The sequence below is a fragment of the Mustela nigripes genome, chromosome 14, assembly GCF_022355385.1.
Source record: "Mustela nigripes isolate SB6536 chromosome 14, MUSNIG.SB6536, whole genome shotgun sequence".
NCBI lineage: Eukaryota > Metazoa > Chordata > Mammalia > Carnivora > Mustelidae > Mustela > Mustela nigripes.
The window spans coordinates 24490110-24614785 of NC_081570.1; the positions used below are offsets into that span (position 1 = coordinate 24490110).

Below are 124676 nucleotides of genomic sequence, written 5' to 3' on the forward strand. Positions count from 1 at the left end.
GTACTCCTACAATTCAGGCCTCTTTTTCTTTTCTGGAAGTCCTCCTCCTTCTGCTACCCTCTGCCAATTGTGGAGGCTTCCTTCTTGAAACAAATGACTCAAGGTAAATTGCTGACTGGACTTCCCCTTTCCAAAAACACAGGAAGTCTGTGTTGTTTGTAATTGTGGGAGAACGATTTCAGGTCTGTTACAAAGTGGGCAGGGCCAGATAGGGGATAGGGTCCTGCAGAGGCAGGGCTGCCTGCAGCCTGGGCTGCTAAGGGATGCCCCCATTTTTGCTGAGGGTCATGTGAGTGTGTCTGCTAGAGTTGGCCCGAAGTCCCACCCCAAAAAGCTGACTTAACTATTATGGAATTTAGAAAAATGAGCCCTGGGAGGAGTTTTAATAATAATAATAATAATAATAATAGTGATGATGATGATGATGAAAGCTCACCTTTATGGTACATTAACCTTTATACCAGGCACTCTGCTAAGTGGCTGACACACTCGAATTCATTTTTGCCTCATAGCAGCCCTAGAAAGAGATTCTATAGCTTTGGAGCCAAAAAGAAAAAAAAAAAAATTGGATTCAAATCACAACCATGCTGCCTCCCAGCTGTGTGACCTTGGGGAAGTTATTTATATTCATTCAACAAATATTTTTGAACACCTACACTCGCTACAGTATATGCCACACACCGCTCAGTGAACAGAACATGGATCCCTGCTCTCTTAGTGCTGAGGTTCTACAAGGGGAAGCAAACTGTAAACACAGTTGGTTTTGTTCGAAGGTATAAGGCTGAGCAGGGGTGAGGATAAGGAGTGCTGAGGGGTGTAGGTGTGGAGAGGGGAGCTAGTGTTAAACAGTTGTGTCAGGGAAAGCCTCACCAAGAAGGTGGTATTTACGTAAAGCCATAGGAGTTGAGGGAGTCCGCCACAGAGATAACTGGGGGAAATCTGTTCCAAGCAGGAGGAACAGCCAGTGCAAAAGCTCGAGGTGTGTCTGGTGGTTTCAGAGACTGGAACAGAAGGAGCCCGGGAGAGAGTCCTCATACCCCCAGCAATGCTCTAGTCATTCTTTCTCATACCACGCTTTGTGTGTCCTTCATCTCTCGTCTCATATTTGCGATTGTTTTGCTTATTTGGGTGTTTGCCTATTCCTTGTTTGTTTGCTTGCAGCGCTAGGCTCCTCATAAGCAGAGGTCATGTCGGTCTTGTTCAGTGCACATCACAGAGAGCCTAGGAAGCCCTTAATACTAGTTGAATTAATGAATTAAATCTATTCATCCATCCATTTAGGTGTATTTATGATAGAAGCTCCCCATCATGTATAACACTATTTCACAGGGCACCTCATTTGGAGTTCTAGTTCAGAAAACGAGGAAGAGGGAGTAGTTAAGAACGTAGGCTCTGGGGCCAGACTGCATGGCCAGTCCAGGTTTCACTACTTACTAGCTGTGCGATCTCAGGTAAGTTAGGGGAAAACAAAACAAAACAAAACAAAAAAAACCCCACTTCTCTGGAAGTGGTTTCCAAACCTGGAAACCAGCAACATGATGGTATCTCTTTCAAAGACTTGAAAGCATCCGAAGCCGTGCCAGGTGGCTAGTGCTTAGACTATGTGCTAGCTGCTGGGGTTTTTCCAATGCAGGCCAGCCATGAGAACCAAACCTCTAACTCCTTTCCTCCCGTGTCAGATCCCCAAAGGAAACTGCGAAGGGCAAGTAGTGCCTGCTGCTGTGCCTGGGCTGTGTGCTAGCAGCTTGGGGCGCTCTTGCGTCTCTACTGGAGTAGCACTGTGTGGAGATGGTTCCTTGCTGTACCACCTCCCAGAGTGATTCTCTGGCCCTTTTCTGCTAGACAACCCACAGTGGCCTCTTGTTCACAGTGGAGAACGTTAACTGATAAAGCTATCAATACTGAGTACCTACTTCTATGCCCAGTACTTTAAACATTAATGATTTCATGTACTCCTTGTACAGACGTGACAGGTAGTTAGTTATTAACAATCCTCTTTTGCAGGGGAGAGAACCAACTCAGGTGAGGTAACTTGGCTAAGGACACCTAGTCAAGTGAGTGGCAGAGCCAGGGTTCAAGCTCACGGGCGGCTCCCCATTGCCTTCTCTCCGCATTGCTCTGGCAGGATTTTCTCCTCCAGGACTTGTCGCTGTCTGGGAAGACAGCCCACAGCTCAGCTCTGCCTAGACAGAAGAAATCATGGGAGTGTGTCCCTAAGCCAGAAAGAGAGACAGGTCTGGGCTGCCTGGGAGGAGCTCCGGCACTGGGAGGGGAACCGACTGTTTCTTGCCTGGCTCAGGACTTCAACAGGAGGAGCCCTCCTCCCTGTTGCCCCGTAAGCCAGACACATTTTTGCTCTGAGGTCTGAGCCCGACTGTCACTGGGTGGCCTGATTCCCATGGAAATGTGGAGATGGAAAACATCTGGGTCTGCTGTGGTTGCCAGGCAACAAGCAGTTCCTCACTCACTTGACAGAGTCAAGGAGGCTGCCTTGGTGCTGTCAGAGACTGGATCTGATGCCCAGAGACTGTGATCCTGGATCTGATTTGCAATGTGATCTTGGGCAAGTCCCTGTCCCTTTCTGGGGCTCAGTATCCCACCCCTTGTTTAAAGAGTGGTTGGACTATGTAAGTCACAAGATGAGTAGACACGAGATAGCTGGGATCAGAGGGATGGTAGGACAGGGCCAAAGCCTCAGGGCCTGGCCATGGATGAGAGCTGACTCGGCTTTCCTTCTGTCTGTCCTGCACTATCCTGTCCTGGCCCTGGTTACCAGCCGAGGGTAACAGACATTGTCTTTCTTACCCCAAGCTAATTCAGGCCACCCAGGCTCCCTCCCAGGCCCACTCTTGCAGTCTGGGAACCATCTTTGGACCCACAATTTCGGCAAAGTTAGTGTAGCTACTTCCTACCCGGCATGGGTTGGGGGATGGGGGTGTTCCTGAGTACCTGCCAAAATGAAGCCACCCAGCTCTGGGTGTTTCCCTGAACACCCATTCGAGGACATTCTGACGCTGTTTGCAGACACTGTGCTGATTATAAACACCGAAGGCAGTATGCTGTGCAGCCATCAGCAGAGTCAACACAACCACAACAAAAAATGACAAGGATTGCCCTTGCTGGGCTTGGCCCCGCAGCACATGCTTTGTGTCCGTGATCTCATTTAATCCTCATAAAATCCAGAGGGATTGGAAGATAGGCGGTGTTTTATAGATGAAGAAATGGAGCTTCAGAGAGTTGAAATGACTTGCCCAAGGTCCCAGTAAATGACAGAGCCAGGACTCACACTCAGAGTTGGTGCCACCGCTTGGGGGTTCAAACCACTTTAGGGCACTATTCTTCCACAATCTCAGATGGATTGTGTCAGAGCTGGAAGGGCTCAACCTGCCCTCAGTCCCCACTTTACAGATGGATAAATCAAGGCCCAGAGAGAAGAGACTGGCCCAAGGTCACAATAGCAAGCCAGCGTCAGAGCCGATTTCTATGACCACTCCTCCATAAGTCTCATCAGAAACAAAGAGTGCTCCAGGCATAAACAAGAAATACCGTCTTAAGAAATCTCCAGCATTTCCCAGGAAGTGGAACAGTGCCTAGTGTTCCTGGATGTCCTAGAGGTCTCAGAGTTAGGGCTGAAGTCCTAACCCTCCTCTAGGCAGCCAGGGGGCTGTGGGTGTCACCCTCTAGAGCCTACAGAGGAGGCGTCATCTCTAACCACTTGCTGAGGTGGTTTGCATGCCCAGAATATTCTCCTTCTCAGCTGCTTTGGCTGCTTAATGCCTATCTGTCCTTCAGGTGTTGGTTCAATGTAACTTCCTCAGGGAAGGCCTTTGCAAGCCCCCACAGTCTCCCATCCATAGAGTTTCATGATTCCAGTTCTTTTCCATAATGGCATGGACCACAGTGTGCCCTGTGGTTTCACAGCAGAGGCACATGTAACGAACACCAACTTCACAACTCACCTTTCCACCACTGACCTATAGGTGTACCTCCGGAATGTGGTATTATCCTTAAAAAGCAAGCTCATCTTTTTAACACTCACTAAGATGATGATTGCTTAATATAAGAACAGATCAGAATCACCCCTGCAGTGGACACCCCTGAATTCTCTGCTCGATCTCAATTCATCCCTAAAGTTGGGTTCTGTTTCTTAAGGTCAGAGCAGATTAATGTTAATGTCCCGATATCTCAAGGCAGCTTTTCCTTTGGTTACATCCTTCAGCCCAGGTCTCAGACCCAAAAAGGCAAAAGATTTATTTGGCATTACAGGTAATTTAAGGACTTTCGGATGTAATTTTGAATGATATGTCCTTTCCACCTGAGGGCTGACTTTAGAGGTGATATCCCTCCAGAGACAACCCTCGCCATATGGGAGAGCACTGAATTTCTATGCTCCCTCCCACCCCTCCACCAGAAGTCCCAGGAGGATCTGTTTGGCTCGGCTCTCTGTACCCATTTCCAGCACCATGCTGGACATAGAGCAGACACCCCCTAAGTGTTTATGGAGGGAATGAATCACATTTGCTTACTTGTGGACGTAAGACCAGTGTGATCTGTGTGGGTCTAGGTGGCTTTGGGTGCTCTCACTTCTCAAAGCTGGAAGCCACTTAAACATCTATTTGCTTTTGCTCTCCTGCATACATAAGGCCGGAAGCAGTGTGAGGGGGAATGGGTGTATACGTATTTGCCCACACATGTATGTGAAAACCAGATGCAGTTTTCTACTGGGGGCAGTTACATTTGTATCAATTTCCTATTGCTTCTGTAGCAAATTATCATGAATCTAGTAGCTTAAATCAATGACAATCTTATTGGCTTATATCTGGAGTTCAGAAATCCAAAAGTGGATCTCACGGGGTGAAAACCAAGGTGCTGGCAGGGCTTGCATTCCTACCGGAGGCTCCAGGGAGGAATCTGTTTCTTTGCCTTTTTAGTTTCCAGAACTGCATTCCTTGGCTTGCAGCCCTTCCTCCATCATCAAAGCCAGTAGCCCGGCATCTTGAGATCCCTCTTTCTCTCTGGGCTTCTGCCTTCACACATTGCCTCCTCTCTTATAAGCACCCCGTGATTACATCAGCCCCACCTTCATAATCCAGGATGGTCTTCCTCCTTTTTAAGATCCTTAATTTAATCACATCTACCAAATCACTTTTCTGTATAAGGTTATGTTCACAGGTTCTGGGGATTAGAACCTGATACCTTTGGAAGGCCATTTTTCAGCCTACCTTGCTCCTTTGGCAAGACACTAGATATATGTTTGGTAAATTGCATCATAAGAAGGAAGGACTACTGCCCCAGCAGAGAGCCCACAGCATGAGAACCTAGGGCTGCAAGAACAGAAAAATTCTGCAACCCAAAGCCCTCCAATGTGGCATCTGCCCCGGGAATGCTGGTGACTCCTGCCCCAGCCTCTTCCAGGCATCAAACTTTTTGTTCTTATTTTAGATCTTGAAGAAACAATTTACAAGTTTGTTTCCAAAACAATAGAATCTTGATTTGTTTATCAATTAATTGAACAGAAGAACTTTTTTTTTTTTTTTTTAAGATTTTTATTTATTTATTTGACAGAGAGACACAGTGAGAGAGGGAACACAAGCAGGGGGAGTGGGAGAGGGAGAAGCAGGCTTCCCGCCAAGCAGGGAGCCCAATGCAGGGCTTGATAGCAGGACCCTGGGATCATGACCTGAGCCGAAGGCAGACGCTTAACGACTGAGCCACCCAGGCGCCCCAGAACTAATTGTTTTGATTAAGCATGAACTTTGGAGTCTCAAAGACCCGGGTTCAAACCCAGGTTCTACCACTTTCCTCTGGGAGGAGCCTCAAATGATATGTATTTTTTTTTTTAATCTGTAAAATGGGGATAATAACAGAACCTCCATCATAAGGTAGTTGTGATAAATGAGATCATGTTGATTGTGGTTTTCATAGTGTGGTTCCCAGACCAGTTCCATTAACATTACCTGTCAGTTAGACCCATCCCTGTCATTGAATCAGAGACTTCTCAGATGGGGTCCAGCAATCTCTGTGACAACAATCCTTCTGGAAGATTCTAGTGTAGCTCAAGCTTGAAAGACATACATATATATAATTCTCTCTATATAGATGCCTTACTTCTATATATGCCTATATATATAATTCTATTATATATTATATAACACACCATATGTTACATATACACTTAATAGTATATTTAATATATAATATAATATAATATATATATATATATTATATTACATATAATGTGCTAGGCATAAGGGAGCCTGGCACACAATATGCACTCAACAAATGGTTCTCATCATTCTTATCACCAACATTCACTCTTGATAGTTCTAGCACTTTCTCTTTGAGATGTTGAGTTGGGTATGTCTGTCTCCCCCTTCATATCCTACCAACACTGTACATGTTAGGGAGGTCTCCTACTGCAACCTATCACTCATACTGCTGCCCTTGAATGAAGTGGTCTTCCTGCCTCTCCTTGCTCACTATTTCTCCGGACAGGTTAAGCTCTCCGGTCAAGCCTTGCCTGCCAACTGTGTATGCATTGTTAAGGAACACACCCCACCCCTCCAACCCATCTCTTCTCCAAGGTACCTCAGCTGTGCTTAGGGCTCTCCAGCATGTCTGAGCCTCAGATGAGGGCTGACTGCCCTAAGGCACAGGGGAAGCTTCCTTCTCTAATTTGGGACCTAAGTTTCTCCTTGTCTGGCTGGCTTTGGCAGCTCCTTCACCCTGCTGACTCACTCTGCTCAGAGGATGACCAAACCCCCCAGCCCTTTTTCTCAGGAACCGCCTGAGCTCTGGGGATTTGGGTGGCTCCAGTCCTTGACATGTGCAATTCTTTTTTTTTCTTTTCCTTTTTTTTTTGGTGCAATTCTTTTCTTAAAAATAACATTTACTTTCGAATTACAAGAGTAGTACATCCTTGGTGCAGTAATTTAGGAAACAGAAAGGGGAAAAAAACACTGGTAATGGTCACTTTTAAATGGCCTGATTTTCATAAGTGATCCTATATTTTTGTAATCAAGAAAACCCCTCCACACTTAAGCAACTTTCATTTCTGGGGGAAGAAAGGGAATTGGAGAAAACAAAACTAATGTACCTGGGGTGCTGGGCCTCTGGGTGGTCAAGGGACCAAGGGGTCAAGTAGGTCAAGTGTCCAACTCTTGATTTCTGCTGGGTTGGTGGTCTCAGGGTGGTGGGATTGAGCCCCGTATGGGGCTCCTCAATCAGTGGAGTCTGTTTGAAATTCTCTCTCTCCCTTTGCCCCGCCCCCCACTTGCACACATGTGCATGCTCTCTCTTTAAAATAACTAAATAAACATAAAATCTTTAAAAAACTTTAATACATGGGCAGAATTGTGAATTCTGGCATATATAGATATCTCTGGTCTCATATACAATTCAAACTTATGTCAGTGTATAAAGTATATACATTGTTATAGTGTATAACAGTGTATAACAATGTAAACTTGTCTCCCAGAGATGACCATTGCTATTATTTGGGGAATAGCCTCCAGGACTTTACAGTTAACATCCTGTATGTTTAAATTTACATTAAGGCCTAGGGGATGCAAACTGGTGCAGCCACCCTGGAAAACAGTATGAGGTTCCTCAAAAAGTTAAAAATAGAACTATCCTATGACCCAGCAATTGCACTACTGGGTATTTATCCAAAGGACACAAATAGTGATTCCAAGGGGCACGTGTACCCCAATGTTTAGGACAGCAATGTCCACAATAGCCAAACTATGGAAAGAGCCCAGATGCCCACTGGCAGATGAGTGGATAAAGAAGATGTGGTATATATACACAATGAAATATTTCTGAGCCATCAAAAAGAATGAAATCTTAAAAAAAAATAAAATCTTGTCATTTCCAATGACATGGACAGAACTAGAGGGTATTACGCTAAGTGAAATGTGTCAGTCAGAGAAAAGACAAATACCATATGATTTCACTCATATGTGGAGTTTAAGAAACAGATGAACATAGGGAAAGGGAAGGAAAAACAAGAAGAAAACAGAGAGTAAGGCAAACCATAAGAGAATCTAATTATCTTAATCATAGGAAACAAACTGAGGGTTGCTGGAAGCTGGGGTAACTGGGTGATGGGCATTAAGATGGGCACTTGATGGAATGAGCACTGGGTATTATATGCAACTGATGAATCACTGAATTCTTCCCCTGAAACTAATAATAGAGTATATGTTAACTAAATTGAATTTAAATTTAAAAAATTAAAACAAAACATTTAAATTTAGGTCTAAACTTAGCACTGGATTTGGAGATAGACCTGATTCCAATTCTGTCTCCCGTATTTATTGGTTGTATTACTTTGGACAATTTATTAAATCTCTTGGAACCTCAGTTTCCTCATCTGTAAAATGGTGGTGATAATATCTATTCGCCAGGATTGCGGTCAACATGAAAATTAATGGAAATAAAACACACAGTAAGAGTCTGGGAAGAGCATATATTGAGGTTGTTACTATTATTAACCCTCCACCTGGCCACCTGCTGTTCCCGTCCAGCCCGTCCAGATCCAGGTCGGATGTCACTCCTCTTTCCAGTCTTTCCTGCGGCTTCCAGACCTCCGGCTCCCTTTATCTTGCTGCTGTCGTATGTCCATCTTTCTGTTAAGGCGTCAGACACACACTGCTGTGCCCCTACAATCTGAAGCTCCTCCATGTCGTTCATTTCTGTGTCCCTGGGGCAGGGTCCAGCAGAAGGTGTGACCCAGAGTGGCTGTCAGAATGCATCAAGTGAGAGAATCAGAAGGGGCTGGATAAGAATTTGCTGAGGAATGGATGAATAAACATGGGGGAGACTGAATGCGTGAATGGACGCATTGTCCAACGTATGAATGAGTCAGGAGCGGCCGGCGTCGCTCCCAAGTCTAACCGTCTTTTCTCCTAGAGGGGAGCGAATCCTCTTCTCCCCTCGTCAGGTGGGGGGCGGGGCTCCTGCCCGCCTGGCCCGGAAGCCCCGCCCTCCACAGCTGGATGTCGCCGGGGGCGGGGCCTTTTGGGGACGGGGGCGGGGAATGGGTGTCAGAGGCGGGGAAGAGGCGTGGCAGAGGCGGGGCAGGGGCGGGTTAGGGGTGGAGCAGGGGCGGGGCCGAACGGCCTGCAAGGATCAGGGAGGCCAGGCAGGCGGGGCCGGAATCTGTGCACCCACACAGCCAAACCCCCACAGTCTGCGGCCGCACCCCAGGCGTGCGCTCTGGAGCAGTCCCTGCCTAGATGGCAGAGAAACAGACCTCAGGCGTGGGAGGCTGCAGCCGGACCAAGTCCTACCCCAGCCACTTATTGTGTGACCTTCTTTGACATGGGTCTCTATCCCCGCTCCCCACCCCACCCGCCCCCCCATCTCGATCTCCGGGGACCCTTCCTGCTTTGGCATGATTAAGTCTTAACTCTTTCCCAGACAACCTCCAGAAAAATCTCCGAAAGCAAAAGCAAAAGCAAAACCTGATACCTGACACCCCTGATTAGACCTTTAGGAGGAGCAGCTAGCTGAGTCAGACGGAAAAGTCGCCATACCCCAGCTCCTTTCCTTCCTGCCTTCGGTTTCCTTATCTATAAAACCGCTGGTTGACAGTAACTGCTCCCGCGCCCACCGGATGGCCGCTAGGTTTGAGGGGGCTGTTGTACGCGAACTGCTTTGCAAGCCTTGGGAGCGAGTTACTCTCACTCTCAGAGGCCCGGCCTTTTCGGAGGCCAGCCCCGCACACTGGCGCTCATCTTCGCTCGTCGCGCTCATCGTGTGGCAAGGGCAAGGTCAGAGAGCCTCCTGGTACATTCCTGAGCCGGTTGGATGGCAGCTGGGTCCTCTGTGCTGAGGGCCTGCTGGACTCAGGCCTGCGAGGAAGGGAGTTTTTTGAGAAGGAAATGGTTGTGGTAAGAGAGAATGATGGAGCAACTTCCCGGGAATGCGGGTGAAAAGCTCGCTGCTCCGGTTGTGTTCTGGTCCTGAACCTGGTGCCACCACCGCCTCAGAAAGTACCTGGTGTTCACTGAGGGCTTCCTACAGAGCAGCAAGCCTTAGCTTGAGGAAACTCAGGCCAGCCAGTTGGGCCTCAGAACCTTCCCCTGCTCAGAGCAGTTTCCCAGGGTCACCCGGAGGCTGGTCCACCACCCTAGGCTCTCTTCTGTTCCTCCAAAGGACCGCCCTAGGAAATACCTTGGGAGTTAGCTCCCGACTTGACCGGTGACATGGGAGGTCGTTTCCTGTCTCTGGATCTCAGTACTGGGTGACAGTGAGGTGTAGTGAGTTGTAGTTGTAGTGAGTTGTAGCTTGCTCTGCAGTGGCGTGATCTTGAACCCAAGATCCTGTGACCAAGTATTTTGTAAACTCTGGGGATGGGGCAGTAGAAAGGCCTAGTCCTGGACACCCAGGATAATTGGAGGGCTTGATCACTATTCACTGAATGGCTTGGAGAAGACCCAATCTTCCTGTGTTTCTCCTTCTTCACTGGCAAAATGGGGACATTCCCTTTTAGGACTCTCCTTCCTTTTCTTTAAAACAGGAAGGGGATGAGCTCCAGGGTCTCAGGTCCTGTGATTCTCCTTCCTAGCTGTGACCCTGGGCAAGCCACTTCCCCTCCCCGTCTTAGAAACGTTTCAGTCTGTCCATCTGCCCAATGGGCATTTTACCCCTCCCCACTTCTCAGGGTTACTGAGTTCAAATGGGGTGAACAGGAAGAAAGTGGACACTGATACAGGTGCAGCCCAGCTTCATCTCCCCCCAACTTCCTGAAGAATCTGGCATGCGCTGTTCCTACGGTCCTGGGGGGAAGTGACCTTTAGAATCCATCCTCCTGAAGTTCTTCTGAAAGAGCTTCGATGGGGGCACCTGGGTGGCTCAGTGGCTTAAGCCTCTGCCTACGCCTCAGGTCATGATCTCAGGGTCCTGGGATCTTGCCCCGCATTGTGCTCTCTGCTCGGCAGGAGGCCTGCTTCCCCCCACCTCTCTCTGCCTTCTTCTAGCTTACTTGTGATCTCTGTCAAATAAATAAATAAAATCTTAAAAAATAAAAGAGCTTTGATGGGTCTCTATTGCTCCAACAGGGTCAAGGACCAACCTCAGCGTCCATTCAAAACCCTCTCCCACTTTTCGCAAGTTCTCCTCACTCTCCAGGGTATACCAATAACATCCTCAGACAGGCCTTCTTCGCTCAGCCCTTTATTTGTAATTTCAGGGTCTCAGCTGTACATGTCATCAAGATCTGCTCTTCCTCCAATTGAGCCCCGCATTGGGCTCTCTGCTCAGCAGGGAGTCTGCTTCTCCCCCTCTCTCTCTGCCTGCCTCTCTGCCTACTTGTGATCTCTGTCAAATAAATAAATAAAATCTTAAAAAAAAAAAAAAAAGATCTGCTCTTCCTCCAACGGTTCTCGTTCTCGAAATCAGGGAAGGCTATCCTCACATACCCGGGAGCTGAAGCCTGGAACCTGGGACTCCTTTTCCTCCTCACCCACATTCATACTAGCCCACGTGAAGATTCTGTCCTCTGGGGGTCCACCCCCTGTGTCTTTCATAGGTACCCCAGGTCCTTGTGGGACATGTGGGGATTACCGGATAGCCACACACCTTCGCTATGCTGGGCCCTGGGCTGACACTGGGGGGCACAGAGGTGAATCAGTCTTTTTTTTTTTTTTTTTTTAAAGATTTTATTTATTTATTTGACAGGGAAAGAGAGATCACAAGTAGGCAGAGAGGCAGGCAGAGAGAGAGGGAAGCAGGCTCCCTGCTGAGCAGAGAGCCCAATGTGGGGCTCTATCCCAGGACCCTGGGACCATGACCTGAGCTGAAGGCAGAGGCTTTAACCCACTGAGCCACCCAGGTGCCCCGGTGAATCAGTCTTTATCCTTAGGGACCCCAGGCCAATGGGGATAGGGTCACCTATTGGCTATTCAATTGCTTTACATTTTAAGCCCGTACGCAGGAGAACATAGTAAGACCTACAAACATGGGTTGGAAAGAACTGGTTGAGTGACCATGGGGAAGCCTTCTCCCTTTCTGGGCCTCTGTTTTGCCATCTGCATAACGGTGTGGAATGGATTTGAAGAAAGGATGGGTGGGGGCTTTTCCATTTCCAGCAATCTTGGAAGCAACGATTCTCCAAGCCAGGGAGCAGGAGGGAGGGAGACCTAGACACAGCTGCTCAGATGTTGCCTGACTAAGGAGGAGGAGGTCCTACTCTTGCCAGGTGGTTCCTTGGAAGACCCCCTCCTCCCGCCCTTCCCTCTCCTGCCAGGGCAGTGTAAAGTTTTGTAAAGCCTAGCCTGAAACAGAGAACCTGCTGATTACCCCCTTCCCAAGCCCAGCTGGGCTATTTGACGGGCCCGCAGCCTAACCTGGCTGGTGACTGGCTGTTCTTTCCAGCCAGCACGGGGCTGGAGTCAAGGCTGGGAACGGAGGGCCCCGGATCTCTGCCCCGTGGCTGCTGCAGCGAAGAGTTTGTGAGTCGGACAGACTTGGGTTTGAACCCAGCCCGGCCACCGTTTTTTAGTGTCACATTTTATGTGCCGACCTGACCAGCTCATAGCGGACTCAGACTTGGACTGGTACTAAGCAAATACAGAGGCTTTGGGCAGTTTGCTGGCTCACTCTGAGCCTCTATTTTGAAATTTGTAACAAACGAAAATTGTAATTCTTCACACAAGTACCACTCCCCCCTTTAGAATTCCCATTATTTATGGAACTGAGCTCCGAATGGTCTTTGCAAGCATGTCACTGCTCTTCTCCACCCTGTTCTGGGCTGCCTTGCCAAGACTCATTTCCCCATCGCTGACTGGATGCGTTAGGTAGACCTCCTTCCCTTTCCAGCCCCCGTGCCTTTGCACCAGCTGTTCCCCTCCTATGAAATGCATGCCTTGTCTTGTCTTTCTTCCAGCTGGTAAACTCTCACGCGTCCCTAGGGGCCATCTCGGAGGTGTCCTCTTAGAGCCTTCCCTGACTCCCTTAGGAGTTGTCTCGAAGTGCCTGGCACAGCCCTTGGCTGTCACATTTTTCAGGCCATGCTGGGGTTGTGGGTCTGTGTGTCTGTCTCCCCAGACTGTGAGCTCCTTGTCTCTGTACAGAAGAGGGTGATGGTTTCCCTTTCTTTGTTGTTGCTTCAGTGGTTTTCAGTTTATGAAGTACTTTTTCAGATCCAAGATTTTACTTAAGTTCACAGCAGCAGGGGGAAGGAGGCAGAGCCAGGACTGAAAGCCCCCAGTTTGTCCCCAGACATGGCTTTTTAAGAAAGGACAACTTTGATACAGGGTGGCAGAGCTGGAAGGGACCACGGGTTGGTTCTTTGGTTTCTGAGGCCTACAGCTCAGCAGGGTACGGAAAGGCAAGGCCAGGTTGGGTTGGGGAGGGTGGGCCCCAGGCTAGCAGAGGGCATGGGGGTAGATGGACTCCACAGAAGAGGGGCAGATCTGATTCCAGATGTGTCCCTCTCTGTGGGGTCCTGGGCCCACCTCCTCTTTCTCCTTCTTTAATTGTTTGCTCCATAGGATGTTGCTTGTAAGGCCAATGGGGAGCACAAGATAATCATGGGGTGAGTGTCCTGGGAGTGAAAGGCACTGAAGAACATCACAGACCCCGCAAATATGTGCACCTGGATAGATTCAAGACACCCTAGCTGTTCCTGTCCTTCTCACAACTCATCTGTTATTGTGAGAACCCCCATCCCCAGAGCCAGAGTATCCAAAGACCCTTCATCAGAATTGGAAAATCCTCTCCCTAAGGGCCTAGTGACCCTCCCACTGGACCCAAAGAGACCTACCCTCGTTCAGGGCTTGAGGGCCCAGTGCTAAAGGGCTTAGAGCTTCCCACAGTAGACAGGCAGCTCTTTCTTTCTCTGTCTTTCTCTTTTTTTTTTTTTTTAAAGATTTTATTTATTTATTTGACAAACAGATCACAAGTAGGCAGAGGGGCAGGCAGAGAGAGAGGGAGAAGCAGACTCCCCACTGAGTAGGGAGCCTGATGCGGGGCTTGATCCCAGGATTCCGGGATCATGACCTGAGATGAAGGCAGATGCTTAACGACTGAGCCACTTAGGCGCCCCTAGACAGGCCTTTCTGATGGTGGTGCCCACACCCCCTGGAGAGTACTGTGTGAACTGTGTGTGGGGCTCATGCTTCATTTCATCAAAAGCAGGGCTGTTTGCATGCTCAAGGGCAGAAAGAGCCACAGTCCCCACTGACTGGTGTCTGCTCTGAGCTCTGATCTGCCAGCAAGGCTGGAGATTCTGCTTGGGGTTGCTAGGCTCCCTCCGGCTCGGCATGGGGCTGTCCCCAAGTCAAAAATATCTCTTGGGTCGTTCTCACATCCCTCCAGGAAGTTCTTTTCCAGGAAAGTCCCTTGGGTGCCTGTCATTGCAGGGATGGCCTGACCCAAGGCAAATCCTGAAAAGACAGTGGTGATTTTCCTCCACGATTTTACCGTGTAGCTCAGAGCCCAGAGATGTGGGTTCTTGTCCCGGTTCTGACTTGCCGTGAGGACGTAAGTGAGTCACTCAGACCTCCTAGGTTTCAGTTTGCCTCTAAGTGGGGATTGTGAGTCTCACCTCACAGAGGAACCAATAAGATCAAAGATTCAGACATTCTTTGCAGTTGCCATTTGAAGGATGGGAGAAGATTACTGATGGGAGGTGGCGGGCTGGGAGTCAGGTACCCCTTGTGGCCAGAGGACCATGCCCTATGCTGCTTCACGGAGGAAGCCAGCTGCTCCGCATCTCAAGTTTGAACTGCGACATCCCTAGCTTAGGAATGCCTTTCCGGTCTGCCCAGAGAGGCCAGCTTCCTGTTATAAAGCTCTCCAGCTACCTGCGTTTTTCTAAACAACCCAAAAAATCATAAATAAATTCATTACTGGCGTGCTGACAAGTTTAGCGCCTGTCCTCTCAGGGCAGGAACCCTGCCTGATCTGTCCTCTAGAGGTCAACCCGTGGCCTGGCCCATAGATGCTCGCTGGCTGTTTCTGCAGGTTCTTTGAGTTCAGCTGCTCACTGGGCTGCGGGAAGAACCCACAAGATAGAGGAGGAGGCCCACAAGCCTGAAGTGTGTGGGTGAATGGGCTGCTCTAGGAAGGTCCTTCTCTGAGACTGGAAGGGAGGGAGTGTCCCAGGAGGCAGGCTGGCTTTGGCATTGGGGGAAGGTGGTGAGGGCGAGCTGAGTTTCCAGAGGCTTTGTCTACCCCCCACACCCCCTCTCTTGCCAGATGCCTGTGAGGCCTGTGAGTGGGTCCTGCTCATTCTGGTCTGGGATAGCCTGGGAACCTTGAGATGAGCAGGTGGCGCTCATCTCAGCCCCTCGAAGCCTCTGGCCTACCTCTTCGGCTCATCGCCTCGTGGTGACACCCACTCCCCTCCCAGCACCTGCCACGCGGAGCATAATTCCTCCTGGTCTTTTCTCCCATGAGGCCTTTGCACCCAACTGTCCACTCAATAGCAGCGCACATCCCTTCTCTGCCTGGGAGATGCAAAACACGCTTAGCTCCACACTCTTCTGTCGGGAAGCCTTGCAGGCCACTGCAGGCAGAGTCGGGGCTCCTGCCTTGGGGCCCTGTAGCCCCTTGGGTCTCCTTCTCTCTACATAGTTCAGGACTTACCACACTGGGCTGTGATTTGTTTCCAATTTGTCCCCAACCCCACAACTGACTGGGCACCACCTGAAGGCAGGGATCAGCTCAGATCCCCACCACGGCCCCAGTGCACAGCACAGGGACTGGCACCAAGGAGAGATCCTAAGTAACCTAGTGCCTGGGTTTCTTGGCAGGAGAGACTCCTTTGCCATAGCCGCAGTATCTGAGGCAGAATGTGGCCAGAAGATCAAGGGCAAGGGCAAACTTATTTATTCACTGTTTAGGAAACGGAGGCTCATGAAGGGGTAGGGATTTGCCCAACATCCGATAGCATATCAGCCACCGAGCGAGGCCCCGAGCCCAGCGGTCCTGATGCTTGGTCCCCAGCTCTGGGCTGTAGCAGCTGCACACAGTGTCCTGGCAACAAGCCAGGGTGCCTGGAGGCCCCAGGGGCTCCGGCCCTGCAGCTGCTCATTCCACATCAGCTCAGCCTTTCTGGCCAGGCTCTCAGCCAACTACAGCACGAGGCTATGTCTGGCTGCCCCTGCCAAAGGTCGCTGTCAGCAGTTTGGGGAGGTGACCAGGCCACTTCCCTCTGGGTGGCTCAGACATGCACAGCGAGGCCTGGAACAGCGGCTCTACTGAACTATGGGCTCTTCTAGCTGGACAGTGTCCTTCTTGCTGCCCCGATGAAAACCAAGCTACCAGTTTGAAGAGCACAGAGCAGATCCATGTAATATGCGCGCAGCAAACATCCACCAGCAGAGCATCGTTATCACTAGTGTGAGAACGGGGAGCCCCCAGGTGGCCTTGCCATGTGCCAGTGAGGGTGGGCCTCCGGGCTCCCCCACCTAGAAAGTTAAGCCAGATGCTCAGCTGCATTATGCCTCATTGTTTTAATCTTTAGAATAGGACCGTGGGACAATTAAATCAGTTAATATGTTAAAGGTAACTAGAGGGGCGCCTGGGTGGCTCAGTGGGTTAAAGCCTCTGCCCTTAGCTGAGGTCATGATCCCAGGGTCCTGGGATGGAGCCTCACATCGGGCTCTCTGCTCAGCGGGGAGCTTGTTTCCTCCTCTCTCTGTCTGCCTCTCTGCCTACTTGTGATCTCTTTCTGTCAAATAAACAAATAAAATCTTTTTAAAAAAAAAGGTAACTAGAGCAGTGCCTATAAGGACTGGTCCCTGGAAGAGTGTTAACTGTTGTCACCAAGTGGTCCGAATCCCCGCACTAATAGAGCAGCTTCCTCCCAGGACCCTCTCTCTCCTCCGTCCTCAACATTAAAACACAGACTGACCACGTCAGCCCTTCTCTGTGAAGCTCCAATGATGGGTTCCAACACGTGCGTCCAAACTCTCCCACATGAGGGTCAAGTCTGCTCTTCCTTTGCCCCCCAGCTGCCTCCCTGGCCTCCTCTTCCAGCTCCCTCCCATGCCACCCAGCCTCCAGCCGTTAACAGACCCTTGCTGTCTCTGCAGTGTGCTGCGCCCTTCATGCCTTGTCCAAGCTAGAGTCTTGAGTCTTCCCTTCTCCCGCCCCCCGAGAAAGCCCCTGCTTGACTCTCAAGGTCCAGTTGGGCTGGTGACTCTGTAGGCTTTCCTCACGGCGCCCAGGTGAAGTCGTCGCTCGGTGCTGTGTTCCCACCATATCACCCAACACTACAATTACCTGCCAACATGTGAGTTTCTTCCCAGGCTGCCCTGTGCTTCTCGTATTCTTGTCTGTCTGGCTCAGGACCAGCAGGCCGGGGCAGAAGCTCAACATTTGCGGAAGTGGACGACTTGCGAGCACCCAACCCACGCAGCTCTGCGTCAGTTCCTGTGCTAGGCACGGGGGTCCCAGAGGCAGAGGCCTGCTCTTTGTCCCTGAAGGAGCCCCGGTCATTTGGGGAGGTAGGACAAGTCTGTGTGTTTGTAGAAAGAAAAGTGCCAGGTAGCTGGAGTCGGGTGTGGGCCCAATCACATTTCCAGGAGATGAACTGGAGGTTGCCAGGTGGGTGTGGAGAGGCAGGAGACCCAAGGAGGAGACCTGCTGGAGTTGATTTCGGGGAGCTCTTAGTGGCTCTGTTTTGGTGCAGCATAAAATAGAAAGGGGAGATGGAGCTTGACAGGCCTCTGTGGGGCCAGCTACTGAGTTTAGACTTTGCCCTGCTGGCGACATCCCTCTCCTGCCCCCATTCTAGGAACTCTTGGCCTGGGGAGGGATTTCTAGGGCATTTCTTTGTTTTCCACAGGAGCCTTGTGAACTCAGATAGGAGCCTAGAAGGGAAAGGCAGCCCAATTTATCAAACATGTTTATTTGACACAAAAACTTTCTCCCCAGTGGCTGCCCTGGCAAACTCCCACTCATTCTTCACGCTGTGGCTCAGATGTCCCCTTCTTGGAGGCCTTCCCCAGCCCGCCTGGCCTAGGTTCCTCATTCCCTTCTTACTATCTTTTCTGTGCCTCTAATTTTATACCTGTCTCCCCTGTTAGACTGGGAGGTCCCTAAGGGCAGGCACGGTCTCGTTCATCTTTGTTTCTGGGTCCAAAGGGCTCAGTACAAACAAGAGTCAACTTTTTAGTAAGTTTAAGGTGTACAGCATCATGACTTGATTTACATATATTGCAGACAAGAGTGAATTTCTTGACTCGATAATGTGATTGGTATTACTGTGTCTACTTTGCAGATGAGAAAAAGGAGGCATATCATGGGCGTGACACAGAAAAGGTTGCCTGGTAAGGGGCAGAAGCAGGACTGAGCCCAGGTTTAGCTTAGGATGGCTAAGGCTGGGGCTTGGCGCATTTTCAAAGGTTCCCATCCCTGTTGCTCTGCCAATGGCATGCCTGAGAGAGAAGGGAAGAAACATACATTGGGAGCCTACTGTGTGAAGACCTAGCTTGGGACACTCTCACATATAGAATTCTACTTTATTCTGATAAAGGCATTACCATCCTCAGTGTGCAAGAGAGGAAGCTGAAGGGCACGGGAGGGAAGTGACTTGTCCACCGTGAGCTGGGATCTGAATTCCAGGCTCAGTGTCTCCACACCTGGGGGTCAGGGGCTCATATGAACAGGAGCCCAGTGAGGGCTCTCGAAAGGGGAAGACCGTGTAGTTCTGGGTGGGACTAGGGGCCCACTCCTAGGATTGTGCCCTCTGGCCCTGGTGGCGCTTCCACCTTGCAATCTGGGCCTCTGCCCAGGCTGTCACTCCCGCTGCTCTCCTGGCCTCCCCAGAGCCTGTGAGGGACTGCACTGTTGCCACTGCGGCCTGCAGCTCTGGCCCAGCGCCAGTCTGAGCCCGCTCAGGTCTGCAGCTTCCCCAAGTCTGAGCCAGCCTGAGGCAGAAGTGGGTGACCTGGGACCAGAGGAGCAGCAGGAGGATTGCGGGGTGGGGGGGGTTGGTTCTGACCTACAAGGGAGTCATAACAGCCCTAGTTGGCACCCCAAGGAATGGGGACTCTGGCCCACTCCCATCACAAGGTCACAGTGACTTTTTTTTTTTTTTTTTTTGTCTCCCAGCTGCTCTGAAGAGGTGTGTGGACCTGAGTGTACAAGAGGATAGGACCCCAAAGGTCCCACTGGGTGGGGCTGGCATTTCCACGTCTCACAGGCTACAGCTCTGAGAACAAAACCCCTCAATTCCTGGGCCACCAAGTGCCATGTTCTGTGCTGAGAGCTCTGTCAGGACTCATTTATTTCTTGACGCAGCCCTGGAAGGTGGGCACCCTGCAACCCCACCCCACAGATGAGGAAAATGAAGTTCAGAGAGGTTGAGGGACTTGCCCTGAGCGCACAGCTAGGGCACACAGAGGCTGGGATTGGAGCTCAGTCTGGCTACAGAGTGAATAATATACTTACTTTACTTCTAAAATATTTATTTACTTAAAAGATTTTATTTATTTATTCATGAGGCAGAGAGGCAGAGGGAGAAGCAGGCTCCCCACTGAGCAGGGAACCTGATGCGAGACGAGACTCAATCCCAGGACCCCAGGATCACGACCTGAGCCGAAGGCAGACGCTTAACCATCTGAGCCACCCAGGTGCCCAATAATGTACTTTTTAAAAAAAAGATTTTTATTTGAGAGAGAGATAGTGAGAAAGAGCACAAGTGGGGAGAATAGGGAGAAGCAGACTCCCCGCTGAGCTTGATTCCAGGATCCTAAGATCATGACCTGAGCCGAAGGCAGCTGCTTAACCAACTGAGCCACCTGCGTGCCCCACGAACTATGTTCTAGCCATGTCATTTTTGGAGTCTAGACTCCAGGGCTCTAGGCTCAGTTGCATTCTTGGGCAAGTCTCAACTTCTCTGGGCCTCAGTTTCTCCTCCTGTGAAGTGAGAGGATTGGGGTGCTTTGTGCTCAGTGGGGAGTCTGCCTCTCCCCACTCCTCTGTCCCTCCCCTCACTTGTGCTCTCTCTCTCTCTCTCACAAAAATAAATAAAATCTTAAAAAAAAAAAAAAGTGAGGATTAGACAGGTTAATCTGTGAGGGCTCTAACATCCTGCATTTATGCTGTCCCTCCAGCCCTTAGAAGGGGTCACTATAGCAACTGTAAAGGGAAGTTGATGGTGTCAAGTCCCCAAGATACAAAGATGAAGTGAAGTTTTTGTGAGGAGCTCACAGAAGTCTAGCAGGATGACAGTCGGATGCGTAATTCCATCCTGCTAGGTGTTACGGAGTGTGTGTTATGGGGCTTGGGCCTTGGACTGGGCCACGGAGAGACAGGGTTTGGACAGGCGGGTGAAGAAAGAATTCCAGGTAGAGGACCCAGACTGGGAGATGAGACTCTGGAAGCTGGCTTTCACGACCTCTGTGAGGATGTCTGAGGTTAGGCCACTCCACCAATGCACAGACCCTCTGGGTGACCGGGGTCCCCTTCTTCACCCATGAGCATTGGGGCTTACCATGAGACCTCTGGGTTTGCCCACAAAATGGACATGACGAGGATACTGACCTTGCAGGTCACCATAAGGATTCACTGAGATGATGCATACAGAGGATTTAGGGCTCAATATGTCATCGTGGGATGCCCTTCCCTCCTCTTGGCCTAGGCTTCCCTCCCCCTCCATGAAGTCGCCTTTCTGACTGCTATAGCCCTCACTCGCTGCCTCCTCCTTCTTCTAATGACCGCAACCGTGACCCTGTCTGTGCTGCACTATTCAGCTGAGTTGGATTCCTGTCAGTCACCTCCCCAGGATCTGGAGTGCTCTCACTTCTCTAGAGTCTCAATTCCCATTGCGAATTTACATGGTTTCAGGGAAGCTGATTCAACTCCCTCCTCTTCCCCCATTCTAAGGGTAAGACATATGCTCTGAGCTAAGCCACCGAACAACCTCTGCCCCTAAGGGTTAATCCCCAGATGGGCAGGTGACCTTACTCAATCCACAGTGAATCTCAGGATTTGCTGGGAATTCTGGGACACAGGTTCTATTTTCTCAGTGGTTCCAGACAGTGTGGAGTACAAATGTGAAGTCTAGAACTGCTGCAGCCATTTTGTTATCATGAGACACCAGCCTGAGGATGATGCCGACAGTGTAGAGCCAGGAGACTAGCGGAGAAATGGAGTTCTGATCAAACCATGCCTGACTGCTGGGCTCCACTAGACTTTTCAGTCACATGAACCAACAAATTTCCTTTATGGTTAAGTCAATTTTCTATTTTTTGTAACTAAAACCATCCTGAATCAAACACAATCTATTAAATGATGTTGTTTACCAAGAGATATATTTATTCACTTATATGTTGGTTAGGCCTCTGCTCTACACCAAGCACTGTGCTAGATGAGCAGAGCTGATGAGGTCCCATCTTCCTCAACGGCTTACAGCCTGATGGAAAGGATCAGGGACTAAAACGGGGGCTGGGTCTGATGTGTGTAAACTGCTCAGCATACATCCCCCACCCCCTTTAAATAGCAGAACCCTCACTTTTCCTCGGATACCATCTATAGACCTGATCAACTGACCAGTGACTCATTGAGTGATGGGCATGAGAGTCAGCCCTGAGACTGTAAACTTTATTTATTTATTTATTTATTTATTTATTTTTAAAAGACTTTATTTATTTGACAGAGACACACAGAGAGAGGGAACACAAGCAGGGGGAGCGGGAGAGGGAGAAGCAGGCTTCCCACTGAGCAGGGAGCCCCATGTAGGGCTCGATCCCAGGACCCTGGGATTGTAACCTAAGCCAAAAGCAGATGTGAAACAGCTGAGCCACCCATGGGCCCTGAGACTGTAAGCTCTAAAAACAGGTCCTGTGCTTCTGCTGGGGCTTACTAAACTGGGGAAATAAAAGTCTGGGGTTTCCTCAAGCTGGAAGAGTGCTAAGACTAGTTAATCTCTGAGTGTTAGTAGCAATTAACTTCTCTGACTCTGCTCCTTCATTCAACCACATGTCAGTGCCTCCTCCCATGCCTGAGTCCCTGCTGTAAGGTGGGGAGGGAGGGATGGAGCGGATGTGGCCCCTCCTTTTGAGCTCAGTCTAAAGAGAAGGACAAATGAATAGGTAATCCACAGCACAGCACAGCTATACTAGAAGTAATCAGCTTAGCTTGGAGGCATTCATTGTTGTTGTTAATTCTGTGACATGTTACACACAGGAAAAATTAGAAGACTCAAGAAAGATTTTAAAATAAAAATCTCCTGAGGAGCCGGCTTGCTCAGTCAGTGAGGTGTGCGCAGTTTTTGGTGTTGGGGTCATGAGTTCAAGCCCCACGTTGGGCACAGAGACGACTTAAATAAACAAATTAAAAAAAAAAAAAAGAAAGAAAAAGAAAAATCTCCCTTAGTCCCATCACTCAGCTATGGTCATGGTTAATATATATTTTTTAAGATTTTATTTATTTATTTGACAGAGAGGGAGTGAGAGATCAAAAGCAGACAGGCAGAGAGTGGGGCGGGGGAAGCAGGCTCCCTGCTGAGCAGAGCCTGATGCAGGGCTCTATCCCAGGACCCAGAGACCATGACCTGAGCTGAAGGCAGAGGCTTAACCCACCGAGCCACCCAGGCAGCCCATGGTTAATATTTTTGTCTACAATCTTCCAGATGCTTTTCTATTTACATATGATTTAAAAAAAAAAAAACCCCAACTGAGTGCAATGTGGCATATTGAGTTGGATTCTGGAACAGAAGAAAGGGCACTAGTGGAAGAACTGGTAAAAACCAAATAAAATCAGAGTCTAGTAATGTTCCACTGTTCATCTAAGTTTTGGTAAATACCATGATTATGTTAATGGCAGGGGAAGCTGGGTGACGCATATACAGAAATCTCTGTGTGCTATCTTTGGAACTTTCCTGTAAACTTAAAATTATTCCAAAATAAAAAGTTTACTTTAAAAATAAATGAACTCATTCTCTATTGTTTTATAATCTATGTTTATATACTCAACAGTTTATCTTGAAATTTTTGTCTTAAAAATGATTTATTTCATGATCGCATACTATTCCACGAATGAATCATCATAGCCTATCTCCCCTTTGTTGGAAATTTAGGTTGTTTCCAATCCTTACTGTTGTAAAAAAGTGCTGCATATACTTATACTTAGTCATTTCCTTAGGATATACTAACAAGCGGAATCGCTGAGCCAGAGCCAGCAGCTAGGAAACACACACTGAGCACACAGATCATCAATGTTCTCAAGCCCCTGATGTATGTGAACTTGAGGCCTGACACGCACACCAAGAGAGAGGCTCTGCTCTCATTCCTTTATTCTAGGGCAGTTTCCAGAGTCATCCAAAGGATGAGCCTACAAATTCTCACCAGAGCCTCTCTCGGCCCTCCTTCCTGGTGTCATGTCCAACCCAAGTGCACAGGGATCTGGTCCATCCCATCGTTCTCCTCTGAGCTCCCTCCTGTCCTGTCCTCCAGGAAGGCTATTCCTGCAGGCAGCCACTGGAGCAGTCTGTGGAGTAAGAGCAGGTGCTACCAGCTTGATGTGTGGTTTCAACAATAGCCCTTGTCTCCGTCTTCAACGACAGAATGTCTTCTTCTCAGTGACTTTTCAGCATTGTGGGGGCCATGTCCATCTAAACCCGGGTAGGCTGCCACATCAACAACCCTGTGGAGGAGACTCAAGTTCCCACCCCTACCCAGGGGCACGTCTGGCTATTCAGGATACAGCCCAGTGAAGAGCAACCTGGTCCGGTTTGGTGCAGTACACCAAGGGGGTCGGAGGTAGCACTGGGGAACAGGGATAAAGATATATGTTCTGAAACACCTGGGAGCCACGACAGGGAGTCCTTTATTTTCCTTGGCACAGAGCCACAGGAAAAAAGCTAAATAGCATCCTTTATTGGGCTATTTCTTCAGTTTGTATGGACCGTGCCTCCCACAGATGGGTGCTAAGATCCTCCTTTTACAGACGAGTTCATTGACACTTGGAGGTTAAAGTGGCTCCCAAGGCATGCAGTGAGCTATATCAGTGCCTAGATCTAACCCCCGGTCATCTCTGTCACCGCAGAACCCATGCCCCCATCTCCAGGCACACGACTGAACACGGAGCTGACAATAACACCAAAAGACTCCCTTCTTTTCAGTCCCACCACAGCAAAGGGTCACCCAACTCATGGTCGAATCACTGAAACCTTGTGTTTGGGAGAGTTGGCAAATATGGCAGGAGGGTCAAGCTTAAAGTGGCCATCAACTTGTCTCTGGCTCTTCTGGCTTCTAGAGCAGAAAAACTTCCCTTCTGTTGTCCCTCCGCTTCATTTGAAAAACAGGGTTTCCAAGCAAATGTAGATTTCCCAAGCACCCTAGGGGTTCACTAAGTAATTGTAGCCCTTAGTATCAGCAGCCTCCGCCTGGAAGGTCCCGCCCTCTGCATGGACCACCCCAGTCCCACCCTCTCTGCCTTGAAGCTAGCTAGCTATTGGACCCTCTCTGCAGCCTCAGCTCCCGCACCACTTAAGTAGCCCGCTCTTTCTTCCTTCCTTCCTTCCTTTCTTTCTCTTTCTTTTAAAAAAATATTTTATTTATTTATTTGACAGAGAGGGCAAGAGAGCACAAGCAGGGGGAGCAGCAGAGGGAGAAGGAGGAGCAGGCCAATGCCAGACCCTGGGATCATGACCTGAGTCGAAGGCAGAGGCTTTAACCATTTGAGCCATTCAGGTGCCTGTAAAGTAGCCCTTTCTTTACTCCCTACTTCTTTCCCAGAACAGACTCAAGGCAGTTGGAAAGACTCAAGACATGTCCAAGCACATTAACACTAAACAAAATGACGGAGATTGGGTGAGGTGGGTGAGAATTTTATTAAGAAACCCTGACAGAGGAAAGCACAGCATTGAACACAAGGGGTCTCCTTTTAGCCAGGGCAAAAAGAGGAATAGTTGAAAATGAAGCATTTCTTCCTTAGTAGAAGAATGCAGACCGACTAAATAGGAAACAAAATGATCTCCTACCTCTAAGCTCAGAGAAATTTGTCCCCAAAGTCTTTATCTAAGGGACCCCCTACAACGTAATGATTGCTCTATGGCAATTTTACCCCCAAAGAGCAGAGCCGTTCAGTCTGAGGGCTACCTGCACAGGACCTGTTCTTCCCACCCATGCCTGCTCTCTGCTGGGGGGGTCCTCATCTCCACGGGGCCCCCAGAAGGGGTCTTCTGGGAGGGAAGCTCATCATCACTCTGCATGTCTCTGAACACAGAGCTGCCACTCTCCCGAGAGGTCAGCAGGCCAGGGGTCCCCCGGGATCGTGAATCACATGGTGCCATGAGCTGTGAGGGGCTGCGGTCTACGAGGAATGGCTGTGAAATGGAGCCGGTACAGAAACCCTCCTGCTGCAGCCCTTCCTAGAACGTATTGGTGGGGAACAGAGTCCTCTCTCTGCCCTCGCAACTCGCTCTTCTGGCCTTCTGGAACAGGACGGGTTCCTAGAGTTCTGCGAATCCAGGAGCTTCAGCAACCACTGCAAGGAAGCCAAGGAAGGAGGAAATAGAAAACGGTCTTACCTGAGGCGGTGCTGGCAGGGTCTGTCCTCATGCCAGACAAGCCTCCTGGAGTTTCTTCCCCATTCAGATCCGTGGCTCGTTGACTCCTCTGTGTCACGAGTGCCTTGAGAGTGTTTCCCTGCTCCCAGCCGAGTGTCCAGGCAATGGCGCAGCGGGGAGAGGCTGGGGTGTGAGCCACGGCCGAGCTCATTCTCGGCTTCTGCAGCTCCTAGATGTACGAGCCTCAAAGTGCACACGCGTCCCACGGAGAGAAGGCCGGCACTCACTCCCACAGGCTTACTGAGGAGTGAGACAGCGTGGGCAGAACCTATCATCCAGTAAGCATTAAGTCTCTGTGAGGCGATCAGTCATTAGGAAAACACAAAAATACAGAATTCTGCACACAATTTCAGAGGTCCGTGGACTTCCGGGGGATCCTTAGGTTAAGAGTCCTTGGCTTGGTCCCTGAGAGTCTACAAGACAAGCTCTGTAGCCAAGGCTTACGTTTTTCTCTCTGCACGCCATCAGCACACCTGGGAGTGTGTGGTGTGCCGGGAATCCGGGTCTCCAGTGTTGCTGGCACACCTGAGCTGGAGATGATGACTCACCCGAGGTCTCACGGCCGAAGTCTGTCTTCTGACTGACTAAGCTGCCTTCTTAAGGCTCCTGAGGCTTCCTGAGGGCCAAGGTTGCTCTTCATTCCGTTGTCTGCCATGCTCTGTGCCCACCAGAGAGCCTGAGACACTTCCCCGGGGTCCTCAGACTGGCAGCGAGTGGCCGTGAACAAGAAGGCACCCAGAGGGGCCCATCTTGTTGTAGAGCCACACCAGGTGCTAAATCCCTTCAGCTACAAGGTCAAGGGGACACTCCACCTCTTCTGTGTGACCTCGCCGCTCCAGGTCTCACTTCATTCGTAAGAGAAGGACAGCTCTGACCACCCGGATGCCCTGGGAGGGCTGAGCGAGGTCTTGGCTAAGAAGCCCACATGTGGTACCTGGCCTGGCGTCAGTCTTCCAGGCAGGGGAATGGTTCCAATTAGTTTCCGGATGAGGAAACCAAGCCGAAAGCCCTGAACGACAGGTCTCCCAGTCTTCTCTCAGGCCATTCTTCCAAACCGCACCACGCAGCGGCCTCCTGGACTGGGTGCATGGATCTTTCCCCCAGTTTGTTGCACAATTGAGGAAGGGAAGAAGGTTTTCATGGGGCATTTACATAGCTCAGGGAACAAAAAGATGAGTGAGTCAGTCATGTTGGCACCTGAAAGGACCGCAGGAGAGGTGGGGAGCTGGGGAAGGAGAGGGAGGAGATGGCTCAAGACTCGGCCTTTATAGGCCCCTGACCACTCCGGATCTCTCCAGAACAAGCAAGCCTGGAGAATGGCGGTGCTTCCAGCCCAGCTTCCTCTGGTTTCGGGAATAGCAGTCATTTCTCAGAAGCTGGCCTGACAGAGGCGACTCTTTCAAAGAGCCTGAGAGCTTCAGCTTGGCTCTTTTGCTGAGCAGGAAATGGATTTATAAAGAAGCAACCGGGAGTGTTGAAGAGACAGCTGAAGAGACAGCCAAAAATCTGGCCTAGGGATGAGAAGCACTGGCTTTCTAGGCTGCGGACAGCTGTCCACTCAACAATCCTCCAGCCCGGCACGAAGCAGATATTTTTGTATATATTCTGATCCAACTAACACTTATCAAGTGTCTGCTGTGTGCCAGGCGCCAAGCACAAAGCTTCTTTTTATAAACTTCATTTAATGCCAACAAGTTTGAGAAGGTGGCATCACACCCCTTTTCTCAGACAAGGAAACAGGAGCAGAGTAAACGACTGGCCGGGATTCCTCGCACATCCTCTGAGCTCCGAGCACAGCGCGGTCGCCACGAAGCCGAGCTGCCTTGTCCTTAGGGGCAAGAAAAGCCTGCCTGCATCTGAGCTAAAGTTCAAGAGGTCGCGTGGCTCATCTTAAGAGCACACACGTGGACCTTCCTGCCTTGTGACTTCTAGTGACAAGAAGGAGTTTCCAAGCCAGATTCAGAATTCAATGCCTTTTTTCCCTCCTAGCCCAGATCCCCTCCAAAAAAAAAAAAAAAAAAAGCCACAACAGGGGATACAAATTTTTAACATACTTTATTGATTTAGGGGCCAAACAAGGCAGCATTTGGTCAGTTAAGAAAGGCACCTCATTGAAAATAATACATCACAGTGCTGACGAGTGATCCCAGTCACAGGATTTGAGGATGGAAAGGACAATCTTTGGATGACGTTGCTTAGGGCACTTGCTCATTTATTAATAAGGGTCCCTTCCCACATTATGGATGCAAGATGGCAAGAGTGCAGGGATGCTGGGTGGCTGCTGGGAGCTGACCCATGAGAACAGGGCGGGAACCAGTACACAGCAGTATGTGGTTGAGGAGGGAGACCAGCCCCGTCTACCCCCAACTCCAGTAAACTTGATTGGCTGAGCCACGGCCCCTTGAACATGCCCCCTCCCAATCTTCCCAATGCAGAGATGATCTTTTGATCTCACAGTCTCAAGGGAATCAGGGCCAGGAGTTGAACCACCGCCATTCCAGGCTTTTGGAAAGACGGGGCAACAGTCTGACTTCCTGCATTCTCAGGCTGGCAACCCATGAGGCTCTGAGATAAAAACTGAGGTCTTAGGACATTTGGCTTTAAAAAATATTGTCACCAATCCACAGTAAAGGAAACCTGGCTTCCTTAGAAACAATACTGTACCTCCCTATTTCTATTTACAGCCTCTAATCAGGTTTTTAAAAAAAAATTAATTTCCCCCTTTTTCAGACTCCTCTATGACGTGTGAAAGAGATGGCCTATCCCATTGTTGCTCTCCGTTACTCCTTTTGGGCCCTCGCCATTCCTCCCTCTCCATCCTCACCCTGACCACCCCTCCCCTCTGCCCAGCACCTAAGAGCAGGGATCACGCCGCGGGGTGATGAACAGTGGTGCAGTCTCGCCTGGCCTTCTGCTACTAGGCTGAAATAGAGAGGAAACAAGAGAGAACAAAATGGGTTTTTAAAAACCAAGTAAATATCAGGGAAGGCTGGCATGCATGCCCCAGCAACCAAATGCATCAGACACTGGACATTTCTGTCGGGAGAAAGCTCTCATGCCTGCTGAGGTTAAGGCCATGTAATTAAATGAAGCAAAAATCTAAATCCTGACCACCCCCCAAAGGACATATGCATCCTGCATGTTCTAGGTTCACCAGCAGCCCAAATATGCACATGTGAATGTATAGATAGGTGACAAGTATTTGAGGAGGATCACACACATTCAATTAGCAAACACTCAAGGCCAGCCACCTCAAGGCCAAGTGGCTGCAGCTGTCCCCTGGGAAAGGCGAGTGGACTCCAGGATCTGTGAGGTCTCCCTTCCCCAGAGAAGGGCCCCAAGCCACTGCAGACACAGCTCATAGTTTTGGTTTCACTCCTCTTCCCTGAAGTCATGTGCTTCCCAGAAATGCCCCATGGCAGACTAGGTTTCTGTTCAGAATGGGCGGAGTTAGTTTACAGGCAGGGAGGCAAGGCAGAGCAGAGCTGGCAGACACCACTTGAACCAGACCAAAGGGAAGCAAGATAGCCACGTACCCATGCCCAGCTTCCAGGTGGACAGGGGACAAGCCCTCTCAGAGTTCCACAGACAGCAGGAGACTCAGGTCAGACGGGGACTGGGACTCTAGAGCTCACTGCACCAAGTCAGCAGATTGTGCCAGGGCTGGCGACGTTATTTACTGGGCCTGCCACTGGTTTTCCAATGGTTTTTCCAGAAGCTGCTGTTTTGTGGCCTCTTCCAACAGTCTATTAATTCACCTGTTTGCCACAAGTCAAATAGCACAGCATGGACCTCAGGAAATGCTTAATAGATGGAGAACTGAAGTTAGGAGTAAAAGCTGGTTCCTGTCATAGTTGATCTTATTTTGGGTGATCTTTTCTTGGGGAGTCTGTGGAGAGAGTCTGAGTTTACAAGAGACACATCTGATTGCGGTTTCATATCCTGCAGAGACTGGGTTTGAGTAAACTCTAATGAGGCCAAGAACAGAGCACCTCCAAATCAGTTTTGTTCGTACTTGGACTGAGACCAACATTAAAAAATGCAAACAAACCAACCTACCCTGGTCTCTCTGGGAAGTGGCCTGGCTGCTCTCAGATGCCCTGCCTGAATGTTCGGAAGGCAGCATGAATTCAAGAGGACCATTGACTTGGGTTTAATTCTTTGGCAACAATTGGGTTTCTACACACGGGGCCCAAGGGGTCCCTACTTTACAGCACTGTGAAATCACTGAAATTTTCTATCTTAGCCTAGATCTTTCTATGGTGATACCTCTACCAGTTATTTCTGAAATCTGTAGTGTATATGCCCTTTTCTTTTCACTGAGGGGGAAAAAAAAAGAACAATCCCCATCCACATACTGACTTGTGGCTTTTCACTGTGGGGTAGAAAACAAGTGGGAACCTTGGCCCTGCTTGACTTCATGCGATCCTGGACTCCTACTCAGCTGTTGGGAGAGGGACCATGAGGTTCTAGAACTGCGGTCCCTGGCAGATATCTGAGTTAGGTTATCTTGGTAAAAATAAATAAAAATCAAGACTATGGCTAAAGAAGTAAACAGCTGGGAGAGCAATCTTGCCTGTACCTTAGAAAAAAGGAAGAGTGTACATGTATTTAAATCAACGAACAGACGCACGCACACACACAGATGAGATGAGAGTTGCACACACGCTAAAGAGACATCAAGCAAGCGCTTTTTTAATCAGTATAACAAATGGTATTCTCGCTGGCCTCAGGAAGCTTCCCTCTGCCTGCTCTGTAATTCCCACCCTCCCTCAACAGGGATAGGAAGAAAGAAATTCCTTTTTGGAGCCAACATTAGATAAACATAACCAAGTCTTTACATGTGGCTTTGGAGAAGGCCGCTAGGATGCTGGCAAACACGACATCGGGGGTCTGGGTGGCATCGATGACAGAGTGGATCCCTCGTTTCCTGTAGTACTCCACCAGCGGGATGGTCTGAGAGTGGTAGGCCTCCAGGCGGATCTTCAAGGCCTTCTCATTATCATCTGATCGTCGGATCAAGGGCTCCCCAGTGACCTGAGAACAGGAAGGGGGCAGTGAAAGTCTGGGACAGTTAGCAAGGTTCCTTATCTGATGATGCCAGGTGCAGATATGCGATGCTATCTGCTCCCAAAGTCCATCAGAGGGAAAGAAAGATGATCTAGATCCCCTCCACTGTGGAACTCTATAAATAGCTTTGTGACTCCCAGGAAGTTGGTCCTAGGAGGAGACCAACTAGTCCGGAGCAGCCGGGCAGCCTGAGGCAGCAAAGTGTGAAGAAGGGGCTGAGCTTCTGCACAGGCTGCTTGGCTTCCAAGATGAACACTTCTAGGATCAGAAGCAGGAAAGATACAGGCCCTTGAGACTGAGAATACATAAAAAATCAGAGATGCATTTGCCATTGTAACCTTAGTTGGCAAAGTATTCGGTGTTTTCACTAGGGTGTCGGCCATCAGTGTTGTAGAAGTGGCAAGTAAATGAGAAAGAACTCTGAATGGCAGAGTTCCCAATCGTGGGATACGTGGCTACACTGACACGAGGGTTCTGAAACCTGTAGGACCTGACGAACTTGTCTGCAGGGACAAAGGCAAACCCAGGATTCTCACTCTCACCTACATGTTCTAGAACAGGTCAAACAGACCTAGTACTGCAAATGTTACAGCGAACATGTACAAGACCCTCCTTGTCACATCTGAAAGTCACTGCAGACTGGGCACTTGGCAACGTTAATCCAGCCTAAACAGTCTGAATCTGTTGGACACAGCAGAGTCAACAGAGAGGACATTCTTCTAAAGTTAGGACCGATCAACACATCTCTCTTCAGTCCTGTTCTCCCAGCTTGGCTCTGCCTCTGGGCTTCCAAGCAGCCCTCTCCTGAGGTTAGTCAATCATTTAGATCACCATGATAACAGAGAGGGGCTGCGCTAGACCTAAGACAGGTATAAACTGGGCATTGTGAAGTAGCCAGTGCTGGTAGCTACCTCAAAGTCAAATAATAAACCACCCGGGAAGGCGCTGTGTAGACAGAAGGGCCACGACACATGAGGTTTACTTGGTAGTGGTATTTCTCATGGTTAAGTTAATCATATTGGTAGGAATAAAGAGAAGATGGAAAGAACAGAGAACAGAAAGGAAGAAAGGGGAAGGAAGGAAAAGGAAATTTCCTGTCCTGGGTTTACATACGTCATCTTTCATGTGTTCCTTTGGGGGGTTGAACTCCTCATGGTAGGAACGGCCACTCAGAGGGTGAATCAGCCTGAAAGACAGCAAATGAACATTAGTCAGGTTGCCTCAAAGTACCCCGGCACCCCAGGGGTCTCCAGGTTGATAAGCAATGACAGAGGAGCTGGACATGAGGACTTTATCCAGCCAGAACCCTGCCATAGGCGTCTCTCGCTTGGGAAGATAGCCGGGCTTCCAGGAAGCTTATGCCAGAGGGAGTATGTTTTCTACTTTGACCTAATATGATAATGACCGTCTGGCTGCCGAGGCTGGCGTTAAGCACCTAACTCAGGAACCCGGTGCTGGTCAGCCCTTCATTTTATTCACCCACTCGCCCAACAGGCGTTTATTTTATTAAGTGCTTAGTCCGACTCTGGCGTCATACTGAATCCAGGGGCCGCACTGCAATGAATCAAGATGCCTGATCAAAAGCAGCACTTACTCTAGTGGGAGGGACAAATGAGGAAAAAAACGAAAATAAATGTGACTATCCTTTAATAGAGATTTGTACAACATGCCATGGAGGCCAGAGGACAAAGAAGCTAACCCTATTTTCTATCCCAGTTCGGTTACAAAGACCAGAAAGGTGTGATGGCGAAGTATTATGTCCTTTAGATGCAAACAGCATCAGACAGGGTGGCACTCCTGAAGCATCGGAGGGCCAAGCAATACGAACATTGGCACCAGGGGAAAGGACTTACTCAACAAGTTAGGAAGTGCCCAAGAATTAAGTGTTTAGTGGGTGCTGAAAATGTAGCTGGGCACCCCATCTCTGCCGGGCCCCCTTGGGCCGGAAACTCGAGTTCCTGACTGTGAGGGGCCATGCCACGGGAGCCTAGAAACCTAAGAAGGGAGGAAGGCAGGCCAAACACTGCCCAGCAGCCACGGACCATCTAGTTTGCCACGTTTGTGCAGACCTGGGTCTTCTTACTGAATGGATGCCTGCTCTCCTGATGAAGGTCTGTTACACCAGAGCTTCCCAACATTTTTCACCTCTTGGCGCCGGCGGAAGCACTTGCGTGCTTCCCCTCCGGAATAGCCCAGGCCTACCCAGCTGCTCTGATGGCTGAGGGGATCCACATCTCGGCACATCCGTTGCTAAAGTCCGGGTCAGACTATCAAAGCCTGGGCAGGGGCGCGCAGGTGGCTCAGTCGGTTGAGCGTTGGACTCTTGGCTTCAGCTCAGGTCACAATCTCTTGATCTTGTTAGATCAAGCCCTGCATCAGTTTCCACGCAGAGCAGTCTGCTTGAGATTCTCTCTCCCTCTCCCCCTTCCTCAGTTTCGACAGCACACTTTTGGGGTGCTAAGTGGTCCATTTACAGCACTGGTGGGGGCAAGGTGATGGCTGAGTAGAACAGGCTACACTGATGGCTATGCCTGTTGTCAGGCCCTTTTATTTGAGTCACTGGTGAAGTTCCTCTGGTGCCTCTATTGGGAGACCTGGGGAAAGGTTGCGGGGCTCAGCTACAGCTTTCCCTCTGCAAAGGGTTGCAAGCTCGAGACATGGACCATGATTCTTCCCCTTCTGGAAAGCACAAGGCACCCAGCAGCCAGGCTGCAGCAGACCTGACTCTTTCATTTCCACATCCCTACATCTCTCACTTACTTTGATTCCCTCAGCCCTCCAGATACAGACAACACATGGCTCCTTCCCTGCGCTCAGACTTCATTTTAAGAGGAATGCCAGGCTCACTCCCCAGAAGGGCAACAAAACAAAGTCCAAGATCCAAGTTTTCAAAGTGGAACTGGTCTCAGTACCAACCACAACAGCTCTAAGGACCACTGAGCCTGACCTAGTGGTGGGGGTCGTGATGGGGAGGGACATGAGCTGGGATTCTAGAGCCGTTGCTGTCTCGAGGAGGACACTTCAGATGGCTGTTTTCTCAGCCACAAATGGTGGACGGCTTGAGACATTAGGAGAGGAGCACCTGGGTGGCTCAGTGGGTTAAAGCCTCTGCCTACGGCTCAGGTCATGATCCCAGGGTCCTGGGATCGAGCCCCACATTGGGCTCTCTGCTCAGTGGGGAGCCTGCTTCCCTTCCTCCCCTTCTACTTGTGATCTTTCAAATAAATAAATAAAATCTTTAAAAAAAATGCTTAAGAATCACTGAGAAAGTTTAAAAAAAAAGAGAGAGAAAAAGAAAAAAAAAGAGACATTAGGACAGCCAACTGGCAGGATAATTAGGATATCGGACAGCCAACACTGAGAAAGTTAAAACCCATAACCGCCAACCATACATATTCAAGACATAAAGTAATGACTCATAATATCGTCAGAAGTGAGGTCAGAGCTAATCAAAATTTACAGTGCATTTTTATCATGTCAGATTTAAATAAGATTCAAATTAAACCAACTAGTCCCTGCCGCTTTTTCTTCCAACCCTCACTGTAGTGGACCAGGAGGCAGAAAGCCCACTTTCAGTGCTAGTTCTGCCACTAATCCAGAGTGAATCTGAAAAAACTGCTTTACCAGTCTGGTGTGTCCTTCTCTGTGAGGGAGGTGGTTGCACCGTATCACTCACCCCCAAACCCAGACCCTGGGTCTTCTTCATGCTCTACAGCAACCTTGTAATTTGCTCTTCGGCATATCTTCATTCCCCACCAGCCAACCCCAGTCAAAAGCCTCCACAACTCCACGTGGGGATCAGAATCATCCTCCTAGGTGGGCTCTTGTCTGTTTCTCTTTTGCCCCAGTTTAGCCTGTACGCCAGGGCCAAACTAATGTTCTTAGAATGCTGCTCCTGCCCTGACACCTCATGGCTTAAAACCGTCCCATGACTCCTAATCTGTCTACCCTCTTCACCCTGGCCAACCTTTCCCAGTCAAGCACCCATCTGTTCTTCCCAATAGCACTTTTTCTACCATCCAGCCCTGCAGATCACTCCTCCAACTCCGGAAATAAATAAATAAAATAGATAAATAAAATAAACTCTGCCACCACCCCTAGAGCTAGAGGCCCTCCCCTAACCTGTACTCATTCCCACCTCTACTCCCTTCCTGGAAAGCCTCGCCGAAATCCTCTCCGTCCAGGAAGGCCATGTTTGACATTACATCTCTCCTAGGCAGCCTTCCCTTTGCGCTCCCAGGCTCGCTCCTTAGGACTACGTTAATCAGCCCAGGTTTCTTGTATGGCTTGTAGACTCTCTGAGGTCAGAGACGGGCACATTGTTCTTCTGTACCCTCCAGTATGGCACTACACACAGAACAGGCACCCAGAAACATGGGCTGATCGATGCAAAGGCCTCCAGCGTCAATAAAGTGGATCCCACCATATCTAACGTAGCCCCTCAGGAAAACACCTGTCAACACTCACCCCGCTGTCTGTTTACATGTCTATCTCTGCCCTTGTAGATATGAACTACAGACCCATAGAAAAAATGTACATCTTCATGAGGAAATCAACTTAGTAAAATTTACAACAAGAAAACATTCTCCTTCTAATTAATTCCAAAAGTTTACACGTACTAGGATGGTCACAGCATTAAATTAACAGCAGACAACTATAAAAAACACAACCGTACCACAATAAGGGGACAAGGGAGTAAATGATGGCCCGTCTACTGTGAAATACTGCGCAGCAAGCAAAAATAATGGTCACAGATGTCTGGGTCAAGATGGCAGACTGACTACCTTCCTGAGACTCCATCAAAATGACTAAGGGATATAAAAGCTAAAAGCCACAAACCACAATAAAGATGAGAATGGGAGGAGGTCTATTAGTGGCCAAGATCTTCCCACATATTTCTGGAAGCGGATGGCAGAGTGGACAGGGAAACAGGGTAGAGGAAATTGTAGCCTAAAGCAGTGGCCCTTTCAGGGCAAACTTGTTCAGAAACAGAAACATATCTGTATTCAGCGGTGACTACTACAAAGAAACATGTACTTTAAAGATTGTATTTGGGGCGCCTGGGTGGCTCAGTGGGTTAAGCCGCTGCCTTCGGCTCAGGTCATGATCTCAGGGTCCTGGGATGGAGTCCCGCATCGGGCTCTCTGCTCAGCGGGGAGCCTGCTTCCCTCTCTCTCTCTCTGCCTGCCTCTCCATCTACTTGTGATTCCTCTCTGTCAAATAAATAATAAATAAAATCTTTAAAGATTGTATTTATTTACTGTTTTTTTTTTTAAGATTTTATTCATTTATTTGACAGAGAGACACAGCAAGAGAGGGAACACAAGCAGGAGAGGGAGAAGCATGCCTCCCACCAACCAGGGAGCCTGAAATGGGGCTCGATCCCAGGACCCTGGGATCATGACTTAAGCCAAAGGCAGATGCTTAACGGCTGAGCCACCCAGACACCCCTTTATTTACTGTTTTAAGTAAACTCTACACCCAATGTGGGGATCCGACCTCCAGTCCTGGGACCAAGAGTTGCATGCTTCATTTGGCTGAGTCAGCCTGGTGCTCTAAGCAACATGCACTTTATTTATTTTTAAAGATTTATTATTTGAGAGAGAGAGAGAGAGAAAAAGAGAAAGAGAAGGAAAGAGTGAGGGGGTGGGCAGAGAAAGAGGGAGAGAGAATCTGAAGTAGACTCCGTGCTGAGCATGGCACCGGGCATAGGGTTGGATCTCACGACTCTAAGATCACGACCTGAGCCAAAACCGAAGAGTCGGATGCTTAATGGACTGAGCCCCCCAGGCGCCCTGAAACAAGTACAAAGCAATAGTGGGTTTGGCTGAGGTGGCTGTACACGAGCAAAATTTTCCTCCATTTTCTAAACTTTGTGTAAGTGGTCATATTATTTTCACACTACAAAACCTACAGCAAGGTAGGGCAACTCCCAAATGAACCCAGATTTCAGGGCACTGGATATAACCATGGAAGGAATGGAATCTTTCTGAGGTACCTACCGTAAGCAAGGCTCCAAACTACACAGGTCATGGTATGTAAAATGCACAGTGGTTCCTTGAAGTGGGTCTTATTAACCCCACTCTATGCAGGAGGAATCAGCCTTGGATAGATTAAGAAAGTTGCCTAGGGTCAGAGTTAAAAGGTGACAGGCCTAAGATGCTGTCTGCCTTCAAACCCCTTGCTCTTCTTTCCACGTATCTCCATCGCATGTCACATACAAGACCAGCCCATGTAAAAATGGCACTACGCTGCCTGGCTGGGATGGGGCAAGAGCAATGCTGGTCTGATAAAGCTCTGAGGAGGCAGGACCAGGAGAAGCCTTCAGAGGACAAATACCTTCCTGTGATTCTTCGGATCAGCAGAGAGTCTGGGATGCTGAATTCAATCACAGAGTCAAGCTTCTCTTTCCTCTTCTCCATGAGGTCGTCGAGCTGCAAGAGAGTAGTATATGGCCCATCTAAGCTACCAGAGCTTGATCAGAGCTGTTTCCCTCAAAGGAATTATGAGATAAAGGGCCAAGAGTTCGTTTTCATGCATTAGTGACACAAATGCAAGGCACCTACCATTTCTGCCTGTCTCACGGTCCGAGGGAAGCCATCTAGAAGAAAGCCATTTTTGCATCGAGGGGTCTCCAAATTCTTCTCAATGAGCTCCACTACCATTTCATCGCTCACCTGGAAGTTAAGAACGAGACAGCCTTGGGTTTAAATCTGTTAATTAGGTGACATGAGCCCAACTCCAGGGCCACAAGTTTGTGTCTCTATAACCTGATTAAACAGCATGTTTTCTTGACCCCAAAGAAGCAAATATTAGAGCAAATGTGGAATGGCTCCACATGCCAAAGAAAATTCAGTTTCATGATTTTTGTGGTTGCCACATATGTATTCTCTTGTGTCCCAACTATCTGGGTGAGGGAAGAGGATCCCACTGCCCGTCACCTGGACAGGAGGTTCTCATGTCTGAGGTCCTGAGGACCTCACCAGCCATTAGCCAGGATCCTTTCCATCAGATAATAGCTCATCAGCTGTCCTCAAGGCACAAGAAAGATGAGGGCTTCTGGCTGAGAGATCACTGAGGAGGGCTCCATGGGAGAATGGGGCTCGACCAAAATGCAGGAAGGTACTAACCTTCCCTGTTTCCCAATTCTGATCAGGCGAACAGTAAAGTGGTTCAGGCCATCCTGGACATGAGGTAACAGAGAAGGCTGCTGAACTGGCAAGACTGGGTCAGAGCCAAGGAAATGAGGTACCAGCCCAACGCACCTCTTAGTTGCTCTAAAAGCCCTAATGAGGACTCCTCCAGCTTCTAAAAACTGGTTTTCCTCCTGAGCTTTCATAGAAACAGAGTTCCCTACCAGTATGACCGTGAAGGTGGCTAACACTTTTATCTCCTGGGACCCGCTGTGAACCTGGGGACAAAGTACAAGCTCTGTGACGAAGTGAAGGCTGGAGATAAGCAATCTCATGGCCATACCCCAATTTTTTCTCAGTACAAGATCTTATGCCAAGACCCAAAGTCCAAACTATCTAGCTTTCTGGCTTAGCTCAAGGTCTCACAAGCACGAAGGGAAAGCTAGAGATAAAGGGGCAAGTGGGCGAGTAGGGGTACCCCAGATACAGCTATGCAATCTCAAAGCCTGCCAGGAGGTAATTTGGGGATAAAGATAAAGCCAAGGCCTTCCCCGACCAACATTCTGAGATGCGAGAAGACCAGAGGGCCAAGCACAAAATGACTTCTGAAGGTGATTCCCAGATGATAAACGTACCTTTTTCTACCCCCCTTCCCCCAAAATGGTATGTATATCTGATCATCTTCATGTATGAACTTAAAATAGTGAAATGTTGGGCACCTGGGTGGCTCAGTCAGTTAGTTAAGTGTCTGCCTTTGGCTCAGGTTACAATTCTAGGGTCCTGGGATCAAGTCTCACATTGGGCTCCCTGCACAGCAGGAAGTCTACTTCTCCCTCTCTTGCTTTTGCTCTGTCAAATAAAAAAATAAAATATATATTTTTAAGATTTTATTTGTTTATTTGACAGAGAGAGAGATCACAAGTAGGCAGAGCAGGAGGCGGGGGGTGGGGTGGGAGAGAAGGGAACAGACTCCCCGCTGAGCAGAGAGCCCGATGCGGGGCTCAATCCCAGGACCCCGAGATCAAGACCTGAGCCGAAGGCAGAGAGGCTCAACCCACTGAGCCACCCAGGCGCCCCTAAAAAAAATAAAATCTTAAAAGAAACCAGGGAAAATGTTATGGAAGCAAATGGCTTGTAACCTTGTAAGTACTTACAACACAGTGTATCTTCTTGCTCATGAATATTCTATACTAGAACCATTGTTTCTGTAGTTTAATTAAAATGTTTTCTTGGTGTTCCAGTTTATTAAAATGCCTGAAGGTGATTCCCAGAGGCCAACTCCCAGAATAACTCAGTTACAACTAAGCTCTGGCACTAATCAAAGAAGATTTAGTAGATAATAGATTGTAACCATCCAAATAGATCAACTGGCCTACAAATGTAAGAAAATGCTATTATATCCCCCAAGTAGGAGGAATTATTACTTTCATCAGTCACCAAGCAACTCCACTGTTAGAGACACAGAACACAGAGTCACAAAAACAGAGTTAAAACGCCCTGTGGTTTCCTGCATCCTCTCTTGGATATATCCTTGAGTTCCGGCCTAGGGATGGCAGTTTCATTTCTGGCTCTAAAACCAGGGCCTATTACAAAACGCATCAGCACGAAGAACCTCAAGAATACTATAAATAGGGGCACCTGGCTGGCTTTGTCAGTAGAGCATGTGACGCTTAATCCCAGGGTTGTGAGGTCAAGGCCCACATTGGGTGTAGAACCTACTTAAAATAAAAATAAAATAAAATAAGTTAAAAAAAAAAGGAATACCGTGAATAAAATAAATACCACACATTCAGAATATACCACATAACCTGCTACCCTAGAAGTCTGCAGTGGGTGAGTTTGTGAGAACACCCTGCAGCACACAGGGCTGTCCAACAGAACTTTCTACAATGATGGAAACATTCTAAAGCCGCGCTGGCTAACAAACCTTTTAAATGCCGCCAGTGAGACTGAGCAGCTGAATTTTCAATTTTCAATTCAAGGAAATCTCAATTAATACCCATGGTTCCACGTGGCTGGTGGCCACCAAAGGAGGCAGTGCAGACTGAGACGCAGGAATATCCACATTCACTGGGACCACTGAACCTACCAGTTTCCCGGCATCCATAGTGGCCTTCAGCTTTTTCCCCAGTTCTGAGCCAGACGCAACCATGGCCCTCAGCATGTCCCCAGTGGCCAAATGGCAGACGCAGAAGTTTTCGGCCAGTTTGGGTGCCTGTGGAGGGGAAGATGAAAACAAAGACAGAATTAATACTGAAGGCCCTGGCATCAGGCTGCCCAGGGGTAAGTCTGGCCCTGTCACTGGCTCAGTGGACTGTGGCCAATGCCCGATTTCCTTACCTGGAATAGGGATAAAAGTACCAGATGTTATAGTCCAATGTAGAACAATTATAGGGTCACAGTAAGATTTCTACGACAGAATCCCTGTAAAGCACTGAAAACTGCACCTAGCACACGGGAAGTGGTCATAAATATTAGCTATTCTCACAACTTCCACCAGATACGCCCTAGTGACACAAAAGCCTCAGTTTACAAATGGGAAGAATCAAAACAGCAGTATCAGTACCTCTCAGGGTTGCTGCGAAGTTTATTTATTTTAAAAAAGATTGTATTTATTTATTTGACAGAGAGACACTGTGAGAGCAGGAATACAAGCAGGGGGAGTGGGAGAGGGAGAAGCAGGATTCCTGCTGAGCAGGGAGACACCCAATGTGGGGCTCGATCCCAGGACCCTGGGATCATGACCTGAGCCGAAGGCAGATGCTTAACTGACTGCATCACCCAGATGTCCCTTTATTTATTTATTTAAAGATTTACTTTTTATTTTTTAAAGAATTATTTATTTACTTATTTGACAGACAGAGATCACAAGTAGGCTACGGGGGGAGGGCAGGGCAGGCTCCCTGCTGAACAGACAGCCCGATGCGGGGGCTCAATCCCAGGACCCTGAGATCATGACCTGATCCGAAGGCAGACACTTAACCCACTGAGCCACTCAGGCACCCCTATTTTAAGATTTTTATTTTGAAGTAATCTCTATGCCCAATGTAGGGCTCAAATTTAGGACCCAGAGATTAAGAGTCATACCGGCGGAGCCGGCCAGGCGCCCCAGCTGCTGAAAAGTTGAAATGAGTTCACGTAGAGATCAACCACTCAGCACAATGCCTGGTATATAATGTGTTGAATGAACATTTGCCAAAGGAATGAATGCGCCACAGTCAAGTAAGGTGGCCAGGGGCCTGGGAGGTAGCCCGGGACCAGCTGAGGAATGCGGGTTTCCCCCCAGGAACATCTGGTTCTTCCCCTTTCCTCTCAGAGGCTCAGTTTCCTGGTCTGTTTAAGATGAAGGCAAAAAGTCTTTATCTCAGAAAGTAGCTGCGAAGATGAGACAGGATACATAAAAAGAGGATTTGGCCAACAGTATATACTTACATAGTAGTTTTAGGAGGCAGAATAACCTTTTGGTTAAGAGCATGGGCTTCAGAGTCAAAATTCCTGGGGTTCAGACAGCAGTCACTAGATATGTGACTTGAGAAAAACTGTATCACCTTACTGCCTTTCAAATCTCCTCTAAGTCGAATGGAAACAGTAGCAGGCCCTCCATCACTGGGCTGATGGGATCAAATGGAGCTCGACATATATACACCGGGACAGACACAGAGTAAACACTCAGTGAACTTTAGCTGGCACTGCAGCCCCAGCCCTAATTCCACGTTCATTCATAAAGAAAACACTGAAGCCCCCTCCAAGAACCCTGCTGGGAGCCAGGAAAACAAGACATGGTTTCTGGCCTCTACAGGCTCCTAGTTTGGTGGACAACACAGCAGAATAAAGACCAGAACAGGAAGAACTCTGAACAATACAACAGGAGTACTCTCCTCACCCCAGCCCCCCACCCCCACAGAATTCACAAGGAATTGAATCAGTTCAAGAAGCTTGATATTTAGTGTTCTGGTTCAACTGTTTCATAAAATAAGTAGGGTTGGATTCTTATTCAAGCCAGTGCATTGGGAGATTTTTAGTTGCACACAGGAAAGGGAAATAGATGGGGCTCAGTGTAGCAAATTTCAGTTTGATTCGTGGACTGATTCAGTTCAAGCAAAGACATGACTTCACAGCAAAATGGAATCCAGAAGAAGAACGTGTTAAAAACTGCACTTTGGAAAACCAGTGAGGGTCAGGACTCTCTGGCAATGGAAAACCTTCTGGCCCTCCAGGTTGGCGTGGTGGCCACACCCCCATAGAACTGAGCTTTTCTGCCAATCTTTCTTGTTGGTTGTTGAAGTTAATCTGGGGGAACATTCTGGAGACTGGGCTTGTGCGTTTCGGGATGATGGGATTCTACAGTTGTGTGACCTTGGGCCAGTTACGTTACTTCTCAGCATCTGTTTCTTCACCAGTCAGTTGGGGATGTCTATCTACTTGATTGGGTTATAGTAAGGATAACAACATTGGGCTGTTTTGAGGAAGTAAGTACCCAAGACATTAAGATACACAGTGGGCATTTAATAGAAGAGTTCCCTCCATGGACTTTCTTTTTTGCATTTCTCCACAGAAATGCAACCTACAGAAGCATTCGGATGAAATAACTTTGGACTGTTTAATCCCCATCCCCTCACACTTCAAGATTATGCTTCAGGGCACTGCTTCTACTCCAGACCACCTGGAGATGCTGCTAAAATGCAGATTCTGATTCCACAGGGCAGGGCCTGAGCATCTGCATTTTTAACAAGCTGGTAGGCCTGGCTGTCCTGTTGGCCCCTGGACCACACTCCTGCTGCTTGAGGCCCTGAGCCACTTGTGTCTCACTGGCCACCTCTGTGAGAACCCTGTGGGGGAAGAGGTGGGCTTTTGTGGGGGGCATGGGTAAGAATGGCTGGAACTACCAGACAGGCAGCATGGGGGGTGGGTTTAATGTCTTCGGTCTTCAGTGTATTACCATAGTCATCTGGGGCATATGCTAAAAATATAAAGCCAGGCCCACCCTTAAAGTTTCTGCCTGAGCGGTTCTCAGGCAGCACCCAGGGATTCTCATGCACAGTCTGTGAAACCCCCAGGGGCAGTGGGACAAGACTGGATTTTTGGTGGTACAGATCTGGGTTGGAAACTAGGACCCACAATTTACTCACTGTGCTCCCCCTGAACAAGTTATGCGGCCTTCTTAAAGCCACACTGTCTTGTCTTCATCCCTGGAGTCCAGACAATAATGTCTACTCTCAGAGCTATAATGGGGACTTAATAAAATTACGTATGCAGAAGCATTCAGCATAGTGTCTGGCATTCAGAGAAATAAAGGGAAGCTATTAGTTGCTGAGGTTTGATTTAATCTCAAACTCATGTGTTTTCTCACTTTGAAATTACCTCTCTGCCTCTGTCTTTCCCATTCTCATGTCCCATGCTCCTGAATATGTAGCTGGAATCATTTCCTAAAATACTGTTGGGCGTGCCCCCCACCCCCAACACCTACATATACATTCAGAAGCCTTCCATGTCTCATCAGTGCAATAGGGGAGAAGTCCAAATATCTTAGTCTAGCACTCAGTGTCCTCCATAATCAACTTCCTACACGGCCTAAGCTCTTCAAATTTACCTCCACCTTCAAATTTACCTATCTATATGCCTTGCACCACTGTAAACAGCAGCTCTATGGATGGTTCCCGAATACATAACGTAAGCATTTCTGAGGACCCTAGCTCCTCTCCCTTCTACTCTTCCCAAATTCTGAGCATCTCTCTCAAAATACTCCTACCTACCCCTTCTTCCTCTGATAAGGACTCATCAACATCAGTTAACTGAATGTTTGCAACATGCCAAGGAATTTTTCTATGCAGTTTTACTGCAGTTCATATGCATAATATACAACAAACCCAGGAGGTAGGAACTATTTTTAATCTGTATTTTATAAATGAAATTCAGAGGCTAATTGCCCAAGATCACGTAGCTAGTAACATCAGAGCTGGCAAGCCCTAGCACTTACCCATGATATATGGCCTTATTAAAAAACAGCAATAACAACCCACAGAGCCTCAGTGGCTGTTTCTGAGGAAAGGGTGTGTGTGTGTGTGTGTGTGTGTGTGTGCGCCTGCCTGGAAGGGAGCACAAGGAGGATTTTGCCATGCTGGCAACATTCTGTTTCTTAACACGAATATAAGCCGCCCAAGGGTAATTGTGAAAATTCAAGTTGTGAGGAACCATCAAGTTGCTCACTTATGATATGTGTACCTTTCTCCATATACAGTATACCTCAATAGAAAGTTTTTTAAAAAGCACAGAAACCTGTGTTTGAGTATCACTTCTGCCTCTTAACTTACCATGGAACCTTAGGCCAGGGATTCTTCGAGACTATCTCCTCATCTATAAATTGGGGCTAACAATACCGACATTATGGGCTGGGTAGGAGGAAGAATGGAATACTCTCGACAAATGACAGTTCTTGTTTTAACCCTGAACTAATCCTAGCATTTGTCAGTCACTCCTGTGACACGTCACGCATGGTACTTCACACTGGTAGGAGTTGTGCGCGTGCTGTTCAGTTTTGCCTCTACACCCAGGCTAGTGTTAACCGTGAAAGATGGTGACTCTGCTCAGGAACCAGTCATGGATTCAAATCCTGCCTTTGCTACTTCTTTCTGCTTATCCTGGGGCAAGGTACAGCATTTGAGCCTCAGTTTATTAGTACAAAGGGCATGGATAAGAACAGGACCTACCTTCTAGGGCTGTAGGTTTAAATCAGACGACACGTGGAATTTCTGACTAGGGGCCTGTCACATAACTGAGCAAAGGGTGACTATTTCTTGTACTGGATCTTCTTAAGGGCAAGGGCTGCTCTCTGCATCGCTAACACCAAAACGATCAAGCACAATATGCATAGGGTAGGAGAAAATCTAACCCAGGGTAGGAGATAGTCAATAAAAGAGCAGGGGCTTTGGAGCCATTCAGGTGGCGGATCTGCCGATAACTTGCTATGTAAACTAGAGAACAGGCCCTCTGAACTTCAGTTTCTTCTCTAACTGTAGAAAGGGGAATAAAAGTATGGGTCTCACAGAGGTGTCATGTCGCTGCACTGATACAGCTGACAGAGACTGGCCTGCAAGAACTGGTATAAGCTGGACACATGCAAAAAATGTGAACAGAGCGACAGAGACACCTCGGTCACGCTATCTGGTTGCTGCTTGAAAATAATTTGTGAAGGGATGGGACGCCTGGGTGGCTCAGTTGGTTAAGCAGCTGCCTTCGGCTCAGGTCATGATCTCAGTGTCCTGGGATGGAGTCCCACATCAGGCTCCTTGCTCAGCAGGGAGCCTGCTTCTCCCTCTGCCTCTGCCTGCCATTCTGTCTGCCTGTGCTTGCTCTCCCCCCCACCGATAAATAAATAAAATCTTTAAAAAAAAAAATAATTTGTGAAGGGAAAGTGGATGGGGAAGCAATGGCCACCAGCTGATGATTCTTGGGGCTGGATAATGGGTACATGGGGACGAGTCTTCTTTTGTATTCAAACTTAAGGTACCTGGGTGGCTCAGTCCGTTCAGTTTGTTTGACTCTTGATTTTGGCTCAGATCATGATCTCAGAGGATGGTGAGATCAAGCCTCTTGTGGGGCTCTGCAATGAGCATGGAGCCTGCTTAAGATTCTCTCTCCCTCTGCCCCACCTCCACTGCCTTCCCCCCCCCCCCCCCCCCGGGTCATGTGCTCTCTCTCTCTCTCTCTCTCTCTTTAAAAACCCCCAAAACCCCACAAATTCTTTAAAAAAAAAAAAGTTAGGGGGTGCCTGGGTGGCTCAGTTGGTTAAGCCTCTGCCTTTGGCTCAGATCATAATCCGGGGTCCTGGACTGAGCCCTGTGTTGGGCTCCCTCCTCAGTGGGAGTCTGCTTCTGCTTCTCCCTCTGCCCTCAGCCCCCCTCCCCCATCTTGTGCTTTCTAACTCACCCCTTCTCACAAAATAAATAAAATCTTTAAAAAAATATTAGGGAGTTGCCCTAATTAGGGTGACTAAAATTAGCCTCCCTAAAAAAATTAGGGAGTCACTGCTAGCTCAGTCAGTGGAGCATGAGACTTCAGATCTTGAGGTCTGTGAGTTCAAGCCCCACACTGGGGAGTAGAGCCTATTCAAAGAAAAAAAAATAAATATAGGATGTGTTTGTAGACTAAATGCTGCTGGACGCTGCCACTTTGCAACCTCTGATTTATGAACACTGCTGTTTTTATTTTACTCTTTTTTTTTTTAAGATTTTATTTATTTGACAGAGAAAGAGACAGCGAGAGAGGGAACACAAGTAGGGGGAGTGGGAGAGGGAGAAGCAGGCTTCCTGCAGAGCAAGAAGAGCCACCCAGATGCCCCTGCTGTTTTTTTTTAACTCCATAAAACTACAACCACTAGTATTCTTTTTGTCCCACTTACGAAAAGAAAGGTGTACAGAGGTTAAAAGACTTGTTTCCTCAAGTCCCAATTACATCTCCTTCACTTCCACAAAGCCTTCTCTGACCAACACTTGCTGTAAGTACACCCTTATAAATCAGCTCATAAGTATAATTTCCTTCAAAACTTCCTGAATACATCACTCTTTACACTGAAATATCTGGTTGTAAGGGAAGGGAAATGTATAAGATGAGGAAGTCAATAATTATTGAACGCCTGTGATGTGCGAGGTTGTCATTTGGGTAGGTAGGGATGCTTTTACACATGTATACAACACATTCTCCCAAAATCCTTGTCAGCTTTTGGTCTATATGAATAAGGACCCTATCAGTCTTGTTTACTGCTCTATCTCCAATGTTTGGTACTCATAAAATGTTGAGTAAGTAAGGTGGGTATTATCACCATTTTTCAGGTGAAGACATTGAGATTTAGAAGTTACAAAGCTTGCTAGACTATAAAACCCTTGTCTCAGCACTGGGATGGGTTGTTCATTACACAACTAATAAAATTATTAACTTCTGTATGAACTAAGAAAAACTAATTGATGCATTTGAGCTACCCTGTTTATAGTCACAGCAAAAATTTGCAGAGTCTGGGATTAAATATTCCTCTGCTGCAGTTTCCCTAATAACGGAGGGTGACAGCAACAGGAAAGAGACTTCAAAGTTAACGGAGGTCAAAGGGATTAGGTAACAGTGAGTTCCAAGGATGTATCAGCTCCAGCTATAGAAAAGGGTAAGTGGTCGTTCTTGACCTAGTGCCCAGAGCCAAAAAGCAATTATCACAGGAATGACCTGTATCTCCCAGACTTCCCTTGTCATCACCCACATTAATCTGTGTCCTTCAACCATTTCCAACCCTATCAAGTGCTAAGTGATGTGCTGGGTGCCAGAGGGGTCTCAAGAATGAGTTAGACAAGATCTTTTCAAGTGCTTTTCAAAATCTTTTCAAGGAGAAGTGGGCACACAGCTGTCCCCTGAACACCATTCATTTAGGTGCTCAGGACTTTCAGGAATTCCATCTTAAGCAGCTAACAACCAACAGGAACCTGTGGCCTGGAGGGCAATGCCAGACCTTAAGCAGGAAGGGGACACTGATAATCCAACCTATGGGCTTCCAAATCTTAAAAGGAGATCATAAATCCCAACTCTGATCTATGGGTCCATTACAGCCCCGACACCAAGTGAGGATTCACAGTCTGCTAAGGTAGAAGGTAACTTTAGAGTCCAAACTCCTGGAACCCCATGGCTCCTGAGGTTCCAGACTGCATGAAGTTAATTTTGCTACCTTCGGAAAGCAACCTAACCTCTCTAGAACTGTTTTCTTACCTGTATGTTGACACCGTCTCTCATTTCCCCAACTTAACTGGCTCAGGTAGGTTATACCTCATTTCTCTTAGAACTCTTAATCAGCACACCCCAGTTCCCCCAATGTCCCACGTGCTAAAGATGCTCCTCTGCCTTCAGTCATTAACCCTAACCAGCAAGGTTCCCCTACCCCAAATGCCTGGAACATAACTTTGGACAAGCCACTCCCACACTGTAGGGAATCGGGGGTCCCTGACTCCACTCAGGCTGTAATATAGATACTTCAACCGAAGGCTCACCCTACCGCTCAAATCCTCTCAGCTTTTAACTCCTTAAGGAATCTAAATCAGTCCTTTGATCCCGACATGACACCTCAAGTCGAGATGCCTCCAGAACTCTAATCCTAACTCAGACTTCCCCCGATCTCCAACTGGACCCTCTCCCAAACGCCTTCCCAGAACTCTCCCACACCCTTCCTAGGCCTAGGCTCCAGGTCCCGCTCCAGGGCTATCTGGAGCTCCGGCCGTCCTGACCTTGGAGTTAGTTCCACAGACTCCGCCGCCAAGCCCGCCCCTGCAGCTCACCTGGGTACCCTTGCCGGCCCCGGGAGGCCCCAGAAGCACGGCCCGGATGCCTTTGGGACACTCTGGGGCCGGTTCGGGCGCGGGGACGTTGGGAGCCATGGCCGCCAAGCCTCTCAGCGCTCAAGCCGCCAGCACACACCTCGCAGGTCCAGCGCTTCCAGTCTAGCGCGCCGCGCACGCCGGCGCACGGCCCGCTCGCCGCTAACACTGGTCCGCCGCCACGTCCGTCAGGTCGCTTCTCCCGCCCCCGAGTGTGATGGACACTTCAACTCACCAGCCATGAGGCAACGTTGTAGAAAGCTTCTTTTGATTGGACAAAATCCGTAAGGAAGTAAGGAAGGGGCGGGCCATCATATTCCGAGGCGGGGTTGGGGCTCTCGGCGGGTGTGCGGAGTGGGCGGGAAAAAGTGAAGTTAGACCTGAGGCCCGGCTAGGAGTTCCAGTTTGGCTTTGACAGTTAATGACACCGGCAACTCCGGCAAAGTCCTTTGCAGTTGCTTCTGGGAGTGCAAATGGGCGTAATCAGTCTTAGAAGACAAGTTGATATTATGTATCAAATATCCTTTGGCCCAACAACTGCACCTCCAGGAATTAAAGATATAATCAAAGAAAGATACGCGTGAAGATTTGTGTAACAAAGACACTACTTGTAGCACAACAGCCTAAAAGCCTCAAAAAAGCAAACCAAAGAACAAAATAAAAACAAAGGCAATATCCCAAATATTCAACAAGAGATTGGTTAAATAGATTGCAACAATTTGTATTCTGAACCTCCCCATTGTATAAAATATTTAAACACATGGGAAAATGCTCACCAAACAGGATACAAAATTGCAGTTACAACAAAATCCCACTTTTGAGTTACAAGTGATGATCTTTGTACACTGTGATTACAGGAGCCTCTCCCATTCTTCTTTGTGCATGTTTATATTTTCAAAAAGTTCTATAATAAGTTCTGTAATAAACAGATACTACTTTTATAATAAGAAAACAACCTTTTTAAGTCAGGAAAAGATTTTCTCAAAGGAGATAACTCTTGGAGATATCTCTTGGAGATATCCTTCTCAGATAAGAAAAGAATTCCTCCAGCTTTTTGGTGTGTGAAAGTTTCATCCACACCCCCTGTGAAGCAATCCTCTAGACCCTGGCAAAACTAGCCCCAAGGGCCCCTTTGGACCTTTAGTCAGGAATGTGATTATGAAACGATTATGTTTCCCCACAGGCTCTTAGCAACTCATTTTCTACATCCTAGTGGTGAATTTGCTCTTTCTTCAGTGTGACCTCTTCTATATTACCTCACAAAAGAAATGAGCATTTATTCCCCCTCTCCACGTTGGACATCTACAAAGTGCCTGAACTTGAAAGAGGCAGAGATTGTTAAACCCATTTTTCAGGGAACTATGTAGTGGTTAGCCCAGAGCCACATAGTGGCAGGGTCACAATTAAGACTATGGATGATGAGCTGGTGCCCCAGAGAGCTCAGAGTTCATGGGAGTGAGGGGGAGGGTAGGGAACAAGCACATTTTTCTAGTGGAAACTTCTATGTAGCCAAAATTCACTTCATTCCAAGAAAGTCAGAGTTTATGTAGGGTTGCTGTACCCAGGACACCAGGCAAGGGGCATAGGATCAGTCTTCCCTTTCTGTCACCTATCCCTACAGTGATTTCTATCAGGCACGGATCCCTCGGGAAGGAAAGCAACTGAGACTACACAGAAATACACAGTGTAAAGTTTATTCATTCAAATTTTAATAATGTCCTAGTCTTTGGGGGGCATACTAAAGACCACAAGGGGGATATTGACAGCCCTTGGGAAGGAAGGAGTACTTCATTTATTCTCTCAACTTAATTTGTAATAATAACTGCTATCATCTACCTATTATTGGGTACTGTGTGCCAGCCCTGTGCTAACACTTTACATGCATTACTTCATTTAATTTGCACAATAAACTAGACATCTAATTACTTTATTTTCTGCAATTTTTTAAATAGAGGAAATTAAGGCACAGAGAGGTGAGGCTGAGGCTGAGCAGATCTGAGCTCAGTTCTGTCTGACTGGCTGGTGCCCAGTACTGCCAGACAGCAACACAGGCAGTTTCTGCAGATGTGAGACCCACAGCACAGCTGGATTCCAGGTAGAGGGATCCTGGACATTTCTGTGAAAAAGATGGACCTTGAAAGATACAGAGGATTTGGCTTTGGTGTGGGGGATATATTTCAGGCTGAGAGAACATTCAGAGCAAACTAGCAGAGGGGAGAGAGAGAGAGAAAGAGAGAGAGAGAGATAAGAGTGTGCTGTAGACTTTATCCAGGGGGCTTTGGTGAATTGAGAAATTTCTTAAGTAGAACCATCATGGTCAGATTTATATTTTTTTTTTTTTTTTTTTAGATTTTTTTATTTATTTGTTTGACAGATGGAGATCACAAGTAGGCAGACGGGCAGGCAGAGAGAGAGGAGGAAGCAGGCTCCCTGCTGAGGAGACTCTGGTGTGGGACTTGATCCCAGGACCCTGAGATCATGACCTGAGCCAAAGGCAGAGGCTTTAACCCACTGAGCCACCAGGTGCCCCGATCAGATTCACATCTTTTTTTTTTTTTTAATATTTTATTTATTTATTTGACAGAGAGAGAGAGATCACAAGTAGGCAGAGGCAGGCAGAGAGAGAGGTGGAAGCAGGCTCCCTGCCGAGCAGAGAGTCTGATGTGGGGCTCGATCCCAGGACTCTGGAATCATGACCTGAGTCGAAGGCAGAGGCTTTAACCCACTGAGCCACCCAGGCGCCCCTCAGATTCACATCTTAAAAGGATCAGTTGCAGGACAGACTGGAGAGAAGAGGAAGAGATGAATGCCAAGAGATACTTATGTTTGTGTTTTGTGATAGGCAGAACAATCCCCTCCCCACTCTACCCCCAAAGATGTTCATGTCTTAATCCCTGAAACTTGTGACCATGTTACCTTACAAGGCAAAAGGGACTTTGCAGATGTGATTAAGTTAAGGATTTTGAGGTGGAAAGAGATTATCCTGGATTATCTGGATGGACCCAATGTAATCACGAAGGTCCTCATTAAGGATAAGAGAGAGGCAGGATAACCAGAGAAAGAGGTGTGATGACACAGACAGAGGTCAGGGTGGTGTGATTGTTGACTGGGGACCACAAACCAAGGAGTGATCAAGGAATGATCCAGCCTCTAAAGCTGGAAAGGCAAGGAAACAGACTGTCCCTCAGGGCCTCTAGAGGAAACACATCTCCTGCTGACACCTCGATGTTAGCCCCATAGGACCCATTTTGGATATCTGACCTCCCGAATTATAGGATAATAAATTTGTATTGTTCTAAGCCATCAAATTTGTAGTAATTTTAAAAAAGATTTTATTTATTTATGCGAGAGAGAGAGAGAGACAGAATGAGAGAGAGAGAGCATGAGAGGGGAGAATTTCAGAGGGAGAAGCAGACTCCCTGCTAAGCAGGGAGCCTGATAGGGGACTTTATCCTGGGACTACAGGATCATGACGTGAGCTGAAGGCAGTCGCTTAACCAAATGAGCCACCCAGGCACCAAACTTGTAGCAATTTACTACAGCAGCAATAGGAAACTAATAAATGTTCTTTGTGTGCAAGCAACAGAAACAGACTCTGGCTACATCAATCAAGAGAGGAACCCGCTGGGATGATACAGTTGTACGACAGGTGGCCTTAGGAATGACAGGAGCCAGAGCTGCTTTGGGTAATCTAAATATCGAGAATAAGTAGACAAGGTGGAGGGGGATATTTATTCCCTCCTCTGGCTTTTTCCAGAAAAAAAGAGGGACCTCTTTTAGAGTAATATTCCTGCCTCTTGTCTCTGCAGAAGAGAAGGAGGAGTGACTTATCTGATTGTTGAGTTTAGGGAGACTAAACGAAGCTCAGTTCACCTCTTCCTCTTCTTTCTCTTTCAGATATACCTCCTCACAAGAACCACGTTTTGTTTTGTTTTGTTTTGTTTTCTCTCTTCCTTCTTGCTCTAAAATTTCCCAGGATCTGACCCTCACAGGGAAGATTATGATTCCCAGCACTGCCTGAGACTGGGTGGGAAAGATTGCTTGCTGGAGTTCCATATTAGTAATTCCACTTGTCTGTCAGACCTCAAGGTACATCTCCAACAGGTCTGTCAGTAAAAAAGGTGATATTTAGATCTCCTTCTGTCCTACTTTGGTAGCCACCTATCACTGGATTCTAAACTTGGGTGAGGCTACCCTCAAGCCCAACAAATGAGTTCTCATGATGCTGTGATTGGAATGACTCAGCTTGACTGTTCCCTGCATCTGCGTCATTCTACTCAAGATTCAAAGCTCTGGCTTGGTTTTTACCTCATGTTCACCCCTTGGCAAAGGTGGAGAGTACCTTGATTAATAGTTCTCTCAAGATTGTGGGAGTGGGAGACGTAGTTCCCCAAAAGCACATGACGACAGTTTCTGAAATAAGGGGGAAGAGCCTTTGGGCAGGCAGAAATGACAGATGTCCACAGCAGGGAGTATTGCAAAAGTCCAGGAGAAAGGGAACGAGGGACTGGTCTATGGAGGTAGAATTAATGGGAACTGACACTAGACCAGATGGGAATAATAATGTCCAAGTTCTGGGGCCAGGTGACTGGGGGAGGGTGGTGTCATTAATATTCACCTCATTCATTCTTTAATTAATTCATTCAGTGTATATTTAGTGAGCATATACTATTGCCCAGGATTGTGCTTGGTGCCAGAGATCTGGTGCTGACAAGGAAGACAGGGTATCCACTCTCATAGATCTTGCAGTCAAGGGAGGAACAAAACTCAAGTAAGATGGCAATTTCAGTACAGGGATGAGGACAATGCTGTGGAAGGGACAGCCTATGGTGGGAGCACCTGTCCCAGATTTGAAGGGGAATGACATCTAAGAGACATGAAACATCAAAGGATGAGGAGAGTTTGGCTGAAGGAGGGAGGGACACCAGGAGCAGTATGTGCCAAGGTCTGGAGGCAAAGGAGCCAGTGGCAAGTCAAGGATAACTGTGGTACTCAGCAGAAGAACGTCTCTCCTATGTTGAAATCCAATACTGTAAAGAGCTTGGAGGGCAGGGGACAGCCACGTCTCCTTGTCTCCTCCTATGGAAGCTGAAAGGGCAGAATCTTTCCTGCCTTTCTGGCAAAGGGACAGTGAGCACATGACCCGGCCTGCCCAATAGGATGTCTCTCCCCAGGACTTTGACCTTTGAGAGAGAGAAAGAGGCGACGTGGCAGGGCTGTTCTCAGAGGGGACCTGGGAGTCTTGCAGCAGTGGGTGGCCAGTGGCCAGTAGCAGCTATCCAACTGGGCTTCTCCTGAACCATGTCTTTGCCTGTGTTCTTAGCCTAAATACTTTGGGTTCCGGTCCATGTTTGGAACTCATGAGCACCACACGTTATTCAACACAACCCTTCATCCTTTAGGTTAGCCACCAAACAGACGGCATAGAGCTGAGAGGGGGTCAGACTGGCCGGAGGTACAACTTGAGAGGGTGAGGGAAGAAGCAAGAGGGTGGGAGGCAGGGCTTTCCCTTTGGGTGAGGAGAGAGATGCCTCAGGGAAAAACCTCCCTTCCTGCCTGCCTTTAGATGTTGAGGGTGAATGCGATGCTTAGTCTAGCAGGCATCCTGGGGTTGTGAGGGAAGAGCGAAGAAACGCAGAGAGAAGCTGACTCAGAGTCGAACATCGCTGTGCCGCCAAATGAAACAACTGGTATCACCTGCCTCTAGACTTCTTGCAGTGGGGGCCATGTTTATTTGGGTATTCCTGTTCCTGCTGCTAAAAGTGCCTCCAGTGACACTGCAAGTCATCTAAGCCCTCTTAGCCTCAGTTTCTCTTTGTGAAGTACAGATGGGAGTGCCTGGGTGGCTCAGCTGGTTAAGCGTCTGCCTTTGGCTCAGGTCATGATCTCCAGATCCTGGGATTGAGCCCTGCATTGGACTCCCTTTGCTCAGCAGGGAGTCATCTTCCTCTCATCTGCCTCTCCCCCTGCTTGTTCTCTCTCTGCCCACCCCCATGAATAAACGAAATCTTTAAAAAAAATGCAAATGATGATACCTGCCTCATAGGATCAGAGCGAATATCAAATTAGATAATGGATGTGAAGTATTTAGCACGATGCCTTGCTTATAGTAAGCACTCAGTAAATGTTAACTATGACCACCTGTGTCAAAACCTTGGGGCAGATGGGTTTGTCCTAGAAGAGAATAGAGAGAAGAGAAAGAGAAGAAGGACTAAATCTGGGGAACCAACATCTGAGGGTAGAGAGGTAACCAGCAAAGGGGTCAGAGGATAATTAGAGAGCCAAGAAGAAGACCTGAAGTTTCATTCTACTCAACATACTCTTTTTCATCTGGAAAACTCCTATTCATCCTTCAAAGTCCAGCCTAAATATACCCTTCTTTATGAAGACTTTTTGCGCACTCAACCCGCAGTTTCACACTCTTAGTTGTCCTGATGCTCTGGCTCTGACAGCATACCCTTCTTTTCTTGCATTTATCCTGATTTATCATGATTTTCTGCTTTTATATCTGTATCCTGCTCCAGACTGTGAATGAATTCCCTTAAAGCCAAGGTGCCCTGACTGCATCTTCCAGCCCAACCTAGATTTAAGCTTGGTAGCTGGTGGCAATAACAGAAGCTGATGTTTAATGACTGATTATCCTGTACCAGGTGCTGTGCTAAGTGCTTTACATATGGCAAATGATTTATTCCTCCCGACAACTTTATGAGCTAAGTGCTACTCTTGGTCTCAGTTTATAGATGAAGATCTATAAGAAGTGAGAAGCTATTTAGATCCAGGTGGTCTGGCTCTCTAGTCTCTACTGTTACCGACAGTGACAAATCATCTCATAGGTAGTGGCCACTGATGAATATTTGTTGACTGAAACGATAGAAGGGGTGTTACCAAAGCCAAGGACAGAGTTTCAAGAGTACAGTAGTCAGCTTCAGCTAAGTTATGCTGCAGTGACAGATAATCCCCCAAATATCAGCTTACAGAAAGGTTTATATCAGAAAGGTTGCAGGTCAGCTACGGTTCTGCCATCAATCTGAGGTGCTGGCTGAAGGGAAAGGCCCTATCTAGAAACTTGCTGCTCTCAGAGGAAAGGGCCAAGGCAGACAGGAGGCTGGAGTAGGCTTGTATTAGGGAGCGCTGGTAGTACAACTCTCTTCTCAACTCCATGTTCAGTAACATCACATTGGCAGCTTGAAATCAGTCATTCCCTCCCCTCCCCCAGAGAGCCTGTTGCTGAGCATTTACTAGCACAGCACTAATGATGTTATCCTTAAATCTTCTCTCCAGCTCTAGCACAGGTCATGGAAGTACACACTCACATTTTACATATCAAAGCAAGTCTCATGGCCAAGCTGCAATCAGTGGTACCAGGAATATACTTCTCCCACTGGGAGGGGCAGTGAATTATTTGTGGATAATGAATAAAGCAGTCCGCCTCTATGAAGGGGTACATGATGAAGACTGAAGAAAGCCCCTTGGAATTGACCTTGAGAAGTTTGTCCATGACCTTTAATAAGGTAATAGTTTCAGTTGGAATCTGGGGTGGGGACTCAATTGTGAGGGGGCGACCCTCATTCCTGAGGCTGTTCAAGGGAAGGAGGGAGACAGGTAAGCTGATAACCAGACAGGGTGGCCAAGTGGAAGGCAAGAGGTCTTCCAGAAAGAGGCAGCCAGTTTCTTGGTGGGCCTGAGTACAATTTTTATTCATTTTTACTTATTTATTTATTATTTATTTATTTAGTAAACTTATTTATTTTTAAAGATTTTATTTATTTATTTGACTGAGAGATAGAGACAACACATGTAGGCAGAGCAGCAGGCAATGGCAGGAGAAGCAGGCTCTCCTCTGAGCAGGGAGCCTGACGTATGGCTTGATCCCAGGACCCTGGGATCATGACCTGAGCAGAAGGCAGCCATTTAATTGACTGAGCCACCCAGGTGCCCCTGAGTGTAATTTTTAGTATTAACCAATGTCTTTCTACACCCATGGTTCTTCCACCTTTGATGCCAGGGATGGCACTAGGGAAGGCAAAGAATGAAAGAGAAAGGGTCATTTTGAGGGTTCTAAAAGCACAAGAAGGGGGAGGGGCTGACTGAGCCACCTAGGCACCTATCACTTTTCTGGTGGTAGGAAGAGTCCCAGAAAGCACAGGATCTCAGAGACCCACCTTCACACCATGATGCAGGGCAAGGCCAAGGACTTGAGGCACCCCCAAGGGTTCCCTCATGACTCCATGTGCTGCAGGGGGCAGCAGAATGTGTTGCTGTCCATTGTGGGTCGGGGGGGTGGTGGGCACTGGTGGCAGGTGGACTAGAAGAGGCCCCGAGGAGCGGACAGGGAGCTCTCAGCGGGGACCTCTGTGTACGTGCCCGCACGCCTTGTTGGGAGGAACCGAGTGCGGTGGTGAGTGGCTGCTGTTGCTTCTAGAACAAGCCTGCAGTCCCTTATCTAACAGAGAGCTTATTCAGAATTTGGAATTCTTTTGGACTTTAGACATAGGTGATTGGGGCACATGCGGTGTGTTAGGTAACACTGCTTATTATGGTCCTTGGGGCAGCCCCGTGTCATGAAATGCAAGAATCTTTTCTGCAGCAAGGTGTATGGGACACGTAGATTCTAGAGTTTTGAATCATTTAAACCAGAATGTCTTCCAGGTCAGATTTTGCTGTCAAGTTACTTTTGGTGTCAAATTTTTAAGAAGTCTTTTCAGGTCAGTCCTGGGAGTCACCATGGCTTCTTCCTTTCCCTCCTTACTCTCCCCAGATCCCATGAGTCAGCTAATGCCTCCCATCCTTATCTCCTTAACACCTCTCAGTCCGTGTCCTTCCTTCCATCCCTCCCGCTGTGTCCTGACGCAGGCCCCCCTCCCCTCTCACCAGGCTCGGCATACCCGCTTCCTGCCAGACCTCCTGCCCCTCCAGTTTCTGCTCCCTTACTGCCCCCACAGGAATTGCTCCAGAATGCAAACTTCTGGCTTGGCCTGGCTGTTCCATCAGGATAATGATGTGTTTACCTGAGAAATACCAGCAGAATTGAAGAATGATAACTTTCTTTTTATTGATTGTTTGATTTATTGAGGAGAGGGAGAGCACAGCAGTGGGGAGAGGCAGAGGGAGAAGGAGAAGCAGACTCCCCACTGAGCAGGGAGCCCGATGTGGGACTGGATCCGAGGAGCCTGGGATCATGAGCTGAGCTGAAGGCAGATGTTTAACCGACTGAGCCACCCAGGCACCTGAATGCAACCTTTCTTTAACAATCCTGGGTATGGAAACTTATCTTTTGGAGTCCGCTAAGCAAGAAACAGTTGCATGCTCCCAGATGGAGCTACACGTGGCTTGTGGAGTCCCACACTGAGGTCTAAGTGCTGCCCCTCCTGACTGCTCAGGCAGAATCTGGGTATGTGCCTGCCTGCTTGGCAGGTCCAAGTAACTTTTACAAAACATACATCCCAGAGTTAAGTTCTCAGGCATGAGGACCAGGCTTCAGTTTGCCTGAGAGTTCTCACTGCAGCTCCAAAATCCAACACTGACCCCCAGAGAGTCTGATTGGTCATATTCATGGTCCTGTACCATAGGCTACCTTGGCCACACTGTCTAGAACAAATGCAGACCAAGATTCCAGCTCCTTCTTGGGCCCACAACGGCCAAACAAAATCAGAGGCCTTCCCAGGCCCAGGAAGCAGCCCCTGATTCCAGCAGTTACATTTATAAGAGAAAAAGGAGGGAAACAACAGCTCCAGGTTCTTGTGGTTTGAGCTGCAATGAAAGAAGTCATATGGGACACCTGTGTGTTTCAGTCAGTTAAGCGTCTGCCTTCTGTTCCGGTCATCATCCCAGGTTCCTAGGATTGAGTCTCGCATTGGGCTCTTTGCTCAGCAGGGAGCCTGCTTTTTCCTCTGTCTGCCGCTCCCCCTGCTTGTGGGCTCTCTCTCTCTCTCAAATAAATAAATAAAATTTAAAAAGAAAGAAAGAAAGAAAGAGGCAACCATGAGTCTTTCATTTTACTCTTGCCTTTTGGTGATCAAGGTTCTCCACAATTAATGTTTAAGAAGATACCATTTATGGAACAAGGCTTTATACTGGGCCTGTGTTCAGCTCTCTCGATGCATTCTCACGGAGTCAGTACAATCCTCCCACTAAGTCAGCTTCCTGGCCGGGAAATTTGAGTCCCAACCTGACTGGTTGGCTTGCTTGAAATCATACAGTTAGTGAAAGCTCCAATCACACAGCGTTTTCTTGTGGGATGGATTACTGTCTTCCATAAGTACCTGATGTCCCTCCCTATTGATACTCTTGCCCTCTTAAACTTTGGCCAGAGCATAGGACTTGCTTTGGCCAACGAAATACGAGCAGAGGTAGCATGCATGCCACATCGGGTAGAAGCTTTGGAGAGCTGGAGCAGGATTCGAATACTCTCTTCTCATTGCCTCTGCAGTTACAGAAACCTGTGCTGAGATGCGGCCTTTATCAGCCCAGGTCTCTGACAGCCAACCTTGAGCAGAGACCACTAGTCGATACCAATGAGCATCAACTATGAACAAGGGGCTTCTTTTGTTGTTTTAAGTTACTGGGATATTCCTGGTTGTTTCTTACTGTAGCAGAACCTAGCCTGTCTTAACCGATCTCTCCCTCCTGTGGGCTCATAATAGAGAGGCTGGGCAGGAGCCTCTTGCCATGGGGGCCAAGACCCACTTAGCTTAAGCTCTGAGTTCCACTTACCTTCACAGACCAATACCCTCCCACCTGTCATGGTGTACCTCTTCTGTGCCCTTCCGGGCTTCACAAACCCACCTGACCCGGCACCCACTTCCCGGTTTTTGTAACACGCTTCCTGCTCTTTTGCCACTCAGACCGCAATGTTGAGATGTGGTTTTCTAAAGAATTGGCTAAGCCCAAGCCATCTGAAGAGACTTTCAGCTACTGTTTTGAGGTCACTGCGGCCAAATGCTGATTTCCATAAAAGCTGCCAGTATTCCAAGAAGATGATAGCGGTGACAAATGCACACTTGGTTGAGAAATGCTGCACCCTGGACACCGCCTGTGAGGAAACCCTTGTGGAATGAACCAGAAGTTCTGTTGGAAAATGATGATGTAGAACAGAGGGCACTGGGTTGGAAGTTCTCTTAGAATAATGTTTATTGAGCACCTACTATGCCTGGCAATCAGAACTCTGTTGCCCCTGTGGCAGGGGACTCAGGTGAGAGAGACAAGTGTGAGCAGAGGGTGGTGATGATACAGCATGATAAATTAGGCTGGCTGCCCCATCTAGTCATTTATTCACCTAGGACATATTTAGTGAGTTCTCCCAATATGCTGGAGACTGGGCATTAAGTGCAAACCAGGCAGGGACCATCTTTGCCCTCCCAAAGTTTGTAGTCTAACAGCTCTGAGAGAAATAGACACAGAGTCCTAAGGGAGCATCTAGCGGAGGCAGATAACCTCATCTGGGGGTGGGGATGGGGTTCTAGGATAAGTTTATTAAGGATTGACTCCAGAACAGAGTCCTGAAGGATGAGCAGGAAGGAGGCAGCAAAGAAGGGGGAAGGGCATTCCAGGCGGAGGGAACCATTGAAGCAAAGGCCTGGAAGCATGAATCAGCTTAGCACATTTGCTAAGTGCGAACAGTTTAGTATGACTAAAGCAGAGAGTTTAAACTAAAGAGGAACAACAGAGAAGGCGAGAGACCAGGCTGACAGAGGCTACATCTCCAAGGGTCTTGGGTGCTGGCTTTAGGTGCTTGGACTTAACTTGAAGACTGTAGGAGGCTTTGCAGGAGTTTTGAGCGGAGTGTTTATTAGTTAGGAAACAGGCTGAAGTACAGTAACAAAGACATTGAACTAACAACGGCTTAGACAAGATTGACGTTTGCTTCTTGCTTGTGTAAAAACAGATAGGCAAACCAGAATGGGCACGGCGGTTCCACAATCACGAGGGACCCTGGTTCCTTCTGGTTTGTTGCTGTGACATCTTCAACACCAGCTTCCTTCTTGTGGTCTAAAGAGGGCAGCTCCGCCTCCCACCATCACATCTGCATTTCAGCCAGCGGATAGAAGTATGAAGGATGTGGAAGACATACCCCTTCCCTTGAAAGGCATAACTCAGGACTTGCCCACATCACTTTCATTTACATTGTACTACCCAGAATTCAGTGTGGCTATGGCTAGGGGCCAGGTTGCTGGGAAATGTAGTTTCTATTCTGGGCAGACATGTGTTTAGCTAAAAGGCAGAGGCTCTATTATTAAAGGAAGGATGGAAGCTGGGAAACAACCAGCTGTCTTCAACAGGGAGTGATGATCCTATTTGCTTTTTGGAAAGATCTCTCTCAGGAAAGGTGGAGGAAGTTCTGGGTGGTAAGGGATCAGAGCCAAGGAAGTCATCCAAAGGAGAGCTACGGAGGCCCAAACCAAGGTGGAGACATCTGGGGTAGAGGAAGTAGACAGAGGCTTAGGAGAGAGCTGGAGTTTGAACAGACCAGGATATGGTGACCAACTGGACTTAGACACACATCGAATTGACTGTACTTAGCACAGTGCTAGGAGATTGTGAATGTACGAGGGGAGAGTAGGAGCCAAGGACAATGACAGTGATAATAATGGCTCCTGGAACTAGCTTGACTGAGGAATATCAACATTTAAAGATAAATATCGGGGTGCCCTGGGTGGCTCAGTTGGTTGGGTGTCTGCCTTCGGCTCAGTTCATGATCCCAGGGTCCTGGGATTGAGCCCCGCATTGGGTTCCCCACAGTGGGGAGCCTTCTCCCTCTGCCTCTGCCTGCTGCTCCCCCTGCTTATGCTCTCTGTCCAATAAATAAATAAAATCTTTTAAAAAAAGGTAAATATGGAATATTTTTTTTTTAAGAAAAATAAGTGCCACCCACTGGTCCTCCAGCTGGGAGGACATTCTGTCATTCTTAGTTATTAACGCAGTCTCTTGTTTTGGGCATTAGCCTGGTCTTTCTAATTCCTCCCTCCTCCTTCCTCCCCCCTCCCTCCTTCCTCCCTCTTTCCTCTTCCTTCTCCTCCTCCTTCTCTCTCACTCCTTCCTCCTTTCTTTACCCTCTTTGTCTTTCTACTTTCAAATGTTGATCTCATGGTGGACTCCAAGTCCCAGCACGCAGGACCGGTGGTGGGAAGGGAGTTGACCACGGTCTGCCCTCTCCCGGTGGGGAGGAACAGAAGGAAAACAGGACCTGTCCCCTGCTGGCCCTTGGCAGGACCCTTCGTCACTGCTTATAAGCGGGCTGAGTTCCTGTTGTCACAGCTGCTCAGCTGATGGTCTACAGCCACGGAGTGTGGGGCTGAGGGCCGCACAGGCCATCCTGAGAAAGGACTTGGTGCTAAAGAGCACTCCTCTGCCGGCGGCCTCGGGCTCACCTCTTTGCCTCCAGCACGCCTGCTGCCCCCATCACATCTCCCCTCTGTGGCTCCAATCCCGGGGCTGTGGACATGGGCAGAGTCTGTCTTTCTTCTTCTCACCCACTGGCCACCCGGTCACACCCTCAGCCTTTTCTCTTGGGTGTCCTTTGCCCTACTTCAGTTAGCGCCAGGGTAGGTCACAAGTACAGTGGTTCAGCTGACACCCATGGGAATGCGAGGCCAGGCCCCTCCAGGGACACCCCAAACTCAATGAATAATTCTCTGGGCTCTGGTCCACTTGTCTAGTATCGTGTACTAGACTACCCCAAACTTCATGGCAGAAACAATTACAAATAGCATCCCCTCAGGTTCTGTGGGCCAGGAATTTGACAGGATGCCAGGGGCATGGCTGGACTCTGGTGGAGGTAGGCAGCCTCCGAGATGCCTCCCAGTACTCACACCCTTGCATGTTAGTCTGCGCCCCCTCTGTATCAAGGTGGGTCTGTGTGGCAGTCCAATATGGCACATGTGATCATATGTCACTTTCGAGGTGAGGTTATAAAATATATTGAGGTTCCTGCGGATCTGTCTTTTGGATCGCTTGGGGGAAGCCAGCTGCCATGCTGTTAGGACACATATTCATGGAGAGGCCCATCTGGAGAGGAATGGAGGCCTCCCGCCAGCAGCCATGTGAGGGAGCTTTGAAGTGGCTCCTCTGGCCCCAGAGAAGTTCTAAGATGACTGCAGCCCTTGGCCGACAGCTAGACAGCAACTTCATGAGAGAGTGGGAGTCAGAACAACTCAGGTGTGCTTCTCTAGGACTCCTGGCTGTCAGAAACTGTCAGATGCTAACTGTTGTTTGAAGCTGTCACACTTCGGGATCATTTGTTATGCGGCATTAGGTAACTGATACACTGCTCCAGGATGTCTGTGTCCTTAGCTGAGAAGACTCACATGGCGGGGCGCTGGGATCCCCTGGAGGCTGCTTTACTTGGGGTGGGGAGATGGAGCCTTAGTGGGGATGGCCTGAAGGTTCTGTTGGCCTTGTCACCTGGAGGGCCGACATGTGGACTATCCATGTGGTGTGGCTTCTCACAGCATAGTAGCTGGGCCACTAGAAGGAGTGTCTGTAGAGTGGGCTTTCTGAGAGAATGTTTGGCCTTGTCCCCAAGTCGAGCAGGGTAATTTCTGCTGTATTCCGCTGTTACAGGTGAGTCACTAAGGCTAGTACAGATTCCAGAGGAAGGGATTTAACTGGTTCTCTTGATGGAGGAGTGATAAGGTCGCATTGCAAAAGAACAAGTGGGATGGTAGAAACAGCGGCCATCTTTGCAAAAGACAGTTGGAGCCCTGCGTCAGGGGGAGGAGCCAGTCCCTTGGTCCAGCCCTCAGGAAGGGAGGGATCGTGGCTTTTTACCAGCGACACATCTCCAGTCCTTCCTATCAAGTCCTGGGAGGACTTGATCAAGATAGGAAATGGCCCTTCCTATCAAGTCCTGGGAGTCATCCTCCGAACTTGGAAGGCAGGGTAGTGCATACCTTTTCTTCTCAGCTCTGGATTCTGGGGATCGTTTCCCTTTCAGGATAAACAGGGAAGGTCCCACACGTCACCTTCTCCTGCCAAGGCCTGCCACCCTTTCTCTACAAGCCGCAGTGCTAACCTTTTTCCCTCAGTTAGTCTTGTACCCCTCTACTAGCTAGGAATTAAGATTCCCTGCCTTTTCAGAGCAGGAAGTAATCCAACCAAGGTCACATAGCCGGAAGTGGTAAGCGGAGACTCAGCACCCTGACCGGTAAGTCCAGGCTCTAGGGCCCTGGGATTCCAGAAAGCCTACGGGGCATTGGAGCCTTTCCCCTAGTCTCCTCAGGACCCTGCTGAGGGCAAGGCCAGTGTGAGCAGTGTGAGGGGGAGGGGCTGGACTCTGCCTGAGGGTTTGGGCTAGTTGTCAGGTGTGCTGCTGGGTGAACGGGCAGGAGAAACAAGAAAAGGAAAATCCATTTTTACTTTCTTTTCAGGCCTGTCCCCAGTCAGCAAATTTTTCAGCATCCAGAGGGTGACCTCCAGAGTACCAGACCTGGGCTCACTGCCCCTCTGCATTTGCTTGATGGAAACCCCTTCTCTGTCCCGGAGCCTCTGGTCGGAGACCCGTCTGAGCTCCTGGGACCGGAGGATGCTGGGTCTTGCGGCGATTTCTGGCCCCAGTGAACAGGTCTCTGGCCGGTGTCCAGCCTGACCTGCCCCTCCTCTCCCTTGTCCCCTACTTCCCAACACGCCACACCTCCAGATCCCAGGATGGGACATTTCCCAGCACCTACTGCCTGCCAGGCGCTGAGCTCATGTTAGGGACCCAGAAATAAGGCAGATATAGCCTCCGTTCCTGAGCCAGTTGCAGTCTAGTAGGAGGTGAAACGTGAGCTGTGAAGTGGTTGGTGTCAGGTCAAGGGCATGTCGAATAAGGGTTTATAAAGCTCCAGGTAAAACTATGATTATACAGAGATAGATTCAAGATCAGTAGTCATTTAGGGTGGGGGGGGGGGGGGGGGGACTGGGAAGAGGCAGGAGGTGGTGGCTCTTCTGTGGAGTGTTTTGAGGATGAGGAATGGTCTGCGGTGGGGAAAATAGCCTAAATCTTGATAGGAGTGTGAGTCACATGAGAATATTTGCTTGTTACAGCTGAGGGGTTCACCTAAGATCTGTGAATTTCATCATATGTAGATCATACCTGTGATGGGCAGCATTCAAAATAGGCCCCGGGACCCCTGCCTCCCAGTGTGCACGCCCGAGGGCAAACCCCATTCCTTGGATGGCGTCAGGTTGGTCTCCGTGGCTCATAGAATATGGCAGAAAGGATGGTGAGTCCCTGCTGAGATTAGGCTACAGAAGACGCTGCTGTTCCATCTTAGTCTCTCTCTCTCCTCATATGGCTTGTTCTAGAAGAGGCCCTGTGCTGAGCATCCCTATGGAGAAGGGCGTGTAGCAGAGGAACCGAAGCCGCCTGCCAAGAGCCGTGTGAGCGAGCTTGCGGGAAGTGGGTCCTTCAGTCCCAGTCAAAGCCTTCAGGTGTCTGCAGCCTTGGCTTGCTGCTTGATCACAAACTCATGAGAGACCTTGATCCAGGGTCCCCCAGCTAAGCAGCCTTCCGATTCTGCCTCTCAGAAGTTGTGTGGGATGATAAATGCTTAGTGCTTTAAGCCATTACATTTCGGGAATTATTTGTTCGGGAGCTCTAAGTGATGAATATAATATTTCAGTAAACTGAACATGTGGGGAGAACAGCTTCTAAGTGTGCTTGGCCCAGCTGGCTTTCCAGAGGACCTCCAAGTGCTTTCTATGACTCAGACTTCTGGGCTCAGTGTCTGGAACAGGGAGATGAGCGGCCTGGAGCTCTGTCTAGACATCAGGAATGGGTGTCTCCAACATAGCCATGGCATCTACCCCCGGCCCCAGCTCCGAAACAGCTGCACACGGCACCCAGCCTGCAACTGCTGTGGGGAGAAGACTCCAGAAATGTTCCTCCATCCCTCGCCCGCACCCCCCGGCCTCATGCCCAGGTCTACCTGCAGGAATCCACACAGGCCTCAGAAGCGAATCACAGCTACTATTTTTGGAACACTTCTTATGTGACAGGTGATATGCAAAGCGCCTGGCATGCATCTTTTAATTTATTCTTCCCACCATATCAGATATTCCTGAATCTATTTTACAGTGGAGGAAACAGAGACCCTGAAGCCACCTGCCTTGGATCCTAGAGCTACTAGGGCGTGGCTGCTTTAGACTTCTATTTGGATTTGTCTAGTTCCCCCACTGAGAGGCCAGGAAGCAACCCTAGACCTGAAAATACTTTTCTTATCTGTTCTCTGGGAGAGAAATCCCCTGCGCATTCCTCCATCAGAGAAAAGGCCACAATATCAACCCAGATTCCCCAGACCGATGATATAAAGAGCTTGGGGTGGGGGATGGGAGGGGGGGTGGTGATGGTCATATTCCAGAGCCAGGAATCTCAGAGATCACGGGAATCACGGAGAGCAGGGGACTGAGATCCAGAAAGGGAAGCGACTCTTCCAAGGACTCCAGCAGCCCAGGGCTCTTTCTACTGTACTGCCCTGCCTCTGTCACACAGAGGGGAATTGTCACCTTGTGGGAGAAGCATAACAGGGTAATGGCTTTGGGGGAGGGGAATGAGAGAAAAAGGGAAGTCAAAGGTAACAATGGCAAAATTGAGATTTGCTAATTTTGTCTTGGGTCAAGTCTACAATGGCCAGGGGCTATGGAACCAGCATCACAGATGGTCCCACTGAGAGCCTCAGCAGCCCCAGTGGACATCACAGAACATCTCTGAGAACAGCGCCTGGCTTGTGGCAGGACCTGCTGAAAAGCACTGTTACTCATTTGCTGTGATGTTAGGTTGCCCTAGTCATTCATTCATTCATTCATTTGTTAATTCCCTAAGTATTTATTGACGGTCTGCTATCTGCTAAGTACTGTTTTAGGAGCATGGGTTATTTCAGTGAACACAAGATCCTTGTCCTTATAAAGTTTACAATACATAGACAATATATAAATTCCAACTAACCTAGAAAGTGAAAGGTGTAAAAGAAGAAAAATTAAAGAGGGGCTAAGACCTGAGAATGAAAACTGCATATGGAGGGCGTGGGTTGATGTCTTTTCAAGGTGGATTGGGTTAGCCTCCTTGAGGAGTGTAGTGAGTACGAACCTTTAATAAATAAAGTGTAATAAATAAATGAATGAATAAATAAATAATATTTAGTAAGTGCAAACCCCTATTAAATGAAAAACAGGAACAAATTGCAAACTAACCACATAACAAGTAAGCCTGGACCATATGCGTGTAGTGATAACAAACTAACCTCATAGCAAATACCACATAGCAAGTAAGCCTAGACCATATGCGTGTAGTGATAAGATTAGCGCGGAGTAACAAGTTGTAAATATTTTAACTTGTGCGAAATATCGTAGACCAAAACATGTTTACGACGTGTGTATGTTTTTGGTGTGTAAGCATAAGGAAAACAAGTGATGTAATATGTTTATGAAGGAGACTTAGCACAGTATATAAAGAGGCATCGGGTTGGACTGAGGTGAAGCGAGTTCCCTGTCGGGAGGACATCATCGCCGGTGCTACCGACGCCCCGACAGTTTCGTTGCCAACCACTTGCTGGTTCTCAGTCTCAACTTCTGCGGTGACCTCTCTGTCTAGATTGTGAGGCGACGTCTCCTTCTCCGTGACAACGTCAGCGGACCATGACCGGGCCACGATAGTGGTGTGGACCTCGTCCCAATAAAGATCAAGTGAGTTACATCATATCCATCTCTCTATCTCCTCTTTACACGTTGCGACCTCCTGGCGGGATGCAGGGGTTTTGCTCGCGACAAGGAGGTTTCTTTGGATCAAAGACTTGAAGAAGGTGAGGTGTGCCACATCCAAGTGAGTTATATGGACATCCGGACAAAGCACATTCCTGGCAAAACACACACTGATGTATTATGGGTAAAGGGAAATTATGTCTACAATTTACTCTCACACAGTTCAGAAAATTAAATTACAGGGACACATAGATATAGATACACAATATGCATGTATATTCACACTTGTATAAATATACATGTACACATAGAAAAAGAAAGATACAAATAATGTCAAAATGTTAATATTTGGGGAATCTGGGTGAAGGGTATATATTATTTTTAGAAATTTTCTGTATGAATTTTCAAAATAAAATACTGTTTTGAAAAATTTCTATTCTTTTTTTTTCTTTTAAAGATTTCATTTTATTTATTTGCCTGAGAGAGAGAAAGAGAGAAAGCAGCAGAGGGAGAGAGAAGCAGGATCCTCGCTGAGCAGGGAGCCTGGTGGGGACTCCATCCCAGGACCTTGGGATCATAACCTGAGGCAAAGGCAGATGCTGAACTGACTGAGGCACCCAGGAGCCTTAAAGGATTTATATTCCTAAAAAAAGAAGAAGAAAAGCATCTTAGGAAGAGGGAGCAGCCTGTGGGAGGATCCTAAGGCAAGACTGCCCGAAGGGCACCCCACTGGTTTTGTCAGTGGAGCGCCTGACTCTTGCTCTCCGGGTTGTGAGTTCAAGCATCATGCTGGGTGTAGAGATTACTTAAAAATAACTTAATTACTTAAAAAAGAGAGAAAGAGAGAGAGAGAAAGTGCCCGAATGTATGAAGTGAACAGAGTACCCACAAAGGGAGAAAGGGAGTGCATTGGTGGTTTTTACTGGCCTAGGATGCATCCCTCTTCTTCTTTTTTTTTTTTTTTTTAAAGATTTTATTTATTCATTTGACAGAGATCACAAGTAGGCAGAGAGGCAGGCAGAGAGAGAGAGAGAGAGGAAGGGAAGCAGGCTCCCTGCTGAGCAGAGAGCCCCGATGCGGGGCTCGATCCCAGGACCTTGAGACCATAACCTGAGCCCAAGGCAGAGGCTTAACTCACTGAGCCACCCAGGCACCCCTGCATCCCTCTTCTTTAGGTAACAACACCCTATTTTTCCTTTGGGGAAGTACCCTCTCCCCAGTCTCCTTCCATATTGATTCCATCTCCTATCTGGGGGAGAGGAGTAGCTCTAGACCCAGGCCCGGCCAATCAAAGACAGGGCTGAGGAGACAATTCTGGGGTCCAGGGCCGGTGGTGGGGTAAGAGCCCACCTGGGGAGGAAACCAATCCTGAAGAAGGCAGAGCTGAGACCCAAAGTAAAGTCTGCACCTGAACGTTTTGCCCTCCAGTGGCTTCGGTGCATGAGGCAAAAAGAAATTTACTTTTTGCTTGAGCCGGTGTGAGTGGGATTTTTTCTTACTCTCAAAAACAAAAAAATGTGTTGACTGCTTCCAGGTGTCGGGCACAGCCTCTCTGAGGAAAGGACATTTATGCAGAAACCCAGAGGATGAGTAGCAATGGGGCAGGTGAAGAGGTGGGAAAGTGTTCCAGGCAGAGGGGCCAGCAAACACGAAGGCCCCAGGAAAGGAATGGGCGAAGCGGTTTGGAGGAGCTATGGGACAGTGGCCATGGTGGTGGCAGGGAGAGTGAGGAGCTGGGCAGAGAGGAGGCTGGAGCTGGGTCCCTCACGGAGGTCCTCTCAGGTGTTGTCAAGGATAGGGGACTTGATCCCACTAGCAACAGAGAAATCTGACCCTGACTTAATTTGCATTTTGACATTATTTGCATTTTAATAACATGCTGGGGGCTGTGTGGGGACTAGATTGACAGGAGGGAAGAGTAGTACAGGGGGATTACTTGGAAAATAATTGCAGACCTCCAGGCTAGAGATGACAAGCACGACTCAGAGTCAGGGCAGTGGGCAGTACAGAGACTGGATGGCTTTTGGGGCAGCTAGGCTCCCAAGACAGCCCCGAGGAACCAGCCTCATCCCACGCTGAATCTGGGACAGCTCCATGACCCACTTTAGCCAACAGAATGCAGAGGAAGTGACACTGTGCCTTTCAAGGGCAAGAAGCCTGGTGTCCATGTCATCAAGGACTGCTATGTGACCTCTGTGAAGGAGCCTACCCAAAGGACCCAGAGTATCTCCCAGACTCGAGGTGTGAGTAGAAGCCTTTGGCTCCCTCTAGAGTAGATTCCATTGACCCTGACTCTGACCTATCACCTGAGCACAGTCTCCATGTCTCTGATTGGTGCGTTCACTGGAGGCCTAAGGATGTGGGGATGTTTAGTCAGCAGTCGGGGAGGGGAACAGAGCGCCCTGAAGTATGACATGGCCGCCTGGTTCCACTCTGCCTGGGGGTGAGTGAGCAGTTTTCCAGAGGAGAACATGACTACTACGGTAATTTAGAAAGAGGCCCAGCTTGCGTCAGGCTGGCATGATGGGCCTCGGTTCCAATTTCTTGGGCTGACTCACACTGGGCTGACTCTCCCTGAGCCTCTGACCCCTGGTAGGTGTCCCTTAGCCCATGTCCCCAGACAAAGCTCCCTGTGGAGCTGCTTCTCCCACGCTGCCCCAGCAGGGTCCTTCTGATACATTTCCAGATTTTCTCTTCTGACCTCCTGTACCCCTGGCTCGGGGTAATAATATTAATTGCTACCATTTAGAATGCATTTGTGAATGTATGTGCCAGGCACTAGGCAAAAGCTTTTACATCCTCGTGAATTCCTTACACCTGTTCTAGGAGGTAGGCATGCTTGTGCCCAGGTCACAGATGAATAAAGGGAGGGTTCACGCAGGATAAGTAAGTTTGCCAAGGTCATACAGCCAGGAAGTGGACCTAAGCTTATCCACCCCTGAAATGTGTTCTCTTGTTGTTTAGAGATGGTACAACCGTTCAGCCCAGGATGGTTTTTGCCCCATTCTACAGCTGGGGATGAGAACCTGATGCCCTTCTTTTAAGAGTACTCAGCCTTGGGTGCCTGGGTGACTCAGTGGGTTAAGCTGCTGCCTTCGGCTCAGGTCATGATCTCAGGGTCCTGGGATCGAGCCCCTCATCAGACTCTCTGCTCATCAGTGAGCCTGCTTCCCTTCCTCTCTCTCTGCCTGCTTCTCTGTCTACTTGTGATCTCTCTCTGTCAAATAAATAAATAAAATCTTAAAAAAGAAAAAAAAAGAAAAAAAGAAGAGTACTCAGCTTTGACCTCTTTGCAGGCTGTGCCTCAAGTTCACTGAAGCAGGTGTTCTCAAAGTGTGGTCCCTGGGCCAGCAGCCTCAGTATGCCCTGGGAACTTGTCAGGAATACATATTGTCAAGCCTTCTCCTGACTTTCCGAAACTGAAACTCTGGGGTGAAGCTGAGGCATCTGCTCCTATCTGAGAGCTGCTGGAGAAGGTGGGAGAGGCCACAGCATTTTCCATCCCCTCCCAGTGGCTCCAGGGATGGCAGCTGGAGAAAGAATTTTCCCCTGAGTAGTTTTATTTGGTTATTGTTGTTTTCCTATCACATTTGTCAGAAATGACTCAGGTCCGGCTTGAGAGAGGGTGTGTGAATTCCTTAATTGTCACACACTATTACTATTTTTTCACATTTCTGTTCAGCCTGAAAGAGAGTGAAAATAAACATAAAGAGATCCAAACTACCAAATTCAGCATCTCAGCACCTCATTCGTCTAGGGAAGGGGTGTGACGATAATCCCACAGGCAGTCACCACACTCGAACCTCGCCTCCGCAGTGCCTCGCCCTGGGCCTCTGTCCCACTTGCCTCTGTGTCAGGGGATACGGACACCTCACTCATAACTAGAATTCTGGGTTCCCACGGATGGGGGCCAACGTCTGCTCCCACATGACCCTGGGCTCCATGGTTCTAATTTCCTCACTGTAGAGCCTTGAGGTGGAGTCCAGACTCTGCCGTCTGCCTGCTGTGTGGTCTTGGGAAAATCACTTGGCCTCTCTGGGTTTCAAATTCCTCCACTGTGAAATGAGGGTAGTAATTCTCACTTTGCAGGCCTTGTTGTGAGGATGGAGGAAATGTATGTAGCCTGGTGGTGCCTCATGCTTGTTTTGGGTCCTTGAGATTAGCCTCTCCTTCGTGTTGCCTCCCCTCTAATACCCACGGCACACACTGCATCAGGCGGCTGTGAGGTTAGGGGTTATATCCATCTTACAACAAGGCCACGTGATGGCAAGTACTCTGGCCATGTTATCATTAATGCATACTACCATGCCTGGGGCCTGTAGTACGCTCAATCCATGGTGGCTACTGGTATTACTGGTTTCCATCCCGAACTTGAAGACAGTTCTGCTCTTGCGATGCCGAAGGCTGCTTCCAGCTTCTGGTTGCTTCAAAGTCTCCATCTCACTGATGCCTCCTGGGAATTTGCCATTCGTGCCCTTTCTGCCAGGTCAGCTTGCATCTGACTCTCAGTTCCAGATTTTCTTGGGTCTCCTGTCGTTTGCTCTTGACCTGGTCTTCATCTTCTTTGTTCTGGCTTCCTGCCCCATTCCCAGGGCCTGTCTTATAGGCATCAAGTTTGCCAGACCAGAGTTAAGTCCCAGCTCTATTACTCACTAGCTGTGTGACCTTAGACAAAGGATTTAACCCCAATTTTCTCATTTGTAAAATGGGACTAATAGGGACCCCTGTGCGGTCCAGTCAGTTAAGTATCTGCCTTCGGCTTAGGTCATGATCCCAGGGTCCTGGGATCCAGTCCATCAGGCTCCCTGCTCAGCCGGGGGGAGCCTGTGTCTCCCTCTTCCTCTGCCTCTCCCCTGGCCCTTCCTCCCTGCCGGTATTCTACCTCTTGCTCTGTTTCTCTTAAATAAATAAAATATTTTTAATAAAAAATAAAAAAATAATAATAAATAATTATAAAATAATTTTTAATAAAAAATATTTATTTATTTATTCATTTATTTTGGGGGGAGAAAAAAAGAGTTAGAGAGTGAGCATGGGGGGGACGGGCAGAGAGAGAAGCAGATGCCCAGCTGGGCAGGGAGCCCAATGTGGGACTCCTTCCTAGGACTCTGGGATCACGACCTGAGTCAAAGGCAGACACTTAATCTATTGAGCCACCCAGGTGCCCCAAATAAATAAAATCTTATTATTATTTTTTAAATGAAATCTTAAAAAAAAAAAGAAAGAAAATAAGGTCTTTACATAAGTAAATCAAGTTAAAATGAGGTCATTTGGGTGGGTCCTTACCCAATATGACTGGAGTCCTTATTAAAACGGGAAATTTGGACACAGAATCAGATACAGACACAGGAAGATGGTGTGAAGAAGCACAGTGAGAAGACAGTTGTGCGAGCAGGGGAAGAGTCTCCCCTAGGACCATCAGAGAGAGAGCAGGGCACGGCCCATTTGGCACACCTTGATTTGGGACTTCCGGCCTCCAGAACTGTGACAACAAATGTTGGTTGTCTTAAGCCACCCAGTCTTTGGTACTTTGGTACAGCAGCCCTAGGAAGTTAATAAATGTGCGATTTGGTGATGGCAACCGGAGCTAGCTTTCCTGGTGACCGCACCATCCAGCGCTTGTCCTTAACGTTGGGAACAATCACAGGGAGATGGGCACCGATCAGTTGGTCTTACTGGTTAAATGTTAGCTCTGGCAATGCTCCTGCAGCCATTTTGGGCGATGAAGCCAGAAGCCAGGAGATGAGGATGGCAGAGTTAGAAGAGGGGAGGAGCCTTGGTTCCTGATGACCTTGTGGAGCTGCCACACCAGACTTGACTGCCCACCTCCAACGTTGTATAGCAGAACAGACCTGTGTTTGTTCATGGTCTCGAGAAATTTTTTTTAAAGATTTTATTTATTTCTTTGTCAGGAAGAGAGAGAGAGTGAGCACAAGCAGGGGGAGCAGCAGGCAGAGGGAGAAGCAGGCTCCTTGCTGAGCAGGGACGCCCCCCACCCCATGCTGAACTTGATCCCAGGACTCTGGGATCATGTCCTGAGCTGAAGGCAGATGCTTAACCAACTAAGCCACCCAGACATCCTGCTTTGGGAGTTTTGTCCTCTTATTTTCCTCAGCCAAGCCTAAATTGAACTAAGGTCCAATCCCATGAAGCATTGGGAACCCTGCATAAAATGATGAACCAGAAAGTATTTTGTAAACTCTCCAGTTCTCAACACATGTAAGGCATTTTTATTTCTGCTGTGGTTGTGACTATAATTATGATTGGTTTAGGAGGAATGGGTTGAAATTGACTGACATGATCCTGGCCAGAGAAGAGAGGCTCTTTGTCCTGCTTCAGCAACATGTTTCTGAGGGCTGTGCAGGGATAATAGTGGTACAGGAGCCTGGCAGAAGAGGAGCAACCAGCCTCTCATCTGGATGCCAGCAGGATGACTGGGTGATGTTTGGTGACCTGGGGCCCAAATGCTCAGGCACTGGTTGGCAGGAAAGCATAAAGGCTGAATTGGGATGGATGGGTTTAAATCCGGGCTCCCCCTTTACTCGTGATGTAACCCTGGGCAGGTTACCGAACCTCTCTGAGTTTTCAGATTCGTCATCTATAAAATGCGAACAATTATAGCCCCTATGACATAGGGTTGTCATGGAGATTCAGTGACATCACATACCCAGGAGGGAAAAAGATAAATCTACAGCTTATCTGTATCCAGCCCAGGGATACAGATTTTTCTGCTCTGACTACTAACCCGTGACAAATTACAAATGGATAGGGTGGATTCGGGCTTGTTCCTTCTTACCTTTTTTGATTCATTCAGTAAGAAGACTGAATGGGCCCACTGTGCACTTAACCATGTACCAGGTGATGACAAGAGCTATGAGGCAGACTTAGACCATGGCATCCAAATACAGCCAGCTCAATGAATAATTAAAACAAAATAGAGCCAGTTTGTTGGAGTGTCCATACCCTTCTCTTGCTGTCACCTTTTCTTGAGGGCTCCTTTTGAGGTTTCTGCCATAGCTAAGTTGGATGCTTAGTCTCAGGAAGACCTCAGTCACTAATTCATCTTACGGTGCAAATGACTACAAATCTCTCAGAGCACAGACCTGCAAGGACCTGCCGATGACCCATCCTGTCAAGAGGAGTGCCCCTGAAAGGCTGCTGCAATGCATAGAGAGCAAGACGGTTCCAGGCAGAAGGGCCTAGAGTACTCACTCAGTTTGAACCCTCTCAGTTCACAGTGGGGAAACCAAGCTAGGCAAAGGGAACCTTGGTCGAAGCAGAATGACCCAACCAAGGATACTCAGCAGTCATGTGGTCAGGCTGGGTAGGGAGCAGAAAATGGCTCCTCCATACTCCCACGGTCTACACCATATGTATGCCTTCCAATTAGGTTGTGCATGATGCCCTAGGGAGGTACTGAAGCAGGACAGGAAGTGCCTCTGGCTTTCAAGAAGCCTACAGTCCGACAGAGAACATAAACACACGTATGTTAGACCAAAGAGCCCTTTGGCCCCACGGATTGGAAATGCTGCCATTACCTATCAGATTCTACAATCTGCATGAGACTGTTCTAGACTCCGTTCTGTTCTGCTGTCTCTTCCTGCTCAGCAACATGTTTTAAAGACTATAGCTTATAAAATATTTTGATATCTGGTCTAAGAAGTCCTCTCTTTTTTTCTTTTCTTTTCCTTTTTTTCCTTACCTTTCCTTTTCTTTCCCTTCCTTCCTTCCTTCCTTTTTTTTTTTTTTTAAAGATTTTATTTATTTATTTGACAGACAGAGATCATATGTAGGCAGAGAGGCAGGCAGAAAGAGGAAGGGAAGCAGGCTCCCTGCTGAGCAGAGGGCCTGATGCAGGGCTCGATGCAGGGCTTGATCTCAGGACCCTTGGAACATGACCGGAGCTGAAGGCAGACGCTTTAAACCACTGAGCCACCCAGGTGCCCCCTTCTTTCCTTCATAAGAATGTCCTGGCTAGGGACGCCTGGGTGGCTCAGTTGGTTAAGCAGCTGCCTTCGGCTCAGGTCATGATCCCAGCGTCCTGGGTTCGAGTCCCACATCAGGCTCCTTGCTCGGCGGGGAGCCTGCTTCTCCCTCTGCCTCTGCCTGCCATTCTGTCTGCCTGTGCTCGCTCGCTCTCCCTCTCTCTCTCTCTGACAAATAAATAAAAAAAAATCTTAAAAAAAAAAAAAAAGAATGTCCTGGCTATACTTGTACAATCACTGTTTCAGATGGACTTTGGAAGCAGTTTTTGAATAACACAGATACTGAATCGTCTTTGGCACGCTTGTTTACAGCAGGCACTGGATACTTTTTGAGGAGTCAGGCCCTCATTTCCTGCCCTTGGGAGATCACACAATAGCTGGGAAGTGTAACCAAGCAAGAAGTGTAAAACAACAATAGGATTCTCATGCTCTAGGTAACAAGAGCCAGATGAGTGAGGAGTGTACACAGATATAACCGCTGTGAGTTCCATTGTCCCTCCAGCCAAGGAAAGTCATAGACGCTCAACAGGGAAGGTCACATTATACTGTATTTTGATAGGTGAGCAGGAGTTTGCCAGGTGTAGAAGAGGGAAAAAAAAATGCATTGAGTTGAGAGGAAGTCAGAGAATGCATCTTGGAGGAGACATTTTATTTGAAAGTGAGTAGGAGTTTGCCAGATTCAGAAGGTGGGATGAAGGCAGCGATTGCCCTGAGCTGGGAAAGTCACGTTTTTGAAGCTGGGTTTTGAGTTGGAGGAATCAGAGAAGATGCTGGGAGAGGTAATTAAGAAGGATTTTATTAGAAAAGTAACACAAGGAGATGACATTTGACCTAGGCTTTGAGGGATAAAATGAGGAGATCACCAAGAGGAGAGGAGAGAGGCACCCGCAAGAGGAGGTAGTCAGAGAAGATTTCCCAGAGCAAATAGATAACCTCCTGGCTTCCTGCCCGCTCGCTAAGATCCATGATCCAGGACCTAAGCTTCCCAGCGTGTAGGCGCTCCGGATTCTGAGGTGGCGGCTCTGCAGTTCCCACTTCCCAGTGTGGGGTAGCTGTGCAGCCCGGCTGGGAGGATTGACGCTTACTCAGGTTTGCGGAGCAGGGTAGCAGAGCTGAATGCTTTATGTCGGAATCGACCAATGGGATGGCGGCACCCGGTTGCCCGGGCTACGGAGGGGGCCGAGAGGGGCGGGGCCTGGGCGTCAGGGGCGGGGATTGGGCGGGGCTTATATAAGCAGGCGGCAGGGGCAGGCGGGGTGTGGGGTCGGTGGCTGCTGGGCGGGCGGGGCGCAGGCCGCGGGGCCCGAGCCGGGGGGAGCGGGCGAGCGGAGGCGCCGAGGATCCGATTCACTCGCTGGGGAGACCTATGGGCCGAAGCCGTGTAAATGCGTTTTAAGGCGAGTGCGGGGAGTGGCTCGGGGAGCCTCCGGGGGCGGACGCCCTCGGCTCCAGTGCTGACCTGCCCCCGGCCCCCTTGCCTCCTCTCAGCAGGGGCCTCGGCTCCGCAACTGCCACTCCTCCTTGGGGTGTTGCACAAGTTTCGAGGTCACCGGCGACCCCCCCTAGCAGCGCGCCTGGCTCTGGCCCCCGCGAAGGAGGACGGGGCTTGGTAAGGTGATGTGGGGGGCGGGTCCTTGGCCGTGCACTCGGGAGGGCTCTCCCGGGCAGAACCTCAGGTTTCGGTTCCCGCCCAGGAGCCCGCGACCTCTACCCACCATGTGGCCCCATGCACGCTTAGAATCCTGGCACGTCAGGACCTGCCCGCCAGCCCCCCCACCCCCCCATTTACAAACGGTGAAACTGAGGCTCGGAGAGGTGACAGGGCATAGCCAAGGTCACGGAGCTGAGGGGGGACTCGAACCTAAGCTCCTGTTCTGGGGCTGAGACTCCTTAGTGGGGCCACTCCTTAGTGGGGCCACCCCCAGTCTCTTTAGTTGGGGTGGTCAAAACTGGGGGGGTCCCTTGAAAACTTCCCCACCTGAGCTTCTTGGCTTTCCTGCTCCCTCTCCTTTCCCTTTTTGCTAAAACCCGAATTTCATAACTAGAAAGGATCTCTAAAATGATCCATCCGTTTTACAGATGGGAAAACTGAGGGTCAGAGAGGCAGTGACATCTAGGCATGTTATGCCTTGTCCCAGTCCGGGATTCCTGGTCGTCCCCACCCTTCCCAGGAGGCCTAAGCTCTCCAGACTTGAGCTGGTGGTGGGTTGTGACAGGACTGGAGCCCCCGGCTTGGGGAGGTCAGAGGGACAGTGGAGGGCAGCCCTCCAGCGAGCCCACTCACTTTACTCCCTCTTCCCCTGCAGTGTGTTGCATACTTTCTAAGGCAGCGGGGCGGCGGGGCAGCGGCTCCATCCAGCCCGAAACGGCTCCTCCTCCTCGGCATGGCTGGCTACTTGAGCGAAACAGACTTTGTGATGGTGGAGGAGGGCTTCAGCACCCGAGACCTGTTGGAGGAGCTCACTCTGGGGGCCTCACAGGCCACCGCGGTGAGGGATGGGGAGTTGGGTTGGGTCTCTTATTCCCCATGCCGGCCTTTCTTGGAAGGACTCCTTGGGTCCTCATCTTCCTTCATATTTGGCATTCAGTCTTTGCTGTTGCCCGAGATGGGCTCATTTGACCCCCATTTCCTTGTTTTTGCCCCAAACTTTGTCCTTCCTGCCTGCCCTGCCCTGATGAACAGCACCACCACCATCTACCCCGCCCTCTAGGGCAGAAACGGGGGGGCCCGCCCCGCCCCCCCCCCCCCCCCCGCCCCAGGGCACCACCAAGCTCATTATACCACCAGCCTGCCCCCGGGGGTGCTCTGCTGGGCCCTGGCTTTGTAGTTCAGACCTCATCTCTCTAGGGGCCCACTAATCTCCCTGCCTCCTCTCACTAGCCACCCCCCAACCCCATCACAGCCATGCTCAAACTCAGAATTGTTGGGTGGTCCCCAACTGCTTGCAAGGTGAAGCCAGAGTTCTGCCTTTGGAGCCCCGCACCCGCCCGGCTTTGCCCAGAGCGGATCCTGCTTGATCCCAGCCGCACCACTGTTGCTTACTGATGCCGCTGTGTGCTGTTATCGCCCCTCGGCCCAGGCTGTTCTCTCTGCCTGGAATGCCTTTCTCCCAGGCTGTCTCACTCTTACCTGTTTCCGTCCTTCCTCATTACTCATCAGTGTCACTTTGTCCTAATCTCCCGGGCCGATTTTGTATTTCCTCTTCTCTGTGGCCTCCACCGCATTGTGGAGAAGCTCCGGGAGAACATTTATTGAACGGACCTGTCCTCGCTCAGAGGGTTGGTTGCCTTCAAGACCCAAGCGCCTTCAGGGCCAGAGCCCTGTCTGGTCACCTGTGTCCCTTAGCATCACGCCAGACACCAAGTGGGCTTCAGTAAAAAAGTGTAGCGTAAAAGGGAAACTGTTCCAGGGAGGGCTGAAGTAAATGCTTTCTCACCTGGAATCTCGTACAGGTTTTGCCCTCAACAAATCTGTGGTGACCCATTGCTCAGAGGCAGGGGTCGCAGTGGAGGTGGGACTCATGCAAGGCTTCAGTGGGCACCTACATGTGGAAAGCCATGGGCTGCAGGCTTTGGCTTTGGCCTGCAAAGAATCTATCTTTTTCTGGAGAAAACGAATGTATATACAGCTCTGATACTTTGAAAGCATGTGTTACATGCAGCGAGAGCCACTTTGGCGTTATTGTTTCGGGGGAGGTAGCCTGTGAGGGGAATCTTGAAGGTAGACTGGGAATTTGCCAGATCCAAGTGGGGGCAAGGGTATTCTGCGCCAAGGGCATGATGGGAACGAGAGCTCGGAAGGTGTGGAGCTGGGGCTGGAGCTGCAGTGAGGGGAAAAGGGGACTTGAGCCAGATCCCAGAACCCCCAGTGCAGTCGGCCTTCTCTGCAGAGACCGGAAGAGGTAGAGCCGGGCGGCTTGGTGGCCAGAGTGGGGCCTGGGTCAGGTTCCCCGGGAGGATGGCAGATGGCACGCACCAGGAGGGAGCTAAGCAGGGGGGTCTCACATTCACTCTTCTTGCACAGGGTGATGTTGCTGCCTTCTTCGTGGCCGACCTGGGTGCTGTGGTGAGGAAGCACTTCTGCTTCCTGAAGTGCCTGCCCCGAGTCCGGCCCTTTTACACGGTCAAGTGCAACAGCAGCCCAGGTGTGCTGAAGGTCCTGGCTGAGCTGGGGCTGGGCTTCAGCTGTGCCAACAAGGTGAGCCCCTATCCTCCCCCACCCCAACCCCACTGCTTACTGACCCTTGCTGCCGGGTCAGCACACAGGAGGCTGGAGTGCTGCCATTGGCCCCTACCCCCTGGGACAGGCCACCCACTTGGAAGAGGGCTTGAAGCATCCCTTCAACAGGGAGAAACAAGCATGGAAGTTCTCAATGGGAACCCGTGTGTGTGTGTGTGTGTGTGTGTGTAGGTGAGTCACCTTATTCATGGAGATTTTCAGGCTTCTTGGCTTAGAGCTCTGCATGGTATCCCTCTAATTAAAACAAGACAAAACAAAACAAAAATACCTTCTTATCATTTTTTTTTTCTTTTATAGTCTTAGTAATGTGTGGCAGTACCTTTTCTCAACTAGTCCTTTGAGAATTCTGTTGTGTTGCCAATTTTGCTGCCTTTCTAATGAGATGACTACTGTTGTCTGAATTCCCCGCCTGCTCTCTCTAGATTTACTCTGCTTACTTAGTGTCGTTCCCTGTCATCGGGCTGCAGTGTGCGGGTCAGTGTGTAACTAGGGCTGGCAATCCAGTGTTGAGTAAGACAGGCTCTGTCGTCTGGGGGTTGAACTCTTTGCTCATCTCTTTTCTCCCTGTCCTTAGCTGATGACAGCCTTCAAGCGTATAAAGTTTCTCAGAGTACCGCTCTGGACACATTTAGTCATTCAGCAAACCTTTTTTGAGCACCTACCAGAGGGCACATTTCAGGCGGGGATTTAGCAAGTGAACAAACCAAACCAAACAAAAACGGCCCTTTTTCATGGGACTTGCTTTCTAAAAAACAAACAAGTGAAACGATGAAAATCTATGTTGTTTTAGGTGGTCATTGCTAGCGAGAAAGTTAAAGTGGGGAAGGGAAGTAGGGAATGTTAGGAAGGAAGATTGTACTTTCATGGAGCTTGGCCAGAGAAGGCTTTGCTGAAATTTAAATACGGACCCAAAGGAAGCAAAGGATCCAGCCAGGTGGTTAACTAGGGGATGTGCTTCCAGGCAGAGGGAACAGCAAGTGTAAAGGCCCTGAGGTGAGAACAAACCTGGTGGGCGTTGCTTTGTGAGGTTGTCATTACTGTTGTTTTTTTAATGGTTAGTATTGATTGTTTTGAGGGGAACTCGTTTGAAATCCTGGCTGGCAGTGTGGTTGGGTGTTAGGAGGAGGAGGATTCTAGAAAGGGACCCTGGAGGAGAAAGGAGGAGAGCTAGCCTGGGCAGGGTGACAGGGGTGGAGGGATTCTGGGTGGGAAGGAGGTGGGCAGCATGGTGGGATGGTGAGTGAGAATAAGTCTTTTCTCAAAGACAATGTTAATGCTCTGAGTGATAGATGAGTCTCTCTCCCTATCGTCATCGCAAAACCTCTTGGCATTAGCTCTACCTCTTGGCATTAGCTCTTCCTTTGCACACCTAGCTTCATGCGTGTCTTGCGCCAAGCTTGTGAGGAGAGTAGGAGAGAGATCGCCATTCTACAGTGGAGGAGACTGGGGCCAACTGTGCGCAGCTTGCTGGTAGCAGAGCCCGGACGTCCCCCTGCAGGCCTGCCATGCCAGGGTTCAGCTCTGGGAGAAGAGGAAGGGGCTCCTTTCCAGGCTTCTTGGTCTAGGGGTGAAGAAAAGGAGCCAACCCCCCTGACAGGTCCTATGCATCTGGAAACCGAGAGATGGGACACTGTGCTTGACCGTCTGGCCTCAGAGCTGGCCTCCAAAGAGCAGAGTTAGAGGGGGTTAGGGCTTAGCCTTTGAAGTCCACAGGGACGTTAAAAGTGCGTTCTGTTGTTGAGGGCTTCTGTCCTGTCAGGCATTTTGCCAAGCGTTTTCTGTATGTTATCTCATTTTATTCTTGCAACAACCCTGTGAGGTAATTATTACTACCCTTATTCTGACAATAGCCCTGTGAGAAAGCAGTTAACAGACCAGGAAGGGGGCGCAGGACGTGAGTGACTCACTAGGGAGTGGCCACGTGTGTAGTGTGGCCAGTGGTAGTGTGGGGTCTCCAGCTCTTGCTGTATCTATCCATGTCCTTGGGAAGGGGATGGCAGAGCTGGGCCCCAGCTGGTGAGGAGATTGCCTTTGCTAACCCCCAGGGCCGAGAGGGGGCCATGGCTCCCTCCCTGCAGTTGAGATGATCCCACTTACTGAGAGGTGGCTCTGGGAAGCACAGCTTTTCTTGAAAGGCCAAGACTGCCCTCTTCTGGTTGGCCATCATTAGTGGCTACACTTAACATCACCATGCCCCTGGCCAACATTGACCTAGGATCTGGTGTGAGCAGTGGGCTGGGTGTAATTATGCCATGGATAGGTCAATGGCACAGGCCATGCCTTGCATGGGGCTCTCGTCCACCCACCCACCTTCACAAGGACCTAATGTCATCTCCCCTGCCCCCATTCTGCCTTTTCTTGCTGTCTCTATCAGCATCCTCCCGTCTTAAAAAGCCTTCCAGGGACTCTTCACCACCTCCTGCGCAGTCCCGTGCTCTCTCTCCATGGCCAAACAGAGCTGTCTACACCCGCTTGTGTGTGTGCACCTGGCTCTTTCCTCTAACCCCGACATCTGAGCCATGCGCCCCCATTTCCACTCTCACTACTCTGAGGAATCTCTTACCAACTTCCTTACCAACTTTTTTTGTTTTGTTTTGTTTTGTTTTTTAGAGTTTATGATAATTTTTATGTTCATTTATAGTTTTAATATAGCATTAACAACATAGAAATCAAAGACTTAGTATTTAATCTATATCAACTATAGTCTATTAAATCGTAAGAGATATTTTCAAAAGATCCTCTAACTTGAATAATACTCTAAAATATTAATTTTGGTACTGACTGTTCATCAATAGGCTATGAAAGAGAACATATTCACTTTTCAAAGAAAGTAACAAATCAAACCTCAAGCCAGAATATAACACTGAGTATATTGGTTTCATAACATAATACTGTAAAGTATTCTTTTTCTTCTAGCATCTACATTAGTAACATTTCAGTAAGACAAAAAAAAAATCTTAGATGACAAAAAGCAACTTAAGCACTTTGCTTTCTTTTTGTGCAGCTTCTTGTTACTATTGGCACTCGAGAATAATTAATAGTTGTTTTGGCTTTCAAAGATTTTTTAAAGTATTTAAAAATTGACTGGAGGCTAGAGGAAGGGGCTAGGTTGTGTTTTTCTGTACCAGCAGAAACCATAGGAAACTCCTTTCTTAAAACAGTAGTTGCAGGTTTATCCAAAGGCTTGGGACTTGTCACCCATTCACGGCAATGGTGCTTTATCCAGGCTAATAACTGTACATCACTTCCCAGCGATCCCCCAAGACTCAGTAAGCACTTGATTTTAAACATGCGTTTTGAATTATTCGAAGAATACATTGATTCATTCACGCCCACACGTAGGCCATCAGCTTTGTGTCTCTAGAGACAATCACCATTATCTCTGTTTGACTTTGGTGGGTATATGGTGTTTAAAAAATACGTACAAATATGATCCATAGAAAAGATACAAAACATAAAAGATGTTTATGTGGTGGGGACTGTGTCTCAATAGCTTTAAGCTTGGCAGGTTGGAGATCTGTCCGTGTAGATGCATTTAGATCTTGTCAGGGGCACTCTTTGGTTCTCTTATTATCCAGACTCTCAGTAACATTCAACACAACGACTGTTCGTTTTTGGAGTAAGAACACTTAACGTGAGGGACTCCTGGATGGCTCAGTTGGTTAAGCATCTGCCTTCAGCTCAGGTCATGATCCCGAGGTCCTGGGGTCGAGCCCCATGTCAGGCTCTTTGCTCAGCAGGAAGTCTGCTTCTCCCTCTCCCTCTGCCTCTCCTCCTGCTTGTGTGAGCACATGTGCTCTCTCTCTTTCTCTTTCTTGCTCAAATAAATAAAATCTTTAAAAAAAGAACACTTATCACAAGATCTACCCTCTTAACGCATTTTTAAGTGTACAGCACGGTATGGTTGATTGTAAACATGGTTCGGCAGATTTCTAGAACTTCCTTCATCTTGCAGGACAGGAACTTTATACGCACTAAGAGCTACTCTCCATTTGGGACAGATTCTTTTTTTAAAAACACTCAACAATAACCTATGTTCCTAGTTTAAAGACTTCAGAAGTAAATGAGAGGAATGAGAGTGCTGCTCCGCACCTGCCCTTCCTGCCCACCCCCCGCTCCCCGCTCAACCCCCCTCCCCACACCCCGCACCTGTGAGAGTTGACACCCTCCTTCTGTACGGATAGGAGTCACAAGATAAGGTTTGCCGTGACAAGACTATATAATCTAGGTGTTGTTCCCCTTCTGGATGAATCCTTGCTCCTCCCCTCTCTGCAGGTCCTGGGTGCCCGACTTCCCTCTCTCTCAATGGGAGAGTGCCTTTGGATTCTGTCTCGAGCTCCCTTTCTCTTGTAAACTCTCCCGCCTCTTAGGGAATTTCATCTCCTCCCACTGCTGTAGATACCATTAGTATGCCACCACCTCCCACATTTCGATCTCCAGACCAGACCTTCTATATCCGGTGGCTGCCTGGATCCCACAGGTCACCTAGAACCCAGTGTGCTCCAACACTCTCATCATCTTCCCCTTGGAGAAGGGCTGCTGGGCCTGCTAGGCGTGGAGTCGGACAGCCCCACGAGCTAGCCACCACCACACTTGCCAGCCCTGCCCCTGGAATACCTCTCTCCCATCTGTTCCCTCACCTCGGGAGATTGCCACCAGTCCCCCACAGAATCCTGTCAGCCCTTCCTGAGTCTGTACCCACATGGTAGCCAGTGATGTGCATTTAAACCTTGCAGTTCAAGTGCAAATCTGACTGCGCCATTTCCCTCCTCGAAACCCTTCCAAGGGATTCCCTTGAGTCGCAGGATAAAATATAAATCCACATCAGCCTTCTCGGTCTCCCTGTTGGCTCTGCCCACCTCCCTGACACCCTGTCTTCCCCCCCACGGTGCTCTCCCTGCCCAGGCCACTCCAGGGTTCCCTGGTCCTCGACCAGGCTGAGCACATTCTGCCTCCGGGTCTCGGCAGGACCTTCTTCCTGCTACCAGAAAGTTCCTTCCTTCCCTCTGGGCCTGGACGAGGCCTCCTGTGGAGCTCAGCTTCACTCTCTGACCTTCAGAAAGGCTGTCCTTGACTCTTCACATCCAGGTCCCCCATTGGGCTCTCTGGTATCCCGTGCCTTTTCCCCACGCTCTGCTCACGTTTGTAACTCCTTCATCATTCAGTGCTCATGTGTTCTTGCCTGCCCCCGCCCCAACCCAAGAAAGCTCCATGGGGTCAGAGATTTTCTGCTTCTCTCACCACTTGTTTTCTTTAGCATCTCAACTGATGCTCCAGGAACACTTGTCTGCTTTGAGGTTGAATTCTCCATCGCAGTACTGTGGTAAAGAGCTTGTGTGCTGAAGTCTGACAGTCCTGGGTTAGAGTCCCAGCTTTGCCGCTTACCAGCTGGGTGACTTTGGGCAAGTCACTTTACTTCTGAGCCTCTGCTTCCTGCCTCATAAAATTATTATGAGACTTAAATACAAATGAATAGAAAATATTTAAGGCGATGGCTGGCCTGTGGAAATCCTTCAGTGAATAACAGTTGTTACTGTGTGTTTATAACTAGATCACAAGCCCCAGATTGCCACCGTGGCTTCCTCCTCATGTGAAGTCAAGAGCAGAAACACATTTGCACATCCACTCGGACTCAGGGTCTTTGGAAAACAGCTGTGAGGCCAGCAGTTCCAGCTCCATCCTGCTCTCTTCCTTAGTGTTTCCGCAGGCACATGGGCTTCTCTGAGCTCCATGTGGTCCTCTGTAAAGTGTGGCCAATGCATATGTCTCAGGACAGTTACAGGTATCACGCGAGATAATGCACGATAGTACCCCATGTTGAAAAATTGCTACATTAAATTGGAGACTTATTATAAACTCAGAATGGCTAAAAATGGCCCTGTGTCTCCTACATTTTTTCAGAGCTGGTTTCCTCTTCTTTTCCTGCCCTCCATCATGGAAAGTCAGACCTGAGTTTGAAAGCTGGCTCTGCCCCCTGTCCACTGCGTCTCTCCGCTGAGTACCAGTTTCCTTCTCTCTAGAGTGGAGTCTGCCCCCCTCTGACGGGATTAGTGCAAGGAGTAGATAAAGCAGTGAATCCAAAGCAAGGGTTGGCCGATGATGGATGGTTATCAAAGCCAGGCCACTGCCTGATTCTGTCAGGTTCTGTCGGATCACAGCCGTGCTCGTTCACTTGGGCCCTCTCTCTGGCTGCTTTCGTGTTGAGCAGATGTCAGGGAACCTCTATGGCTGGGGCGCCTGGGTGGCTCAGTCCATTGGGCACCTGGTTCTTGGTTTTGGCTCAGGTCATGATCTCATGGTCATGAGATCCAGCTTGGCCTCAGGCTCTGTGCTTGGCCTGGAGTCTGCTTTGGATGCTCTCTTCCTCCCCCTCTGCCCCTCTGCCCCTCTGCCCAGCTGCCCCTTTCCCCGTCTGCTCCTCTCCCTGCTCATGGCTTGCCCATGAGCACACAGGTCCTCTTTCTCCCTCTCTCAAAATAAATAAAATCTTAAAAAGAAAAAAAAGGAACCTCTGTGGTTGACCAAACCTAAACTATTTGTTCTCTGGCCCTTTTTCTGACATCTCATTCAGTGCCTACTTGTGGTATATGCTCAGTGACAGTGGTTGCTCTCATCAGCATTGTCTGTATCATTAATGCTGCAAGCTGGTGGAACTGTGTTCTGTAAAGGTGAGGAAGAGGAAGCCCCTCACGGAGAAGGGCTGACCAGAGTCACCCAGCAGAGCGCCATGCACACAGCGGGCCTTGGGATGTGGGATGACCTGTCAAAAGGACTCTTGGTCTGATGAACTTTCCAGTACATCAAGGAATATATTTTTTTAAGATTTTATTTATTTGAGAGAGAGCGCATGAGCACTTGAGCTTGCACAGGTTGGGGGAGGGGCAGACAGAGAGGGAGAAGCAGATTCCCCTCTGAGCAGGGACCCTGGGATCATGATTTGAGCTGAAGGCAGATGCTTAACCAACTGAGCCACCCAGGTATCCCCACCAAGGAATACTCTGAATATTAAATCTGTCAGGAAAATGTATCATGCCTATTGTTAGGCCTATCATGACTCTATGTAATGTCTTTCAGTGAATTAGAATATATATATGATATATTATAATATATATATATGACTTTGTGAGGCTAAGATACTCTACTGCCAGGAAGTTATAATAACTATATAAATCTACCATGGATTCTCTGTGACTGGGACCTCCTTCACCTCGGTTGTACAGTGCACCACCTGCCCAGCTGTCTGTGGCAGCCTTGTCTGTCAAAGAATGGCGAACTGTCACGAGTCCTGATTTTCACATATCTGTTGTGTAAAAATGCAGCCCACTTCTTAGGGACCTCCCCAGGCATGCTATGACTCTGCCCCTCATTTGTGCGTCCTCGACTTCTGTGGGCCCGGTAGACCCTGAGCCTCCTCACCATCACCTTTGGGATCCCACAGGCAGAGATGGAGTTGGTCCAGCGTATTGGCGTCCCTGCCAGTAAGATCATCTACGCCAACCCCTGTAAGCAAATTGCACAGATCAAGTACGCCGCCAAGCACGGGGTCCGGCTGCTGAGCTTTGACAACGAGATGGAGCTGGCAAAGGTGGTAAAGGGCTACCCCAGTGCCAGGTAAGCTGAGGACCGCTCGTGGGGAGGGCTGGGCTGAGTGTGAGGGCAGAGGGGGAGGGAGGGGGAGCACTGAAGCTGAGGACCCTGAGCTGGCCCGGGCCATAGTCCCAGGAGTCTGGGGTGGGCGCGCCTGGATCAGACCCAGCGAGCTGGGGCCTGATGAGGACCGGGGCAGAAATACCTGTGACGGCCTGGGCACAGCAAAGCTGCGGTATTCTGGAGGTCAAAGTCATAGGCCGAGGGAGCAAGAGGGGGTTGGTCAGGAAGGCAGCGCAAAGGAGGCGGCCTTCGAGGTGGGCCCGATCAACAATGTATGTGGGTGAACTGCTCAGCAAAGAATGCGAGGAAGTCAGAAGCAGCCCTTGGGTGTTTGAGGAATGAACAGAAATTTGGGGTGGCCAGAACAAACCCTGTGTGAGGGCAGAGGGCAGCTGTGAAGGCTGGTCGGTCACAGTCCCAGGGCAGAGACCTGATGCATGTGGGCTTTGGTGGGGGTCAGGGCTGGATGCTTTGCTCTGGCTTTGGCTTTCTCGTGGTCACCTGATGCCATAGGGGCTCCAGGGAGGGCCACCTTGGGGTGATGGGGGACCACTCTGGTTCACCCAAAGAATCTTCCACGTTGTTGATTTCACTTGATATCGGGGTTCTCAATAAGACTGTGTTTAAAAAACGGTTCCCCTCATACAAGAAAAGTTGGAAAAGCCTGGCTGGTGTCGAGGCTGATTTGGAGGAAGTGGAGCTGCCTGGGAGAGCTGGAGAGGTCAGGGCCAGGGCAGCGGCTGCGGGGCTGGGCCCAGGGAGGTTTAGGGAATGGACTGGACAGGCTCCAGAGGCTGACTGGCAGTGCAGGTACAGGAAGGGGACAGGGCCCTGTGGGGTGGGTGGCTCTGAGCTTATGCCTCTGTTCTCCGAGAGGATATAATTGGGGTGGGGGGGGTGGGGTCCCCCCGCAGAGGTGTGCTGCGTGTCTCCTCAGGATGGTTCTGGGCATTGCTACTGATGACCGTCACTCCCTGAGCCCCCTGAGCTTCAAGTTCGGAGCGTCGCTGCAATCCTGCAGACACCTGCTTGAAAACGCCAAGAGGAGCCACGTGGAGGTAGTGGGGGTGAGGTGAGTGCCCAGAAACCCCACCCTCCCTGCCAGCCCCCTGCCTCTTTCCCAGAATTTAATCAGTTCTCTTATGAGATCCTCCTTCAGGGTTTGCAAGGAGGGCCTGTCCCCAGGCATAGAATCCTGCCATTGGACAATTTCCTCTCTTTGGAAAGAAAGTTCGGAGTGTCCCACTCACTCAACCCCATGGTCCCCAGATCTTGTCCCCAGAGGCCCTAGGAGGGACCTGGCTTGGCAGGAGCCATGCACCCCTTTGCTCTGACTCTTTGCACACAGGGATATGGAAGAAGTCATGATAATGACCTAATAATATAGTTGTCATTTATTCTGTGCTTAAGATACACCAGGCACTGTGCTAAATGCGTCAGGTACATTATTGCACAGCCTTGTGGGATCTTAACTCCACTTTATAGCTGGGGAAACTAAAGCACAGTGCTGGCTGGGAGGGACCTACGGACACGGCTGACTCTGAGCCCTGCTCCTCATCCCAGGGGCCTCAGCCCCAGTGGCAGCATGAAGGGATGGGAGGGACACCAAGTGCCAAAGGACTTTGGATCTAGTCTCCTGTCCACACCTCACTTGCCCCATGACCTTTGGCAATGCATCTAACCTCTGGGGCCCTCAGTCACTGTATCTGCAGAATGGGCACGATGCCCATTGTGCTTGCCCAAGGCTGCTCCTGGCTTGGGCTGCGGCCATGGCACCTGGGGCCCTGCATGTAAGCCGAGGGTCTTCCTCCCTTCCCAGTTTTCACGTTGGCAGCGGCTGTCCTGACCTTCACGCCTACGCTCAGTCCATCGCAGACGCCCGGCTTGTGTTTGAGATGGGCGCTGAGCTGGGCCACAGGATGCATCTCCTGGACCTTGGTGGTGGCTTCCCTGGATTGGAGGGGGCCAAAGTGAGATTCGAAGAGGTAACCCTAGACTGTGTGGGAAGTGGGGATGGTGTGCCCAGGGCTGTTGAGTGGGTCCTACGTGCTGTATGCTGTGCTAGGTGCTTTTCCCAGATCATCTTATTATTAGCCCCATGTTACGGCCGAGCAAACTGAGGCTTCTCAAGGTCACTTTCTGGTGTACAGCAGAGCTGGCAACACACCCTGCTCTCTCTGACACTAGTCCATGCGCATATTTGAAGTTAACCAGGCCTATTTGCGTAAGTCCTGAAACTTTCTGAGGGCCTGGCCTGCTCTATTCTGTCTTAGGTGAGCTGATGAGAAATCAAACGGGAAGGCAGGGAAAAGAAAGGCCCACCTGTCTGCTCCTTCCATGTGAGATGAAATCCAGAAAAATGTCCCCCAGCAATCCCCACTGCAACCACTAGGGGTCGCCTTTCCCTAGTAAGAGCCAAGTTCTGGGCGCTCACATCCGCACTGACCCTAAGAAAATAATCCCCCACCGGCACAAAGAGTTAGCCTCAAAGAGGAGCTTTGTGGCATTGTTCATAACAAAAACCCAGTGGACTTTTGTGGTCCATCTAACACTCGAGAATTGGTTAAATGGTGATACATTCATATGACCTCCTTGTGAGGTCATTCCCAGAGTCTGTTGCGTAAAACAGGTTATAAAACATGTATAGCCTTATCATATTTATAATAAAAAACTGTGTTTGAGCCTTATCATATTTATAATAAAAAACTGTGTTTGTATAGAAAAAGATTTAAAGGAGCTACTCTAAAAAGCTAACAGTTATTAACAATCTGGATGATAGAATTAAGGGTGATTTTGATCTTTGTTCTTATATTTTCTGTGAAAAACGTGTCCTTTAACAGATTGTTCACTTATGAAAGAAAGATATACATCAGGGCTTCTAGAGCCTGAGTACCAACTATTACGTTAAAACACCTCTTCCCGGGGCACCTGGGTGGATCAGTGGGTTGACCCTCTGCCTTCAGCTCAGGTCATGATCCCAGGGTCCTGGGATTGAGCCCTGCATCAGGCTCTCTGCTAAGCAGGGAGCCTGCTTCCCCCTCTCTCTCTGCCTGCCTCTCTGCCTACTTGTGATCTCTCTCCGTCAAATAAACAAATAAAATAAAATTAAAAAAAAAAGAACACCTTTTCCCAATTTGGGAGTGTTAAGGAAGCTGATTGACACAAGCGTAAGGGTCTTGACCCTACTCCGTCTGCATCCTGCCTTTCTGGCCACCTGTCCGCAGTCACCAGTTGGGGCCTTAGCAGCTGCCAAATGCTTCTTTCTGAAATCAAAGAAGCTTTCAAGGAATAGACTTGAAGCTATAGCAAGTCCTCAGTATGTAAATCCCACATTTCACACATGTCATTGTTCCCCATCCCTGTCCCACCAGATTGCTTCTGTGATCAACTCAGCCTTGGACCTGTACTTCCCAGAGGGCTGTGGCGTGGACATCCTTGCCAGACTGGGGCGCTACTACGTGACTTCGGCTTTCACCTTGGCTGTCAGCATCATCGCCAAGAAGGAGGTTCTTCTGGACCAGCCTGGAAGGGAGGGTAGGTTCCAGGTGGGCAGCAGAGCCCCATTTTTTCCCGAAGCTAGGGACAGTGGCTGGCTGAGCAAGATCTAGTTTTAGGGCTTGGAGAGTCTGGAGGATGGATCCTTGCCTTAGGGAAACTTATATCCACTCTTACCCCCTCAAGATACTTGGTGTCAGTTTTTCCTATGTATGTTTATACTTTATGAAGATTGAGGTCAAAACAACATTAGGGAGAACAGATAGTTTATTAACCAATTGTACAGGTGAGAAAACTGAGAGCCAAAGAGAATATAAGTGAATTGCTTAACAGTAAAAAGCAAAGCCTGCATTCGACCCCATGTCTGTCTGCTCTCTAAAGGACAGGTTCTTACTCATCCTACTGCTGCTCATAACATAAGGAAAATAATTAATGACAACCTATAATTGTCTAAGCCGACTTTATAGATGACAGAACATAGGCCTGGAGAGGTTGAGTCACTCGCCCAAAGTCACAGAGCTGGTAGAGTCAATGCCTGGATCCAAGGTCAGGCTGGGCTGACTCAGGGTTCTCTGCCCACACTGCAACGTCGGCACTCTTTCCTGCCCTTCCAGAGAGATCAGTCCCTCCAGCAGCCCCTTGAGTGAGTGGGATCAGAGGCTCTGATCTTGGGGCTTCTCCTTCTGCTCCGGGGTCCCAGGCAGGAGAGCTGAGGTCTGTGTGTCTTCCCCTGAGAATCCATTGGGAGGGGTGGTGGGCCCCAGGTAGAATGTCTTGTGTGTGTGTGTGTGTGTGTGTGTGTGCGCAGAGATGACATTCTTCTGGCTTCCTTTATAAATCTGGCTCATTAAAAAAAAATTATATTAAAAAAAAATCTGGCTCATTACCCTATCTGGTCCAGCCAGGAGACCTGCTTTCTCATTTCTGCCCCATATCATATGCCTCTGAGTGAGCAGCTTAACCTCTTGGGGTCTCGAGCTTGGGTGGGCTGCTCTTCGGCCTTTGCTGGGGCGTCCAGGGGCTCAGCTGCAGGCCAGAAGTGTGTCTGTGCAGGGGTGCCCAGCTGCAGGGGTGAGGCTGCATCACATGAACCTTGTGTCTGTCATAGGAGGCAGCAGGACCCACCCCAGAGCTGAGGAAGGGGCAGCCTTTGGGCTTCAGTTACCCATCATCCTTGCTGAGCTGCCCACTGTGCCAGCACCCCACTCCCGCCCCCTCACACTGCTGCCTGTGCTGCCCCTGACCCCTGCCCTCCCCACAGAGGAAAGTGGTTCCATCCCCAAGACCATCGTGTACCACCTCAGTGAGGGCGTGTATGGGATCTTCAACTCAGTCCTGTTTGACAACACCTGCCCTACCCCCATCCTGCAGAAGGTGAGCCTACCCCAACGTGGGCCTGTTTTCAATTGTGTGTGTATGTGTGTGTTTAAATAACATTCTGGGGGGTGTTTTTATCTAATTTTTAAAAAGTAACACATATTCATTGTGGAAAATGGCAGGATGATGAAGATCACCCAATCCCACCATGTAGAGATAGACTCTTGGAACATTAGATTTCTTCTTAGTCTTTAAAAAAATGTACTCTGTTTTCAGAAATAAAGTTGGATTGTGTTCTTTTGTAACTGCTGTTTTTCCACTTGTTATGGGGTATAGCTCTTTCCATGCCATTAGTTTACCTTTGGCAACTTGCATTTTGAAGACTACGTAGTATTTTAACCCATCTAACCTATGGTGGGTTTGCTGTTTTGAGTGTTGTTGAGCACATCTTGACATCCATCTCTGGTCAAGCCCTAGAGTGAATTTCTAGAAGCAAAAAGAAACAGTTCATCATTGATGGGCTTTTCCAGGGTGACCAGGGAACAGGCATGGACAGAGAGGGGAAAGACTATCAGACACACTGTTGTATTTTCACATCTACAGGCCTTTGTGTGGCCCTTTTTCTGGAAGGGAACTTCAGTGTCTAGAGGGACCTAGACCATCGTGAGCGCTCGGTGTGTTTTTGTTTGTCTCTCTTTTTCCATTCTGTCTCATTTTTCAAGACCCACTCAAGTGTCAGCTCCTCTGTGTAGCCTTTCCTGCCCCTTATCTGTCACAGGCAGAAGGAGCCCCCCCACCCCAATGCCTACGTCCACGTGCCCATGCCACGACTTGAGTATATCCTCATTCCAGAGCTGGGTTGTTCAATGTGATTTCCTCTAGCTAGTCTGAGTAAGCCTCCCTGATGTGCTCAGGAATTCAGTTTTCCCCCGTGATATGCTAGCCCAGCCTGCATTCTTGTGGTTTCCCACATCCTACTGCACTGAGAAAGGACAAGGCTGGCCTAGGCCAGCCACGCCGCAGGTCACACAGCAGGCAGCAACTGCTTCCCAGGTCCTGACCCCCTCCTGACCCCATCTGTCTTCCAGTACCCCTCTTCCTGTCGCAAGCCGTCCGTGACCCACGCCCCATTCCCTTCATCAGTAACTCAGATGAGCAGGACTGTGGGCCCAGCTCATTACCACACACCCCCCATCCAGGGTCTCTTTTTTGATGAATCTCTGGTTGATATTCCTGCCTTGGGCCCCAGAATGTTACTGACCTGCTTTGTGATCAGTCCTGTTTTCCTCTGGATGCTACTGAAGTTTCTTCCTTGGGGCTTGTTAACCACTTACCAGGTCCAGCCCTGTGACCAGATCCAGGGTGGGGCCCCTGACTGGTGGTGGAGACAGATGACCACACGCTCAGTAAATGAGCTACTGTTGTGTTGGGCGTGTGTCAGAGGGACCCGGCCTGCCTGCAGTGAGATCTGCACCTCCTTCCCCAAGGAAGGTCCCCTTCATGAGTCTCGGTGGCAGGTCTGCATCCCTGCTCTTCGTTCCCCAGGACTTTGTGTTTGGACGCCAGGCACAGAAAGTCCTCTTAAACATAATCAGTCCTTGGTTCAAAGTATACTTCTTATTACTGGAGCCCACCTGGCTCTTTTTTGTTTGTTTTCTTTCTTTCTTTTTAAAAACTCAAGAAACATTTGAGTATTCTCGTTATGCAAAGCCCCTTCCTGAGGCCTGCACAGAACAGTAGGTGAGACAGAATTGTCTGCACTTTGAAAATGCTGTCCTGCTGGGTACGGGAGTGTGTGCCTGTGTGTGTGTGTGTCTGTATGCGTGTGTGTGTGTGTATGTTTTTGTGTGTGTGTGTGCATGCAAGTGGTGAGCAGTATACAGGCTTCAACAGTGTTGTGAGAAAAGCACAGAAAGGTACAGAACAAGTGTTATTGGAATTTTTTCAAAAAGATTTTAGTATATTGGGGTACCTGGGTGGCTCAGTGGGTTAAGCCTCTGCCTTCGACTCAGGTCATGATCTCAGGGTCCTGCGTTCGAGCCCTGCATGGGGCTCTCTGCTCAACAGGGAGCCTGCTTCCCCCTGCCCCCTACCTGCCTCTCTGCCTACTTGTTATTTCTCTTTCTCTCTGTTAAATAAATAAATAAAGATCTTTAAAAAAATTATTTTAATACATATCTTTAAAAGGAAAGGACTTTAGAAAAGTCATGATACCATTATCAAATTAAAAATAAACAATATCCGGGAGACCTGGGTGGCTCAGTTGGTTAAGCAGCTGCCTTCGGCTCAGGTCATGATCCTGGCGTCCTGGGATCGAGTCCCACATCGGGCTCCTTGCTCGGCAGGGAGCCTGCTTCTCCCTCTGCCTCTGCTTGCCATTCTGTCTGCCTGTACTCGCTCTCCCCCCACCACTGATAAATAAATAAAATCTTAAAAAAAAAATAAACAATATCCCGAATCATCCTGCCTCATAAATGGTTTTTCTAGTTGACTTGCTGAAAGCAGCAGCCAAAAAAAGTCCATATACTGCATTTGGTCCAATGTCTCTCCTTAACCTATTGGTATCCCCAAACTCACTCCTGGTTTGTTTGTTTGTTTTTTGTTTTAATTATTTGTTAATGAAACTGAGTTGTTGATCCTAAAGTTTCTTGCATTCTGGATTTTCCTGATTGGCGGATTCCCTGGATTTCCCTCTGGTGTTATCGACTATGTTGTTCTGTGCCCTGTATTTATTTCTTTGAAACTAGGTAGTTCAATTTCATGGTTTCAGGTGGATTCCTAATCAGTTTTAGGGTAAAAACATTTCCTGGGAGGACTTGTCTTTCTTTTTAGTGAAATAACCATTCTTACATTATTTATTCTTTTTCTGCCACATTCCTTTTGTCTCTTCCCATGGAAAGTACCCACTGTTTTGACTCAACTGCTACCATTTTTTCCATATGGCTTTTTTCTTTTTTGATATAGTTTTTTTTTCCCTATTGTGGTAAGAACATTTAACATAAAATCTCCTCTTGTAACAGATGGTTAAGTGTATGATGCATTACTATTATCTGTAGGCACACATGGTATAGCAGATCTCTAGAACTTGTTCATCTTGTGGAGCTGAGATTGTATGTCCATTGATTATTGACTTCCCAGTTCCCCCTTCCATCAGCCCCTGGCACCCACACTTCTAGTCTTTGTTCCACAAGTTTGACTGTTCAATACCTCAAATAAACCAAGTGTGCAGTGTGTGTCCTTCTGTGACTCGCTCATTTCAGTTAGCATCATGTCCTCCATGTTCATTCACTGCAGCTGTGCATGCTGCAGTATTTCCTCCTTTGATAAGGTGGATAATATTCCATTGTAAGGATAGACTGCATTTTATCCATTGTAAGGATAGACTCCATTCATCCATCCTCAGACATTCAGGTCTTGGCAGCGGTTGACAGTGCAGTGATGAATATGGGACTGCTAATCCCTCCTAGAGATCCTGATTTCAGATCTTCTGGATAAATACCCAGCAGTAGGATGGCTTGATCATACTGAATTTTTTGAGAAGCACCATCCTGTTTTCCAGGAAGCGTCTGCATCATGAGGCATTCCCTCCAGCGGCATAACAGCGTTCCAGTGTCTCCATGACCTTGTCAACACCAGTCGTCTTTTGTTTTTTGATAACAGCCTTCCTAACAGGTGTGAGGTGACATTTCATTGTGGTTTCGACTTGTGTTTCTTTTATGACTAATGACATCCAGGCTCTGGTCATGAGCTGGTTTGCCGTTCATCTGGCTTCTTTCATGTTTTGTCACATCAAAGCTTATTCCTCAATGTATTATAATTTATTTTATTTTATTTTATTTTACTTTGCAAAAGGGATGTTATGATGTATGCAACATTTTTGGACTTCTTGAAAAGTGTACTGTCGCAGTCTAAGCTGTGTCACTGCTGCTGTGTGTCCCTAAGGCCCACACTGTGGGTGAGCATGCTGCGGCCAGTCCGTTTGCTCTTCCTCTCCAGGCGCTGGACTGTTTCTAGGTCTTCGCTACTGTGAGATCTGCCACTCTGAATACTCTTGTTTGTGACTCTGTGGAGTTGCTGGGCATAGATAGGGCACCTGATTGTTCTGCCTCATGAGATCATGCCGGATGGTTTTCCAAAGTGGTGGTACTGCTTGGTGATCCCCCATCCCTGGTAGAGGCTGGGTAGATCCGCGTATTCCCCAGCGCTCGGCATCGTCAGACTTTCAACATTCTCCCGGTGGAATGGATGTGAAATGGTTTCTCCTGTCTTGATGTGCATGTCCCTGATTACTAATGAAGTTGGATATCTCTTTGTGTATTTATTGGACACACATATTTTCTCTTCTGTCAGAGACTTTGTGACCTTCCCTTCAGTGTCTGCTCTTTGTGTCTGAACCTCTCCAGCCAGTGGACTGCACTTGCTACCCTTGCTCCCTCGGCACTCACTCCCTCTTCGAACCTTTCCAGTGGAAAATAGATTGGGCAGCTGTACAGAAGATGCTCTTGAAAGTTCCTTGCACGTGGCCAGCCCAGGGGTGGCACTTCTGTCTTCAGCAGCTGATCTTTCTCCACCTTCTTGTTCTCGGCTTTGCCTCCTCCTCGGTCATTCCCACCTTCTCTCTCCAGCACTTTCCCACACTCCCCTGAATGTTGACTCTCAGACCTCCATTCTCAATCTTCTTCTCTGCCTACGTGAATTTCCTAGGTGAGTTCTTCCAGACCGAGGTTTTCAATATCTTCAATGGTCTCATCATTTTCAAATTTATATCTCTAGTCTGGACTGTTCCCCTGAGCTCCAGACTTGTGTATCCCTCTACCCACTTGCCATTTCTGCTGGATATTTCACAGGCACTCAAATTTAACTTGTTCGGAAATGAACTCTTGATATTCAACCCAAAATTCTTCCTTCCCAAAGTTTTCTCCTAGGAAACCACCGCCAGCCAACCAACTGTTCAAGTTGTAACACTTTGGTGGTATTCTTGATTCTTGCTTTCTTCTCTTCCCACAGGCAGTTCACCTGCAATTTTTCAGTCCAATTCCAAAATACACTTGGAATCCATCTAATTTCTTCCCTGCCACCAGGGCAGAGTGCAAGCTGCCATCACCCCACTTCCTAGGCTAGTGTAGCACTCTCACTGGTCTTCTCACCCTGACTCCTGCTTCCTACTATCTAATTTCCACACTGTAGACAAAGTGATTTTTTTAAAAGAGATTTTATTTATTTATTTGACACAGAGAGCGAGCAAGAGAGAGTGAGAGAACATGCACAAGTAGGCAGAGCAGCAGGCAAAGGGAGAGGGAGAAGCAGGCTCCCTGCTGAGCAAAGAGCCTGATGCGGGACTTGATTCCAGGGCCCTGGGATCATGACCTGAGCTGAAGGCAGGCACTTAACCAACTGAGCCCCCTAGGTGTCCCCAATGTGATTTTTTTAAGTACCCAAAGATCATCTCTCTTTTCTTCTTAAGACTTTTGGTGGCTCCCTGTTACTCTCAGAATAGAATCCAGGCTCCTCACCCTGGCTGGCAGGGCTCCTGCCCATGTCTTTAGCTGCATCAGTCCCCACTGAGCCCCTCACTCACCTGCTCCAGTCCCAGTGACCTCCTTTCTGCTCCTGGAACAACTAAGCTCCTTCAGACTTAGGAACTATTGTATTCACCTGCCCGAACACTCTTCCCCTTGCTCCTGAGATGACTTCCTTACTCTCCTCTGGTATGTCTCAGGTTGGATGTCACCTCTTTGGGGAAACCTTTCCTGATGGCTCATTCTCAAGGGCGTTTGCTCCTCACTATCAGATAATACTGTCACCTTGTTTATGCATCAGAATCTGTAATTATTCCTATTGGGTTTTGTTTCCTTGCTTATCATCTGCCTTCCCCGCTAGTGCACAGGCTCTGTGGGTGTGGCCACATTGTCTACTCGTTACCTTTGAATTCCTAGCACCTGGTGCAGTGCCTGGCACATAGTAGGTGTTCGATAACTACTTGTTGAATGAAGAATGAATGAATGCGTCATTCACTATACTGGGAACCCCTTGAGGGCAGAAATTGTTTCCGCAGTACAGGGCCTGGCACATAGTAGATGCTCTATGTTGGAATGGAATCAGTCTTTAAAAATTATGGGAGTGGGGCGCCTGGGTGGCTCGGTCGGTTGGGCACTTGCCTTCGGCTCAGGTCATGGTCTCGGGGTCCTGGGATCGAGCCCCTCATTGGGGCCCCTGCTTGGTGGGAGTCTGCTTCTCCTTCTCCTCCCCACTCATGCCCTCTCTGTCTGTCTCTCTTTCAAATAAATAAAATCTTAAAAAAAAATTATGGGAGCAACTTAAATTTAAAGGAACAAAGGAGGGAGAAGCTCTGCAGTCCTCTACCCTAATTTATTCATAATGTCACCCCTCTTCCATGAGACACACCAAGTGGCATGTGGCTGTGAGCCTCACGCTTAGTGGTGGCGGCTGAAACCACCATGCACTTCCTGTAGCACATGCTGTACAAAGCACTTTATGTGGCGTTACCCATGTAATCTTTATAACACTTCTACATGGGGGATACTGTTATCAGACCCATTTTACAGGTGAGAAAACTGAGGCATGGGGGGTGAAGCAACTTACTCAAAGTCCCAGCTTTATAAAGGGTATTAATCACAGCTAATAAAGAGTAGAATTTTTATACTGCAGACTGTGAGGTGCCTGGGGGTAAGGTGCATAGCCTCTTTGTTTTTGATTAGCTGGGTGTCACCAGAGAACAAGCTCTTCGCTACTTTCCTATGAAATTGTTGCCTCCAGATAAAATCTTCTCACCACCGGGCATTTGGACATTGCTGATTTTTTTTTGAAAATTTATTTATTTATTGGAGGGAGGAGGGGGAAGGGCAGAGGAAAAGGGGAAGGGAAGCAGACTCCCTGCTGGGTGCAGAGCCTGATGTGGGGTTCGATCCCACAACGCTGAGATCATGACCTGAGCTGAAACCCAGAGTTGGTCGCTCAGCTGACTGAGCCATTCAGGCGCTCTGGCCATTGCTAATATTTGGTTATGTTCATTCATGTGTCCATGAGTCATACCTCTGCCTAGGATGCACTTTGTGAGTCTCTGTGTGGCTGATTCAAGTTACACAATGAAAGTGGGTTCCCTTAAAAAAACTGTTTTATGATGAGCCCCTAGAATAGGATTACCAGGTAAACAGATAGGAGCCTTTTTAGGTCTCTTGATACATATCGCCAGATTGTTTTCCTCAAAGCTTGGCCCAGTCTATACCGTTAGCAGCTGCACTCATTTCATAATAAGCTCACTATCCGTGCATGCTGTGACTTTCTCTGGTTGGCTAATTTATCTGAAATGGTATATATCTCAGTATTTCTTCCATTTCTGTCTTCTTGACAAGGATAAAGCATTTTATTGTTTTATTTCCTTTGTTGTCAATATCTTTTTATATTCTCCACTTACCTAATTTGGAGTTTTTTTCTTACAAGTGAAGATGAACTTGCATATGCATATGTGTGGGTTTTTCATATAGTCTTTGACATAAGTAGCTTTTTCATCAGTCTGTTGGTTTTATTCGAGTTTTGTGATTCTTTGTTTTTCCTTCCTAGAAGTTTCAGCATACTCTCATGTGTCTTAACTAAGTGCTCTGCAATTAATAGGGAGGGAATTTGTTCCTCTGCACCTTTTGTGCTCTGCGGGTTACAGACCGCCTTTATGTTATACATATGTTTTCCATTGTAGAAATAGAAAGTGTTGTGCTCGCTTTGGCAGCACATGTACTAGAATTGGAACGATACAGAGAAGATCAGCGTGACCCTGTGCAAGGAGGACATGCAGATCTGTCAAGTGTCCCACAAATTAAAAGAGAGAGAGAGAGAGAGAGAGAATGTTTATTGAGGAAAATCTAGTACAGACAGCCATATAAGGAGGTCCCTGAATCCCACCATTCAGAGATGATTATTGTTAAAAGTTACTTTGATTCCTTTTTTTTTTTAAGTGTCATAGTACGCACTGTTTTTAATTTTAAAAAAATGTATATTGGGAGATGTGTTTTTCTTTAAATACTGATATATTAGGTGGACTTTTTAATGTATAAACACTTTAAATGTTCATTGAGTGGTCTAAAATGTCATATACTTAGGGTTAAAGATACAATTTAGTAACTGTGTCTTGGCACCTCTTCAATGCAGGGTAGAGTGGGGTGTGGGGAGGGACCCAGATGGGGCAAGTACCCTGGGAATTTTATAAGAATCTTGGGAACCAAAATTCAGGATACAAGCTTCCATCACTCCACTCTGTCCGGATCCCTTCTCTCTGTTGACAGGGTTGGGCTTTCTTAATTGCTATTGTATTTTATTCTAGTGATTTGTGGTTACAAAGTGTGACTCTGTCTTGTGTATTGTAATAGCATTTGTCAAGCGTGGATCTGGTTAGTTCTTAAGAATTCTTAAGAAATGATCTCTAGTGCTTTTTGTTTTACTACTGCTTTGCCGTACTGTACACTAGTTTTATTTATTTCATCTCTTGTCTTTATCCTGTCCTTTTGATATTTTTTTTTCTTTGTTCAGCCTATTCCATAGTGTTTTGGCAATAGCTTTGTGCTGTGTTTAGAAAACTGGTGGGGTGCCTTCTATTTCCAGCAATGTGGTGGTCCAGATACTCTGAACAGCCTCCCCACTGACAACAAAGAAAACTGCATCCTGACTTACAAGAAAGCGGGGGATCCTTCAGAGGTCAAAATTAAGTGAAAGCAGGCATCTCCACTTAGAGTAAAAGCCAGCCTATTCTCCACCCACTAGCCAGAGGGATTCTTTTAAAATGTAAGTCAAATCATATCAGGTTTTATTGAAACTGCCCCAAACCCTGTGCTGGCTCCCGTCTCACTCAAATTAAAGCCAAAGTCCTCCAAGAGCTTCTAAGGCCCTTTGGGATCAGCCCCTGTCTCGTCTCAGATTCTCTCCCTCACCACAGTCCCTCCTGCTCATCCCATCACAGTCTTGGCAGCCTCCCTGCAATTCCTCGAGCTCCCCCAGGCACGTTCCTGCCTTAGCACCTTTGCACCAGCTTTTCCTTCTGCCTGGATCACATTTCTTCCAGGTACCACACAGGGTCACTCCTTGACCTCCTTTGCATCTTTGCCTGAAGGTCAACTTCTCAGTGAGGCTTTATGCTTTATTTAATCCTGCCACCTGCCCCTCCCCCTGCTCTTTTCTTTCTTTTATTCAATACCATTTGTTATCTCCTAATTTACTATATAACTTCTTTATTTTATTTACCTCCCTCCTGATGGACTGTAAATATGATGAGGACAAGGACTTTGTCTACTTTGTTCATTAGTGTATCCCACACATGTAAAATTATGACTATTCAAATATGTGGTAAATGAATTCATTAACTCAAGAGAGAAAACCTAACTCTGGAACTGGCTTTCTCTCTGGGAGTGTATGTTGAACCCTTGTGGCATTGATCTTTAGTTTTGATAGCTGCGTGGGTTCCTAGGGGCTCAGTCAGGATGGAGACTCTGATAGGATCCCTTGCAGTAAGCTGGGAACCACCCCCAAAGGTCCAACATCAGTGTAAGGATAAACCAGAAAAACACCTACCCCACAGAAGAGAACAGCAAAAAAACACATGTCTTTGGAATCTTGATAGTGGTTGGAAGAGGGCACAAAACTGAGACTTTACAGCCCTAAGCTAACCTTTTCTTGGGTTTGTTGCCCAAATTTATATTAATTGTGTTGTTTGAAAAACCTCAAGGCTAGAATGTATTATATCTTGCAGAAGCAAACACGTCCATCTGGAGTGGAAATCTTTAGCCTAGACTTTTAAGAATTCTCACAAATAAACAGCCAAAGTACATGAATTAGCAGTCAAAAATCACAAAACACAAAGAAACAGGTCACCATTGAGGGAAAGCCAGCAGAAGTAATAAACAACAGAACCAGACCTGAAATTATTTCACGTATTAGAATTCTCAGGTGTTAAAGATAAAATAGAATGTTTACAATGTTTAAAGAAATAAGGAATTGTGACAAAGGGATACTTGTGTGGCTTAGTTGGTTGGGCCTCCAACTCTTGATTTCAGTTTAGGTCATGATTTCAGGGTCATGGGATCAGCTCTTCATTGAGCTCTGCATTGGGCTCCACACCCAGTGTGGAGTCTGCTTAAAACTCTTTCTCCCTCTCCTTCTGCCCCTGCTCCCCCACTGTGCTCTCTCTTATTTTAGTATATGTACTGCTGAAATGAGCATGTGTGCTCTCTCTTAAAAGAAAAGAAAGTGTGAACAAAGAATAAGCAAATATAAAAATATGAACTAGCAGATTTTTTTAAGTGGGCTCCATGCCAACATGGGGCCTCAACTCATAACTCTGAGATCAAGACCTGAGCTGAGATCAAGAGTTGGCTGCTTAAATAGCTGAACTACCCAGGTGCCTCTCCAGCAGACTTTTTAAAAAAAGATCTTATTTATTTATTTATTTATTTATTTATTTATTTATTTATTTATTTGACAGAGAGAGAGACATACACAATGAGAGAGGGAACACAAGCAGGAGGAGTGGGAGAGAGAGATGCAGTCTTCTCGCTGAGCAGGGACCCCAATGCAGGGCTCAATCCTGGACCCTGGGATCATGACCTGAGCCAAAGCAGATGCTTAACGACTGAGTACCCAGGTGCCCCACCAGCAAATTTTTAAAAGGATTAAATAGAACTCCTAAAAATAAAAATATATGAAAATTGAAATAGTGCACAGAGTAAGCAAGCTATTAGAGACAGTTAAAGAGAGAATTAGAGAATGGGAAGATAGAGCTGAAGAACTGATGTCAGTGTAGCACAAAGACAGGGAGATAAAAAATAAGAAAGGCACAGGAAGTGGCAGACAGAATAAGCACACATCAGACACAATGTCTAATTATAGTTTCAGGGGAGATTGCATGAGGATACAGAAACCCTACCAGTAATCTGAACAGGATTTCAGTATAAAGAATTTCAGTATAAAGAATTGTCAACTTTAAAAATGGTTAATTACTAAAAGGGGCAAAAGCAGTTACTGCTGTTAGTAAGAGAGAGTTAACAAGGAAGCAACTTGGAGGAGGGCTCCTCCCTCCAAGGCTGAGGTTGAAACCTTTGAAGAAAGGCCATGACCATCACAGAGACACACAGCCTATCAGTGGCAAAGAAACTTGTCTAAGGGTGCCCACCACAACTGGATCATAGGGGTGGTTTGCTTCTGAGTGGAGGGGAAGCTTGCTGGAGGGTTCAAGATTCAGTTCAAGGCTGAACTGAGGTGAAGGCTGCCAGACTCTCCTATGCTGAGCCATGGAGGCCACACAGAAAGCAGCAGGCTAAAGAGAGAAAGTCTCTTCTTAAGCCTGATATGCCTTACGGTGTCCTTCTAGCAACCTCTGTTGACAAAGCCTAACACAGAGCTACCTGGCAAAGAATGTTCAGCTCTAGTACTACAAAGCAAGACAAAGAAGGGTGGATAGGGGACTGAGAGGCCAAAAGTTAGTAACTGGCAGAAAGTCAATACAATGGGAGAGAGGAAGACATGTCTTCCGATTTAGGAAACCCAACAAATCCCACACTTAGACAAATAATAGTAAAACTGAATACTGAAGACAAAAAGAAAATCTTATAACTAGTGAGGGAAATGAGACAAATAGACTACCTATTGAAGAATGACAGACTTAGAGCTTTTCTCTATAACAGTGGAAAGTGGGAGATACTGGAATAGCAGCTTTAAATACCAACCTAGAATTTTGTATCCAGCAAAATTGTTTTTCAAGAATGAGTATGAAATATAGGCATTTTCAGACAAGCAAAGAGCGAGAGACAAAGCTTCACTAACAGAAATTCTAAAGGATATATTTCAGTCATAAGGAAAATGACTCCAGAAGGATGGTCTGTGTTGCAAGAAGAAATGGTGACCAAAGATAGCTAAATATGTGGGTGTATCTAAAGGATCATTGACTGTCACCACTTCCACCACCAATAACATTTAATTCGTGGGGTTAAAAACAGTATTCAAGGGCACCTGGGTGGCTCAGTCATTAAGTGTCTGCCTTTGGCTCAGGTCATGATCCTGGGATCCTGGGATCCGGCCCACGTTGGGCTCCTTGCTCAGTGGGGAGACTCTTTCCTCTTTCTCTTCCTGTGCCTGCCACTCCCCCAGCTTATGCTGTCTCTCAAATAAATAATAAATAGATAATATAATGGATAATAAATTTTATATATTAGAAATATATATCTATAGAAGTAGATGATATAATTGCCAACATTGAAGGTAATTAAAATGGTTTAGTTTAGACACCAGCATTTAAAAAATAGACAAGAAATATAGTTGAAAGCACAGGAAACCCCCATATATATCTGGAAACTTGATTTTCAACAGGGCTTGCAAAACAGACCATTGGGGATTGTTTAATATATAATGTTGGGGCACCTGATTGTCCAAATGCAAAAAATGAAATTGAATCCCCATCTCAATGCATGTGTGAATATAAATCCCAGAAATCCATATAGGAGAATATCTGTTTGACCCTGAAACAGGGAAGAAGAGTAAAGAATCTCTTACAAACCAAAAAAGGAAAAGACTGATATTTGTCTACATTAAAACGAAGCACTTCTGTTCACCTGTTAGTGAAAGGAAAGAGGCAATCAGACCCTGGGAGGAAATATGCAAACACATGTACAACTGGATAAGGAATCAGTACACAGAATTTATGAAGGATTCTTTTTAAAAGATATATTTTTTTATTTGAGAGAGAGAGAGCGCGCACACACACAGGAGGAGAGTGCGAGGGCGGAGCAGACTCCCAGAAGAGCAGAAAGCCCGAAGTGGGACTCAATCCCAGAACCCTGAGATCATGACCTGAGCCAAAAGCTCAGATACTCAACTGACTGAGCCACCCAGGAGCCCCTCTATGAAGGATTCTTACACAAGAATCTTAAGAAAATAAGAAGAAAAGCAGGAAAAAATAGAAAGCAATAGAAACATAGACAAAAGGCTTTAATAGGCAGTTCACAGAAGAGGAAATCCAAATAGAAACTGAAAAAGTGCTCAACCTCTCTGGTAATCAAGGAAACACAAATTCAAATGAAAAGGAGACATCATTTTCTACTGACTAGATTAGAAAAAAATTAAAGGCATGACAATATCAAGAGCTGGTGAGGGTATAGAGTAGTTGGATCTCTTAGACACTGACAGGTGTTTCTATTTTGGGAAACCAGTTAGCATTATTCATATAAAGTTAGACATGTGTGTACCCTACCTTCCAGCAAGTTCTTAGATATGTGTTGTAAAGAAACTCTTGGCATGCGTATTTGAGGAAATACACAAGAGTGTTCACAGGAGAAATTTTTTTAGTATAAAACATTGGAGTCAACATTAACGTTTGTTGGCAGGGTAATAGATAAATAAATTACGGTGTATTCCATATAATGAATTTGATGCAGCATATTGTGAATTATGGCTACATATTTCAGTTGGATGAATCTTGGGAATGTGCATTTCAACAGTAAAAAAAAGCAAGTTGCAGAGATTACGTACTCTATGGTTTCATTTTACATAAATTTCAGAAGTGTACTAAATACTGTGCCAAACAGAACAGGAGAGTAATGAAAACAAAATCCAGGATAACGGGTACCTCTGGAAGGGTTAGGGAAGTAGCATGTCACTGGGGTGGGGTCACATGGGGGTTTCAAAGATCTTGGAAATTTTATATTTATTTAGCTGGTGGTGGGTACACATATTCTTTTTTTTTTTTTTTAAGATTTTATTTATTTATTTGACAGACAGAGATCACAAGTAGGCAGAGAGGCAGGCAGAGAGAGAGGAGGAAGCAGGCTCCCTGCTGAGCAGAAAGCCTGATGCGGGACTCGATCCCAGGACGCTGGGATCATGACCTGAGTCCAAAGCAGAGGCTTAACCCACTGAGCCACCCACATTCCCTACACAGATATTCAATTGATTGTTATTCTTTATATCTTACATGTACAAAATTTTTTGTAGGAATTAAATATTTAACAAAAATTGAGTCTGTCATTATTACTTATTATATTCTTTGATAGGCTCACATTTATTCTTTTATCATGCCACTTCTAACATTCAGAAAAATATCTTGGGGATTTTAATTAGTGGTAGCCTACTTAATCTATTTCTTAAATTGGGGAGCATTCTCTTTTTTGCTTTATTAACGTTTTCCAGCTAGGAGAGGTAGAGCTCTTGTATTTTATTTCTCTCATTAAGGTTTTATTATTCTCTCTGAATAAGTTATTGTGGCTCAAGTACATCCAAGAATTTAATAACATAATGCTTTCATTACTATTGTGAGTGGAAACATTTCCCTGTGTTTCTGAGCTGAGACAATGACTTGCATGCTGAGACACTGATTTCCCCCCCAAACTACCCATTCCCTTTGGATTTTCCAGGTAGGCAAACAAGTCATCTGCATTTTATATATATTTTTTACTTCCTATATATTATATTTTTCATTTCTTTCCCCCCCTCCCCCAGTAGCTATTGCCCAAAGAAACATGATATATAACGTAGGAATGGTGACAGAAAGCATCAGACTTGGGTCAGAAGTCTGGCTTGTCAAGTCAAAAGTCTTGGCCAGAAGTCTGGCTCGAGTCCTGGCTTTTCCATATAGCAGCCGAGTAACTTTAGGCAAGTTAACTTAATCTCCCTGAACCTGTTTCTCCCGTTTCTTCATCAGGAAAATGAAAGGTTGAACTCAATTACTAAGGTTGGTTCTGGTTCTGAAATGAGGCCATTCTAATGAATTTCCATTAAGTTGGACTCGCTCTTTACCTTAAATAGTCTCTCTGCATTGCAGGGTTTGACTTTGTCTGTAGTTTTAATCAAGAATAGATGCTATAGGCTACAGAATATTACCTTCACACATACTGAGAAAATGAGATTTGAATTGTAGATTCCTCTTTTCCATATTATGATGAAGCCAGTGGTGGCCTGGCTCACATTGTTCCTGTCTTCCAGAGAGAGGTAAATTGTCTGTATTGTTCCACATAGAGGAAAATCACTGAAGGTGATTCTTTGGCTACGAGGGCAGATTGGGTTAGTTATGGTTTCATTTTAGATTTTCCTGTATGTTCACGAGTTAAATTCTGACCATATGTTTTTGTTCTTTTCCCCCCTTTGTATGTGCTGCCTTTGTTCATTCCATTTTTTTGTTTTTAAAATATTCTTGTGCTCTTTATGTAGAATAGAGATTATTGATTTATTCTTTAAAAGTTGGGGAGTTACTTAAGGACTCCATCAGGGCCAGAAGATATTTTAAATGTTTGGCCTTGTTTCTTGTGTGGATCCACTAATTTATTGGGCCTCTTTGAGGAGGGCACCCAGTTGGGTGCAGCTGGATGGCCCCTTGCCTGGGACCACTTGGAGTTCTGCTACTAACTCCCTCCAGAACCTATAAAAGGTCACTTCCGTTCTCTGACTTTTCTCATCTGTAAAATGGGGACTGCAGCTGCCGCCCAGATGGGGTGTGAGGCAATGGTGGGGGTGCTCTGTAAACTCCCTGTCCTCTCTCTGGGAGGGGCCTGATAAATTGGGCAGCTTGTATTTTGACAGGTGTTTGTCCGTTTCCACTCAGTTTCCAGACTCATAAAAAGAGCTAAGACTTAACAAGCCTGTTGCCACATGCCTTTAGAATATTTATTTTGCAGATTTTTTTTTTTTTTGGTTTCCTTTTTTCTTAAAGACAGGGGAGGGGGAGGAGACAAAGATGTATTTATTTATTTATGTCAGAGACAGAGTGCACACAAGCAGGGGGAGTGACAGGCAGAGGGAGAAGCAGGTTCCCCCCCCACCCCCCGAGTAAGGAGCCCAATAGGGGCTTGATCCCAGGACCCTGCGATCCAGACCTGAACTGAAGGCAGAAGTTTAACTGACTGAGCCATCCAGGCATCCCAAGGCGGGGCTTGAAGTAGCAAAAGGGTAGCTTTGCATTATTTCCTGTGAAGTTAAATTTTTTTTTATTTATGTCACTAATAAGAAGAGAACTCTTATTGTAACACAAGGGTGTCTTTTCTTCTTTATTGTGAAAAAAACTTTGGAACCTCTTTTCTCAGGATCCTCATGGATTCATTTATATAGTATTTCCTCCCAAAAGCTTTAAAAGTTAGCTTAATGCTTTTTAAGAAGTGGAGCTAAGGGAAATAATTCAGAGCAACTGAGATTAATTTTACTTAGTAACAGGAATCTCATAAACAAGAATGTTAAGTTATATGAACAAGGATATATTTGTTTCCCTTTTCTAGAATATATACTTCCTGGCTCCAAGATTGAAGCCTGGCACATAGTAGGTGCTCAAAAAGTATTTATTGAATGACTCAATCAATGAATATGGATAGCTTGAATTTTTGACTTTAATATGTGCATGCTTTTCTTTACTAATGAGACTAATGGCTTATTAGCTTTTTATCATATACATGAATATTATTTCTGCTTATGCAACCTGTGGCTTTTCTTTCTCAATTTTACTCACTCCTGCGGCTGGCTATGGTATTGTAATACTTTTTGTTTTTCCCCTGTTGGTCTTCTCCACTACCTCCTTCTAGACTCTTCAGAGGGCTTCTATTAATCTCTTCTTCCTTTCTTCCTCCCTCCCCTTTTTTTCTTTTTTTCTTCTGGTTCTTTTTCTCATCACTCACATATTTCCTATTCATTCATTCATTCATTTAAAAGGTATTATTCATAAAAGCACCTACTCTATGCCAGACTGCTAGGAATGGGGGAGATGGGGGGGTGAACGAGATGGTCATGATCTTTGGGGTCATGGAATTTAGAGTCTGACAGGGAAGACAGGCCTGAGCAGATACATTTCACAAATACCTAATTATAAATTATGACAAATGCTATGAAGGCTAAGCTTGTTGGTGGGGGGGGGGGCATGGAGCCTTAGGAAAGGCTTTCATGAAGCTGTTGTAGCTGAGATCTAAAGGAAACTTAGGAGTTGGCAGGGTTGGGGCCTCAGGGAAGAGCAGGGGGAGGGCTGGGGTGGGGGGAAGGGAAGCGAGGTTTCCCTAGGAGCCCAGAGCAACTGGCTTAATGGAACATGGTAGCGCAGCGAGGACGAGAGGACTCCAGGGCACAGTCAGGGCTTTCTCATATCCATCTTTCAGTCAGGACTCCTCCTCTAGGACCTGCCTGGCAGAATCTCACACTGTGACAAATTGCACTGGTTGTCCGCAAATGGTCTGTGTTACAGATTGCTTTTCTGCATTTTTAAGTCATCTAAGAAAAAAAATTTTAATTTTATGTAATTTGTAGTTCCGTCTTTGGGCAAGTCACATAACCTCTTAGAGCCTCGGTTTTCCTGAAATGGGAGGAATTTTGTCTACCCCTTGGGGTCCTCTGTGACCTCTGCTGGGTCACCCTGTGATTACCTGTTGGAGGCCCATCTTCCTCCCCAGACTGAGAGCTGAGGGTGGGAGAAGGTCGAACTCACCTGTGTTCTTCTGGCTCCCGCGCCAGGGCCTGGCATGGAATGAAGGCATCTGGGAGGCCTTCACAGAAGAGGAAGCCCCAGGGCTGGGCCCGGAGGCCATGCTGAATTTGAGGGAGGGGGAAGGGCTGGAGAGATGTGGACAGACCCCAGGTCTGGAAAGTGGCAGATAGGTCAGTGAGGACCAAAGCAGAGAGGAAGTAATGATAACAACGATAATGATGGCGCTGTCTCACTGGGCCCTTGTCGTGTGCCAGACACTGGTCTAAACGCCCTACACACACTCATTTATCCTTTCAGGGACCCTATGAGTTAGGTACTATAATTATTTCCATTTTACAAAGGAGCATACCGAGGTTCGGAGGGATTAAGTACCTTGCCCAAGATCACATACCTAGTAAGTGTTGGAGCCTGCATTGAAGACCAGGCATTGTGGCTTCAGAATGACAATGAATGCAGAGGAGGAGGAGGAGGGGCTTAAACGCCAGGCTAGAAGCCCCTTCAGTCTTTATTGTACTCGTTATGGGAGCCATGGAAAGCTTTTGAGGGAGGGAGTGCTCAGGCTGTGCTCAGGGTGCCGAGGAAAGCTGAACGTGACTGTGCCTCTCTCCTGCAGAAATCATCCGCGGATCAGCCCCTGTACAGCAGCAGCCTGTGGGGCCCTGTGGCCGACGGCCAGGACTGTGTGGCTGAGGGCCTGTGGCTGCCGCAACTACACGTAGGGGACTGGCTGGTCTTTGAGAACATGGGCGCCTACACCGTGGGCATGGCTTCCCTCCTTGGGGGGACCCAGACCTGCCGAGTCACCTATGCCATGTCCCGGGTGGCCTGGTAAGGGGGCCCTGCTGAGAAGGCAGTAGGGGAAGAGAAGGGAGCAGGTGGGGAACGAGAAATCTGAGATCTGAGACTGGTTTTCATGTAATCCAGTTTGACGAGTACTCTTGGCTATTGATTCCAAGTGAGGCCTGCGCTTGGCACCTGGCCGTGGCCATGAAGGAGACAGAGCTTCCCTTGAGCAGCTCAGCACCCTGTGAGAGACACAGAGCAGCAGACGGGCCTCCTGATAATACGGGGGCCGGGGGTGGGGGGCGCTGAGGTTGGGCTGTGGAACCGGAGAGCCCTCCCTGATGCCCAGACTGACCTCCCAGAGGAAGGAAGATATGGGAGTCAGCCGGCAGGAGGCAGTAGGGGGCTCCGGGCAGAAGGAGCACAGAGTGAGTACGCTGCCTTCAAGAAACCACCTGAAGTTGGTTGTGGCTGGAGAGGGAGCAGGGCTGGATCTGCGAAGGGCCTTGAAGGCCGAGTGAAGGGCTTTGAGTTGTGGGAATCATGGACTGATAGAAGCGAGGGACAGACGTGGTCTGGTTTGGATTTTAGAAAGGGCACTATGGCTCCTGGGGGCAATAAGAGGGGACGGGGGCAGACGTGGATTGAGCAGACTAGCTGGGAGGCTGTTCTGTGGCCTGGGAAAGACTTGCCTGCTGACTGAGCCTCCTCAGGAAATGCACACCACACTCCCCCTGCTTGCCTGACTGGACCGGTGCTGGGATCCAGTGAGGCAAGAGGGGTACGAGCCCTACAGAAGTCACGTTTGTTGAACCCTCCCGTCAGGCCTCTTCTCTCCACTGCACAGAATCAGTGCTATCACAAAGAGGGAGGTGTGGTCAGTGGTGAGGGGACTGCTGTGGGGGTGGGGAGGGACAGAGCAGTCACAGGGCCTTCCATGCCGGGCCTCAGCCTGTGCTCTGGAGGACATGCTGGATGTTGGAGCACCCCACCCCCCAACAGTGTTACCAACCCCCAGCCCTCACGGGGCTCAGTCTCAATGGCACATTTCATTCATCCAGTCAACAGACCTTTGTTGTATCTGCTCCCCCCAGGGACAGAGGTTTGGGCCAGTGCAGCGGTTGTGACATCAGGGGTATTGTGACAAGGTTTGAAAACTGAAAAAGCCAACCACACAGGGCTCCTTATCCCGTCTCTGCTCCATCAGAGCAAACACTGGGAGATGGGGTGCAGGAAATCCCTTTATTCATTGCTAGAAACAAAACATTTTTATGTATTAAACTGGCTGTGCCAGAAAGTATCAAAGGAGCCCCGCCCAGACATCCTGCTTTAGAGCCTGGCTCTGTGCCGAGTCCCAGGGCAGTGAGAGCACTCGAGCCGGCGTGGTGACCTGCGCACACAGACGCTATTGCAGAAGCAGGAAGGTCACTTGGGAGCGAGGGACAGCAGGGTGGCGGGGTGGTCAGGGCTAGGAGTTAGCCAGGTGCGGGAAGGCAGATGGGGGGGGGTTGGTGGTCCGGGCTGAGATGTGGGGGTTTGAGTCCAGTGCCGTCAAAGAACTGAGAATAGTTGCATGTGGCTGGAGTGGCCTGTGCAGAAGACTGGATGGCGAAGGACCCTGGAAGCCCAGGTTGGACTTGATCTCAAAGGCAGTAGGGAGTCTGTCATGGATGCCTTTTAAGAAACTGGACCAACCCATTCTGAGAAATAAGGAGATAGACAGAAGGGACTTGGCTGGGGAGCCTCCTGCTGGAAAGAAGAGCCGGGCCACTGACTTCCTGTTGAAGTGAACATGTCAGCGTAGAGGGAGGCCTCCCTGGGAGCCTGGGCTGGACAGGGCCTGAGAGCGGAGCTGCTGGTGGCTCAAGGGTAGGAATGAGCCTCCTGGAGAACTGAACTGTCTGGAGGAGGCAGGAGCAGACCGGCTAGAGATGGTGGTGGCCCTGGGAGGTGGGTACCCACCAGGAGGTTCAGAAGCTGGGCTCGGCAGGGATGGATTGGGCAAGGAACAAGATTCCGGACTTGCGGCTGAGCAGCTGGTCAGACGGTGGGGCCATTTATCAACCTGGGTAGGTAGGTTTGTAGGAGTTTTTGAGGGGGGCCGGAGATGATTTTTTTTTTTAAAGTCCTAAGCCTGGGGTATAAGGAGTGTGGGATTTGGACTGAGAGTTGTGTTGAAGTTCTCCCACTTTCTAGGGATGTGACCTTATGCAGGTCACTTCTCTCCCGGCCTCAATTTCCTCATTGGTAAAATGGGGATGATAATGCTGCCCTTACGCAGTTTGGGGGAGGACACAACTAGATGCTCTAAGAAAGGTGCCTGGCACACAATGTGTGGCCTGTAGTAAGTACCCAGTAAATGTGGGTCCCATTTCCCTTGTGGAGGTGGGCCACAGGGGAGAAGAGAGCGCTGGGGGAAGAAGTCAGCAGACCCACCCCCATTCCTGCCTGAGGCTGGGCTCTCTGGGGCCAGGGGGGAGCCCTATATACAGAGGGGGCTGGCTCTTTTGATGCCGGGGTCTTCTCAGGAGCTCCTGGCCTGTGGGGCCCCATGCTGGCTGCCTCCAGTGCCCCCTCTCTCACCCACAGGGAAGCGCTTCGAGGGCAGCTGCTGCCTACAGAGCAGGATGAGGACACCGAGGGCATGTGCAAGCCTCTGTCCTGTGGCTGGGAGATCACAGACACCTTGTGCGTGGGCCCTGTCTTCACCCCGGCGAGCATCATGTGAGCGGACCCCGTTTCCCCCCCCAGAGAACTCCAGCGGGGCTGCAGAGATGCCTCTGGGAGACGTGAGGAAAGCAGCAAGCAGGGACACCCTCTGGCCAGGACTCTGGTGCTCGCTCTGCTTCCCCCCACGCTCCGCCTGTAGTGTTTCTGCCCTGTAAATAGGACCAGTCTTACACTCGCTGTAGTTCAAGTATGCAACATAAATCCTGTCCCTTCCAGCTGTGTCTGCCTCCTCTGCAGCGCACGGGGCCTGGTCAGCCAGGTGTGGGGTGTTCTGGGGGTCTCCCTTGGTCTCCTTCCCACCTTTGTAAATATGAAGCAAATAAATATTTAGGTTTTTTTTTTAATACTCCAGTGGAATCTAGCAGCTCAATTCACAAAGCAGCCTGGGCGAGACTTTCGCACCCAATACATATGACCCCATGCCCTCTGCTTCAGTCCTGACCCAGCAGTGGTGTGGGCATCTCCCGTGGCACCCGGCTTCTCTGACTCACCTCTGTGCTCTGCAGCGGCTGCCATGCCTGGGGTCATGAGGAAGAGTGAGGTGTCAGGGCTTGAGGCGGGGGTCAGAGCTGCCGTCCTTCGGCCCTAGAGCTGTAGCTCCCTGCTGGTTGAGGGGCCTCTATGGAACCCAAGACCCAGCCTAAGGCCTGGCCCAATGTGGGGGGCAAAGAGCAAAGAGATGGGTGTCAGAGACGTTCTGAAGACACACCCTGCACCCTTACTGTTCTTGCAGGTATGTAAGGCAGTAAGAGTAATGCAGAGATGGGGAAGCTGGTATTGTTTATCCAGGCAATAACTACCAGAGCAGGGCTGGCCACAGAGCACTGCCACGTCCAGTGCTGAGGGGCCTGATACTGATGTCTCCTCAACTGGAAGTTCAGTGTCACTGCTGGGGTCTGAGGCAATGCACCTGCGGGGAGTGAGCTGCTTAGCAAAGGAGATCAGATGTTAGAGTTCCCCTAGCTGCTACAGGGGCCCTGAAAGCTTTTTCTTCTGTAGTTAAGAAAAACTGAAATACAAAACTCACATGCCTTAAAACCCACCCTTTCCAAGTACAGAATTCATGGTTTTTAGTATACTGAATCTGTACAACCGTCACTACTGTCCAATCCCATGTTCATTACCTTGAAGAGGAAGCCTGTGCCCATTAGCATTCACGCCTCACTTCCCCCTTCCCCCAGGTCCTGGCAATCCCTACTCTATTGCCCACCGCTGTGGATTAGGCTGTTCTGGACAAATCATTATGAAGGTTTTTATACCCTCACTTGAGCTTCTGTCTGGGTAAGCCTGGTACATGGGTTTTTTTCCCCACACTGCCAAGCAGTTCTCCGACACCAGCTGGGTGTCCCTCAGTTCAACTGGATTCTGACACTATCTGCCCAGAGACAGCTTTAGATTCCACAGGTCAGGGGCTCAGTCCTACAAGACTGCCCCACTCTCCCCCTACTTCAGACCCTGATCTCCAAGCCCAGGTCGTGACCTCTGTTTGGACCAACGGGTTATAGATTGGAGGCTCCAATAACCCACTTCTTTGGGTTTAATGAATTTGCTAGAGTGACTCACGGAACTCAGGATAACCCCTTCCTTACTATGGTCCTGTTTTATGATGAAAGGATGTAACTCAGAAGAGCCAGAGAAAGAGCTGCACGGGGCAAGCCCTGATGATGGTGCAGAGCTCCAGTGCCCTCCCCAGGCGTCAGTCCCCCAGCATCCCCACGTGTTCACCAGCCTGGAGGCTCCCCAAACCCTGTCCTGTGCAGCTTTTATAGAGGCTTCATTACCTCGGCAGGACTGATTAGATCATTGGCATCGGCGACTGAACTTGATCTCCTGCCTCCTTCCCTCCTCAGAGTTGGAGGGTAGGATATAACAAAAGACACCTTTGTCACCTCGTCACTTAGGAAATTTTAGGATCTCCGTGCCAGGAATGGGGATGAAAACAAAGTACATGTCTGTTATTGAAAGTCACGATATCATACCTGGTGCACCAGTTCTAGCGTGCGTTTAGCTCTGAGGTCCCCTCACAAGGCAACATGTTCTGAGTGAACTGGGTGCTTGTCAAAATCAGAGATGCCTTTTCTGGGCTGAGCCTAGTTTGTGGTACTTTGACAATAAGCAGGCTGAATGGTCAGGACCCCAAGAGACACAGGGACCAAGCAGCCAGGGTCCCTGTATTGCCCGCTGGTTCTCAACGCACCACCAGGTTTTGCATCTTACCATGCCAGGCTCTGGCCTCGTGCATGAGGCTGTTTTGAAGACTTCTCATGTTTTGATGCCTTTTTGATGCCAAGCAGATCGGGACCCGCTCATGCTTGGTTGGTGGAGAGGGAAGGAGGGCAGACACAGGTTCTGCCGGAACTGGCCATCTGCTTCCAAAGGCAGCAGATGTGCTGCTAACAGCGCTGGCTGCAGGGAGATCCAGGCATAACTCATTGCCTTGTCCACGACCAGTTCGCTGGGGAGAGGCTTCTGTGGCTTTTAAAGTGACAGCAGCTGGCACAGAGTTGGAACAGATTTCTCACTGGAGCCTTTCAAATGTTTCACGTTCCATTTGCAGCAAGAGTGTGAAATTTATACTTTTCTGAGAAACACAGAAGTTGCTGTAACTTGCTTGAGAATAATAAACAGTCATTTCAATTGTTTTGGTTTGTCATTTCCATTTTTTTGTGAGGAGAAGGGTATTAAACAGGTGGAGGATGTTAAGGCCCTCAGGACTCTACAGGGGAATCTGACCCAGGGTCCCTGGAGCCCAGGCTGCACAGGCATTTGCCTCCCTAAGCAGCCACTGGCAGTGAACTTGAATGCCATGCTGGCTGCCCCAGAGGTCACTTTCCTGTCGGCCTCTACCAGACCCATCCTGCCCTGGGACCTCACCTAAGGGACAACCTCCTCTCAACACCTCCCCACAACCCATCTGTGCTTCCTGAGGCTGCTCCTGTGGACCCACCTGCTCACTCTGGGAGGTTCACGGACCTGCTCCGGCCACTTCCAGACCACGCTGCCACCCCTCTCACCCAGGGATTGGCCCCCTCCTGCCCCTCCACCGCCCACTCTGCTCAGAGATGGATCCAGTCGCCGCCAGGATTCCCATTTCATCGAGAGTAACATTTAAAGTCCTCATCCAACTTCTCCTCCCTCTCCTCCTCCCTTACTCACTCCTCCCCAGACACACTGGCCCCTCCATTCCTTGAACATGCCCTACATCACCCCCATGCTGGGCCTGCACTTGCGGTCCCCTCTCTCTGACATGACCTTCTCAGGCTATCTATCAGTGGGGCTCACTCCAAGATCTACTCAAATGTTGTCTCCAGGCAAAGGCTTCTCTGATCACTCTTTAGAAAACAGCACTTTCCAGGCTCTCTCTCCTCTCGTAACTGGTTCTCTTCTTACCTATCCGCACTCACCACACTCTATTACATGTTCTTCTGTGCATCATTGGTCAGCCCCTCCAGAATGTGAGTTTGGCACCTGGAACTTTAGTTTTTTTCACTGCTAGGTCTTCATTACTCAGAACAGAGTAGGTGGTCCAAAAGCATCTATCAAATGGACAAGCGAATGAGTCTAGCATCTGACCTGTCTGAATCTGTTTCTTCCTTTGCAAAGTGGGGTTGCTAAATATATTCCCCTCAGAGGGCTATTGGCATAAAGTACTCAGCTCAGGGCCTGGAATATTATTAGATGCTAAGTAAATGATGATGAAAGGGAATTCCTTGAACATTTGCAGTGGCCGTGGCCTGTAGTAGACGCTGGTGATGCAGAGCTGAGTCCTCAAGGATCTCACAGTGCAGTGGGGTCATAAAGGACCCTGAATGAGAATAAGGAGTCTGACCTTAATTCTGTAGGCAGCAGGGAGCCCCACAGGCTTCTGGAATAGAAACACGACACTATCTTTAAGAAGATAATTCGAAGTATATTCCAAAAGAGGCAGAAGGAGAAGAGCTGGTGGGCTGGTGATAGCATGTACTTCCTTCCCCCCACCCCAGCATGGTTAACGCAGGCCCTGCCGGGGAGCATTATGGACCTCCCAGCAATTCAAGTTGTCATCTCTGTCTATGCCTGTTCTGGAGGGACACTGTGGCTCTCTGGGTGTCATCCCTCCCTTTGGAAGCCCACCTGCCCAGGCCAGCTCATGCAGTTGTAAAGGAACCACAGGGAAGGCAACAGGATGGGAGTTCCCACTCAACATTTTGCTCCAATGTAAATCCTCTTCCTGGCACTTCTGGGATGAGCAGCTAAGCCTGTGTAAATTCAACCAGCAATATTATCCAATACAGCCTCCTAGCAGTCAGAGGGATCTTACTGAAACCTGACCCTGATCTTGTCAGTCCTCTGATGAAAGCCCTTCAGTTGATTCCCACTGTAATGCCAATAAAAGTGAAATTGCCTGAGACCTCTGCCCATCTCTCCAATCTCACCTGATGCCATTCTGCTCTCACCACGCTCCAGCCTAGTACCCTCTTTTCAGTTCCTCACATTTACAGAGTTCTTTCCTGCCTCTAGGCCTCTGCCCTTGTTTTCTCTCTGCTTCTCCTGGCTCACTTCTCATTTTAAAGGTCACCTTAAATGTCACTTTCTCAGGAAGGCCTCTTCTAAATACCCTTAACAAGGCAGCCCCCATCTATGTTAGGTGGAGTCACATTTTATAGGAATTAGATCCTTGAAGGCATTGAGATAAGAAATGCATCAAGATTATCCCTGAAAGTCCTTAGAGCCCCACATAGCTCCATGATCTCTCACTGTCACCCCTTCAGGTCTTTGCTCAAATGTCACCTTCTCAGTGAAGCCTTCCTGACCATCACTCTAAAACAAACACTCCCACCACAGCATTTTGTAACCCCTTTGTTCCTTTACTCTTCTCCCTCTGCCAACCCCCGCCCCATAGCTCACCATCTGACATACTATATATTTTATTTAGAATTAAGCTCTTAGAGGCAGAGATTTGTTCACTGCCTGGCCTCAGTGCCTAGACTCTGCTCTATACATAGCTGTTCCGTAAGTTAACTGTTGAGTGAAGGAATCCTGCAGGTCTCAGCTTAGCTCTCTCCCTTTCGGCTAGGTAATGCTTCTTTAAGCATTCACAGTCTCCTTTATCTATCTACCCCTATTAAAAAACTGTTGAGGGGCATCTGGGTGGCTTAGGCGGTCTGCCTTTCATTCAGGTCATGATCCCAGGGTCCTGGGATGGAGTTAGCCCCATCCAGCTCCTTGCTCAGCGGGGAGCCTGTTTCTCTTCCTTTCTCTGACAAATAAAATGATTTAAAAAACCCCAACAAACAGAACTGCTGATCACAAGGTAATTTTTTCTGCATTTGTTAATCTCACAAAGATAGGGAGCTTCTCCTAACTGCCAGTGTCACCTGGAGCCTGGGTTTACGCTTGGTAGAGTAGGAGCTTAGTGTCTTTTGAATAAACTAGTCTTGGAGGGCGAGGGGAGAAGGTTGGGCATCTGGGCCCTTCAGCTCAGCTTCCCCGCAGCAGCCTGGAGCCCGCAGAGTGCCGACCACGGACGGGCACGGGCTGGGGGTCCTGCAGGCCACCTCAGCATCGCACGCAGCCGGAGTGAGGGCGACACACGGGTGAGCCTTAGCAGGGAACGCATACAGGGTGCCTCCGTAGCTACGTCTACTCTTCCACTCCGCTGGGTGACCCTGGCCGAGGCCGGTCGGATAGATGCGGATTCAGACAAACGACGGACTTTTTTTTTTTTTTTTTTTAAAGGGAACGTTATGTCCGGACAATATGTGGGCTATTCTTACAGAGTCGTTACTTGTGGTTTACCTGAAATTCAGCTCTTACTGGGCTTCCTGCATTGTATTTGCTAATGCTGGTAACCTGACCCTGCCTGTCTCTGGGTTTCGTTTTCCCCATCTGTGAAACGGGACTATTTCTGCAAGACCGGCCTCGAGGGGCTCCCCAGGCGGAGCAACGGCCCCCCGACCGCCCCGCGCCCGGCGCCGTCCCTCTGCGGAGTCGCGTGCGAGCGCGCTGGTCTCGGGAGAGCTTCTCGCCCGAATGTGCAAGTGAGTACGTGCAAGGCCCTTCCGCCGGGAGCTCGGTTTTCTCACTGAACAAACGATGGGCGGAAACCATTCTCTCCGCCACGGCCTCATCAAACCGCAAACGCTCAGCTTCCAGCCGCGGCGGCCGCGGATTTCCGGTAGCGTGACGTCTCTTCCGTGCCAGAGAGCCTCCTCGGCTTCGAGCCCTGCGCTCTCGTGCTCTCTGCCGGTCCGGAGGACGAACTGGCTTTACCGAACGGAAGAGAGAGCGGACTCCATTGGTTGGGAGACCGACGCCGCTACCAGTCTCCACCAATGGACAACCGAACTTTCGTCGTGGGCGGGGCTCCCACAGGAAAGGGGTCAGCCCGGGACGAAAGCGGCGTGGGAAGGCGGCGACCGGGTCTCCGCCGGGAGAGAAAGGGTCGAAGTGACACCGGAAGTAGGCTTGTTACCCACCCGCTACTTCCGCCTCTCTTACAAAGTGGGAGGATCCTAGAGGAAAGAACCGGATTGCTGTAGGGCACTGGGACGCTCGGCTGAGGTGTCCGCCCTGCCAATCCTTTTCATATCTGAGAGACACCTGATGAGTTCACGCAGAAAACCAGGGACTTTGAACGCATACTTGACCTGGAGGACCAGCTGTTTTTACGTTTTAAAATAATAAAGATTTCTGAGTTCTGACCGTGTGACTTGCCCTGCTCTTCCCCCCGCCCCCCACTCGCTCTATTTCATTTAATCCGCACAAGCCTGTGAAGTTATTTTGACGGATCCCCACCCCTCACTGCCTGTATTGGAATCATGATTCTGTTGTTCTTGCCCGTTTCCTGGGGCAAATTCAGATTTTTTGCCACGGTTTCTGCGTCTGTGAAATGGAATAGTTGCACTTATCTTACACGGTTGTTAACGAACATTTAAAGCACTTAAAATATCATCTGACTTGCTAATATAGCAACTCCTTAGGTTACTTCAATTTACGATTTAGGAGACTAAGTCTTTGATAGGACAGAGCTTGGCCAGAACAGATAGTATTCCCTGAAGGCAGGCTGGGAAGCATCTCGGCCTGCCCTGGGGGAAACTCTCAATCCTATTCACCCAGCCCTGTGGAAGCTTGCGGGGACCACAATTGCTTTTACAGTAGCCTATGTATCTAGTAGGACCCTATTACCAAATTGCTGCTCTCTGGGCGTTTTAATAACATCAATTAAGATGGTGAAGTTCAATAACTTGTTCTGTACATCTCCAATTAAGAGGGTGAATCTGCTAAATCCCATTAGTATGCAAATCAACAGAAATGAACTTCTGGCAGGCCTGGGTGGCTAAATCGGTTAAGCCGCTGCCTTTGGCTCTGTTCATGACCTTGGGTTCCTGGGATTGAACCCCGCAGTGGGCTCCCTGCCAGCTGGGAGTCTGCTTTTCCCTCTCCCTCTGTCCCTCTCTGCTCACTCGCTCTCTTAAATAAAATAAAATAAAATAAATAAAAAATAAATAACATCTTTTTAAAAAATGACCCTCTGAACATGTTAAGTTTAAGATCATGTGAGATGTATGAATGGGGATAATAATGATTAGGTGTGGTAGGTGCTGTTAGTGGAAAGCACAGGATGCCCAGGGAGGTCTGATTAGGGATAGATGTAACTGCCTGCTAAGGTTAGGACAGAAGCAGTGGGCTGTGATGGATGGGTAGGAGCTGGCCAGGTAGAAAAGTCAGGGGAGGTTGAGGGGAGCATTCCAGACCAGGGAAATGATGTGTACAAAGGAATAACGGTGTGATAATTTAGAGTCCTTTCTTGGGATCTGGAGTACTGGATGGAGGATGAGAATGTAATGGAGGTCAGGGCATATTATGAAGCTTATGTCCTTGAGGTACCAGCAAGTCCACAGAAGTTTCTGAGCAGGAGACAGAAACGGTCAGCTACGTGCTTCACATGGCTCCCTAGGACGCAGTGAAGAGGATGTGGTAGACAGTCTCTAAGATGTCACCAATGATCCTGAACTCCAGTATTCACACCCTGGTGAGATTCCCTTCCCTAAAGTATGGGCTGTGTTTATTGATTCCATGACTGTGTTTATTGATTCTATTCTATTCTAACGAATAAAATGGGTTAGAAGCGATGGATCATTATTTCTGAGATTAGATTACAAAAATTATGGCTTTTGTCTTGGGTACCCTCTCTTTTTCTCTCTTTCACTTGTTCTTAGGGAAGACATATATCATGGTATGAGCTGTCCTGTAGAGAGGTCTATGTATCAAAGAACCAATGTCTTTGTCCTATAGTTAGCAAGGAATTGAGGACTTCTAATAGTCATGTGAGTGATCTTGGAGGTGGGTCTGCCCTCAGACAGGCCTTGGAATGATTTTGGCCACGGCCAACACCTGATGGCATTCATGTGACAGACCCTGAGCCAGAGGTACCCATCTAAGCCACTACCAGGTGTCCAACCCAAAGAAACTGTGGGATAATATGCTTGTGGTTTTAAGTTTTAATGAAATTTTAAAGTAATTTGTTATGCAGCAATAACTAACTAGATAATATAGCAAGATGAGGAGCAAGGAGAGAAAGCAGGGAGATTAGAGGGCGACTGTTGTTGTAGGCCAGGATGATGAGAATTGGAATCGAGACTGTGGCTGTGGGGTGGAAGAGCAGGGAACGAATTTGAGATATGTCTGGGAATAAATGCAGACATTTGGCAATGGAGTTGGATGTGGGAATGAGGGAGAAGGCAGAAGAGAGAACAGTGTCAGTGTTTGGTAATAACATGGGGGATGGTATTAGCTAGAGTTGCTTGCATGCTGGCCATGGGGGTGAGTTTAAAAAGTAGTTCCTTAAGATTTCTGGCAACAACAAGGTAGATCAACAAGCAGACTCTGGGATGGACAAAGAGAAAACAACTACTGTGATCTGGGGAAGAAATGTTGGAGTAAAATAGAGTCCAGGAAGCAAGAATCGGAGGGAACTCTCTTCCCTGAGTTAGATTTCGTTGTCAAATTGTATGGGGTGCTACTCTCATCTTCATCATTCATTCGGCAAATATTTAGTAAGTGCCTTCTCTGTGGTAGGCACTGTTCCAGGCACTAGGGACACAAAAATGAGCAGAAAAGTTCCTGCCTTCATGGCATTCATGTCTTGCTTGTGGGAAGAGAAACCATAGTTAGTTTCTGGCTGTCACTTTCTCCAACACGGCTTCTGTTTTATTCTTTGATGGTTTTGGTAGACACAGAGATGGTCCTTCCAACATTCTGTCCTCTCAGTTTCTTGCTTCAAAGATGTTGTCTTCTTTACATCTCAGCCACTTACGCATCGTCATCCATTGACCTTGCCATGAATCTGATTTTCTAAGCAGCACATCATATCTTTCCGGTTATTCTCTCTCCTCTTCTGAATCCATCAATCCTTCAAGGCCAGGAACGGAAATCTAGTAATCCCATACTTTGCATTTCCTCTGTTTGTTGATGTTCTCTCTTCCAGCCACATCAGTCAGGATAGGCCAAGTGGTAATGGAGTACCAATCTCCAAATTTTAGGCTTACATTTAAGATTTACATTTTAAGCTTTAACTCAATAAAGGTTTATTTCTTGCTCATACACCTTGAACCTTGTGGGTTTACAGGGGGCTCTGCTTATTGTAGTCAGAAATCCAGGCTGACAGAAAAGCCAACATCTCAAGTCATGTTGGTCACTATGCCAGAGGGAAAACAGAACTCTGAGGGTTTTGTTGTCAATTATATGCTTCAGCTAGGGTCTCTTACTAATTGGCCAGAACTAGTCACATGGCTATGCCTAATGTCAAGTGAACAGAAAAGTACAATTTTCCCATTTAAAAATGAGGTGAAGGGGTGGGGTTTGAGAATTGGAATATTTATGAACAGCACTTAAAGATTCCTGTGACAGCTTAAATCCCAGGGCCAAACTTTAGCATCATTCCCTTACAATCACCCTCAACAATCTTGTCTCTTTTTTTTTTCTTTTTTTTTTTTTTTAAGATTTTATTTATTTATTTGACACAGAGAGAGAGACAGTGAAAGAGTTAATACAAACAGGGGTCCTGGGAGAGGGAGAAGCAGGGTTCCTGCTGAGCAGGGAGCCTGTTGTGGGGCCTGATCCTGGGATACTGGGATCATGACCCGAGCTGAAGACAGACACCTAGGGACTGAGCCATCCAGGTGCCCTTCTTGTCTCTTTTCTGTTTGTTGTATTCTCTTGGCAAAACCATAACCTTGGTTCAATACAACTTTCTACCTTCACTAATGCAGCTGAAATCACTGCACCTCTCGGGGTTACCAACAATTCCCAGGAACAGGACCTTTAGCCTACCTAGTTGGGGGAGGGGGACTGATATTTCCGGCTTTCAACTATTTCATGGTTGGGGGTTGGGTGTGGGCAGGAGCATTCAGAGAAGGCTTTCTTTCTTTTTTCAGTATTTTTTTAAGTGAGCTTTACACCAAATGTGGGGCTTGAACTCATGAATCTGAGATCAATAGTCTCAGGCTCTACCAACTGAGTCATTCAAGCACCCCTGGAAAAGACTTTCTTGAGGGAGGAAGGAGACATTTGTTAATTGATTCCCTGCTGTGAGCCATTCTGCATGTGTAAGTAACATAGACTACAGCCTTAAAAATTGGGAGGATTTACTTCTTTGGTTTTCAGAGAGAAAAGGAGAAATATTTGGGATGAGGTGGTGGGGAGGAGATATGCAAAAGCGTGCGGGTAAGAAATTGCGCTTGTGTGTCAGGGTAACAGTGATGATGAGGCATGTTGTGTCTCTCTCCCAAGCATCTCTTGAATTCAGTTGTATCTCAGTATTCCTGCTGCTGTTCACAAAGCCTGTCATCATCATCTCTCATCTCTCATCTGGATGACTTTAACTCCTCCCAGCTGATCTCGCCAACACTAGCCTTAGCTCCTGTCCAGTCTTTTCTTTAAGAGGAAGTCAGAATGATCTTCCTAAAATGAATCTTCTGGCTTAAATCTCTTTGGGTGATGCCCACTGCTTTCAGAATGAAGCCAGGACCTTTCAGCTGCCCCTCCATGGCCCTGAGGATCTAAATCTGTGCCGTCCATTATGTTAGCCTCCAACATTGTGTGGCTGTGGAGTGCTCAAAATGTGGCTAGTCTGATTTGACATGTGCTATAAATATAAGATACTCCCCAGATTTCAAAGATGTAATTCAAAGAGAATGTAAAGTATCTCATTGGCAGTTTTAAAATATCGGCTACACACTGAAATATTTGTATATATTGGGTGAAGTAAAATATATTATTAAAATTAATTTCAGTCACTCATTTTTTTTTAACCTTCTTCAGTGTGTCTACTAGGGAATGTGAAATTGCATATGTGGTTCATATTATACTTACATTGGACTATGCTGATTAAACCTACATACCCCTCCAGTTTCATCTTTCTCCACTCCCTGAATTTTAGTTAAAGTTATTAAAAATAACAGAAACTGACTTTGAAAAGAAACAAAAATTCAAAGCTTAGGGGAATTGATTGTAAGGGGCTTTTGACTCAAAGGAATTGTTGATTAACCAGTCTGGGGGCCATATCAGCAGAGGTTCACGACAATACTGTAACTTAGCTCCATTTCTGGGTCTTACATTCCACATTTCAAATTCCTAGGAAGAGAGAATCTGATTAGATCCGTTTATTTATTTATTTTTTAAAAGATCTGTTCATTCATTTGAAAGAGAGAGAGAGCAAGTATGAGTCGGGGAAGGGCAGAGGGAGAGGAAGGGAGACTCTCAAGCAGCTTCCCCACTGAGCACAGAGCCTGATGTCGGGCTGATCTCAGGATCCCAGCTGAAATCAAGAGCTGGAGGCTTAATAGACTGAGCCACGCAGGTGCCCCTGATTAGAACAGTTTAAATCAGATGTGTCTATTCCTAGTCAAACCATTAAGGACTCATTGTGAGCTGCTTATTGCACATTTCCTCCCTCTACCCTCCAGCCATTATGTTCCTAAAAGGCAGCTTGAGTTCTATAACCTCTAGGAGTCACCAAACTTTTTCTGTTAACAGCCAGATAGTAAATATTTTATGTGTTGCAAGCCATAATATCACTGTCACAACTATTTGTAGTCAACAACTATTTGTCACAACAAAAGTAGTCATAAAAACACAAGTGAATGGATATGACTGTGTTCCAATAAAACTTCATTTATAAAACCAGGAAGTGGGCCATATTTTGCCAACCCCTACATTGGGCTTTCTCTTCGTGCTACCTTTTCTACCTTCTTTTCAACAATTTGCTAGTCATTCTTCAGTTCTTGGTG

General features: G+C 48.1%; 2 protein-coding genes, 1 long non-coding RNA gene and 1 other non-coding gene across 16 annotated transcripts; 3 read left to right on the forward strand and 1 right to left on the reverse strand.

The window, feature by feature from the left end:
- Positions 1 to 27570: 27570 nt before the first annotated feature.
- Positions 27571 to 48242, reverse strand: AK2 (adenylate kinase 2). 2 transcript variants are annotated; one of them, XM_059377154.1, is made up of 7 exons: positions 48045 to 48240; positions 39827 to 39952; positions 37171 to 37281; positions 36944 to 37038; positions 31718 to 31790; positions 30376 to 30571; positions 27571 to 28456 (listed from the first exon to the last, which is right to left on the reverse strand). In XM_059377154.1, exons 1-7 carry the CDS (start codon positions 48141 to 48143, stop codon positions 28452 to 28454), a joined length of 705 nt encoding a protein of 234 aa, XP_059233137.1. In that variant the 5' UTR covers positions 48144 to 48240; the 3' UTR covers positions 27571 to 28451. The 2 variants fall into 2 exon arrangements, with proteins under 2 accessions (XP_059233137.1, XP_059233136.1); XM_059377153.1 differs by lacking the exon at positions 27571 to 28456 and having other exon boundaries at positions 30204 to 30571; positions 48045 to 48242.
- Positions 48243 to 62897: 14655 nt separating this feature from the next.
- LOC132001545 (uncharacterized) lies at positions 62898 to 65372 on the forward strand. The gene is made up of 3 exons (XR_009399636.1): positions 62898 to 63225; positions 63449 to 63642; positions 64368 to 65372. It is a non-coding gene; the product is annotated as an uncharacterized LOC132001545 (long non-coding RNA).
- Positions 65373 to 65434: 62 nt separating this feature from the next.
- Positions 65435 to 112750, forward strand: AZIN2 (antizyme inhibitor 2). 12 transcript variants are annotated; one of them, XM_059377166.1, is made up of 11 exons: positions 76002 to 76140; positions 76232 to 76352; positions 77050 to 77232; positions 78768 to 78941; positions 86422 to 86594; positions 87571 to 87705; positions 88453 to 88618; positions 90005 to 90167; positions 91390 to 91502; positions 109505 to 109719; positions 112264 to 112491. In XM_059377166.1, the coding sequence occupies exons 3-11, from the start codon at positions 77128 to 77130 to the stop codon at positions 112400 to 112402; spliced, it is 1383 nt and encodes a 460-aa protein (XP_059233149.1). In that variant the 5' UTR covers positions 76002 to 76140; positions 76232 to 76352; positions 77050 to 77127; the 3' UTR covers positions 112403 to 112491. The 12 variants fall into 12 exon arrangements, with proteins under 12 accessions (XP_059233140.1, XP_059233149.1, XP_059233150.1 ...); XM_059377157.1 differs by lacking the exons at positions 76002 to 76140; positions 76232 to 76352 and adding an exon at positions 65435 to 66743; XM_059377167.1 differs by lacking the exon at positions 77050 to 77232 and having other exon boundaries at positions 76003 to 76140.
- On the forward strand, positions 99174 to 99279 carry LOC132002321 (U6 spliceosomal RNA). The gene has a single exon (XR_009399820.1). It is a non-coding gene; the product is annotated as a U6 spliceosomal RNA (small nuclear RNA).
- Positions 112751 to 124676: the final 11926 nt, after the last annotated feature.

Excerpts from the sequence above, each read along its gene's own strand:
- AK2 (XM_059377153.1), bottom strand. The coding sequence starts at position 48,143 with ATGGCTCCCAACGTCCCCGCGCCCGAACCGGCCCCAGAGTGTCCCAAA. Across the intron at positions 37,282-39,826 it reads CTATGGATGCCGGGAAACTG|GTGAGCGATGAAATGGTAGT; the intron begins GTAGGTTCAGTG and ends CTTAACTTCCAG. Across the intron at positions 31,791-36,943 it reads ATCCGAAGAATCACAGGAAG|GCTGATTCACCCTCTGAGTG; the intron begins GTATTTGTCCTC and ends GCTGTCTTTCAG.
- AZIN2 (XM_059377155.1), top strand. Across the intron at positions 78,942-86,421 it reads GCTTCAGCTGTGCCAACAAG|GCAGAGATGGAGTTGGTCCA; the intron begins GTGAGCCCCTAT and ends GGGATCCCACAG. Across the intron at positions 86,595-87,570 it reads AAGGGCTACCCCAGTGCCAG|GATGGTTCTGGGCATTGCTA; the intron begins GTAAGCTGAGGA and ends GTGTCTCCTCAG.